This window comes from Capra hircus, chromosome 15 (assembly GCF_001704415.2).
Source record: "Capra hircus breed San Clemente chromosome 15, ASM170441v1, whole genome shotgun sequence".
NCBI lineage: Eukaryota > Metazoa > Chordata > Mammalia > Artiodactyla > Bovidae > Capra > Capra hircus.
In genome coordinates, this window is record NC_030822.1 from 53,382,509 (window position 1) to 53,500,762 (window position 118,254).

The following is a 118,254-nucleotide window of genomic DNA, read 5'->3' on the forward strand; positions in this document are numbered from 1 at the left end:
CCAGGCTCCCCTGTCCCTGGGATTCTCCAGGCAAGAACACTGGAGTGGGTTGCCATTTCCTTTTCCAGTGCATGAAAGTGAAAAGTCAAAATGAAGTCGCTCAATTGTGTCCGACTCTTAGTGACCCCATGGCCTGCAGCCTACCAGGCTCCTCCGTCCATGGGATTTTCCAGGCAAGAGTACTGGAGTGGGTTGCCATTGCCTTCTTCGATATAAGTAAGTGAATTTGGGGAAAAAAAAAAAAAGAAATATTTTTAGGGAATGTGTAGGGGGAGTGATAGATGGGGTGCTTTCAAAACTTAGTACACTGTAAAATTTTAATGACAATCAGAATTTTTCTCTGGAGAAGTTTAAATAGACAAAGTGATGTCTCTGAAAACTTCACTTTTCTTCCTTTTTAACTGTTTTTTTGTTTCACTGGGTCTTTGTTGCTGCACGCGGGCTTTCTCTAACTGTGATGAGTGGGGGCTTCTTCTTGCAGTGGTGCTTCTCTTGCGCAGAGCACAGGCTCTAGACTGTGGGCTCAGTAGTTGTGGCATGTGGACTTAGTTGCTCCACGGCATGTGGAATCTTCCAGGATCAGGAATCAAACCTGTGTCCCCTGCATTGGCAGGCAGACTCCTATCCACTGGGCCACCAGGGGAGTCCATTTCTCTTCCTCTCAATCTCCAGAAGTTCTCTTCTTTTTCTCTCACTTGCCCAGATACAAACTGTAACTAAGGCCTCACCCAGATGCCTCCATCTCTGATCAGAGTCCTGCTGAATGGCACCCTGGGGACTCTTAGGGACAGGCCTCCTTTTTCTTTAGTGTTCTCTCTACTTAGCAAGTCCAGCCCTTGGCCTCTCCCCTCCCCACCCAGGGAGGGGAACCAGGTGACTCTGCTGTTAACTGGAAGGAATTGGGCGTTGTTGGGCACCCCGCCAGGAACTTTAACTCTGCTGAGGAGGAATGGGCTCTGGGCAGCAGCTAACTTCCAGAGCAGCGCTGTCTGCCTGCCCAAAGGGCACCTGGCTACCTAGGGAAGGGTGGGGAGGAGGAGTCTTCCCTCCTGATAACAGTTTGTTCAGCTCTTCCTACCCTGATTCCCCTCCTGCTGCTGTTTGCTGCATCCCCTGAGCCTTGTGGTAACTCTGCTGCTGCTGCTGCTAAGTCGCTTCAGTCGTGTCCGATTCTGTGCGACCCCATAGATGGCAGCCCACCAGGCTCCACCGTCCCTGGGATTCTCCAGGCAAGAATACTGGAGTGGGTTGACATTTCCTTCTCCAATGCATGAAAGTGAAAAGTCAAAGTGAAGTCGCTCAGTTGTGTCCTACTCTTAGCAACGTCATGGACTGCAGCCTACCAGGCTCCTCCGTCCATGGGATTTTCCAGGCAGTGGTAACTCTACCTCTCACCAAAAATTTGCAGTTTGTGGCAGACTTCAAAACCTTAGGCTTCTCCATTCCTTCCTTTAGAGCTGGACTGCCCTGCAAGTTGAAAGCCAGCCAAGGCTCAAGTTTCCTTAACTGCTTTTCTTTCCAGCTCCTGGAGCTGAGCTCTTTGGACCTGCATGCCAGAAAGGCTCTTTCATCCTATCACCATTTAAAATGTTTCCCCAGCATTCTGATTTGAGGTTGACTGCTGACTGTGTGATTTCTGACCTAGAGGTTGACAAAGGAGCCAAACATCCTGTGTTCAGGAACACTCTTCCTAGGACACTCACGCGTGGGGCGCCATGCCTCTTCACATGTGGAGCCCCTGGTTTCTCAGTTCTGATGGGGGTTATTTTGGTTGTTGTTAACTTTTTTAATGACACATCTTTCTCCTGCTGCTTTTCTCTCTTTTGCTTTTTTCTTCTGTAATCTACCTCTCGGTGGAATTTTCTCTTTGCTTCCCTCTTTATGCTGTTTTATTTTTTCTAGTCAGCCTGCCCCTTCCTCCAGGTCCTAGAAACTTCTTTGTTCTGTGGTTTCACTGGGAGATTTTATGAATCACTTAAGAGTTTCTAGATCGCTAATCTAGGGATAGCAATTTATTTCTTCTGTTCTGGGTTAGATTACCGGTCAAGCCTGCTTCTTTTCTTTTTGGCCGTGCCACACGGATTGTGGGATCTTAGTTCCTGCTCAGGGATTAAACCCTGGACCCAGGGCAGTGAGAGATTATGTCTTAATTGCATGGGTAACCTTCATCCTCCTTTTACTGAGTTTCCATACAGCTTCACTAATTTGTAACAATTACCCATCATCCTTCCAGACAAGGAGACATCTTGTCTCATTTCAAATCTTCAGCTCTTCAGATTTCTCAGACAGTTGACTGACCCCAAAATGGCAAATAAAACCTGAAGTACAAAAAAGTTATTAGGAAAAGCTTTTCCTTGAGGATCCTCTGTCTGATTGCTCACATGAGCTATGATTTTTGTGGAAAGAGCACTAGACTGAGTCAAAAAAGAGAACTTCCCTGGCAGTCGAGGGGTTAACAGGCATATACTTCTGCTGCAGGGGGCAGGGGTTCGATCCCTGGGGAACTAAGATCCCGCATGCTGTGTGGCCAAAAGCAAAAAAAGAGTCAAAACAAGTTCCAGTTCTGCTACCTATTGGTTGCGCAAATAAATCACCTCTGGGTTTTTAGTGTCTGTCTTCACTGGTGAAATGGGAACACTTCAGGGCAGGGTCGTGTCAATGAAAGCACTTTGCAAAGTGTCTTGAGATAGCCCGTGATTCCTCTTTAAATCCTTCAAACATAAAGGGTCATTAAACACAGATTTATTTTGGTCAGTCTGTTTTAGATGGGGCAGGGGTATGGAGGGAAGGGGGTTTTCAGGGGAAATCTACCAGCTATAAAAAGCACAGGGATCCTTGTGGTAACATTTGGTTAAAATCAAGTATACAAACTCTAGGACTTTTTGAATACAGAGGGTCCTAAGGAATTCTGATTATTTTGGAGGTGGTAATCCAGTTCAGGCTACTGTGGCCTGAGGGCGGTGCTTTGATAAGTGAAATCACTGCAGATAAGTTCAACATTCACTTCTTAGGCAAGCTTAAAACCTGTTTTTTTAAAAAAATGTGTGCGTGTGGGCCAGACCCAAAGCAGCCTGGGACCTTTCAGACAGGCACCACCTCCTCTGGCTGTTTCTGAGGCCATCCAGAGGCCAGGGTCCAGATGAGCTGAAAAGACAGACCTGCAGAGTCTGGGACTTTGTGTAGACGTGTCTGTAGCGCGGAGGGTGGAAGGGAGGCAAGGAAGGAGGGGAGGAGGGGTGTTGGGAGCTGAAGCCCCACCTTTCATTCCAGCAGAGTGCACTGGCAGAGCGGGAATGACTCACAGGCACGGGTGCTCAGGTTCCCACAGGTGAGGCGACAGACTCCTTTCTCCGGAGGAGAGAAAGGAGAGCCGAGGTGCTCTCTCCACCAGGAGTGGCCTGGGCAGGGTGCTGGCGTGCTTGGTCCGCCCGGTCTGGTCTCTGGGGCCAGGGCTGGGTTTCCCTCATGTATGGCAAGAGCCCTACGCGTGCTGTGCTTTTTCTCCTTGGCTTACAGCTCACAGGTAAGAGCTCACGGGCTTTTCTGAGCATTTCCTCCACTGCCTACCCTATAAAGTTAGCTCATTGTCCCAGAAGTTGCAAGAGTCTTTTACTGGAGCCTGAGCCACAGTTACATTTTGCTTTAGTGTTAACTTTAATGAAACTGAAGTGGGGGGTTGTTTCGGGGGAACTGCTTTTGGAAAAACAGGTTTAGGTGTTTTCTGGTTGCCAGTGATTGGGGCACAGAGAGGGTTTTCTAATCTCAGGTTACACTCCATTTTTTTGGTGGCTGCTCTCCACCTCCCACTACAGGCAGAACCCGGCTCTTGGATTTCTGTCTGAGACTCTGGACAGCATTGGGAAAGCGGAGCTGGTTAAGGAGAGAGACCCACTGTGGCTTGCTAACTGCCCCAGCATGCACACACTAAATGTAAATATCACGCTAAAAAAAATGCTATGTGGTATAAAGGTTCCAGCCGTACAAGCAAGCTAAATTGTCTGGGGATGATTAATTCCGTTTTTTTGCAGAAGACTAGGAATAGTAGGAAATTCACTTAACAAGGACCCTTTCTGGAAAACTTACTGCTAGGGGACCATGATACACATAATGTATTATAGTTAATCTGAACAGAGGTCTAATTCATGTTTTGATTAGTTTTTTTTGTTTCTGCCTTCAATCTTATTTTCCAATGCTTACAGTTTGTTACAGCAGTTTTAAAGTGGGTACCATGAGGCTAGGGTATCCTGTTTTAGAGAAATGTGACTGCTAAGTAAAGTTTACTGGGTGCTATTTTTAGTTGTTAAAGGAATGGGAGGGTCAAGGTTACATGTAGGTAGGAATACGCGGCGGGTGAAGCTGAGTTTGAGTGAGAGCTGGGGCATCTCAGATCTGTTGGATGCCCTACTCAGACCTTTATTTTGGTAGTGTCAGCAGAAATTCTCTTAAGACACATCTCCTATTAACCCTGCATTGCCTTTTTTCCATTGCAGCTCTTTGGCCAATAGCAGCTGTGGAAATTTACACTCCCCGTGTGCTGGAGGCTGTCAATGGGACAGATATTCGGTTAAAATGCACTTTCTCCAGCTTTGCCCCAGTGGGTGATGCTCTCACAGTGACCTGGAATTTCCGTCCTCGAGATGGGGGCCCTGAGCAGTTTGTAAGTTTGGGGCCCTGGATTAGAAAAATAAGCCAGTCCATTTCTCCTGGCCCTTTTGTATTTTTCTTGGCGATAAGCACAGGGTAAAGCTGGGGAACGATTCTTGGCACAGAGACAGAACTGAGAGGCTGGTGAAGGGGAAAGCAAGAGGTTGTTGCAGGAGAGCTGCAGACCGGACAGTCAGGCTTGCTGATGTTTCTCTTTTGAAGATTTTTCTTTTTGATGTGGACCATTTAAAAAGTCTTTATTGGATGTGCTCCAATATTGTTTCTGCCTTATTGTTTTAGTATTTTGGCCACGAGGCACATGGGAACTTAGCTCCCTGACCAGGGATCACACCCACACCCATGCACTGGAAGGTGAAGCCTCAACCCCTGGGCCGCCGGGGACGGCCCTACTGTTTCTCTTCTGCTCCTGCCACCCGTCTCCCTGCCCAGGTGCCGAGTAAAACCTCTGGCGTGACTCTTTTCTAGGTTTTCTACTTCCATGTGGATCCCTTCAAACCCATGAGTGGGCGCTTCAAGGACCGAGTGGTCTGGGATGGGAACCCTGAGCGGTATGATGTCTCCATCCTCCTCTGGAAGCTGCAGTTTGATGACAACGGGACATACACCTGTCAGGTGAAGAACCCGCCTGACGTTGATGGGCTGATCGGGGAGATCCAGCTCAGCGTCGTGCAGACCGGTAGGTGATGCAGAGACAAGTGTTTTTGGAAAGTATGAGAGCTTGTAGGAAACAGAAGGGCAAGGTTTTGTGATGGCTGAAAGAGTAGAGAGGAGGACCAACTCTTTGGATCTGGAGATTGCAGAGGAAGAGTGAAGAGTCCTGGGGTAAGAAGAGAAAGGCTTTGTTTGGCTGTGGAAAGAAACAGAAAATAAGGCAAAGGGACCTAGGGAACTGGTTACAAAAATGGCATTGAGATCATGAAAGGGAGAGGAAGCAACTCTCTGATAAAAGGCTAACAATAAGTCCATTCATCCACTCATCTAGTCACAAGATTGAGTACCTACTCGCTGTCCAAAGTGCTTGACATGTACCATCTCATTCTCACACTCATTGTTGGAAGTAGATAGCAATAATGGTACCTATTGTTTATCGAGCCTTTCCCGAATGCTAGGAGATTTATGTAACACATCTAATCTTTGTTGTTGTTCAGTGCTAAGTCATGTCCAACTCTGCAACCCCAGGGACTGCAGCGACCCCATGGACTGCAGCATGCCAGGCTTCCCTGTCCTTCACCATCTCCCGGGGTTTGCTCAAGCTCATGCTCGTTGAGTTGGCGATGCCCTCCAGCCACTTTGTCCTCGGTCTAATCTTTACACATGTCAATCCACTGTGCTCTTAGTGCTTCCTTCCCCCCATCTTACTAACGAGGAAACCAGCGCTTATACAGGTTAAGTCACTTGTCCAAAGTCATGGAGCAGATAATTGGAGTCACTCAGAACTCAAACCCAAGCATCTCTATCTCCAAAACTGTGCTCCATCTAATGCACTGTATTGCCTGCAGGCCTAGAAAGGACAACCTGGAAAACTGCCAGATAACAAAAATAAAAGACCACAAAACTTAAGAGTTGTAAATTTGGGTCTGAGTCACTGCTACAGTTTATCAGCTGTAAATAATTTTTTTTTCTTCTGTAAAGTGAGACTAATAGAGCTAAGATTATGATGAGGATAAAATGACATAATAAAAGTAAAAATCCCCAAAGTCTGAATTGTACTGAAAATTATAATGGCTAACATATATTGAAAGTATTATGTGCAGGCACAGCATGGAACAATTTACATAAGCAATTTTATTTTTTTATAAGAACTCAAGAAATGAGTATTGTTATCTCTACTTTATACATTGAAGAAACTGAGGCTACCCGTCACATAGGAGCTGGTATTTTAACCTAGCTGTCGTTGGTGTATTCTCTTAACCAACATGTTACTATCCAAACATAAAAGCCTATAAAATGGTATGAATTCCTTTCAGTCCTAGCATCATCCTTCAAGGCCCTATCAATAGAGAGCTGTGTGACCTTGGAGAAGTCATCTAAGTGTTGAAAGAAGTAATGTAATGTCTTTGGATCTCAGTTTCCTCTTTGCCAAACGAACAGGTAGATAAGAACCCACGGGTCTTAAACATACTAGGATGACTACTCTGAGGACCTCACGAAAGCTATAAGCTGTTTACCACAAACAAGGCACACAATCTGACATGGATTTCGTGGGTTTGTTCTCCTTCACCGCCCCCCCCCCCCCGCCCCCGCCCTCTTCCTTTACAGACTTGAGGCTCTGGAACCCCTGGGCTAGATATTCGCTAATGTCCTTTCTAGCTCTGTAGGTTTTTTGAAATTTAAATCAGAAATCAAGCTCAAAATCAAGAGATTCAGACTTCACAGTCTCTAACCTTGTTAGGGACCCTTCCCTCTGGGTTGGACTTCCCTGGTGGCTCAGATGGTAAAGCGTCTGTCTACAATGTGGGAGACCTGGGTTTGATCCCTGGGTTGGGAAGATCCCCTGGAGAAGGAAATGGCAATCCACTCCAGGACTATTGTCTGGAAAATCCCATGGACAGAGGAGCTTGGTAGGATACAGCCCATGGGGTCGCAAAGAGTCAGACACGACTGAGCGACTTCGCTTCACTTCCCTCTGGTTTCCCTCTTACATCATTGATCCACTAGACTACAGTTACTTGCCTCTCTTTCCTGTGGGCATCAGTTCCTTGAAAGTAATGTCTTTTCTGGCTTTGTATTTCCACCAAAGTGCTAGGACATAATAAACCTGAATAAATGACTGACTGAATGACAGAGGTAAGAAGGATTCAGGGAGAAAGAAACACTGGATTTGATGAGGTCAGCAATAACCTTACCCCATTAGCTAGGTTACCTGCCCCAGTGATTCTCAAATTTTTTGCATGCATCAGAATCACCTGGAGAACAAGTTAAAACAGGTTGCTGGGCCCCACCTGTAATTGGGTAGATCTGGGGTGGGGCCTGATGGAACTCGCCTTTTGAAGTTCTCAAGTCATTCTGTAGCTGCTCCTCCTAGGACCATAGTTTGAGAACCACTAAAGAAGTCTGCATGGCTTTCCTATTGCTACCAGTTTACACAGTTAATATGGTAGAAGAAAGGAATATTTCATTTAAGGGTGAAAACACACCCCTACTATATCTTTAGATTTCATCACAGTCCTCCTTTTCAGAATCCCAACTTGATCTTTTCTCCTTACAGTGCGCTTCTCTGAGATCCACTTCCTGGCTCTGGCCATTGGCTCCGCCTGTGCACTGATGGTCATAATAGTAATTGTGGTGGTCCTCTTAAAGCATTTCCGGAAAAAGCGACGGGCTGAAAGAGCACATAAAGTGGTGGAGATAAAATCGTAAGGCTTGGCAGTTCTGGAAAAGTCTTCTTCTAACACTGTTTTATGGCAACTGTTGGTATTTTTATAATCATTCTTGAACAAATGCCCTTTCTTTTGGGTAAATCTCATACAGAATTCAAATTCACAGGATGGATAAATTAGGGTGTGAATTAGTAAATTTAGCTTTTTCTGTGTCAAAATACAGTTGATTTACACTGTTGTGTTAGTTTCAGGTGTACAATAAAGTGATTCAATTATTTACATATATATATATTATATATTCTTTTCCAGACTCAATTCCATTATAGGTTATTACAAAATATTGAGTATGTTTCCCTGTGCTATACAGTAGGTCCTTGTTGGTTCACTATTTTATATATTATAGTGTGTATATGTTAGTTCCAAACTCCTAACTTACCCCTCCCCCACCCTTTCTGGCTTGGTAGCCGTAAGTTTGTTTCCTCTGGGGTGTTTAGTTTCTTAATTTTAGGGAAGATTTCATCATAGGCTTTCTTTACTATGTAGGATTTGATATACAAAAATTTGCTTATGTAAAGCTTTTCTAGGATATTCCTTCCTTTTAATGTAAAGCATACATTTCTAAGAACCACTGGGCTGTCAGCAGGGCCTCTGAATCAGTGCCTAGGGAAGTCAGCCACGCTGATGTAAGGTACACTATAAATATATATATATATTTTAGATAAAATTTACATATAATAAAATTCATTATTTAATGTTCACAAAGTTGTGTAACCATTAACGCTAATTCCAGAACATTTTCATCACCTCCAAAAGAAACTCCATACCTTTTAGCTATCACTCCCTATCTTCCTCTCCCACCTGCCCCTGACAGCTACTAATCAATCTGCTTTCTGTCTGTATGGATTTGCCTGTTCTGGACATTTCATGTAAAGAGAATCATATAACATGTGACCTTTAAAAAAAATCATATTTTTGTAATTTGAAAAAAATTTTATTTTTTTATTATTTAAAAAAATATGTAGCCTTTTGTGTCTGGCTTCTTTGACTTAGTATAATGCTTTCAAGGTTAAACCATGTTATAGTATGTCATTCCTTTTTGTGGCTGCATTATATTCCATCGTATACATATACCACATTTTAAAAAAGTATTTATTTTTAAATTTATTTGGCTGTGTCAGGTATTAGTTGTGGCACATAGGAACTCTCCTCACAGCATGAAAGTCTTCTCTAGTTGCAGGGCACATAGGCTTAGTTGCCCCAGGGCATGGGGCATCTTAGTTCCCCAACCGGGGGTTGAACCCATGTCCCCTTCATTGGAAGGAAAATTCTTAACCACTGAGCCACTAGGGAAGTCCCCACATTTTGTTATTTCATTCAATTGATGGACATTTAAAATTTCCCCACTTTTTGACTATTAGGATTAATGCTACTGTGAATATTCATCTACAAGTTTCTGTGTAGGCATATGTTTTCCAATTTTCTGGAGTATATAAATAGGAGTGGAATCACTGGGATATATAGTAACTCTGGAGAAGGCAATGGCACCCCACTCCAGCACTCTTGCCTGGAAAATCCCATGGACAGAGGAGCCTGGTAGGCTGCAGTCCATGGGGTTGCTACTAGTCGCTACGACTGAGCGACTTCACTTTGACTTTTCACTTTCATGCATTGGAGAAGGAAATGGTAACCCACTCCAGTGTTCTTGCCTGGAGAATCCCAGGGACGGGGGAGCCTGGTGGGCTGCCATCTATCGGGTCGCACAGAGTTGGACACAACTGAAGCGACTTAGCAGCATAGTAACTCTATGTTACCTTCTGTCTGTCCTTTTGATTATAGCCATCTAGTGTGTATGAAGTGGTATCTCATTAAGGTTTTGATTTGTATTTTTCTAATGACTAATGCAATGGCAGCCCACTCCAGTACTCTTGCCTGGAAAATCCCATGGACAGAAGAGCCTGGTAGGCTGCAATCCATGGGGTCGCCAAGAGTCAGACACGACTGAGCGACTTCACTTTCAATTTTCACTGTCATGCATTAGAAAAGGAAATGGCAACCCACTCCAGTGTTCTTGTCTGGAGAATCCCAGGGACAGGGGAGCCTGGTGGGCTGCCGTCTATGGGGTCTCACAGAGTCGGATATGACTGAAGCGACTTAGCAGTAGCAGCAGCAATGACTAATGATGTTGGGCATCTTTCCATGTGTTTATTGGCTATTTTAACATCTAATTTGGAAAGATGTTATTCAAATATGTTAAATATTTGAATTTTTGGATATTTGAAACCATTTCCAAATTAGGGTATTTGTCTTTTTACTGTTAAGTTTTTAAGGTCTTTATATATTTTGGAGTATACAAGAGCACCTTGTTAAATAAAGGACTGGCAATTATTTTTTCTCATTCTGTGGGTTGCCTTTCCATTATTGTGATTGATGTCCTCTGTAGCACAAAAGTTTTAAATTTTGAAGAATTCCAGTTATCTTTTTTCTTTTGTTGCTTGTGTTGGTGGTCATACTAAGAAACCATGGTTTAATCCAAGGTCAAAAAGATTTATGCCTGTTTTCGTCTAAGAGTTTTACAGTTTAGTTCTTATATTTAGGCCTTTGATTCTTTTATTATTATTATTTTTTGATTCATTTTCAGTTAATTCTCATACATGGTGTGAAGTAGGAGTCCAAATTCATTCTCTCAGTCGTAATTTTTTTCAGCTGTCTCAGCATCATTTGTTTCTTTCCCTCAAGAAATATTTACTACAGTAAACAGAACTGATTTTTAAGGAGCTTAATGAATCCAACTCTGAGTTGATTTGAATAGAACACAATTGATAAACATGATTTCTAGGTCAGTCTTTTTTCGTCTTTGTTTGTTTTGGTTTTGATTTTATGCTTTTTTCTTTTTTGAATAAGAAGTAGAATTAGAAGTAGAATACTAATGCTAAACTAAAGTATCTGTTTTAAATACCTGGAGTTCCCAAGTGATATTTCCCTCTAGCAATATTCTGAAAAGTGTCTAAATCCACATACCCAGGGTCATGTGGAGGCATGAGTATTATTAGTTAGACAGTACTAGTGGTTTAGTGCTCTGTAAGCCTGATCTATTCCCAGGTGCATATAATTCTTACCCAAATTTGGGGGAATATATATCTAACCTGAATCTTTGTATACAGATTTGCCTCCCTTGTTCCTAGTCTTGTTCTCCTGACAATGGTTTCTGCTTCTATGTTACAGAAAAGAAGAAGAAAAGCTCAACCAGGAAAAAAAGGCTTCTGTTTCTTTAGAATACACAGACTAACATTCTTACATGGTAAGTTTCACAACTGGGTTGATTTCTTTCCTTAGCTTACTTGCACGTCTCATCTCTACTGTAGATCTCCTAGATGATATGATTGTTCAGTGTTTCCTGTATAAAATGAGAGGAGCTGGGCAGAGAGATAAAAGTCTTTTCTTGTGTTATGGATGGCTTCCTCTTTGAGTGTGTTTTGTGCAAAGGACTAGAAAGCTAGAACCTCCTATCATTAAAGCTGAAAATTCTATGATTATTTGAAACTTTGGGGTTATATTTACCACCTCCAATAATAAATTAACTTTCAATATGTAAGTAAATTTTTTTAATGAAAGAATTAATATTCACTCTTTTCTTGTAAACTAATCATGGCAGTTAAGAGAGTGACTCAATAGATATGCTTGACATTTTGACAAGAGAACTTTTGTATTCTTTGGAACTGATTTCAACTCCTCTCATTTAGTTTTTGGGACTATGAACCTAATTTTAGTGGTGTGTAATTTTGTTTTTCCAGTTTTTAGGTTTATTAGGCTTAAAAGGTAGGTTGATTTATTTTAATACGATTATAATTTTTATTCCCTGAAGTCAGCCCACTATTATCATTTGCAAAAAGAGCCACGATTTTACAGCCTAAAGCTCCAGGGAAAGTTCACAAGAATTTATAAAAACAGAGTATGGAGAAAAATGATTCTATTGTAAACCTAGGAAAAAAATTTGGTATCACAGAGATTTTTACCAAGGGCTATTTTTAAAATCAAGCAGATTTTCTAAGTCAGGGGCATGGAAAATAAAGACAGAGGCTGTTTAAGATTAAAAGAAATTTAAGGGAGTGATACAATCAAGTGCAGTGTATGACTTTTGACTGGATGGATACTAGTTGTAAAAAGAGTTGGGGGTACAATTGGGAAAGTCTTAATATAAAAAATGTCAATATGGATAATATTAGAGCATTACCATTAATTTTTATTAGGTATATTAAAGATATTGTGCTTACCCAGGAAGACATACATATTTTAAAAATGCATATTGGACTAAAATGTCAGTAATTTGTTTTAAAAACTCTGAAGTGAAGTGAAGTGAAGTGAAGTCGCTTAGCCGTGTCCGACTCTTTGCAACCCGTGGACTGTAGCCCACAAAGTTCCTCCGTCCATGGGATCCTCCAGGCAAGAATACTGGAGTGGGTTGCCATTTCTAACCCCCTCCATATATGTTATTTATAGCAGGTACAATTTATAGCTATACAATTAAGTGAGCGTATATTCCACACACTGACTTCTTTGCTTTTCTGTATATTTGATTTTCTTTATTATAAAGGGGTTGTGGGGAGACAGAGAGAGAGAATGTATATATGTGAGTAAGCAGCTATGGATCATCCAAGGGTCTGTGCAAGGCAGGGATTATGAATTAAGGACACTGAACCTGAGAACTATGTAATAAAGATCAGGAAATTTTTTTTTAAGTTAAATTAGGGGGGACAAATATACTTAAGAATATTTTTCTTCACAATGGAAAATAGATCTAGTAATATATATGTATTCATGTCAGGTATTCCTCTTGTACTCTTGCCAAATGCATTATCCATTTAAACTTCTGCTTTGTATTTCAGGAAGCTGAAGATTTCCCAGAACAAGAACCCTAAGATAAGCTGGAGTTAATGGAAGCTTTTCTTTGGCTTTTTCAGTTGTGACCTGCCTTCCAACCAACACTGCAGTATATAACCACCTAGACCAGCAACGTTCCTCTGGAGCCAGCATAGGGCCCTTCTTGAGTAAATACCACCAGACTCACAAACAGCTCTGTTACTAAGGTTTTATTTAATTTCAGAGTGCAAATATTTTTCAAATGCTCACTAGGTTTTATATACTAAGAAGCTATATTTTTGCCCTTAAACACTCCTTGAGGATTATGATTTATATTCACATATATTGGCTCAAATGAGATAAAAACCAAACTATTATGTTTACTTTGATATATTAATTTCTTTAGAGCAGCATTTTAGCTACTAAAGTTAACATGTTTATTCTTTCTTTCTCACCTGCTCGATTAAAAGGTGAGCTAATTCTCTCAACCGTTTTGATTAATTAACAGAAAATCCTAAATTCAAACTGTTAAAGAACAGTTTGATTTTTCTGACTCTCCTTAAGTATGAGACACATCTTATTTTATTCAATTTCTTTCAATATCCTAGATGGCAGGGTTTTGTTTTTGTTTGTTTTTGGTCAGTTGACCTAGGGTTTACAGTAGCACAAGCCGAAACCACAGAGTAACTAGGGAAGGTGACACCAATGCTAATAGATCGACTAATGCCACCTCAGGATGAAACGCTTGTCACCTTTTTTCTGTGCTCTGATAAGTGATCAACAGCTCTGATTTTTCATGAGCAGTGAATGACTGTTTAGATTACTATATTCCCCACTTCCAATTCAATTATTTATAACAAAATAATTTAGAGCAAAATCTATGCTCATTTGTAGACTGGAATCATTACGCAGTTAAACAGAAGGATTCTGAAGTAGTATATTACAATTTAAGAATTTAGGGGTAATGAAAAAAAATCAACCTAAGTGGTGATAATTTTCTCTAGTGTTACCCAACGCTCTGAGAACTGGAAGAGGTTACATTTTTTCTTTCTTTTATTTATTTTTTGTTTTAAGACAGCTTGATACTTTGTTTTCACCAACTAGGCTGAAGATATTATTTCTTTTAACAAACTGGAATTTCAAAGCAGTTTATTTGTATTTAAAGATGATGAACTTTGATTTTTCCCCCCCAATACTGGAAAAAAAAAACAAAACCCCTCACCCTGGTATAATTTACTTATGAACTTGAAATGCTTCTCATACCTGTCTCATTTTGCTTTTTATGCTGTCTAAAAAAGTAGTTTCAGTACCCAGTTTTGAAACTAAAAATCAGATTTAAAGTCCATATTACCTTTCATTCACATTTTCTTTTTTTTCCTCTACATTCAACCTTTGAAAATATAGTAACTGGATATTTCTTCAAACAGATGGCCTGGATAAAGAGTAAAGAGGTAGTTAAAAACTCATGGAAGGTGTTTCCAGCAAAACTTCTGGTTTCTGCATCTTGGTTAAATGCTCAAGGGTTAATACAGCCCCATTGTTCAGTGTCTTCTACTTAAAGAGAACTTTTGTATTGTAATTTATTTTTTATTGTGCCTTAAACACTATGTAAATAACCGTCAGTAATAAAGCATTACAATTATATAATTTGCTTATACAAAAATCTAAAATTTTTACATAGCAGGTAACAGAAAACTAATGGGAATGTATTTTACCTCTATTGAAAAATTTTCTAAGGAGCAGCCTGGAAGTCAATAATAGAATTAGTTTCTACTGGATAAATAAACCTATATGAATTTCCACAGAATTTTCACACTGCTTTGAATAACAGAATTGAGCACAACAAACTACTTAGTTTGGGGACTCTTTTGAAGGAACAGTATTACCTATTCCATCTGATACTCTTACATTACCTTCTTAATAGAGGAAACTACCAGCTTTCAAGTCTAGTAAAGAAATGCGAGTTGAAAAATGTAAAGTTATTAACTATTCCAAAAGCTGAAGCATATTTTCGTTCCCTTGCTTTCATTAAACATGCGTAGATTCCAGAATAGACTAATAATTAAAGGAAGGTACCATCCCATTTCTTTTTCAGAAGAATCTGACACCACCTCTTCATTGCACTTCAAGCGCTGTGAAAACACTTTCTCGCTTTTCCAGCCAAAAGAAGCATAAGTCTCAGCTCCTTTTTGTAATGATTTCATCATTGCCACTGTCAGCAGTAACTTAAGTGAAAGAAAGTGAAGTCGCTCAGTGGTGTCCGACTCTTTGCGACCCCATGGACTGTAGCCTACCAGGCTCCTCTGTCCACGGGATTTCCCAGGCAAGATTACTGGTGTGGGTTGCCATTTACTTCTCCAGGGGAACTTCCTGACCCAGGGATCGAACCCGAGTCTCCAGTAATTTAACACACACCTAATTTAAATTTAGGTACGTACTGAGATGGATGCTGTATTAGCTACACATACACACAAATCAGTCTTGTACAAACTGCCCACGAAGGCCTAATACAAATTTATCTATTCACTGAATAACCCTGTATGCTCTCCAGGGTTCCTGTGAACTCTTAAATGCATAGAAATCTATTCCGAAAGCATTCAATAAAATAATCTGTAAGGAGTTAAAGGATTTCTGGCTTAGAGTCAGGATCAAGACGATAAAGTCCTGCAGAATTCCATTACAAAAGTCAATTCTCCAAAGCCTGTCTGACTTCATTTCGAGTAAAAGAGAAGAATGAACTCCTCCTTGAGAGTTAAGCATCGCTGACTAGAAGTGAGCAAGTCCAGGTGTGGCTCTGGAAAGACGCCACGTTGCTATGGCAACTTGAATCGCCATTTTAGGTCTTGCGGCCTCCCGCCCAAGCGTCACTTCCGGTGTTACCTGTGTGGTGATCGGGAGCCGTAAACAAGGTGTGCAAACTTCTGGAGACCTGTCGGGATGCAGCAGAGCGGGGTTCCTGGAAGCCGTGGCTGCGCTCTGTGCCCACTACTGGGTGTCTTGTTCTTCCAGGGTGAGTGAGCCGGCGGCGGGCTCGACTTACACTTCCGGCCGGGGGCTCAGGGAAGATGGTCGCTTTTCCGGTTCCGGTGGGGGGTCTGAGGAAAGCCCCCACTGAGCTTCTGGGAAGGAAGGAAGTAAGCGGGAGGCGGTGGCGGGGGATGTTCTCGGAATTACCACCCACTGAGCGGAGTCGGTGGCTTGTCAGTGTTTTCCCGAGCCCCTGAGAGCTCGACCACCTTGCGTGACTCTTGTACTGGGGCGAGGGGGCGACTTGATAGAAACACGGAGGGCACTGACTTTAGGGGGCACCTGGCATTATCTCGTGATGAGTTATCAACGGTTGACTCGGCTGTGGTTTTGTGGGCCTTATCTCCTGCTTAGGAGAAAACAGTTCTAGTCTTCAGCAGTTTGTCCCAGTAATTTTGGGAAGGTGAATTCGTGATTGTTGGCAGTTTTATTTTTTGTAAGAGATTGTCAGGGCCTAGGAAGTAAAACATTTGTTAGCCGCAGAAAGGATGTGCTTTGATCTCTTGATAGTGATGCATTTGTTGAAGAAAAGCAACTGCTTTAGTATTTTAATGTTTCTTTTTTTTTTTAATAGAAGGTAGGGAATGTCAGTTCTGTTAAAATTTTAATTAAATATCAGTTAATATTCACTCTATGACATAATCTTAAAATTTGGATAAGTTTTGCTTTCATGCAGTTTTCAAGTTGCATCAATTTTAGTCAACCTAATTACCTTCATCTAGGGTACAATTATTTCCTGGATTTTTGTGTATGTATGTGTCTTCCCCAGGAAATCATATGTTAGTAGAGCTAGCATTAGAGTGAATTGTTAACTTTGTAAAAAATTTCCCTGTGGGAATTTCTGAAGAGGACCTTTGACATAAAGGCTTCAGGTGTTGTAAGACTCAGCAGGTAGGGCTAGGGAGTTTTTATTTATTTGATGATGACTAGTATTTATGCCGCCAGGACACTCCCTGATCCCTCCCAGCTTTTCAGCTAAATTATTTTGCAATATAATATTTAGGCTGAATTGCTGTCACTCTAAATAATCCTGGTTTCCTATCTCCCTCTTATTCTCTCTCACACAAATGTTCAAATATTACCCTATTGAAAAAAAATTCTAGAAATAGTGGGTGATTTTGGAGGTGTCTTGAAAGATGGATATTCTTGAAGAATAGAAAATGGAGCTTCCCTTGTGGCTCAAATGGTAAAGAATCTGCCTGCAATGTAGGAGACCCAGGTTCACCGTCTGGGTTGGGAAGATTCCCTGGAGAAGGGACTGGCTACCCCATGGACAGAAGAGCCTGGTGGGCTACAGTCCATGGGATCGCAAAGAGTCGGACAGGACTGAGCTACTAACACCACAACAACAGAGAAAGAGAGTGAGGAAAATTCCAGACATAGAAACATAAACAAGGGATGGTGGTATTAAGTAATTTTCCAAACAAATTTGATTCAGTTCAGTTCAGTTCAGTCGCTCAGTTGTGTCTGACTCTTTGCGACCCCATGAATCCCAGCACGCCAGACCTCCCTGTCCATCACCAACTCCCAGAGTTCACTCAGTCTCACGTCCATCGAGTCAGTGATGCCATCCAGCCATCTCATCCTCTGTCGTCCCTTTCTCCTCCTGCCCCCAATCCCTCCCAACATCAAAGTCTCTTCCAATGAGTCAACTCTTCGCATGAGGTGGCCAAAGTACTGGAGTTTCAGCTTCAGCATCATTCTTTCCAAAGAAATCCCAGGGCTGATCTCCTTCAGAATGGACTGGTTGGATCTCCTTGCAGTCCAAGGGACTCTCAAGAGTTTTCTCCAACACCACAGTTCAAAAGCATCAATTCTTCGGCACTCAGCTTTCTTCACAGTCCAACTCTCACATCCATACATGACCACTGGGAAAACCATAGCCTTGACTAGATGGACCTTAGTCAGCAAAGTAATGTCTCTGCTTTTGAATATGCTATCTAGGTTGGTCGTAACTTTTCTTCCAAGGAGTAAGCGTCTTTTAATATCCCATGTTGACCCCAGATATATCTCTGTGGTCAGGAGGATGGTGTGCTGGATCTAGTTCCTACTGGCTTTCAAGAGTTGATCATGCACGTGTCTTCCTAACTCAGCATTCACAGACTTTGCATTTGTAGCTTGAAAATGGCCATGGTGGGAGTATCTGTACCACAGAAATTGTCAAACCCTACACACCTGGGTTTTCTGTTTTTAGTTTTTCACCAGCACACCTCTGGATGTAATGATTGGTTTAGGTCAATCTGAGGCACTATTCTGAGCTGGGAGTGAAAGTTAAAGTGAAAAGTGAAAGTTAAGTCGCTCAGTTGTGTCTGACTCTTTGGACCCTGTGGACTGTAGCCCACCAGGCTCCTCTGTCCATGGGATTCTCCAGGCAAGAATACTGGAGTGGGTTGCCATTTCCTTCTCCAGAGGATCTTCCCAACCCAGGGATCAAACCCAGGTCTCCCACATTGCAAGCAGATGCTTTAACCTCTGAGCCACCAGGGAAGCTGAGAGTAGGGTCTATTTATTCTTAATTTGCTCCTCTCTCATCAAATCCATTCACTTTTCTTCTTTGTTTTTCCTACTCCTCAGAGAGCTAACCTATAAACTACCTCATCCAGGCTCCCATCCTCTGGCTTCCTATTAGGTTTGGTCAATGGGAGGCATTGGCAGGAGATTGGAAGGCAGGATGAGAAAGACATTTTTCTTCCATGCTCCCTCCCTGTCATGGTGCCATGGTTGATAGTGGCTGTGTTCTACTGTGGCTATAGCTTCTGTCAAGTGGCCCACACATCCACCTCTTACCAGGCTGCAGTAACACCATTTCCTTCCTTTGCCCCTCAGGACTGGAGTGGTAAAGACTTTGTGCCTTCGTTGGCTTCCCTGACCCTGAGAAAAGTCCCTCTGAAAAGTGGCCCATACACTTTGCAAAGTCTTAGCTGACTCTGCCTTCTGTTTCCTGCCTGGACCCTGACAGACGCATGCAAGCTCTTGGGCTATGTGGGAAAGCTGGATATCCCAAGAAAATCTGGGTATCATGAGGAAAGGAGATGAGGGGAATGGGTATTGAGCTGGTAACAAGAGTTCACTGCCTTCAGGTTAGAGTCCTGTGGTGGTGATAGTCAAGTGAGTATATGCTGTAATAGTTGGACACTCAGAGGCAGGTCATGGCAAGCAGCATACTTTGGGGAATCATTAGCCCATTGGTGGTTGTGAAATCTGTAAAACTGGATAGGGTTGTCTAAAGAGAACATGTTGAAAGAAGGACCATGGGCTCAGGGTGAACTCTGAGCAACACCAATGTTTAAGGGATGGGGTAGGAAAAAAGGAGCCTTAGAAGGAAATTTGATAGAAACTCTCAGAGAAGTGGAGTATGTACTTGTATATGTATATGTAACACAGTCAGTGTGGAGATTTGTTTGGAGGGAGACTAATGAGATTCTGATTTTATAGCTCTAATCCATATTTCTTCTTTGCTATAAACCAGGATTGGCAAACTTTTGTAAAGGGCCAGATAGTCTTTTAGGCTTTGTAGGCAACATAATCTCTGTTGCAACTATTCAATTTTGTTGGGGTAGCATAAAGGGATCCCTACACAATACGTAAATAAATGGAGCTGGCTGTGTTTGAATAAAAATTTATCTATAAAAAGATGTTATGATACATACTACTTATATATAACATAGATAACTAATAAGGACCTACTGGGTAGCACAGTGAACTCTACTAAATACTCTGTAATGACCTATGTGGGAAAAGAATCTAAAAAAATAGATACCTGTATATGTATAACTGATTCACTTTGCTGTACAGCAGAAACTAGCACAACATTGTAAATCAACAATAAAAGTTTTTTAAAAAGAATGTAGAGAATAGAATATAACTGTTTTGCAATCCTAATAAATAAAGCAAATTTATGATTAAAAAAAGGATGATGTGTGCTAGATTTGGCCCATGGTCCATAGTTTGCTGACCCCTGCCCTAAATCAACTGCCTCCCCACCCCCTATCCCCCAATATTATCCCTTGGATATCTCAAAGTCACCTTAAACTTGATCCAAAATCAAACTCATTTTCTTTCTTGCCGAGCCTGGTACTTTTCTAGTCTTCCCTGTGTCAGTGAATAGTATCACCAAGACATAAACTTGGGAGTTACCCTTGATATTTCTCTTACCCAAACATTCCACGTATGACCTGTCACCAGCTCTTGCTGGTTTTACATTGTAAGGAGTGTCTTCTGAGTTCTCTCCACGTCCACTGCCACCAAGTTAGTTCAAGCTTTCCTTATTTCCCCCTTTGACTATTTAAGTAGCTTCTTAGGTTATTTCTTTATATATACTCTTGGCTCACTCTAAGTGTCTTTGCTAGAGTGATGTTTTAAAAATGCAGACTTCGTCATGCCCCTTCTCACTCCGCCCCATACTTAAGGATTTTCCACTTACTTTGAAAGTACGACTTCCCGTTACTCTGAGAATAAGGACCCAAATCTCTAAAGTCCTGCCTAATCTGGTTTCTGCTTACCTCCTAGTAATGTCCTATTCTTCTCTCTTGTGCTCTTGTGTTGCTGCCATTCTGCTTTTCTTTGGCACAGGACCTTTGCATGTGCAGAATTCTCTGCCTGGAATGCTCCTGGTCTCCTCACCTTGTTACCCTTCCTTCAGAACTCAACCCAAAAGTAACCTTTTCAGGAAGACTTTCATTAACCACTCCCTGCTCCCCTATCATAACTGATATAGTTCTCATAGCACTCTCTTTGTCTTTTCCATGTAGTGCGTATCAGAGTTTGTAATAATACATTTGTCTTTATGATTATTTGATTAGTATATTGAACTTCTGCTACCTTTTAAAAAATATTTATTTGGCTGTACTTGGTCTTAGTTGCGGCATGTGAGATCTTTTGTTGCAGCTCGTGGGATCTAGTTTCCCGATCAGGGATCAAACCCCAACCCTGAGAGTGCGGAGTTGTAGCCACTGGACCACCAGGGAAGTCCCCTTCTGCTGCATTTTAAACTCCAAAACAGGGAGTATATGTATTTTGCTCACATTTAATCTTGGACTCAGACGGTGGCACAAAACAGATGCTCAATAAATCTATGTTTGAAGAATGAGTGAATGAATGAGAGTATCATCCTGGAAACCTTGAGACAGAGAAGGTCATGGAGCAAATGGTCACTCTTGCAGAGGGAGCCAGTAAAGTCAGGAGAGAAAAGTCAGTTTTGATCCCTTGGATTTTTCAGGTTTAAGACAATACTACCTTTTATTAGAGGTGGTAGTGGAGTCCAGGTTGTGCGGTAGGGGTCCAGGAGTGGATAGGCAGGAAAGAAAGGGAGATATTAGATGTAGACAACTTTTGCACAAACTTGGCTTAGGAAAGAGAGGGCAGTGGTTGGTAATGAATAGTATGACAGGGCAATAACAAAATTTCCTTAACCCTGTCATACTGTAACTGTAACACTGTAACAATAGTTATATGTTTTTATAGATGAGAGAGACTCCTATGTTTTTAGAGGCTGAGGGAAGAGACAGCCCTTCTTGAAAGGGGTAAGCTGAAGATATTGAGAGGGTTTTTGTTTTTGTTTGTTTTTTTCTGGAGCAGGGCTTGGAAGGGAGGGATCCAAGCACAGAAGAAGGGCTTGATCTTGCATAGAAAAAGGGACACCACACCCTTTCAGATTGGAGGTAAGCGTGGGTACAGACACACGAAGGTGTGTGACTAAGCAGTTTGTATTGCTTCAAGTTTCTTGAAGAAGAGAGATGTTTTCTTTTGAGAATGAGGTGTTTATAGGTTGTACAGGGGATAAAAGAGAATGGCAAAGTTTGAGGAGTCAGAGGAGCTGACCAAGGCTGGTTAAAGAGTCGTCATAACTTGGGACTTCCCTGGTGGTCCAGTGGTTAAGATTCTGGGCAGAGTGTGTGTTTGATCCCTGGTCAGGGAACTAAGATCCCACATGTTGTGCAATGTGGCCAAAAAAAAAAAAAAAAGTCTAGATAATTAAAAAAATGTCATCTTGCCTCATTAAAGGCTTAGCTGTGATAGAATTCATGAGTTTCTTATGGTAACTATTTGTGCAATGGTGTGATTTTTCTCCTTCAGTAGATACCAGCTATAGTCTAGAAGTGGTCATTTAGGCTGAGTTTTCCCTGCTGCTGCTGCTGTTGCTGCTAAGCCGCTTCAGTCGTGTCCAACTCTGTGCGACCACATAGATGGCAGCCCACCAGGCTCCACCGTCCCTGAGCTTCTCCAGGCAAGAACACTGAAGTGGGTTGCCCTTTCCTTCTCCAATGCATGAAAGTGAAAAGTGAAAGTGAAGTCGCTCAGTCGTGTCCGACTGTTAGCGACCCCATGGACTGCAGCCCACCAGGCTCCTCCATCCATGGTATTTTCTAAGCAAGAGTACTGGAATGGGTTGCCATTGCCTTCTCCAAGTTTTTCCTGAATCAGTGCAAAGAAAAGAGAGGTGTCTAGGAGGCTTAAAAATGTTGAAAAAACTATAAAAATGGGAAAGGAGGAGAGTGAGGGACTAATAAGCACACTTTGTTCCTATATGAGAACTTTGGTGACCTGTCCACCTCTTTCTCTCAGCCTGCTTCTCTTCCTCTGAATTTTGCCCTTAAGTTACTTCTATTTAATGGAGGAAATCATCTTTACAAATTGAGTACAAACAGTGGCATATGTGCTTGAGTAGCATTATATGCTAAATTTTATGTGAAAATTGAAAAAAATAATAAACTGCATCAGAGAATTTGGGAGGGCATTGTAAGGGAGCTGATATTTGAGCTGAGTTTTGAAGGGTGTGGGGGATGTGGTGTTGTGGGAACAACCCAGGCAGGTTTGGTAGGGATGGGGAGAGCATTCTAGACAAAGACATATTCAACGAAAGTCACAGTAGCATGAAGGATATAGTAAATTTGGGAAATGGTAGGACATTTTGGGCATAGTAAAAGGGATGGGATAGGTAGTGGGTACAGTAGCAGAAGGAGGCCAAGTTGGCACTATTTAGATTTTATGTTATAGCCCAATAGAAAATTCCTGAAGGTTTTTGAATCTTTGTGGTATTCATTTTAATGATAATAGCTAGCATTTATCGAAAGGTTCAATTTCAGGTTCTATGCTAAGCATTTTATGTGTTACCTTCTTTAATCTTATTAGATCCTCCCAGTGACTCAGTGGAGTAGGTCTTTTTTATTATTCCCACTTAAAGTGAGAAAATTGAGTCTGGAACAGATTAGGTAACTATTATCAAGATTTCATATGCAGAAAGTAGCTAGGCTAGAACTCAAGTTCAAGTCTGTCTAATTCTAAATCCAAACTTTAAAATCTCTCTGGTATTCTTATGTTTTAAGATAAAGATAGTGGGCTGGTCAAAAAGTTTGTTTGGGTTTTTCCATAAGTTCTTATGTAAAACCTGAGTGACCTTTTTGGCCAATCCAAATGTATAAAGGATATGAGGAGAATGTAGATTTGCTAAGTCACTTCAGTCGTGTCTGACTCTGTGCGACCCCATAGACGGCAGCCCACCAGGCTCCCCCATCCCTGGGATTCTCCAGGCAAGAACACTGGAGTGGGTTGCCATTTCCTTCTCCAATGCATGAAAGTGAAAAGTGAAAGTGAAGTCGCTCAGTGGTGTCCGACTCTTAGCGACCCCATGGACTGCAGCCCACCAGGCTCCTCTGTCCATGGGATTCTCCCGGCAAGAGTATTGGAGTGGGGTGCCATTGCCTTCTCCAAGCATATAGATTATCTGTTTATTATTTATTTCTGCTTTCCAGTTTTTAGAGCTGTATCTTTATTACAGAGACCCTGTATCTTGGATCAGGAGTGAGGGCTTAGGAGTGACAAGGTTTTGAAGGATGAAGTCTTTCCAGGCAGAGGAGCAGCATTTGCAAAGGCATGGGAGGAATGACAAGTTTAGCATGGCAAAGTCAGGATGTTTTAGATGAACGAGCCAGAAATAGTCCTCATTTTGGGGATAGGCTTAGTCTTGGTCTTGTAAGCTTAGTCTTGGTCTCCTCCTTTTAAGAGGAATGTGGACAGACTGGATTGTCCAGAGAGGAGAGAAAAAGGTGATTAAAAGCAGCAGAGGTAAAGGGAGTGGAATGGATGACTCATAAGTATGTCTGTGTTAAGAAAGGTTGAGAGCGTAAGTTGAGTTCAGTTCAGTTGCTAAGTTGTATCTGACTCTTTGCAACCCATGGACTGCAGCATGCCAAGCTTCCCTGTCTTTCACCATCTCCTGGAGTTTGCTCAGATTCACGTCTTTGAGTTGATGATGCCATCCAACCATCTCATTCTCTGTCACCCCCTTCTCCTCCTGCCCTCAGTCTTTCCCAGCACCAGGGGCTCATGCAATGAGTCAGCTCCTTGTATCAGGTGGCCAAAGTATTGGAGCTTTAGCATCAGTCCATCCAATGAATATTCAGGGTTGATTTCCTTTAGGATTTACTGGTTTGATCTCCTTACTGTCTAAGGGACTCTCAAGAGCCTTCTACAGAACCACAGTTCAAAAGCATCTACTCTTTGGCGCTCAGTCGTCTTTTTTTTTTTTTTTTCTCTAGGCCTTCTTTTTGGTCCAACTCTCACATCCCTACTTGACTACTAGATAAACCATAGCGTTGACTATATGGATCTTTGTTGCAAAGAGATGTTTCTGTTTTTTAGTACGGTGTTTATCAGTTAGTTTATCAGGACTTCCCTGGTGGCTAAGGCGGTAAAGCATCTGTCTACAGTGAGGGAGACCTGGGTTCGATCCCTGGGTCAGGAAGATTCCCCTGGAGAAGGAAATGGCAATCCACTCCAGTACTATTGCCTGGAAAATCCCATGGACAGAGGAGCCTGGTAGGCTACAGTCCATGGGGTTGCAAAGAGTCATAGTTTTTCTTCCAAGGAGCAGGTGTCTTTTAATTTCATGGCTGAAGTCACTGTCCTTAGTGATTTTGGAAGCCAAGAAAATAAAGTCTGTCACTGTTGCCATTTTTCCCCAATCTGTTTGCCATGAAGTGATGGGACCAGATGCCATGGTCTTAGTTTTTTTAATATTTAGTTTTAAGTCATCCTTTTCACTCTTTTCTTTCACCCTCATCAAGAGGCTCTTTAGTTCCGCTTCACTTTCTGGCATTAAGATGGTATCCTCTGCATTTCTGAGGTGGTTAAGGACAGAACTAAAGAGGTGGCAGTAAGGATGATGAAGCTAGCTAATGCGCATTGATCACTTACTCTGGGTTAGGTAGGCTTCTTAATGTGGCACCTGTTTTAATTCAAACATTTCTCGCAGTTACCTACTAAGGTAAGTGTTGTTATTCTCATTCCTACCAGAACGAGAAGCTGAAGAAATCAAGTATGAAGACCACAGAGTCAGCAATTGATAGGGCTGGCATTTGTATACTGTCTCAACCAGAGGGACTGCTGGTTTTCAGGATGGTGTGTGGGTTTGTTCTCTTTTGAAACCTTGCTGCTCTCTTTGCCTTTGGCTTGCCAGATAAATCATAGCTCATTGTGGTGGAGAAGGAAGCAGGAAAAACGAACTGCTAGTGGCTTACTTTCCTAAAAAGTGGCTCCCTAGTGGGAGAGAATTTGCTACTACTGTTCTCTGAAAGTAGAGGGAATTGTCCAAAGAAAGTGCCAACTCTTTTAGGGGAGACAGGGTTTCAGAGTTGGATCTGTGGGGATGGTTTTGGACAGAGGAAGTCTCTAGAGAGTTTTAAAATCATATTTTTACATTTTAAAATGCATTAAATTGCCTAGAGGCTGTCATGCAGAGTGAGGTAAGTCAGAAAGAGAAAAAAATATCATATATTAACATATATTTGGAATCTAGAAAAATGGTACTGATGAACAGATTTGCAGGGCAGAAATAGGGACGCAGAGAATGGACTTGTGGACACGGCAGGGAAGGAGAGGGTGGGACAATTGACATGAGTAACACTGACACATATATGCTGCCATGCGTAAAGTAGATAGCTAGTGGGATGCAGCTGGACAGCACAGAATACTAAGCTCTGCAGTGACCTAGCAAGGTGAGATGGGGGATGGGGGAGGGGGGAGGCGCAAGAGGGAGGGGATGCATGTATACTTACAGCTGAATCATGTTGTTGTGCAGCAGAAATGAACACAACATTGTAAAGCAATTATCCTCCAATAAAAAAAAAGAACCTTACCAAGCCAAAAAAATGCATTAAATTGCAAATTTAATAAACTTTTTCTTGCCCCCGATTTACGTTTAATGAGTATGTGATTCATTCAGATTCAGATCAGTCGCTCAGTTGTGTCTGACTCTTTGCGACCCCATGAATCCCAGCACGCCAGACCTCCCTGTCCATCACCATCTCCCGGAGTTCACTCAAACTCACATCCATCAAGTCGGTGATGCCATCCAGCCATCTCATCCTCTGTCGTCCCCTTCTCCTCTTGCCCCCAATCCCTCCCAGCATCAAAGTCTTTTCCAGTGAGTCAACTCTTTGCATGAGGTGGCCAAAGTACTGGAGTTTCAGCTTCAGCATCATTCCTTCCAAAGAAATCCCAGGGTTGATCTCCTTCAGAATGGACTGGTTGGATCTCCTTGCAGTCCAAGGGACTCTCAAGAGTTTTCTCCAACACCACAGTTCAAAAGCATCAATTCTTTGGCGCTCAGCCTTCTTCACAGTCCAACTCTCACATCCATACATGACCACTGCCTTAACTAGACAGACCTTTGTTGGCAAAGTAATGTCTCTGCTTTTCAATATGCTATCTAGGTTGGTCATAACTTTCCTTCCAAGGAGTCAGCATCTTTTAATTTCATGGCTGCAGTCACCATCTGCAGTGATTTTGGAACCCCCAAAAATAAAGTCTGACACTGTTTCCACTGTTTCCCATCTATTTCATTAACCAGCTCTAAGAAAGGGAAAAACGAAACAAAACCAGATAGAACCTCAAGGTAGATTTATAAAATTCTTTGAAAAAAATTCCAATTCTTATTTCTGCTGGTGGTTGGGACAGTGATAGCTTTAGGTTAACAGCTGAGCTGTATTTGGGGTAAATCCCTCAGATACAATAGTTGTCATACTCCTGCAGTGTAAATGTGTCAAGGGAGTGGGTGGCATTGCCTTTTAGCCTTTTGTGGGCTGACATGCTTCATTATAGTTAATTTAACCACAAGTCTATTGGAAAAATGCTGGTATGACCAGGTTTAAAATTTTTACCCAGACTTTCATTCTATGACCTCATTTCGTAAAATGATGAACCACCGCCCCACTGTTAATTAATGTAGATATCCACTCCTTATCGTTTTGGGCCTGCCTGAGAAGATATTTATTCCCATGGCTTTTTGATGAGAGACCTAAAAATGATACCTAGTGCTTCTGTGTTGTTCACTCACATCTATGTATTCCATCCAGTGCACACATTTTAAAAGTTTGGGCTTGCTTTGATTAGGTGTTTATGTCGTCTTTTCCCTGGAGATTAAAGCGGATGCCCATGTCCGGGGTTATGTTGGAGAAAATATCAAGTTGAGATGCACCTTCAAGTCATCCTCTTCTGTCACAGACAAACTCACCATAGACTGGACATACCGACCTCCGAGCAGCAGTCGCACGGAATCAGTAAGTGTATACTTTAATTTTTACAACATTTATTTATTTGGCTGTGTAGACTCACATGGGCTCTTTAGTTGTGGCACGTGGCTTAGTTGCCCCACAGCATGTGGGGTCTTAGTTTCCCAACCAGGGATAGAACCCACGTCCCCTGCGTTGCAAGGTGGATTCTTAACCACTAGACCACCAAGGAAATCCCAGTAAGTGTATACTTTTAAGGCTGTTTCTTTGAGCTTTCTGTGGTCAACAACTCTGGAACCCTTTTATTCTAAGTCACAGGCATACTTCAGGCCTTCTCATCTTCAAATAGAAGATGAGCTTCTATTAAATAGAAGGAGATGAGCTTCTACTCTGTATGACAGCCATTTTTGGTCATGGAGGGCTTTTTCTTCTATGTAAGAATCTGGCAAATATGCTATAGGAAAAAACCAGTCAGAAACTCAGAGGAAATGTGGTTTAATTTTGTTTCCCCTTTGTTGTTTCATTTTGCTTGGCTTCATAGCTTGAGTTTCAGATTTGTTGTACAAAAAGGGTACCTCCAGGCTGTTGGATAGAAAAACTCTATAGGTCCCAGTCTTAGACATCCTTTCACTTAATACTGCTCATTTCCTGTCATGTGAGGTCATCTCTGTGGGTGTATCTGTTTGTATATCAGCACTGTGTAGATTTATCTTGGCATCTTCTCCAGTGTATAAACATCTGCATTTACATAACTCCCTTTGAAGGAAGTGGTGGCACCTTATGTTGATGACAGATGCTGTTGGTGACAGATGGTCTTGAAATATTAGAAGCAATATATTTTAATCACACATATAAAACACATTTATGGCTCAAATCCATTGTGGATGTCTAATTGAAGATTGCAGTGCTATTAAAAAATACTTTCTCTGTATGCTTCCAGCAACATCCTAGGTCAGGATACATTTTATCAAGAAAGTGAATGTCATAGCAGTATGTCAGATTGTGTTTTTGAAAGTATCCTTCATTTGTTATCCTATTTCCTTCACTAGAAGTAATTTCTCTTTGATTTTAATATGTAAGTTTTGGATTTTGTTTTAGGAGTCATTATTGAATGCCATGTAGCATCTCCCAGCAGCTACAGTAGGTGTCCCAGTAGGTTGTTCTAGTGAAGGTGGCTCCAGGGAGGGAAGCAAGGCTGTATTTGCAGTCCTTTTTCTTTAGACTTAAAATAGGTCACTTTATTTTCAGTGGTCAGGAAACTATGGCTGGCTTTATATGACTCTTCTTTGGCCAAAAGTAGGACAGAATAAACAATGGGGATTTTCTAGGGGTACTAAAATGCAAACAGCAGTTCTCATATGGTGCTGCTTTTTCTGAGGCTAGTCAGGAAATCAGCAAACACACCCAAGCTGGAATTATTGGACCCTTAAAGTTTGCATTATGCTATGTTGCAGTTATGTGCTCAGTCAGGATTCTATCAAACTAATCAGATAACAGGATTTGAATATCACTAGTTTAACTTAAAATTTACAGATTAGATTAATCTTGAAGATTCACAGCAGGCTTTGTTTTGTCAATCAGTTCAGTTCAGTTCAGTCACTCAGTCATGTCCAACTCTTTGCGACCCCATGGACTGCAGCATGCCAGGCCTCGCTGTCCATCACCAACTCCTGGAGTTTACTCAAACTCATGTCCGCTGAGTCGGTGATGCCATCCAACCATCTCATCCTCTGTCGTCCCCTTCTCCTCTCACCTTCAATCTTTCCCAGCATCAGGGTCTTTTCAAATGAGTCAGCTCTTCGCATCAGGTGGCCAAAGTATTGGAGTTTCAGCTTCAGCATTAGTCCTTCCAAGGAACACCCAGGACTGATCTCCTTTAGGATGGACTGGTTGGATCCCCTTGCAGTCCAAGGGACTCTCTAGAGTCTTTTCCAACACCACAGTTCAAAAGCATCAAAGCACTCAGCTTTCTTCACAGTCCAACTCTCACATCCATACATGACTACTGGAAAAACCATAACCTTGACTAGATAGACCTTTGTTGGCAAAGTAATGTCTCTGCTTTTTAATATGCTGTCTAAGTTGGTCATAACTTTTCTTCCAAGGAGTAAGTGTCTTTTAATTTCATGGCTGCAGTCACTATCTGCAGTGATTTTGGAACCCCCAAAATAGTCTGCCACTGTTTCCACTGTTTCTCCATCTATTTGTCATGAAGTGATGGGACCGGATGCCATGATCTTTGTTTTCTGAACAAAAATTGTTTTGTCAATAAGGAGTTTTAAATCCTTTTATGCTGATGCTGATAATCTGTGATAGTTATTCTTTACCTCCATCTTTGGAACACTCAAAGAGTGTTCCAGCTGTGTAAATCAATTAGTAAACAAATATTATTTACTAATATCTGTATTTCCCACTAGCTGGTAAATTCCTGCCTGAATCCCACTGTATCATTTTGCTAAACACAGTGACTAAGGGCATGTAGTAGATGTGCAACAAGTATTCATTGAATGAATGCCTGAACCAGGAAGTGATTTAGTGTCTTCTCTGGGAAATTGCTTTTCACAATTGGGCAATGCAGTGTTTGTAAAAGCCTGGGCTCCTAAGTGGGGAGGATACCAAGTAAGAAAAGAACGAGGAAAGGCTAGAGTCTTGCAAAAGAGAGAAAGATATTGTATTGTAGGGCCTGCCCAACCTACCATCAGGTGTAATGAGGTGTTTTTTGGTGATTAGGTAGGTATGTGATCACCAATCTGAAGCAGTGTTGTTTTAATTCAGTGTATATTCATTGAGTACCAGTCACACATCTGACTTGGGGTTTTATTAATTTCTAAGATAGATGACTTGAGAGAGGCTTATGTTATAGCCTCTTGGTGATTTTAAGGATAAATGAAAACTCCCTCCTTTCCCACTTATTCGTTGTGTGCCTTTGAGGAACTCACTTAATTTTTTGTTTTTGGCCTTGTTTCCCTGTCTGCCCCATGGATAATTCAGTGTTGTTATGAAGGTCAGATGAGTGAATGTGTAGAGATTGATTGGACCCTATAAAGTACCATATGATAGTAGATGCTGCTTTAGAATAGGATTTATCGACTTTGGCACTATTGGCATTTTGATCCAGATAATTCTTTGTTGTGGGGGGCTAGCCTATGCACTGTAGGATTTTCAGCAATATCCCCTGGCCTTTACCCTCCAGATACCAATAATACAACAAAAAATATCTCCAGATGGTGCCAAATGTCTTAAGGGTAAAATTGCCCCTAGTTGAGACCTGCTACTTTAGTACTTTGGGGAGAAGAGGTTCGAGAATCAGAATCCTTGGATTCTTTCATTAGGACTATTTTGGGGACAAGTTTCATAAACCTGTCTTTTTAACCTATAGTACAGAAGTGAACAAAGCATAAGAAAAAATTGTCCAACTGGGAAAACCCATTATACATTTGTATTTTATTTTGGACCTACTTAGCTTTATGTTTCATTGCATTTTCCATATTAACTCTTTTTTTTTTTTTCCTCATTGTGTTGCTTTCCTAGATTTTTCATTATCAGTCTTTCCAGTACCCAACCACAGCGGGCACTTTTCGGGATCGGATTTCCTGGGTTGGGGATGTATACAAAGGGGATGCATCCATTAGCATAAGCAATCCTACCATGAAGGACAATGGGACATTCAGCTGTGCTGTGAAAAACCCCCCGGACGTGCACCATAATATTCCGGCGACAGAGCTGACAGTCACAGAAAGGGGTAAGCTAACTGCCACCAACTCTGTGCTGCAGTGAGTGCTCTGGGACTTCTGTGGTGGTTTGTGGAGAGATCAGTGATAAGCAGAACTTACCTTATCTTTATCAGAACATTCTGCCATCTTGAAGTGTCTTTGAGAATGAGTTCTTTATTTTGCAAACTAAAGCTTTTTTTTTTTTTTCCCCAAATATCGTCATAGTTTTGCCATGATTCTTCTTTAAATTTTCATTTCAGGTTCTTGTGGAATGTAATGCAAACCCCTGAGTAAATGGAGGGTTGCTATCTGTGTGAAACAGATGTCATTCTGGTTTCCTTAATGTGTTCATACCCTCAGTTATGAGACTGTGTTTTTGCCTGAGTCTTGAAAGGGTACCTCCTTTAAATATGGAGGCTGCACATTTCTTTTCTGTTGCAAAGAGCAGCTGTTTGCATTCGGTGTGAAACATGAGTGGGATAAGGACCCTCCTTTTTTCTTCCACCATTCCCTGGTGACTACTGAGTGGTCATTCTAGTCCTTATTTGGATTTGAACCAGATTTAAAGATGGAGACCTGCATTATGGTTCATTATAGCTACCTTGTCATTTCTCAAATCTTTCTGTATGTCCCTCTCTTTCTCCCTTCCCTTTCTTTTTCTTTATTTTTTTAGGACAACTCATAGATTTCAAAGACATGGACACATTCATACTGTTGGTGGGAGTAGATACTGGTATAGTTTTTCTGGCAGACTGTTTGATAGTATAAATCAGATACCTTAAAATTATATATCCTTTGATCCAGCAATTCCATTTTAAACTGTTTTAAAAAATAGAGCTAAGTAGGAACGTTTATATACAAGGATGATCATCATTATATAACTCATAGATTCAAAGAATTGGAAACAACTTGAATATCCAGCATTAGCAGATTCAATAAATTATTCAATATGCAGAATACTATGCAGCCCTTAAAAAAAAAATCACACCTGGACTGATGAAGCTATTTGCAGGGCAGGAAAAGAGATGCAGACTTGGAGAACGGACTTCGTGGACACAGTGGGAGCAGGAGAGGATGGGGTGAACTGGAAGAGTGGTGTTGACACACATGCACACCACAGGCAAAATAGACAGCTAGTGGGAAAGTGCTGTGGGGCACAGGGAGCTCGGCTCGGCTCTGGGATGCCTGGAGGAGTGGGAGAGGCTCAAAGGGGAGGGAGGTATGAACACACACAGCTGATTCACACTGTTGCACAGCGGAAACTAACACCCCATTGTAAGGCAATCATGTGTGTGTGTTAGCCGCTCAGTCGTATCCGACTCTTTGTGACCCCATGGACTGTAGCCTGCCAGGCTCCTCTGTCCATGGGATTCTCCAGGCAAGAATACTCGAGTAGGTTGCCATTTCCTCCTCCAGGGGATCTTCCCAACCCAGGGATCGAACCCGAGTCTCCTGCATTGCAGGTGGACTCTTTACCGTCTGAATCACCAAGGAAGCCACCAATTATAATCCAATGAAAAAAATAAATAAAATGGAAAAAAATCACACATGGATGGAATATTTATGGAAAATATTTATATAGTAAATAAAAAAGAGGTTAGAAAAAGTATGTAAAGTATAGTCTACACTTCTGAATATATAGTCTCCTCCCTGTATTCCCACTCATACCCACATACTCCTGGGGACTTCCCTGGTGGTCCAGTGGTTAAGACTTCATCTTCCAACGCTGGGGGTGTGTTTTCCATCCCTGTCAGGGGAGCTAAGATCCCACCTGCCTCGTGGCCAAAACCCCAAAACATAAAACAGAGACACATACTCCTAGAAAGAAGAGTGAACAGGTAGATACTGACATGTTGATCCTAGGTATCCAGATTATGGGTAACTTTTAATTCTTTGTATTTTTGTGTGTTTTCTAGTGTTTCTACCATGAATTTATTCATTTTGTAATCAGAAGAAAACTGGAGCAAAAGTAAGACTAGCTCATGTCCTAGGAAGCGCTTCGCACATCCCTCTCTTTTACCTTCTCTTTCCCTCCCTCAGGTTTCGGCACGATGCTGTCCTCTGTGGCCCTTCTTTCCATTCTTGTCTTCATTCCCTCAACTGTAGTGGTGATTCTGCTACTGGTGAGAATGGGAAGGAAGTCTGCGGGGCTGAAGAAGAGGAGCAAGTCTGGCTATAAGAAGTCGTCTATTGAGGTTTCAGATGAGTAAGTCCAGTTGCAGTCCTGAGCCGTCAACCCTCTTCCAAGCCATGCTTTCTGGACAGCACCAGACCTCTGCATCCATGCCTTCCTTTCTTCCAGGCTGACCTCAGTTCTGCTGAAAGGGGAATTTGTGGATATTACCTTGGTGAGAAAGAGATAGAGGAGTTAATAGCATGGTCCTAGTCTCTTTTTTTTTTTTTTTGGAAATAAGATTGTACAGTGCTGTGGTTCAGAGTGTAAATTCTGAAATGAATCTCTCATTCCTTCCAAATGAACAGGAAATCACCAAGTCAATTATTTTTTACTTTTCCTTATTCTGGCACCAAGCTGACAGAAATGTCTGAGCAGTGAGAGAGGCTTTAGAACAGCCATGGAGGGCTACATAATTTAAATAAGCGAGAACTATTCTTGGTCAGCAAATGCTCCAAAGAGGTTAACTGGATTCTGATTATCAAAAGCAGGTGAGCAGGTGTGATCCAGTATTTCCCCTAAGAACAAATCCACTAAAAAAAAAAAAAAAAAAAAAGCAAAAGTCTGCATAAAACTCTGTTGATTCTCCATTGTCAATTTCAGGGGCTTGGAACCTTGGAAGAGAAATCTTACTTTGAATCTAAAATCTTTGTGTGTGTGTGTATGCATGTACACATTTGTATAATGGGAGTAAGAGTCCCCTTTAAAGGAATCTGTGGCCTCCCACAAGGCAAAGAACTCTTGGTAAAAAATACTAAAATGTCTATTTCTAAGCATGGTCTAATAAGACCTCCTTATGATCTAAGCCTGAATCACATTGTTTATTTGCTATTTCTTCTCATTGGTTCCAATGAGCTGTTTCCTTCTCCAAACCTACTATACTCACTTAGATCTTTAAAATAGAAAATTTATTTATTTGGTTGCTCTGGGTCTTTGTTGCTGTGCACAGGCTTTCTCTAGTTGCAGCCAGAGGGGGCTACTCTCCCGTTGTGGTGCGGGGGCTTCTCGTGGTGGTGGCTTCCGTTGTTGCAGAGTGTGGGCTCTAGAGTGTAGGCTCAGTAGTTGTAGCACATGGGCCTAGTTGCCTCATAGCATGTGGGATCTTCCCAGACCAGGGATTGAACTGGTGTCCCTTGCGTTGCAAGGCAGATTCTTAACCACTAGACCACCATAGAAGCCCTATTTAGATATTAAACATTTTTTTTCAGTGTGCTTCCCTCTCACCTGGATTCCCCTCCCTCCTTCCCTTGTTTGCCTGGAAAACTCTTCCTTATCTTCCAAGACCCTGCTGCAGCTTCTCCTACTCTTGAATTTCCCTGTTTCTTTCAGGGTAAACTAATCTCTCTCTCCCCTGTGCTGCTGCAGCAGTTTGACTTTAACTCTATGAAAACATTTATCACATTGTATTGTGACATACTTGTTACGTTCTAATGGGTCTGTCACCCTCAGGAAATCAGGAGCTCAGGGGACAGTGCCCAGACATGGTTGATGCCGAGTATAGTTCTAAATGAGCAGTTGCCACTAGCTCTTATTTATTGAGCACTTAGTATGTGCCAAGCACTGTGGTCCATGATTTACATGTGCTTATTTTGCATAGACTCCTCACCACTGTCCTTTGAGTATAGCTGGTAATACCTGCATTTTGTAGATGAGGAACCAGGCTCCTGGAGCTTAAATAATTTGCCCAGTCACCCTGTTAGTAAGTGGCAGAACTGGAATGTAAAACCACACCCATCTGACTTCAACACTGGTCCTCTTAACAGTCACTACCAAGGATGGTGACTGTCCATATTTGGTCTGTCCTCTTTCTACAGCACTGACCAGGAAGGGGATGACTGCATGGCGAAGCTTTGTGTTCGTTGTGCCGAGTGTGTGGTAAGCCCATGGCATTTCACTGTTCATGCTTTGTTTTCCTGCTTAATTAAGGTAATCCTTTGTCCTCAGAGAAGCAGGGGACATGCAGGTAGGTCTACAGCAAAGTATGAACCAAGGTCTTTGCCCAGAGTTTTAGTGTCAGGGGACCCTTCCCATTTCTAACCACTATTTTATTTTCTGTCTTGTGGGCGCTGAGTGGTGTCCTTAGGTTAGGAAGGGGACTGTGTAGGCAGCCTCTGCTGACTGACAGGAAACATCCTGAAAGAGGAGTGTCCTGTGTTGCTAAGGTCATACTGGGAGAGCTGGCTGAACTGGCTGAACCTAAAGCCAGTGGAACTGAGCTTTTCTGCTGAGCCTCAGTTTTTCCCAGGAAATTAGAGTGATATCACCATTTAGATGACTTGATTGTTTTGTCCATAAGAAATACCCATGTTGGAAGGCTTGAGTTTTGATTGAAATTGCGGAAAGCACTTGCTGTGACTGGTAGGCTTGCATGGCTGCCCCAGGATCCTAGGAGGAGAGGCTTTCTGATGTGGTACTGTTGGAAACAGGTCAAAAGCAACTCATGATCTAATATGAAGTATACCTGTCATTTCAGGGTTTAAACTTGAGCCTTCTTTGTACTTACTGCTAAGCTCAGCACTTGGCCAGATGACTGCAGCCCAATTACTCATCGCAGTGTTCTTTGTTTCTCTTTCTCTCATGTACTTGAGTATTATAAGTGGCTTCTCTGATGAGAGAAAGGTGGATAGTGCCAGTGGATAGAATCTAATTAAAACCCTTTGGGATTTGAGTATTTTGATAACACAAAATAAGCTAATGTCCTGAAACTAACATAACATTTTTAATCAACTATATTCCAAGATAAAATAAAAACTTAAAAAAACAGGGGGAAAAGGAATCATTTTTCTGAAACTAATACAGCATTGTTAATCAACTATATTCCAATATAAGATAAAAATTAAAAAGAAAAAGAATCACTTTGCTGTACACTGGAAACTACACAACACTGTTAGTTATGTCTCATCCTCCAGGACACAGTTGAAATGTTCCCTTCTCTTAAATTGGGGTACAAATAATAGCTAACTATATCTTTGTAAAATTAGTAAGATATAGTGTCTCAGATAGTGCTTCATGCTATAGAGAAAAAATAGGAAAAAGAGATGGAATGGCTAGATAAGGGGGTGTGGTACTAAATAGGATGGTTGGGGGAATTCCCTAGTGGGCCAGTGCTTAGGACTAGACACTTTCACTGTTGTGGACCAGGTTCAATCCCTGATTGGAGAACTAAGATCCCATAAGCCACATGATGTGGCCAAAAAAAATAAGATGGTTGGGGGCATCCTCATTAAGATGATATTTAAACAGACATCTAAAACAAGAAGAAAGAGACATGGCTACCAGGGAGGAGCATTATTCTAGGCAGAGGAAATGGTCGGTGCAAAGACCCTGGGGAGTGGCCATGACTGGCATGTTCGAGGAACAGCACGGAGGCCAATGTGGCAGGAATGAAGAGAGCAAGGCAAAGAATAGCATTTCTTCAGAGAGATAACATCATATCTTATAGAACATTGCATGACTGTAATGACCTAGACTTTCAGTCTTACTGAAACAGAGTCCACTGGAGGTTTTTGCAAAGAGAACGCTGAACTGATTTAAGTGCTAAAAATGTCATTCTGGCTTCTGTGTTGAAAACAGGTGGTGAGGGACCATGACAGAAACACAGTCCATTTAGGAGACTTTAGCAATAATGGAGGTGAGGGAAAAGGGTGCTGATCTCGACCAAGGTAGTGATAGTGGGGATGGTGAGAAGTGGTTGTTCTCTGGTTATAGTTTGTAGGTAAAGCCAGAAGGACTTCTTGACGAGTTGCATGTGTCCGTGAACAAATGAGAGGAGTTAAGGATAAATCTTGACCTGAGCAAATGGTAGAATAGAGTTGCCATTTTCTAATATGTACAAGCCTGTGGGTGGAACAGGTTGTAGGCAGAAGATCAGGAGCTGAGTTTGGATATATTAAATTTGAAATACTTAATAAATTTAGGTGGCTTGAGTCAGTGCCATTTTACTGTTAATGAAGCCCCTAGCTGAGTTCCATTTGGGGGGCCCTACCGTGTGGTCTTTACCTGAATTCTGACTGTGGCATGTATTTCACAGACACACCGTGACTACTATTCTTTCCTTTCCAGGATTCAGACTATGAAGAGACATATTGATGGAAGTTTCATGATAGAAGAAGAGTCACCTAACAACAGAAAATGTCCCGTCCCACTGGCAGCTAAAGCCTCGCAGAGAAGTGGAGCTGGCATGGACAGTAATTGTGGAGAATCCTGGAAGTCATCAGTAAAGACTTTAGGAGTGACTTATTTATTGAAGAAATATTCTTTTTGTATTTATAAACTGTTCAAAAACTCTCAGAAGAGACTCATAACTACCCCTGTTAATACCTTATACTCAATTGAATGAAGGAATTCTTTTCCTAAATAGAAAAATAACTTTTTGTTTAGTCTTTGCTCTTGAATATATTACATGTTTTCTTCCAGTTTTTATGAGGGAGAATCCTAGATGTTGGCCACACTGCTGATACCTCTCTCTCTCTCTCTCTCTCTCTATATATATATATATATATATGTATGTATTTAATGAAATGGATCTTAGAGCTTCCTGATGTGCTCCTGGACAAAATGTTTTTTGGGGATAGTTATTCTTTGTTTTTTGCTCCATGAATATTTTCAGCTGTGAGTTGGTATACAGCATATACTCATTGGTTTAATTATCTCATCATCAGTTGTGTTTGGGAGGCTTGGAGTGTATAACCCCAGTTTTTTAGAGATGGTAGGATTGGGAGTCAGTAGTTTATTTGACTGAATTTTTAAAGTATTCAAGTGTCAACAATTTACAATTAAGAAATGCTGAGATGGAAGGGTTCCCTTCTTTTTCTCACTAGGTGCAATTTGTTATTTTACTTTCTTACAGCTGAGTGGTTTATGGTTTCCTTCTTGACCTTTCAGATCAGAGGCAAGAAAAACTGTTCATAGGGTTTTTAGTGGGGATAAGTAGAATAACTTTACCAGTTATTTGCAATGAAATCATCTTTTAACCTATGCTGTTCTTAAAAATTTTCTTCTAAAATGCAGAAAATATGAGTGAAAGAAGGTATTTATAAATCCTTTTTTGCATAATATTTGAGATAAGGAAGTGAGGGTGTATACAACTTATACTTCCTTCTTCTGTTCTCTCGATACTTTCTATCAACTTCCTCCATTCTACTGCACCACATTATTTCAAATATTAATTTACATGGGATTTCCTATAAGCCATTAAGAAGTATGTATGACATATCAGGAAGGGTTGACTGTCTAGTCCTCTGTAATAGAGGGATAGAGTTTGCTTCTTAATTATGAGAGACAAAAAATGTCTCTCATAATTTGATTTTTTTTAACAGGATAGCCCCTTTCTGTGATTCTTTGCTAGGTGACTCAGGAGGTTTCTATATTATAGCACAATGCACTGTATGCTATACAAAAGTCACTTTTATATTTTTTTGCCAAGACCTATTTTTAAAAATTTAGGTTATTCCGTCTCATAGATTTGGCCTGGCCTTTTATGTTAATCTAGTCCATTAATGAGAGAGTCTGATTAGTTAATAGATATTACGATTTACCTCTGATCATATAAGAAAGAAGAGGCAGAAGCAAGATTGTCAGTCTGCATCTTCAGTGGTTAAATCTCACAGTCTTGAGCTACTTGTTAAGTATGCGGTTGTCTGGGGCCAATCTAGTGAGACAGTCTAGTCTGACACCTCAACGCAGAAAGGAAAACAGTTTGAGCAACAAGAGTAGATAATTTGGGCTCTGGGACATTTAAAGATAGAGATCTAGTTATGAGATAGACTTCTTGTGGGTCCTCATTCTTTGAGAAAGAGATGATGTTACAGGAACCCAGGTAAAGTTATATCCCATTCAATGAGGGACCAGTTTTGACTTGAGTTTTCTGGCAGTTTCCTTTCAGGCATGTTATAAGGATTCATCCAGCGGGATATGTTTATCACTTTAGGTAAATAGTGCTATGTGAATGCCTGGTCATGTTATTTTGTAGCCTTGATTATGGTTTGAATCAGTCCCTTCCTTTTTAAGTGACCAAATGATGAAATCCTTCAGGGTAGGAGAGTAAGTTGACCACTAGTCTGCTCCATGGGTTTGTGGTCACATCACAGTCTTAAGGTTGCTCTCAGGCTCCTTCTTCAGCCCTTTTATTGGGGTCTGAGTTACAGCTTTTTTCAGAGAAACACAAAGCAGTGTTTGGATACCTGCCTTTTAAGGATGAAAGGAAAATAAAGTGTTTTTTTTTAAACTTACTGTTTTAATATTTTCTAAGGTGCTATTCTCTTTTTATTTTTTTCATTTTACTTTTCCATGAGTTCTTATTACACTTTATGGAGACCAGCCTTGTCTAGAAAGGGAATTGAATTCTGAACCTTCAGAGGGGGTTAAAAGCCTTTCAGAGTTTTTCTTTGGCTGCTGAAGTCTTTACTTGTGGCTACATTGCCTTATGAGTTTTGTGCATTGAGCTCTTAATTCTGTTACCAAATGTGAACTTATAAAATGTTTCGTGTTTCCCATGTGACCTGGTACCTCAAGCTTCTTGGGGGGCGCATTGTCTGTAGCCCTTAAACTGGGCTCTGTGCTTCACAAGGGAATGTTTCATGTCCTTGTTTAGAAAAAATTCTGGTGGCCAAATCCTGAGTCTGTGTGTTCTTGGGTGTCACTCAGTTTTGATTCCAAAGGGGAGTTGTAAGAAGACCAATAGGGTGTGGCACAAGACTCTCACTTAATTGCACAATTAAAACTTTGCTGCTAGAAGAGGCAACTCCATCCTTTTGACTCTAGTGTTGGACTGTTACCTGCGGCATTTCACTTTGTTTCTTGTTTGTTAATTTTTGTAGGAGGATATGCACTGTTGGGTCATATGCACAGACGTTGTAACTCTTGAGATCTTTACCACATCACAGTTAATAAACTTCTTTGCACTTTCTGGCTACTTTTTGGTGTGTGTGTACATATAAGACTAGAGCTGTCATGTGAAAGAGAAGGGAGGTGGTTTATGATTTTCGGCACCCAGTAACCATTTGTCTCTGAGCTATACCCCAGCAAAAATCTGCACAGATTCAGAGGTGTGATGGAGCCAGCTCACACCTTAAGAGCTGATTGTTAAATTTTTAGGAATTTTTAACAATTGTTAAAAATGTTGGTAGTTTAAAACAGACCACGTTGTGGGTATTTGCTCAGTTGCTGGCTTACCAGCATACCCTTTCTCAAGAACCATGCGACATAGTCCTGGAGAAGAGCAAGCATTCATCAACGTGTCAAACAATACAGAACAAGTTTCAAAAAACAAGTATGCCCATGTGTAAGTCAAACCAATGCAGGCAAGATTGAAGGTGTGTACACTGAAAACACTTATTTTGAAGTGGTGACTTGAAAGCAAAAGATACCTTGATTCAAAGAAGCTTTGAGTTTTTAATCTAGGATGTCCAAGTCACCCAAGGGATTCTCTGAAGAATAAAATGCTTCTTGTATGCTAGAAATGCTGATGACACATAGTCAGGGGAGATTGACATGCCTCGGTGGTGAGTTGGAGGACGGGACAGGCATATCTTTGGAAGCAGGGATTGGCTATATTGCCCCTCTGTACTGAGAGGAAAAATAGAATTGCAAGATTGCTATATTTTAGATACAGAGCAAAATGTTTTGTGTTAATCTTATATGTATTTTGTTTGCATGAAGCTGACTTCTCAGCTTGTTTACCTGGAACAATTCAACATCCCATCCTAGGAGACTGTCACCTAGAAGAGGAGATGACACCTGCAGAGGTCTGAAGCATGAGGCTTGCCTCAGTAAGGTGAATTTATTACCTCATTTTAGAATGAAAGTGTAAATAAAAATTGAGTAATAGGCCAGCTGACTGAAACGAGAACCTTAATTTGGAGGTTCCTGTTTGTGCCGCTGCAGCCACATCAGGATGCACGCATATGGTTTGATCTGAGCCTGACCTTCTGTGCAGGCAGAAGTGTCTTCAGTCGGACTTGGGAACTGCAGTAGTGGGAGAATTGAGTGAGTTGCTTCTCCTGGTGTTCATCATCTTGGGTAAGCGCCTGCTTTGTATTTCTTAAGCAGTGACTTGAACTTTTCTCACTTGGAAGAAAGCTGGTTCTGAAGGTTCTGAAGGTTTTCATTTAAAGGCCATCCTTTTGGGCTGTGAGGCAATCCCAGAACTGTGAGCCTCTGCAGGAGGACTGCCATAAGGTAGTCTAGTGGGTCCAGTTTTCCTTTCTGCAGTGTAGAGTAACCTGTGTTAAGATCCTCAGAGAAAAACCCAGTAAGGTTTGCTCTTAATAAAAGAGTAAATGATGATGATGATGGTGACAAGCTTTAGCTTTTAAGTTGCTTGTGGCTTTAAGATAGAGCTGTGGCTGGCTGTTCCTTGGACTCATGGCAGAACTCTTCCTTTCTTTTCTCCCAATCCTACACAGGCCAATATTTAACCTTAAGAAGTCAGGAACTTAAACCTCCCAAGAGGGCTAGGCTGTTCATGCTTGCCTCACCATCTGCATGGCCAGATCTCAGGGAAGATAAAGTAGGATGGTTTAGATAGAAGCTGGTCTAAAGGAGGGAGCGGGAGTAATGACTGCCTGAGTGAGGCAAGGTGGTGAGGTTGTTGGTGGGCTCAGTGGCCACTTGTCCTTACTAGGGGCAAACACTTGACTGAGAGAGAGTGCTTCTCCCTTATTTTGTCCTGTAATATTGTAATATTGAGGGGGTCATTTCCACATCCTGTGTGGTCATCTCATTTCTGACGATTTTCTGAAGATTTTTCTGAAGATTTTTTTTTTCTGTTATAATTGTGCCAAAGACAACAATTCCCTTTCACTTTTAATAACAGAAAAGGGGATCCTGATAGTTACAACTCCCCAGGGGTGATAGAAGATACTAACCAAGAGTTATATTGTGAAAGAACCGTGAGCTCAGCTCCAAACATTTGACCAACACATGAGATAACTTACTGTGCAGAATTACCTCAAGAACATGCTGGTGAGAAGATAAATCAGCATCTGGGAAGAAAGCTGGCAGAGTCGAAGATTCAGATGGAGTCCATCAAGGTGTTTAAGGTTCATCTGAGTGCTCCTGCTAGATTTTTTAGAGACTGAGATTCATATATGTATTCTGAATTATTCATCTGAATAATAAAATTCTGAACTATATGTATATATATATATATATATAAAAGCTTATCCATCTACTATTATTTGTCTATCTATATTACATGGTAGGAATTTCTGAATATCTGCCAACTAACTGGGAAACTTGAAACTTGACTCAAGTCATGTTCTTGGCCCATTTAAGTGTTTATTAATTCATCTGATCAGTGGTCCCTGGACTTTCACTCTGGGTCTTACTCTGTGCTGGTGCTGGAGATGCATTGGCCAATAGGCATGGCTCTTGGCCTCATGAAGCTTATAGTCTTAGGGGGTGATGGGATGGAGTACAAGCCTTTAATCAAACAAGCGCTTAAGCAAATAGGTAATTAGAAATTGTGACAAGTGCCCTAAAAGAAAGAGAAATAATAGTACTATTAAAACATGTGGCTAGGATGTGCCCTGGATAGGGTGGTTTGGGAGAGGTTTCCTCAAGGAAATTACATTTAATTTGAAATCTGAAAGATGAATAAGAGTTAACTAGGGGCAGGAGGTGGGAAGAACAATCAGGGGGATCAGATTAATCTTGTTTTGTTAAATGAAGTTCAGGAAAGCTTTGCTCTAAAACACTGATTACTTTCACATGCATGGAGGAGACGTCCATAGTAGTAAGGACACAATCTCTGATCCAGGAGACCCCGGTTTGAATCTGGCTCTGCCACTTGCTCTATGCTGTTAGGCAGGTCACTTCACCAATTTGTGCCTCAGTTTCCTCATGTGTAAAACCTCATAGAGGGTTGTGAGAATTAAATTGGTTAATGTGCAGAGCACTCAGACAGTGCCTGTCACATACTCTTCTCTAGTTTAATGAGTGTCAGCTACTGACTTCTAGCGTGGTGCTAAAACTAGAGAGGAAAAATCTGATCCTTTAATGTTAAGGATAAGGCCTGGGGAGATGGAGTGGTTTCCCAACTATCAAAGAATCAGTTAATGGAATGTCTGATCTGGGAAGAGAATTTTTTTAAAAACTTAATGCTCTTACTGTTAAGTCATCGCTTCTCTATTCATTCACACAGAGTTCTAATGATGCCTTTGAGTACTTAGGACTGAAAATGGGTATCTTCTATTTGTCAGATTGTTGGCACATTTCTTAGAACTTGTTTGTAAAAGATTTGGGTGTGGCTCTGTGTGTCGAGTTTGGTGACTAGATTCAGAATCTTTTTGGAGTCGCTGGTTTCCTCTTAAAATAGAACAGTGCATTTGCAGGATGTCGAAGCTGATTTCAATTTGATGGTTATATTGGCAGCTATCAGCACGTATCCAGTGCAGACACTTCACCAGTGCTGTAGCACAGGCATGGGACAGTCACAAATGAGATGCATTTTGGTCCTGCCTTTGAGGGTGTAGGCAAGTCTACACTGTAATCAATGATTACTCCTCAGTGCAAATAGTGCACTGCTTTGGGGAATATAGGACAACTATTTGCTGGGGAATGAAGGGAGTGCAACCAACTTCCTGGAGAAAAAATTCATCCAGAATACAAGAGGGATTTTAGTTGTCCCAGATATGATAAATTAAAGTTATACTATAAAGGAAGCCCCTTATCATGCTCAGCGATGTATGTGTGGGATAAGGTGGGTGTATCTTTTATACAGAGCTGGAATAAAGCATGCTGTGGCTATCTTGAGAGAGATCTGTATTTTCATTAGAAATACTTATATTGGGGAAAACTTAATGTGACTTTTGGTAGATCTGAGTCAGTGTAATTGTTATCTTCATTGTTGTAATGGATTCAAGAACCGAAACTTAAGAAGTTTCCAGTTCATTCTGATTCATCATTTGCCATTCTTGTAAAGGTAGATTCCCAGAGTCCAAAATCTCCTCTAAAGCTAATAACTCTATTTCCTATATGACTTTTAGGCTTTAAAAAAATGGGATCTTATATAGTAATGCTTTCTATTTTTTTTAAGCAGTGAAATCTACATTCTTACATCTGATTCTTGCGTCGTTATCCCCATGTTATAGGTGAGGAAATTGAGGCTCATCAAGGTCAACTGACTTTCTGCAGAAGCAAGACCTAAGAAGGGCTGCCTTGAACAGCTTGACCCTGATTTTCCAGATGGAGAATTTTTTTTAGTGATTATTTATGGCTGTGTTGTGTGTTCGTTGCTATGTGCGGGCTTTCTCTCGTTGTGGTGTGCTGACTTCTCACTGTGGTGGCTTCTGCTGTTGTGGAGCACGGGCTCTGGGCATGCATGCTTCAGTGGCTGTGGCTACCAGGCTCTGGAGCACAGAGTTGCGGTGCCCAGACTGAGTTGCTCTGTGGCACATAGGATCTTCCCAAATCAGGGATGGAACCCATGTCCCCTGCACTGGCAGGCAGATTCTTTACCACTGAGCCACCAGGGAAGCCCCAGATGGAGAATTTGGTTGATTAAAATTCAGATAAGAAACTCTTAGGTAATCATTTTTTTATAAGTTGGAATGGCCGCCATGTACGTGCTGGACTTCAGCAGAGCTGGCTAGGGTAATATGATGTTAATACACCAAGAAGACCTTTCCTTTCAGCAAATTCTGAGGTAGCATTACTCCAGGATGTTAAGGGTTCAGAGATCATGGCCAAGGCCCACCACAGGAGTAGGTTGGAGCCTAAGGCTGGTTGAACTGTGACTCTTTGGAGTTAAGGTATTTCTGTTTTGTTAAGAAAACTGTGGGGCGTTGTGTAGAACAGCAAATCTATTCCCAGGAAATGGTGGATGCAGTGAAATTTATACCACAGAGATAATAGAGATGCTTTTAAAGTACTTTTGCCTATGTACAGCCCGATTTTCCTTCTACTCATGCTATCCTGCCTGAAAAAGTGAAAAAATAAAATCTGAAAAGTGAAAAATAAAAGTGAAAAATAAAATGGACCTTTCAAGCGGCTTCTTTGTGTCATAGAACTTGGTGAATGCCTTAACTGAGTTTAAAAATTTCCCCCTTATTTGTGTATCTCCTTTCTTACATGTTCAGAACATTCTTTATATATTTAAGGCAGTTGTTTTAATTTAGTTGGAGATATAGGTGAACATTTCAGGCTGAGTATCCTGTAATTTTTCATTTTTATGAAACTCTCAGACTGTAGATTGTTTAGAGTTGTCATCTCAAGGTTACCCTGGAATTATTTGCTTTTAATTCTCTCGAAAAGCAACTTTCATATAATCTTCCCTCACAGCCAATCTGAGGCAGCCCCCAAGTGACTCCAAACACCACTGTTTTGTTTCATCATAGCAGTTACCAGCATCCACTGTTTCTTATTCATGCATTTGCTGCTTTTTTCTCTCCATTTCCCTGCTGCATGCAAACTGCATGTGACCCAGGACCTTGTCTTCCTTGTTCCATGCTGCATCCTACTGCTTCAGAGAAAGACTGGCTCACAGAGGTGCTCACTATTGATTGGTTAAATGAATGAATTCCTAACACTATTTTCTGATTTTTTTTTCTTTTAAGATTGAAAAATTGACAATAGCATGTTTTACCTACTGAAAGTCGTCCTGATGCCAGTGTTCCTGGGTAAGTAGAAGCCAAGGGACCAAGGAGGGTATTTGATTTCTTTCAAGTCTCATGTGTGTTCAGAAGCCAATTTTATGTATTTTCACTTCCCTTTGCTTTGCTGAAACGGAAACCCCAGCCTGGAACTTTATAGTTTTGTTGAAACAGTTGTTTTAGAAGCCAGGTAGCAGACTCTTTCTTGGAAAGCTGAATATTCCTCTGTTTCTATTAGAAACAGAATGCCTTTTGGTCCTGACTGGGTGTTCTATGACCTTCCTACAGAATATGAAGAAAGTTTCTCACTGGCATTCCTGCACTTTCAACTGTTATCTTTAAAACCACAGCTTGTTGCAGATCAGGAAATGAAATCATCAAAGAGAGTCCCTAAGCTCCTGTAATTGTTTCCCTGCTTTAGCCATGCCAGCCTTCTTGCAGTTCCTCAAATGCACTGAGCTCTTGCCCAGTTTTTGATAGTTTCTTTTGCCTAGTACCTTCTCTCCCCACTTCACCCTAGCAAGCCTGCCTAAGCCTTCAGTCTTCTCCTTAAGCTCTACTTCCTTTTAAAAAGCCTGCTCTGGTTGCCTCCCTGAACCGGGTTGGAGTTTCCTGTTCCTACAGTGGTCAAGGCTGCTGCTTTTGGCTCATCTGTTGTCTTTTCATCCTTTAGCTCCCTTTCATCTGTTAGCCCCTTATCTCTCTCTTTATCCCATGGATATGGATGGCTCTGTCAGAAGAATAAATTAATTAGGTGCTTTACTCTCATGACTTTTAAATTTGTTTTCTTAAAAAATTTTTTTTTGAATTTCATTTTAAAATTTATTCTATTTATTTATTTGGCTGTGTTGGGCCTGAGTTGCAGCACTCGGGATCTTTAGTTGTGGCATGTGGGATCAAGTTCCCTGTTGAAGGATTGAACCTGAGGTCCTTGCATTGGGAGCTCAGAGTCTCAGCCACTGGACCACCAGGGAAGTCCAAAATTTTTTATTTTATTGAAGTATAGTTGATTTATAATGTTGTGTTAATTTCTGCTGTGTAGCATAGCAATGCAGTTATACATATATACATACTTTTTCATATTCTTTTCTATTGTGGTTTATCGCAGGATATTGACTGTTGTTCCCTGTAATATACAGTAAGACCTTGTTGTTTATCCATTCCATTTTTCTTTTTTATTAGCTTTTTGGACTTCACGTGGTAACCTAAAGAATGACTCAGCAAAGTGCACAAAAGAATGGTCTTTGCTTTAATTCCAGGCAACATAGCATTTGCACACACATGCAGTTAGACATGTGCACGCACAAGAAAATAGTCCATATTAGAGACTTTTTTTCACCATGGAATCAGGGTTATAATAATCTCAGGGGCTTCCCTGATAACTCAGTTGGTAAAGAATCTGCCTGCAATGCAGGAGACCTGGGTTTGATCCCTGGGTTGGGAAGATCCCCTGGAGAAGGGAACAGCTAGCCACTCCAGTATTCTGGCCTGGAGAATTCCATGGACTGTTTAGTCCATGGGGTTGTAAGAGACTTTAACTTTCACTTTCTTTTCTTTCCAGAGATGGGTGAAGCAGCCTGCAGCATTTTGCCTTTCCATCAGAGACTTAGCAGTCTAACCCCCTGTGGAGTTGCCTCATGACGTGGGCGACCGGGATTGTACTTCTTGATGGAGAGGTTTTCCTCCTCTGTAGAAAGTCTTGATTTCTTCAGTTATTTTTGTACAAAGGCTGCTGGTCAAGTCCAAGTTTCTCTCTGCTTTTCTTGCTGCTCTTACCTTCTAGCAAGCTCATTTAATTCTACAGTCAGCAGTCTTCATATCACATTATATAGCTTCTTATCCCTTTAACCACACTTGAAGCTGCTCAGTTCTTCCTTACAGGAAAATTCCAAATCATTTTTGGAGGTACTTTTGATTTCTTTCAAAATAATTCCCTCCAGAGGGTGGTGAGTTCATGTTTTCTTTCCCATCTTCCCCACTGTGTGTGCCTGCTGTTGGGCAGGAAGTTAACAGTCTTTTCTTGGGACAACAGCTTGGATGGAGAGGCCAGTGCATTTTCTGTTTATACCCAACTCCATTCACTTGGCTCTTCTTTGATGGGAACTGGCCAGCAACTGAATGTGTCTTGCTGTGGTTGTCTCTTTGCATAGAGCATGTCTTATGAAAACAGAAAAATCCATGTGATGGTTTTCTCTTTAGAAATGGTTTTCTCTTTAAGTGAAAAGAGAAATTACTTGAACAATGGACAGATATTGGAGGGGTATGATGTAGACTAACCCCTAGAGGCTGGAAAGCCAGGCTGAGGGCAGAACTGGAGGGGGCAGGTGGGGAGAAAGCCAACAAAGGAAATTCAAGGGAGGGGCCGCGCTCTATATTGACCTAATTACAAGGATCTGCACTACGGCCAGAATCAGCCAGCACATCCAGAGATACGCTTTTGTAGAGGAACGAAAAAAGGAGAAAAACGGAGGGAAGCAAAGTTACCTGTGAACTGGCCTTTCAGTTAGGGGACTGGTGGGAAACCAGGAGCTGGAGACATCATCACCTGCTTATAGGTGCCTAAATTCACGGCCTCAAGGGAGAGGCTTCAGGGTTTCTCTCGTTCTTCTTATTTTTGTTTTGTTTTTTGGCCCTGCTGCGTGCCTTGTAGGATCTTAGTTCCGCAACCAGGGATTGAACCTGTGCCCTCAGCAGTGAAAGCAACTACTGAATTGCCAAGGAATTTCCTCTCTTCTTTCTTTAGAAAGGACATTTCAGGGATGAAGACTAGAAAAGAGGGAGGGTCTAGCTAGGAGCATTGGACAGTATGAAGACTGTAGAAGTCCTTTGACTTGAGCCACATGAGGGTAACCACAGGGTATTTTTCTTACCCTTGGGAATGCCATGCTGGGTTGAATTAAAGGCCTCTGAATACTTTGTTCACGTTGGGTCATTTGCTTAGTCATGTCAGACTCTTTGTGACCCCATTGACTATAGCCCACCAGGCTCCTCTGTCCCTGGAATTCTCCAGGCAAGAATACTGGAGTGGGTAACCATTCCCTTCTCCAGGGTTTTTTCTTGACCCAGGAATTGAACCCGAGTATCCTGCATTGCAGGCAGATTCTTTACCATCTTGAAGTGAAGTGAAGTGAAGTGACGTCGCTCAGTCGTGCCCGACTCTTTGTGACCCCGTGGACTGTAGTTTACAAGGCTCCTCTGTCCATGGAATTTTCCAGGCAAGAGTACTGGAGTGGGTTGCCATTTCCTTCTCCAGGGGATCTTCCTGACCCAGGGATCGAACCCAGGTCTCCTGCATTGCGGGCAGATGCTTTACCCTCTGAGCCACCTGAGCCACCAGCAAAGTCTGCATCTACTTGGAGATTAATACTAATTTTTGTTGTTGAGTGAGTTTGTCTGATGATGTCTCTCTTGCCTGTTGCCTTCTTTAGGTTATTCCTTGGGCCTGAACGACTTGACTGTTTCCGCCGTGGAGCTAACAGTTCACGTGGGTGATTCAGCCCTTCTGGGATGTGTTTCCCAGAGCACAGGAGAGAAACATGTGACCAAGGTAGACTGGATGTTCTCATCAGAAGAGCACACCAAGGTAACAAGGAGGAAACCCTGCTGTGTGTCAGAAGCCCCTGGCCAGTGGTGTCAGAATGTGGGGAGAGGGAGAATCAAGTCATCCCGTGCCATGAGGTGGGGTTTCAGGAGCTGGGTTCTGGAGCTCGCCAGAACTGAGCCGCCTCCTAGTTTGATCTCTTGGTGGTACATAGCTGATTACAGTCAGCTGGGAATGTTACTCAACCTCTCTGAGCTTCACTTCCCCATCTGTGAATAATGGTAATACTTACTTTTCAGGTCACTGAGAAGCTAATAGGAGACATATGCATAAGGTTCTTTTAGTTTCTTTTCTTTCCTGTTTCTCCCATTTGTGGAGTAGCATAGGTGGGTGGGAGGGGTGAGAAGAATGAAAACACATTGGTCTAGACAAAAAGAGTTATGGCCCAGGCACAGAAATGATGTCACAGTAATCTTCAGGAGGGTGGAGATTCTTTTAGCATTCTGCTGATCCATTTAAGTGCTGGGGAATCATCTCTTTCTCCCTCATGGCTGCTTAAACTGTTAGGATTGGCAGGTTCAGCATGGCTGAGTGAGGGAGCTCTTTGGATTAGCAAAAGTGTATGAAGCCTCATCTGAGATTCTGTGGAGATACTTGTGTATCGGGCTCATTTGTGAAATATACTCCAAGTAATGTATGACTGGTAATAAAGTCCTAAGGTTTTCAAATGAAATATTGTTTCAGTAGCTCAGAGCATGTTATTTCCATAATATTACTATCACTCAAATTTTTGTTGCTATTTACTTTTTTCAAAAAAATTTTTTTTTTGCTGCAGACCATTTTTAAAGTCTTTATTGAATTTGTTACAATATTGCTTCTGTTTTATGTTTTAGTTTTTTGGCCCCAAGACGTGGGATCTTAGTTCCCTGACCAGAGATGGAACCCTCCTCACCCTCTGCACTGGAAGGCAAAGTCTTAACCTCCTGACTGTTTATTGTTATAAGAGGGGTGTACCCATGGCCTAAGTGAAAATAAGAATTCCCTATGGCTCTTCCCCCCAGTCTGTAAACCATTTCCTTTGATGACTCCTTCTCATGCCTTATGATGTGCTGCCTGGAGGAGGGTGGAAAGGAGAGGGGTGACAGCTAACGTGGCAGGAATTCTTACAACAGCCTGTCTGTGGGGTTGCATTTAGATGCCATTGAATCCAGGGGCCATGGCAGAACACAGGGAGGTACTTTTCAAAAGTTGTGAGTTTGTGGAATTCCCTGGAGGTCCTGTGGTTAGAACTCTGTGCGCTCACTGCCTAGAGTCCAGGTGCAATCCCTGGTTGGAAAACTAAGCTCCCACATGCCGTGCAGCATGGCCAAACACCAAAAGTTGTGAGTTTGAATCCCCCAAGTGATTTTCAGAGTAGGTGTTACATTTTACCTTAAACTGTAAGAAATGAAAATGTGTTCACCCTGTTTCTCCAGTTGTCTTTGTCTAATAGAAGCCACAGAGTCTTGTGTCAGTTAAAGTATTGTCTGGCACATTCTTCTTCTTAATTGGGTACCAAGTACTTTGATCCTGGTGGTGACGATGACTATGCTGCCTCCATGGAACAGGGGCTTTTGAACTCTGACTTCTGCGTCTGGTGCCAGAAATTTCTGGCTTGAAATTTCCTCTGATGTTGTGTTGCCTTCCAGGATGAGTACGTGCTCTTCTATTACTCCAACATCAGCGTGCCTGTGGGGCACTTCCAGAATCGCGTGCGCTTGGTGGGGGACATCTTACACCATGATGGTTCCCTCCTGCTCCAAAACGTGAAAGAGACCGACCAAGGAAACTTTACCTGTGAAATCCGCTTCCAAATGGAGAGCCTCGTGTTCAAAAAAGTGGTCGTCCTGAATGTACTGCCAGAGGAACCCAAAGGTAATATGAATGCTTACTCAGAGAAGGGCAAAGGGCAAGAGATTTGGTGTGCAAAGAGGGATGTGAACTGATTTTGTTGAGCAAATCCTAGTCAGTGGGCTAGGTACTTACCATGAAGTGAGTCCTCAATAAATGGTGCTTGCTATCTATTATTAGTTTTTTAAAGTAACCCATAGATTAAAAAACATTATCTATTTAATACTTTTGGCTGCTCTGTGTCTTTGTTGCTGCTCGCGGGAGTGGCTACTCTCTACTTGTGGTGTGTGGGCTTCTCGTTGAGGTGACTTCGCTTGTTGTGGGTCATGAGCTCTAGGGCGTGGGCTCCGTAGTTGTGGTGCATGGGTTTAGTTGCCCCATGGCATGTGGGATCTTAGTTCCCAGACCAGGGATTGAACCTGTGCCCCCTGCGTTGGCAGGCAGATTCTTAACCACTGGACCTCCAGGGAAGTCCCAATGGTGCTCTTTAAATAAAAATAATGATGATCATTATTTTATCATTACTTTAAACCTATTTCATCCTTATGAAAATTCTGTGAAGGAAGTACCATGTTTCTCCTTTTCATTTTATAGACGTGTTAACTGAGGCTTAGAGAGTTTAAGTGACTTGCCTGAGGACATATATTTATTAAGTGGCATATCCAATACTTGGACCCTGGTACCTCTGTCAACATAGCTCATGTTCTTTCCATTATACCCTGCTGCTCCCCATAAGTTTTGCAGATTGATGTCTCCATATTTTGTAGGTAACTATGTTTTTTGGGGGATATAAAACAAATGAGCAGGTTTCCCTAACTTCCTAGGACCTCATGTTCCTGTTTATAAATAGCTTCTGTAGTCTGTTGGTTTTAAAAACATGCTCTATAGAACACTTAGGGTCCAAGGGACCTGGTGGGCCACACAGAGGGTGAGAACAAGGCAGGCGGGGACAGAGGACCTAGTCACGCCAGGACCTCAGGTTTCCACCTCCACTACAGCTGAGTCCTTTTCCTTTTTTCTGTTGTATTCTTGGACTTCCAGGTAAGATTTTGTTTGAAGAAAGAATTCTGCTGCTTTAAAAAGTTTGAAAATCACAGAATTAGGGATACTCTTCAAATGTGTGAAGTGGAGACTTCGCTGGTGGTACAATGGATAAGAATCCACCTGCCCATGCAGGGGACACGGGCTTGATCCCTGATCCAGGAAGATTTTACATGCTGTGGAACAACTAAGTCTGTGCACCACAACTACTGAAGCCTGTGCACCCTAGAGCCCATGCTCCGCAGCAAGAGAAGCCACGACGGTGAGAAGCCCGCTCAGTGCAACCAGAGAGTGGTCCCCGCTCTCCACAGCTAGAATAAGCCTGCACACAGCAATGAAGACCCAGTGCAACCAAACATAAAAGATTGAAAAGAAGAAAACAACAACAAAAAAGTGTGAAATGGAAGAGCAGTCTATGTCCTCAGGAGGGCTTGCTGTCTAGTGCAGGAGCTAGGATCTAGACCTGTCTCCCTGCCAGCTTGCGTAGGTCTGTCCTTTCAATGAGCTCCTTTGGAGCACCCAGCTCTCCTCTGGTGACGCACTCATCACACCTGTTCAGTTGTGTCTTCCCTGTCCACTTGCATCTGTGTTCTTGGTCTCATGACCAGCCCCAGGCACAGCACCTGGCACGGAGTATGCAGTCAATAAACATTTGTCAGATGAATGAAATCCTTAGGTTATCATCTCTCACTTGCATCTGATTTCTAAAAAAATGAAGTGGTAGATGGAATTGTGGAAAGTGGCCTCTGACCTCACTCCTAACTTCATATTAATACTTTTTATCAATTGCATTTTTTACTTTGATTTCAAAGCTAGGGCTCTCTGGGAAGAAGAAATGAACCAGCTACCTGTGTCTTCCAAGGAGTATCTTTGAGTTACCCCTTTCTTCTTTGTTCTCTGATGCTGGCCTTGAGAACATGCAAGCATGTCCTACAAAATGGTGCCTTTTCCTGCTTAGAAGAGACACAGAGGGAACAAATCCAAAGCAGGCAATTTTAAGAGTTGAGTCCTTGGGAGTAGGCTAGAGCAATTTTATGGGAGGCAGATATTCTCCAGTAGCCAGTGGAGCAACTGGTATTTACTTTTTCCTTCCAGCCAGAGTGGGAATAGCTCTGAGTGCTAACCACTTGCCTGGTAGCCATCTACTCCCAGGTGGAAACTCATGTACGGCTTCCTCCACAAAATTTACTCTTCAGTTTGTAATTTTTCCGTCTTTCTACTGCTTCAACTCTTTTACTCGTAGTTCTTATTTTAAAAGCTAGAGACAGTTTTATTTTTCTTTTCTTTTCTCTCTCTCTTTTTTAAGAATTTGCTTCCTTGTATTCTGTGAAAGGATTTTAAGGCATCTGAATGTGTGTGTTCACCGATTATATAATTACACTGTATAGATATATAATAGTTAACGAGATGTATAAAGAGAACAAAAAGTAATTGTTGCTCAAGCATGTGCATATTATTTCAATCATGTGATCTGTATTTTTAAGATTCAAAATAGAATTAAAGTTTTCGTAGCAGATAAATTGCCTGAACAATGTTTTGAGTTGTTCAGGGCGAGAAAATACTCTTACTGAAGAGACTCATGCACGTGGTAGGTGGCATAGTAGGTGAGCTTTAGGTGACTTCTGGATCCTAACTTCATTCAGTTCAGTTCAGTTCAGTTCACTCATGTCCGATTCTTTGTGACCCCATGGACTGCAGCATGCCAGGCCTCCTTGTCCATCACCAACTCCCAGAGTTTACTCAAACTCATGTCCTTTGAGTCGGTGATGCCATCCAACCATGTCATCCTCTGTCATCCTCTTCTCCTCCTGCCCCCAATCCCTCCCAGCATCAGGGCCTTTTCAAATGAGTCACCTCTTCGCATCAGGTGGCCAAAGTATTGGAGTTTCAGCTTCAACATCATTACTTCATTACTCTAGTTATTTTTATTCTATTCTAATCTCTTCTCAATTAATGAAGGTCTGTGATACTAGAAAGAAAGAAAGTGAAGTTGAAAGTGGAAGTCACTCAGTCATGTCTGACTCTATGAAACCCCATGGACTATACAGTCCTTGGAATTGTCCAGGCCAGAATACTGGAGTGGGTAGCTTTTCCCTTCTCCAGGGGATCTTCCCAACTCAGGGATCAAACCCAGGTTTCCCACATTGCAGGCAGATTCTTTACCACCTGAGCCACAAGGGAAGCCCAAGAATACTGGAGTGGGTAGCCTATCCCTTCTCTAGCAGATCTTTCCAACCCAGGAATTGAACTGAGGTCTCAGGCATTGCAGGCAGAAACTTTATCAACTGATCTATCAGGGAAGCCCCATGATACTAGAAAAAGCCTACAAAGGTCCACCTAGTCAAAGCTATGGTTTTTCCAGTAGTCATGTATGGATGTGAGAGTTGGACCATAAAGAAAGCTGAGCAGTGAAGAATTGATGATTTCGAACTGTGGTATGGAGAAGACTCTTGAGAGTCCCTTGGACTGCAAGGAGACAAAAGCTGTCAATCCTAAAGGAAACTAGTCCTGAATATTCATTGGAAGGACTGATGCTGAAGCTGAAACTCCAATACTTTGGCCACCTGATGGGAAGAATTGACTCATTGGAAAAGACCCTGATGCTGGGAAAGATTGAAGGCAGGAGGAGAAGGGGACGACAGAGGATGAGATGGTTGGATGGCATCATTGACTTGATGGACTTGAGTTTGAGCAAGCTCCGGAAGTTGGTGATGGACAGGGAGGCCTGGCCTGCTGCAGACCATGGGGGTTGCAAAGAGTCAGACACAACTGAGCGACTAAACTGAACTGATAATACTAGAAAGGAGGGAAGATAATGAAATAATTAAAAGTCCATGTTTTAGAATCACATCTGACAGGCTTTAAATTTTAATTTAGAGAAAGTTCCTAATATTTGAAAGACAAATTTCAGGTGTATAGACAGTTTTCTTACAAATAAAAATAATGTTAACTTCCTGTACTTTTGCGCTAGAATCAGCCATCTCTCCACTTATAAGAGGTGATAACAGTAAAGGGGGTGAGAACGCGTGGGCTTTGTTTTCACTCAGGCCTGGGTGTGAGTTCTGCTCTGCCTTTTACTGGCCATGAAGCGCTGCGCTCATGCGGTTTCTTCCTCTGTGAAATGGGAGGATAATAGTACATATCTCAAAATATTGTAATGACTAGGTGATAACCTAGGTGTTTAGCACATGTCTGGTGTGTTGAAAGAATTCTGAATATTTAGTTCTTATTATTGCATTTAAAATATAGGGTTCAATTCTTGATATACTCATAGATTTAGAGGGCATTTTCTTCACGATTGATATTCTTTGGAGTGAATTTTTATTACTTCCAAAATAATTCCCTCCATAGAGTTCCAAGTTCATAATATTTTCTTTTGCTTTCCTCCCATTGTACATCTTTCCTGCTGAGTGGGAAGTTAGTGTTCTCCCAGGGACACAATTTGGATGAAAAAGTTAGCTGATGTACTGTGTTGCTTTGTGAGCTTTGCTCAATGCTCTTTTGAAGGAACTCTGTCCAAATAAGACCTAGACTTGTGTCTCCCTTAAATACCATCCTGCCTTTCATTTCTTGACTGACTTTGTGGTTCATTTATATAGAGCACTGTTGAAAAATCAGAAGCATCTTTCTAATTATTTTCTTTTTCAGGGACTTCTTAAAGTGACATAAGTAGTAAATATATGATGGGATCAGCTGTTTACACAAATAAGCAGGAGGAAAAGACTACGAGTTGGAAAGCCAAGAATGGGAGGAAGGGGGAGCAGGTGTGGAAGGGGGAACAGGTGGGGAAGTGGGGACAGGGATTAAAATGAGAGAAAAGTCAAAAGGAAAACTGTCTGTTGTTTGACCTAATTAGCAAGCAGTCCTGTGACCTATAGTCTAGCGAGAATTGTCCTAAGCAAGTCCTAAGACAACTTGTAAAAGAATTAAGTAGAAGAGAGTCACCCATGATTCAGTTTTTCACCTGGGAGAGCCAGTGGGTTATTTATAAGAATGAGAGTTATTTCTACTTCCTGATTATGTTAAGCAGATGTGGTTCCTCAAGTGGGCGAACAGAAAGTGGAGGGCTTCATGGTTTTCCATTCTTTGTTACAGGCTTGAAGTGAAGTTGGGGCTTGTGGGAGAAGTTCTAGGAAAGGAGAAGGAGAAAGGAATTAAAGAGAAGCCAGAAAGTGTTTCTTGACATCAGTGGGACCCTCAGACTTGATGTTGTGCTGGCAGCTAGAGGGTGCTGTCTTATCCTTGGGGTATTGTGTGGGTTTGATGAGAGGCCTCCGAATATTCTGGCCGCACAGAGGGAAAGTGTGCAGTGTGGGGTGGTGACATTGGTTTTACTGCTGAGGATCTTTGGCTAAACATGATCTCTTCCAGAAGTTCTTTGGCTTCTAGAGACTATACTTTGAGTGTGACTTGATTTATCATTTTATCCCCAGAGCTGATGGTTCATGTGGGTGATTCGACTCGGATGGGATGTGTTTTCCACAGCACAGAAGAGAAGCACGTGAGCAGGGTAGACTGGACGTTCTCATCAGGAGAGCCTGCCAAGGTACGGAGGAGACGCCCTCGTTGTGTGGTGCCAGGACAGAGTGGGGACAGCAAGAACCTAGGCATCAGGTGCCACGTGGCGGTCTTATGAGGGCTTGGACTTTGGAGTTTGTTAAAACAAACAAACAAACAAAACTGGGCCTCTTAGCTTGGCTGGGCAATTTCAGCTTCCAGTTGGGAAAAATGACTAATGAAGATGGTGGAGAAGTAAATGTTGCTACTGCTCGACTTTTTGGGTTGTCAAGATGCATCTAGGACATGGTGATGTAGAACACTGGTTCATGACTTGGCTACAGCATCTTGGTTTTATCCTTTCTCTCTCTTTTCCTTTTTATAGAATTCATGGAATAACAAGGGGGAATGCTTTTGGTGACCAATGGGTTAGGCATAAGAATGATCGTCTTATTTGGGTTATTTTTGTGAGTTTTCTTCTGCACCCCTTCACCCCATTTATGTGATAGGATTTTCTTTGTCTTCATGGATGTGTTGAATGTTGGGATTAGTAATCCTGGAGGCCAAGATGAGGAGGGTACTTCACAGGAAGGCTGAAGCAGTAAACAGCAGGTTAGTTCATTAGACCAGTAGATGTCAACTATGGCATGGTGATGTCCTGATGAGTCAAGCTGTGTCTTGAGAGACATCCCACATAACTTATTGTTAATAAAAGTTAAGATACAAAGCTTAGAAAAGATTTACCTTTTACAAATGAAGACATATTCCAGGTCATCCATACAAAATGTCATTTACACTCAGTTGATTCCTATATGCTGTTTGAGTGGATCAGAAAGGATGGCTTCATGGTGGGGTCTGGGGAATTACAGGTAGTTTCAGGTTCACCTCTGGGAACCCATTGTATATTTAATTGTCATCCACCAAACTGAGTCACAGCAGAACATAAGATGATAGTTGACATTTGTGAGTTATTAATTTGAATCACAAGAGACAACAGGTTAGGTGCCAGGTCTTTTCATTCATATTTGTGTCTGTATCTTCATTTCCTGTTCTTAGAAACTTCTAAAAACTAATGGTATTTATATACTTTTTTGAAAAATTCTGACACTTTTTTATTTAACAAGTATTTTTAAAGCACCTGTTATATGGTGAACACTCAAAGCTCCTGCCCTGGTGGGAGACTTACAATCAAGATGGAGGGAGATACATAGAAAAATAATGAGGAAATAGGAATTTCCCTGGTGATCCAGTGGTTAAGAATTTGTCTTGCAATGTAGGGACACTGGTTTGATCCCTGGTCAGGAAACTAAGATCCCACATGCTGTGGGGCAACTAACACCCAATGCAGCCAAATAATAGTAATAATGAAGAAATATATACACAGTATGTCAGGTAATAGTAAGAGCTATGGAGAACAAGAAAGCAGGCTTTTGTGATTGTTTTTTTATGTAGGTGGTCAGGGAGGCCTCACCAAAAAGGTAACATTTGAGTAGAGGTCTCGGGGAAGTGAAGGAGGCAACCATGTATCTGTCTAGGTGGGAAGAGTGTTCCAGGCATAGGGAGCAGCAAGTGCAAAGGCCCTGAGGCCAGCACTCAGGAGCAGCAAGGAGGCTGGTGTGGACACGTGTGTCCGTGGCTTTGTGTTTTCTGATACTTTCTGATGATACCTTTACTGCTTCTACATGTAGGGCCTCTGAATCCCGAGAGCTCCCTCCAACCCCAGTCCTTCAGTCTCTTACATTTTGCCTTTCCCTTCTAGGAGGAGATTGTGTTGTGCTATCAGCCCAAACTCAGGGCACCCAAAGGGTACCCCCAGAACTGGGGCCGCTTCTGGAACCGTGTGAACTTGGTGGGAGACACTTCCCGCAATGATGGTTCTATAATGCTCCACGGACTGAAGGAGTCTGATGGAGGAAACTATACCTGCAGTATCTACCTGGGGAACCTGACCTTCAGGAAAACCACTGTGTTGCAAGTGATCCTGAAAGAGCCCCGAAGTATGTAACATCTGGCCGGGTGGGGAGGAGGGGCTGCATAGCTGGTAGGTAGGGGCACCACTAGGGTGAAGCTGGAGAGGCTTCTAGGATGCAAAATTTAAGGAGGCATCACTCTCAGGTCCTGTACTTGCCTGCCCCTGATAAGCCTCGTACTTATCAAGCACTCCTACTCTGTGCTTGCATGACCTTGAGAGTAATCCCTCCTTAAATTTGGTCCCCTAGGCACCTTGCCTGCCTCACCCTAGTGCTTCCCTGATGGTAGGTCAAGGGAAAAAAAGGTAATACTACTGAGTGAATGCCAACCCCTCTGCCAAGCTTCACTCATGGTTTCTGTAATATACCAATTTAAAGATACAGGAGCTCAGAGATGGATTGGGGTCATTTTGACTTGGCTTCAAAGGAGATGCTCTATGCTCTGTAGTAGAAGGGAAGATGCTCCTGAGCTGGTGAGAGACATCAAAGAACAGAGGAAACAGGAAGGGGAAGGAACCAAAAATAGAAGGAGTTTCTGATCCCAGGTTCTTTATTCTTGCAGTGTGTATTAAGGCCATTGGTGAGGAAGAGAGTAAAGACTCAATTGTGTTGACTGAGAGAGGTTGATAAGTAAGGGGTTAAAGTTAAACCAGAACCCAGTTAGCAGTCAGGATGTGGCCTGTGGACTTTGCCTTTTGCGAGGGCCCCAGGGGTTGGCTGTGGTTGGCTGGGGGCAGGGATAGGGGTGAGGAAGCACCTCTACCCTCAATACCTCTGGCCAGAGACTTAAGTCCATGGAGGCGCCTTCTTGTCAGTAATGGAGGATGCCAGCTGAGAGGGAAGCAGGACAGATGGCTTTCTTCACTCTCAGAAGTCTTCCCTCTGCTTCGCAGGAAAGAGAAGCCATTAGCGGGGGCTCATGCAACTTCTGAGCCCTCCACACCCGCAAGCAGACCTCCATCTACTCCATCCTCGTCTTTGCCTGCCATCCTGAGCTCCCTTCCCTCTGGGGGTTTATCTGAGCCGCTGTGCTTCTCCTCCTTCTCAGGACCCTCACAACATGCCTCTAAGCTCACACGGTCCATGGGCTTCTGCCATTAAGCTCACGCATACACTCAACTCTTCCCCTTACCCGTGTCCTTGTCTACTTTAGCTCTCACCCTATGTCATACCTTTTCTTTTCTCTCCTCTTTCACTTGACCTTTATTTATTTATTTATTTTAATTGGAGGATAATTACTTTGCAGTATCGTGCAAAGTACATCAACATGAATCGCACATAGGCATACACGTGTCCCTTCCCTCTTGAACTCCTCCCCACGTCCCTCCTCACACCACCCCTCCAGGAGACACAGACATAAAGAACAGACTTTTGGACTCAGTGGGAGGAGTCGAGAGGGTGGGATGATTGGAGAGAACAGCATTGAAAGATATATATTACCATATGTAAAATAGATAGCCAGTGTCTTACTTTTTCTTGAAACACCTTTATTGAGATACAACTCACACGCCACACAATTCACCCATTTAAAATGTACAACTCAGTGGTTTTAGTATATTCTGAGTTGTGCAACTTTCATCGTGATACATTATGCATTTCTTTCTAGACACAGTCAGATAGTTTGCTAAAGGACTGAACTCAGCGTCTTCTGTCTCATCTTGCATTAACTCCTAGTACTCTGCAGTCAGCCTTCTACTTGCACCTCTCCTCCAGTGTAGGTCACCAGTGGCACTCTAACTGTCCATCCTTGACCTTCCCCACCCCAGTAGCATTGAACACCATGTTCTGTGCACATGTAATATATTCTGTTAGACGCAACCTATCTGTCCATCCATCCATCCATCCATCCATCTCTGTATATGAACTCCACCCAGATATTCCACAAATACTCAAACACAAATAATCCAAATCTACCACTCACACCTCTCCCCTGCCCACCTCTCCAACCTCAGTCGATGCCACTGCTATCGACACAATTATCCAACTGGATAATCATACTGGATATTATCCAACTGGATAATTGCCTGGGAGTTGTTCTTGATTTTTCCCTTTCCCAGGACCCCTAGTCTAACAAGTCAACAGGTCCTGTGATTTCTACTGCTGACTTTGGATCTGTCTTCTTTCTCATCTGGCACCATCCCCTGGCATCATTCTGCCTGTCGACCTGTCTTAGACTGTAGGCCTCTCACCAGTCTCTGCTTTCGCTTTGTCGCTACCCCTCATTCTCGGTGCGATCTTTCTCAATCACAAATCTGAACTTCCTACAACCTTTCAATGTCTTCTCCATTGCCTACAGAAAAAAACAAAACACAAAGCAAAACGAAAAATTGAAACAAACTCCTCATTGAGATAATCAAGGTCCTTCATGACTTAAATCCTATTATCTACCCAGCCTCATTCCCCATCACGCCCTCAAACACAGCCTTTGACCCAGAGCTGTGAACCTCTTTCTAGTTTCTCTAAGCACCATCCTGAACCGAAAGGTTCCAGATGTTGAGTTTAATGTCCCTACCTCCCCCACCCCAATCCTTCTCCCATTGTTGCTAAAATCTTCGATAGTTCGTTTCAGACTCAAACTTTAGAACTTTTGCTGACAAAGTCTCAGGTTCTGCTCCCCATAGAACCGGGAGCCCTTTCCTCAGTGCTGCTTTGTCCCGCATGCGGACTGCTCTCACAGTGCCTATAGCGTCCGTGGCATTCCGTGCACACCCTCCCCCTCCTTGAGGGCACGGACCATGCGTCATTGGTCTTTGTATCTTCTGTGCCTAGTACTATCTGGCACCCAGGAGGTGTTTGATGTATGTGTTCGGAGTGAATTGAGGAAATGGGTGAAGGGTGCTATATAGATGGATGGAAGTGTCGTGCTTGGTATCACGACTATGGGGCTGTGTTGTAGCCTAGATACCTTTGAAAACAATCACTTCACCACAGAAAGGGCAGCAGCCTGTAACATGTCTGTTTTTGGTGAACCACATTTTAAGATAGAATTGTTAACGTAAACGGAAACTCTGCTGTACGTCAGGTGATATTCTGTTTACCTACCCACTTTCATCTATATTTTAAGGGTAAAAAGGGGTGGGCAAAGGCTGGTTCTCAATCTAAAGGGGTCAGCTGGAGTCCCAGTGCTTCCATGTGGGGTGAAGTCTGGCCTTCTCCCCCTGCTTCCTGACGTGGCAGTTGCTGCTTGGCATAGAGCTGGTGAGGCTCCCAGCTCTTCTCTGGAATGTTGCGGCTCTGTCATCGCTCTTCTCCTTTCCCAAGCACTGGTGACCCCGGTAGCCCTCAGACCAGAGATTCTGGATGGTAACCAGCTGGTGATCATCGTGGGGATTGTCTGCGCCACCATCCTGCTTCTTCCGGTTCTGATACTGATTGTGAAGAAGGCCTATGGAAATAAGAGGTACGGGGCTGCTCCCATCTCTTGGGCTGGGAGGCTGAGGCGCCTTTAGCCTGAAGTGGAAGAGAGTGATAGGACCCTATGCGTACCATTTTCAGGGAAGGGTGTATTTTATTTATTTTTAGAAAGGTTTATTTATTTGTTGCGGTGGGTCTTCTCTAGTGGCGACCAGTGGGCTTCTCGTCACAGCGGCTTCTCTTGTTGCTGACACGGGCTCTAGGTGCTCAGGCTTCAGTCATTGCAGCAAGTGGGCTCAGTAGCTGTGGTGCACAGGCTTAGCTGCTCCATGGTGTGGGGGATCTTCCTGGACCAGGGAATCGAGCCTGTCCCCTGCATTGGCTTGAGGATTTTTAACCAGTGAACCACCAGGGAAGCCCAGAAGGGAGTATTTTAAACCAGCCACCATCTGGGGTAATCGTGTTAGATGTCGTCATCTAGTGACCCCACCCCTTTTGCTCACTGTTCAGTCCCTAAGTCGCCTCTGACTCTTTTGCGACCCCATGGACTGTAGCCTGCCAGGCTCCTCTGTCCGTGGGATTTCCCAGACAAGAATAGTGGAATAGGTTGCCATTCCCTTCTCCAAGGGATCTTCCTGACCCAGGGATCAAACCCATATCTTCTGCATTGGCAGGTGGATTCTTTACCACTGAGCCACCAGGGAAGCCTCCTCTGTTCTTGGTTGTCCTGAAAGGCCTTGCACATTCCCACATCATCCTCATTTTATAATATTACAAAGACTTACAAATGTTTGTCCAAGTGGAGCATAATTAACAGTATAAATCCTATGCAAGAACCATAATGGTGCTATTCAATGCCTGAGAGAAATGATTTTTGAATTAGCCATAGTACGTATACACTTTTTAGAGAAGCTCAGATTTTGAGGGTTGTCAGTGACTTTATTTGAAGGACCACATTTTAATTATGAGAAGCTACTTTTGAATGGACAGCCTCTCAGGTCCTAAATTATTTTTAGGGAATGTATTTTTAAAGGCTTGAAGTTCTCCTGTACATGCATGCTCAGAGTTGTGTCTGACTCTTTGCGACACCATGGACTGTAGTCCTGCAGGCCCCTCTGTCCATGGGATTTTCTAGGCAAGAATACTGGAGTGGGTTGCTATTTTCTCTACCAGGGGATCTTCCTCGCCCAGGGATTGAACCTGTATCTGTTTGTTTCCTGCATTGAACAGGCAGATTCTTTACCAGCTGCACCACCTGAAGTTCTCCTAGTATCTCAGAAATTTGCAGATGCTCTGGCGTGAGCATCTTGCTAGGGCAAGTTGACCCTCCTTTTGAAATAGTGTCAAGGGGCAAGAACCCCCATTTAGACTGAGTAGAGCTGGCTTTTAGGTCTCCTTTCCCCATGGGACATGGATCATACAGAAACTGCTGGTGTCTGCTAGGTTTGCATTTGACTCCCCAGGGGCTTTCTGACTTGGTTTTGAAATTGAAAGTCTTTGCTCTGGGCAGGTGTGCAACACAGAACGAAGAGTTAGACAATGTGGCTTCCCTATCAGCTCACTTCCCTGATCTGGACCTCAGTTTCTCTCAAAATGAAGAACAGAACTCCCATGTCTGTGTATCTGTTTATTCTAAAGAATAGTCAGATGGATGTGTTGAGATTTGTGCATAAACATGGTTGCCGTAACAAAGGTTATAATTAAAAACTGAAATCATTGCCTGAAAATCAGTGCCTGTCAGAAAGGTAATGATCCAATGAATTGGTATTCCAGTCGATGAAATACTGCTCAGCTCTGTATGTAATGATGGGAAAAGATGTCCAAGAAGTAATATACAATGTATAGTAGGATCTTATTTTAATAAAAAAGTAAATTATGTAATTCTCACTTCAGCAGCACATATACTAAATATATTCTGTGTGAGTATACTTATGCAATGAGAGAAGTTTGGAAGGATAATTTAAAAATACTAATAGTGCTATTTGGGAGAAAAGAAAAGGTTTGTCCTACGAGGGTAGGAGGTTTACTGGAACTTGAACTTCAGACTGTCTACATTTCTGTATTATTTATACTAAATATATTCTGTGTGAGTATACTTATGCAATGAGAGAAGTTTGGAAGGATAATTTAAAAATACTAATAGTGCTATTTGGGAGAAAAGAAAAGGTTTGTCCTACGAGGGTAGGAGGTTTACTGGAACTTGAACTTCAGACTGTCTACATTTCTGTATTATTTGAATTATTTTACAATCAGAGCATACAACTTTATAATCAGGAAATATGATTAAAATATTTACACTTTGAGACAAAAAAAACAGATTCCCTTCTAGCTTTAACCCTGGTTGTTGTTTTTAGCTGTACTTCAGGCCAAAGTAGAAAAACGGAAGGCCATTCAGTAGCAAAAGCAGAAGGCAGATGGTCAAGAGATCAAAGGCCAAGGGGCAAGGAAGAGGCCAGAGCTCATAGCCCTAGGTGTTTGCGGGGTTGATTCTGCTTGTCCTTCTCCCAGGAAGAGTCCCAGAGCCTTTGAACTGGTGTCTTGCTGAGTTTCTGCTGCCCCCTGCTGGTCCAGCTTCTTCTCCCTAGTCCTCGGAAATGATGATATCGAATCCCATGGAGTCCCTCTATTAAATCACTTACAGTTGTTCTGGACAGGAAGTTATTAGGGTGACAGTGGAGAGGCTGAGGGCTTCCCTTGTGGCTCAGCTAGTAAACAATCCGCCTGCAGTATGGGAGACATGGGTTCGATCCCTGGGTTGGGAAGATCCCCTGGAGAAGGGAAAGGCTACCCACTCCAGTACTCTGGCCTAGAGAATTCTATGGATTGTATAGTCCATGGGGTTGTAAAGAGTCAGACACCACTGAGCAACTTTCACTCACTAGAGAGGCTAAAGCTGTCTTCAGCCCAGGCTTTATCTAAATACTTATCTGCTCTCCATTAAAGAGATGCATGCCTCAGATTCTAAGCTGAGCTGTGTAGTGCGGGCTGAAGGTGTCTAGAAGTGGGTCCTCCTCTGGGGTCTTTTTTTAATAAAAACTCTCTGTGGTCTTGTGTTATCACCCTTGACTCTACAATGCCAGGTGGTTAATTGCACGTGCTTTTCATGTCTTTGCAGTTCAGTCACTTCCACCACTCTGGTCAAAAGCCTGGAGAACACAGAGAAGGCTCGTGCAGAGGTAAGAGAGGAATTCTGCCATTTTGGAACCTCCCTGGCAGTCCAGTGGTTAAGACTCTGTGCCTCCAATGCAGGGGGACATGGGTTTGATTCCTGGTCAGGGAACTAAGAGCCCACAGGCCTGCAGGGCCAAATAAATAAATAAAATAATAAAAAAAGACAAACCAAAAAACAGAATTATGCTGTTTTGCAGCTGTGCCCCATGAGGACAAGTGGAGACTGCTCCAGCACCCAGGTGGTGTCTTTATCATTCTCCTGAGAACTGTGTCTCATTCATTGTTATGTCTCAGCACCTCCAGTGCCTGGCCCAGAGCAGTGCTTAGGAGATCTCCATCACGCAGTAACAGCCCAGGAGAAGTAAATAGCTTAGTGAGTAGGGGTGGGCGGGGCCAGCCCAGCAGCCCAGCCCAGTCTTGGAGGGTCCTGGGAAAGAGGACTGGACTTGAAATTGAAAAGTCCCAGTTCAAGCCCAGCTCTGCCACTCCCTGAACCTCTGATTTCTCATCCCCCAAATGAGGATAAGGACAAACATATTTGCCCAGTTGTGAGGTTCAAATGACATGATGCTGTGTGCAAGTGCTCTATAGTCTCTGAGGCATTGTATCAATATGAGGGGTGATTATGATCCACTCTGAGGTTCAGTGAAGGGGTTAATAGTTCAGATTAAATATTCAGGAACCTTTAGAAAGAGAGAATCAAGAACTTTTTCTTGATCATACTAGTTTGTGATAGTTTATATAAATAATAAATAATTGCTACTAGGAACTGAGAAATGGACTAATTTCCTTGAACTCCCTCCCCCCTTTTTGTTCTTTCTCTTCTTCCCTCCTTCCTTCCCCCTCCCTCCCTCCCTCTTTCTTCCTTCCTGTTTTCTTCCTTCCCGTCTTCCTTTCTTTCCTTTGAAAAACTCTTCTTACATACCTATCCATCTTTTGGGCTGTTTGTGCCTCACATCATAGTACAGGGGACTCCAGAAGTCGAAGAATTTGTCCCTGGATGATATCACTTCCCCAAATAGTGACAGGGACGGGAGTCACAAAGTACCCCTGACCTCGCAGACATGAAGTTCAGTGAGGGCTGTTCTTGCCAGTTAAGCCCTATCGGAGAGATGACGACAATTACGTGCTGATGAATGCTGTCCTGCCAAGACTCTAATTAGGAGGAAATTAACCACAAAATTCAAATCATTAGGCAGAATAAGAATTCTCTGCTGCTACCTCAATGCCCATCCAAACAAAGATGTTGGACATTTTTTTTTTTTTTTTTCTGGTCATACCATGGGACAAGTGGAATCTTAGTTCCTGGACCAGGGATTGAAACCGGGCCCCCTACATGGGGCTTGTGGAGTCTTAACCACTGGACCACCAGCGAAGTCCCGGAGATTTGACTTTTGAACCAAAGAATCTGGTCCTTAATATAGAGCTCCTTGCCAATGAGTTAATTTTCAGAAGCCTGAGGACTGGATTATTGTGACCTACGATCATTCTGCAGCCCTCAATAACCCCCAGAACCCGCTGATTTGGGGCTTGATGCCCTGTGAACATAGGGGGTCATAAGAACATAGAAAAGAAAGCCTTTTCTCTGGCATGTAAGATTTGTTGAGTTTTAAGAATGTTTATATGATTTTCTCCCCTCCAGAAACACATTTATTCCTCAATAACCACACAAGAGGTGAACGATGAGGAAGAATCAAGTGGAAAATCAGAGGCCACCTACATGACCATGGTGAGGAATGTTCTGGGTCCCACTGAGCCCGGTGTCTGGAGGCAGGAAATGGACTTGGGAAGGATATGGCAGACTCACGGGGGATGGATGTTGCTAGGTTTCCTGGTGGGAGCAGGGGTGGGGGTGGGGGTGAGGTGGGGTGGTGGTGGGGTGGGAGGACACTCTGCTGAAGGCAGAGCTATTTCTAGATAGTTGGAAATTGTAAGAAGTTGAAGCTCTGCTGGATAGAAGAGTAGTAACAAACTTGTCCTTATACTCAATTTCGAGTCTTCTGAGCATCTCTAGGGCTAGAGAGGGTTGATCTCAGAGGTAAAAGGAAGTGCCATCATGAGGTTAGACAAAGATCTCTTCCTCATCAGCACAATACTGGTTTAACACAATGTAGTGAAGAGGGACTGGAAGATCCTTGTACAAAAATCATGTCATGAGGAACTGTTTTCCTCCCTTTCAAAAGGTCCCTTCCGACTCTTAGATTTTTCTGTTCTTGCAGCTTAAGATCATTATTTGCACTTTATTAACTGAACACAACACAGATTTGCCATGCGCATTAGATGCTTATATACACATGCCTGCAAGCCCAGCACCAATAACTTCCTAGTGCGTGTTGTGGTAAGGAATTGCTATATACGATTCAAGCCCTAGGTCCCTTAATGAGTTCCATGTCTTTCCCTAAGTCCTCTTTATGCTAGTAACGCTCTTTATTTGATGCACCACTAACTATGAGAACTCTACTGTTTATGCTATTTTACCCAGTGCTCCTTTATTTGCAGCCCTTACAGTTTTCCTATGGTGTCGGGATATTTCATTGTTGTTGTTTAGTCGCTAAGTCATATCTGACTCTTTCGTGACCTCATGGACTGTAGCCTACCAGGCTCCTCTGTCCATGGGATCTCCAGGCAAGAATACTGGAGTGGGTTGCCATTTCCTCCTCCAGGGGATCTTCTTGACTCAGGGATCCAACCTGTGTCTCCTGCATTGGCAGTCAGGTTCCTTGCCACTGAGCCATATCCATTGGGATATTTTATATACTTGCTGATTGCTTTATCATGTTATTAAATTTTATTTTTTTACATTTCTGAGTATGACCTCTTCTCTGCACATATCTTTTAGAATTCCTTAGATTACTAATGGTTTTATCTTTACACTGATTTCTGCTGCAGCTGCTGCTACTACTAAGTTGCTTCAGTCGTGTCCGACTCTGTGCGACCCCATAGATGGCAACCCACCAGGCTCCCCCATCCCTGGGATTCTCCAGGCAAGAACACTGGAGTGGGTTGCCATTTCCCTCTCTAATGCATGAAAGTGAAAAGTGAAGTCGCTCAGTCATGTCCGACTCTTAGCGACCCCATGGACTGCAGCCCGCCAGGCTCCTCTGTCCAAGGGATTTTCCAGGCAAGAGTACTGGAGTGGGGTGCCATCGCCTTCTCCACACTGATTTCTGGTTGGCTCCAATTCTGGATGGCCAATGTATATCCAAATATATATGTTCTAGTATGTCCTGGAGTGTTACATGTCTTCAGTGTTAGCTTGTGAGCTTCTCCTTCACTGGTATTTTCCTATAATTTTCAATGTTTACTAAACTTACCTGTGTGTGCTCAGTCACATCTGACTCTTTGTGGTCCCGTGGATGGTAGCCCGCCAGACTCCTCTGTCCATGGGATTCTCCAGGCAAGAACACTGGAGTGAGTTGCCATTTCCTGCTCCAGGGAATCCTGCTGACCCAGGGATTGAATGCACACCTCCTGCCCTGGCAGGCAGATTCTTTACACTGGCTGCACATCTGCTGTTGTTTAGTTGCTCAGTCACGTCCCCTCGGGGAGTCTTTGCCGACCTCTTGGCCTGCAGCACTCCAGGCTTCCCTGTCCTTCACTGTCTCCTGGAGTTTGCTCAAACTCATGTCCATTGAGTCAAAACTCCACTTGGGAAGCCCTAAACTAAATTTTCCCACCAGTTGTATTTAAAGTGACAGTGAAAGTCAATATTTTGCAACTCTTAGATTTTTTAATTCTGTGACTTATTATACCTTGACATAATCCAACTGCTGGAAGGCTGGATGCTGGATTTCATGTAATAATACAGAGTCTGATTCCTATGTTCTCTTTGTTCAACTCTCCAGGGAAGTCTAGCACCTAGAAAAGACACTGGCTGTGTAGTGAGTAGCGGGTAAGGACAAAAGGAATGAGCTGGCGAGGGACATGATGCTATTTGTAGATGAATAATAGCTAGTCAAGAATCCTCCTACAGTGCGGGAGAACTGGGTTCGATCCCTGAGTTGGGAAGATCCCCTGGAGAAGGGAACGGCTATCCACTCCAGTATTCTGGCCTGGAGAATTCCGTGGACTGTGTAGTCCATGGGGTCGCAGAGAGTTGGATACGACTGAGGGACTTTCACAATAGGCACCCCAGCCAAGGAGGGAACAGTGTTCTGCTGTGTTCAGGAAGGCTGGCCTCCTCTGTTTATAGGATGATGGCTTGCTTGTGTTTTTTTCCTGTTACACCAGCTCCAAGGACACATGACTCCCAGATGATTGCAACAGAGAAAGGTTCTGCCAGGGAAGAGTGAGATCAGAATCTGGCCTTGCTCCACCAAGTGAAACATGAGCTCCCCTCTGAAGTTGAACATAGTCATTCCCCTTCCCCCCATCCTTCTCCCATCATTGCCATGTGATGCTACAGCAGCTGCCAGAACCTCGTCTCAGAGACCTGCTGATAACGGTGCCTGCTGCTCAGTGCGCCCGTCACCTGGGCGGTACCGTTTGCAGACGCTCTGTGGGACAGAGGTGACGGAGAAGTGAACCACCTTCAATGCCAGCGTCTCATGTTTAGCGCCAAGTGTTTGCGATTTAAACTCTGCAGAAAACAGCACCCATGGCCCCTTGAAATGGATCCAATAAAGCAAGTGTGATAGGGGACCAGGGCCACAGACTCAAAGGCCTTCAGGGGCTGGTCAAGTTATTGCAAAACACTGTGTCAACTTACACACAGCTGCGGGTGAATTCTGGCCTGTGCACCACTTGTTTGAGACTTCAGGTAGGGGGCTGTTATCTGATAGAGAGCAGGGGAAACAAAGAAATTTTGCTTAAAATTTTTTGCTCATCATGGGTTTTTTTTACATTGATGTTTATTTTTGACTACACCTGCAGTGTGCAGGATCTTAAATCCCCACCCAGGGACTGAGCCCTTCCCCTCATGCCTCCCTGGTGTCCTGACCACTGGGCCGCCCGGGAAGTCCCAGAACCTTTGCTTTTCTATTAAATTTACTTAAATGGAGGGGCACCATACCACGTCCTCTTTCTGAGGCAGTGTGGCACAATGGTTAAGATCCCTAGCTTTGGAGCTGGACAGACCAGTGTCCGCATCTTTACCCTGACTCAGAAGCTGGATCACCTTGGGCAGGTAATTTAGTTTCTCGAGGTTCAGTTTCCTCATCCTTAATGAGAATAATATTAATAAAACCTACCTCTCGGGTGGTGAGGAACAAATGAGATAGTGCAGCATGTGAAATTCAGAACTGGCCCAGAGAGATGGAAGGAGCTCAGTAAATGGTAACTATTATGATTGAAATGCTTCTTACCAATGTGCTTTGTTTCTCTCCCCCCCACAGAACCCAGTTTGGCCTTCTCTGAAGTCAGCACCAACTAGCCCACCAGACCAAAGGTCAACTGGGGGAATGGCAAAAACAGAGCAAGCCTTCTGAGAAGAAGGGGTGGTCCTTTTTCCCTTGGCTGCACAGAGACTCTCTTTGCTGTGTGTCCTGAGTCCATCCATGTAGCAGTTGTTTCAGACCCTCTGCCCTCCCAGTCCTCTTCCTGTCTCCCTGCTTGGGCAGAGGGCTGATGATGGAGGGCTCGAAGGCCAGCAAAGAGACTGGACAGCCCTGGAGGAAGAAAGGCTGATAAGGGGGAGCATGGACTTGATTCCCCTAGAGTGAGACCCTGGCCATGGGGACCCTGGTCAGCTGCCGCAGTGGCCTCGAGTGTCCCTTCAGGTCAGACCCTCTGCTTGGACGGTGTTCTCTGTGGAAGGTTCCAGAGAAGAATCAGAGATAAAAACAACCCCAAATGATTATTCCTGTGGCCAATGATCCCTAAATAAATGCAGTCTGTGGCAATCATCCTGTGTCTCTACCCTGGCTGAAGGGCATGTGGAGTGCTGGTGAAGAATCTATTGTTGGGAACTCCTGAAGCAACTGAAGTGACTGGAGGAAAGCCCTGCTGTGACTCACACATTGGGGGCCAGTTTGAGGCCTGAGGAAGTTTGGGGGGCATGAATGGGTTGGAAGTGGGGTACATCTCTTCGATGTAACTCAGTGCTTCTGGATGCCGGCTGGGTATCAGAGTGGCTGGTGGCTCTTGGCTGGGCCCCACCAGAGGTCTGGATAGACTATACTGGTGGATCTGGAGCACTTGTCTTTTTCAGAAGCGACACTCCTGGGTCACCAAAATGGACAGCCACTGATTTAACTCTTGGTCTGAATGTGAGATTCCTTTCCTTTTGGTTCCTTTACTTTGTAAGATTTAATAAGGCTAGTTGTTTGTTTTTTTAAATCCTCTGGTTCTGAACTCCTGTCTCTAGTCTGGGCTCAGCTCAGATTTCTTCGTCTTTACTCCCATATGGCCTGCCTCGTGTACTGTGTCCCATTTTTCCCTCTTAGCCATCTAGGGCCTGGATAAAGAGCAGATCCTTAGTAAGTTTCTGACTTCGGATCCAATCTCAAGTTGAGGTAATTTTTAATTTTTTTTAGCTGCACCCCACAGCACTTGGGATCTTAGCTCCCTGACCAGTGATCGAACCCATGCACCTTTCATTGGAAGCGTGGAGTCTTAACCACTGGACCACCAGGGAAGTCCCAGAGCTACATTTATGAGTGAGTTCCCTAACTCTCCAGATTTCAAGGACCCTCCACTAGATACTCATCATTAACTTTCTCTTTTATCAGCCATCCTCTGGACTCCACTCGGAGGCTTGAAGCCTCTTTTTATTCAGCCATATCTAAGAGTCATGAAATGTTTCCTCCTCAGTGTTAGCTCTCAGTAAGGAGCATGTCAGTAATTTACAATATGCGGATTAAGGCAATATCCTGTCCAAGACATATCAGAGAGGGGAGACATGTTGACATGATGGGGGGGCACCCTCTTTCGTATACTAAAAGTTCATGGGGAGGAAGTGGTTTCATTTCTGACTTATTAGGCAACATGCTCTCCTGGGCTAAGGGGCCCTTTTCCACTTCCTCAAATCTTGTTTTCATGTGATGACAACCTTCAAGATACCGAGTGGAGTGGATGGATGGTGATTGTACATCTGTTGTCCGGATAGAAAGGAATACTTGGGATAAAGGCTGAGTGAGGCAGGCAGCTTCTCCATGTGCTCCTCCCTGCAGAGGGCGCTCTGCCCTGGCAAGTGTGCACAGAGCCCTGCAGGGTTTGACTTGCGCACATCAAATTTGAATTCCATTCATTCAACCTTAAGCTTTCATTCTGAGAAGGAAGAAGAGGAAGTCTACCTCTCTCCCTCAACTCTGCCTCTCCACAAATCTTCCTCTTACACACAAGCATGGAGTCAAGGTTGAGAGCACAAGTTCATAGCTGTCAAATACAATTTTGCCCCAAACCAAAATAGCCCTGCAGGGAGGGGCCCATGGGAAAGACCTGCCTGCCCACTATGCCCTTCGCTTAGGGGTGGTTGTCTACTAAATCCAGGACCATGAAGGCATATGGCGTAGGGAATGGCTTCTAGGTGAAACAAACCTGGTTTAAATCTTGGCTTTGCCTCTTACTCTCTGTTCAATATGACAAAGTTTGTGTCAATTCTTTGAGGCTATTTGCCTGATAGAAAATAATCATGGGAACTAAATGAGGTCGGTTAGGGGCTAGAGCCTGGTCTGGATCCTCCACCCCCTTCCAATATGTTTTCCCCAGTGGATTTGTCATCTGATGATTCAGTCCCCATCTCATTATTTTTTATTTCTATGGGCAGGAAGCCCTGCAACCCTAAATATAATAACTAAGTCCTTTTCATCCAAAGAAAGACTTAGGAAGCCGAACTTGGGGAAGGATTTTGCATAGCTCTGAGGGGTGACGTTCTGAATGGCAAGACACCAGCTGGAGATGGAGCAAACTGGATCTCCTTGTAGGTCCAAGCAGTTATGTTACTGGAATTTGCAGTATTTTAAGTCTCTAGATGACAAGATGCTCCCATATTCAAAGGCTTCCAGAAGCAAGCAAACTTTTGCCAACAGAAAGCAGCCTAAGGGTGGAGGGGGTGGGGCCGCCCAGGAATAATGGAGAATCTGGCACCATCAGTTTGGCTACTGGAACTGAAAACAGTTCAGCCTGTCCCCTGGGGACCTACAGAAGATATGCCTCCTTTAAGAGGCTTCTGCCTTCTGCCAGCCCTTCAGTCTTTTTCTCTTTGCCACCTCTTTGCCTTTTAGCTAGTCTGTGTGCTTACATGTCTATACTGGGAATTTTCTTTATAAGTCACCAGCTCTTTGTATGTATATGTGTGTGTGTTTGGAAGTGGTCATGCTACCACTGATTTGGCTCAGTTACTTAGACCTAGAGAACCTTAGGTTGCAAGTTTTGTCCCAACCCAGACCAGTTATCTTCTTACTGAGAACAAACCAAAGTTTCTCAGAACTCCTGACCTTCTGTCCTGGCCAGTTGGTTTGCAAATGTGGTTCATTCTTCCTCAAGGGAGATCAGGTAGCCCATTACCACTTCTATAAAAACCAACTCTTGAAACATCCCTTCTTCATCAAAAAATAAGGGAACTTGGAGTTTTCACAGAAAGCTAAACCCTTTCATATTTCCTAGATGGTGAGAGCAATAGTGATTTACTTTGTCCCAGAACTCCCCAGACCCTTGTCTGAACTCCACATTGTATGCTCATGGCCTTCTGACACTGGGCACCATCTTGTCTACCCATCCACACCTCCCATTTTTTCCCCATGCTCCACATACCTTTGTTTTTTGTGCTTCTGAACCTTTGCTCTTGGTGTTCCCCTGTCTAGCATTCTCTTTTTCTTCTTCAGTTCAGTTCAGCTCAGTCGCTCAGTCGTGTCCGACTCTTTGCGACCCCATGAATCACAGCACGCCAGGCCTCCCTGTCCATCATCAACTCCTGGAGTTCACTCAGATTCACGTCCATTGAGTCAGTGATGCCATCCAGCCATCTCATCCTCTGTTGTTCCCTTCTCCTCCCACCCCCAATCCCTCCCAGCATCAGAGTCTTTTCCAATCAGTCAACTCTTCGCGTGAGGTGGCCAAAGTACTGGAGTTTCAGCTTTAGCATCATTCCTTCCAAAGAAATCCCAGGGCTGATCTCCTTCAGAATGGGCTGGTTGGATCCCCTTGTAGTCCAAGGGATTCTCAAGTCTTCTCCAACACCACAGTTCTTCAAGGGCCTGCTTGAGTCTTGCTTGGGTGATGGTCCATTTCTATGTATCTCTACACTTACTGGATTTTATCATCTGATGTTTTCTGACTGTTTCATGGGTGTGGGCTTTATTTTCTCTGAGAGATCTTAAACTCTTTAGAGATCCTGCTTTAGGTCTTCTCTGTGAGCGTTGCAGTATCTGACTCCATGTGGGAAAATCCTTCTTTGAATGGAATTCCTAGGGAATGGGGTGGCTGAACGTGGCTCCCTGTCCTGGTTCCACCACACTTTGGCTGTGGAAGGTCAGGTTGATGGAGTTTCTGCTCTTTCCCAAGATACGAAAGATATTCATTCATGCATTCATTCTCATCTGCTCAGGGACTAATAGTGGCCTAGCCACAAACTACGAAGAATAAGACAGAACCCCTGTCTTATGGGGAGGTAAGATATATAAACAAAAAATGACAATACTCCCTGGCTCAAGCAATCCCAGGGGTACCACAGATGAGGTAGATGAGAGTTGATACATTTATCTGTCTAGAGGGTAAACTTTCACAGAGTGAGCTGTATCTCATTCACGTCTATGTCTCTAGTTTCTAGCCTTGTGTCTGGCACATAGGGGACATTAGATATTTGAGTCTGTTGTATGAAAGAACTGATAAATTAGTGAGCGGACCCAGGGTCAAGCAGCACAGAGAGAAGTATGTAGGTACAACAAGGAAGGGGTTACTTTGTAGCAGATTAAAAAAAAATTATTTATTTTTTATTTGTTTATGGCTGCACTGCATCTTCATTGCTGGGAGCTGGGTCAACTCTCTAGTTGTAATGCACGGGCTGCTCATTGTGGTGGCTTCTCTTGTTGCTGAGCACAGACTCTAGGGTGCACGGGCTTCAGTAGTTGTGGCATTCAAGCTCTAGAGCATGTGTGATTCTGTGGTTGTGGGGCACGGGCTTAGATGCCCCACTGTATGTGGGATCTTCCCAAACCAGGGATCAAACCTGTGTGCCTTACATTTTTGGCAGGCAGATTCTTAATCACTGGACCACCACGGAAGTCATTTAGTAGATTTTTGAAGAAGGACTAGGAGCTAGCTGAGCAGACAAGGGAGGAAGGGCATTCCTGGAAGAGGAAACTTCAAAGGTAGAGACACCATGATGTGAAGCTCTTACATGGGGTAAGAGAAACCTCAAACCTTGCCTGGTGCAGACTGGCTTGGGAAGGGTCAGGGCAGAGAAGAAAGGTGAGTGAAATTGTTACTCCTGAGCAGGCCACTTGATGTTGTACACATTTAATCCTAAGCTTGTTGCTGCTCACCAGTCCCTTCTTCCCAGCCTCCCATACCTGGCCTCTGCACTGCTTCTTGCTCCTGGGATGCAAACCTTTTAATATTCATTGAAGGCATTACTTAACTTTCGTGTGCTCAAGAAACATCTAAAGATCTTTTTTAACGTGCAGATTCCGATTCTTTGGGTCTGAGGTGGGACCCATGACTCTGCATTTCTAAGGAGCTCCCAGGTGAGGCTGAGGATGTTGGTCCAGTAAGGCAGTGGTACCCAGGGAGGCTCTCTGTAGCCTCAACTAACAATTCCAAAGGCAAAAGGAAACCACCTTCCTTTGGATTATTTGTAACATTCTTCTGCCAGCAGGATAGAAAATTGAGTGTTGTCTAACGCAGTCTTCAGGGAAAAATGGCACTGGGTAGAAATGCTGAAAAAAGGGCCTCATTCCCCAGATAGCCCGTCTTCAACAGTGGTGTCTTGTTTTGCAGATTATTGATTACCTCTTTGAGTTTCTGCTTCCCAGGCTTTTATTGGCTCATGGGGCAAGGCATACCTTTTTGAAGCAGATGGGCATCTGGAAGCCCGGTTGAGCTGTGGGGAAGCTCGAGGTCTGCTCTCCTCCCAATTCTCCCTGCCAGGGTGCCTCTCCCCTGATCCAATGCCTTCTGACTCTTGGTCCTGGAGAGCTGAACTGGACAAAGTCTATACTAAGTCACAGGCTTGGCTTCTCTTAGCCAAATTCTGGATAGAGGCAAAGGAACTTTTGGATCTGTTTCTTAGATGTTCCCCCAGATAGAAGCTTTTGGACCCAGTGTGAGACCAAGTGAGCTGGGTAAGCAAGCAGCTTCCCTGGGCCTCACAGGCATGCTCAACAGCATTAAGAAAAAGGAGGAGGCCGGCTACATCAAACCAAAACTCTCCGCCTGACATGTGCCTGCGGCAGCGTGGTGCTGCAGACTGGGACCGGGCTGAGGGGCTGGGAGGGAGCTGGGGCCCCTGGGCCAACGCCGGTGTACCCCTGTGAGCGCACCTGAGAGCCAGGCCAGTGCTGATGGCAAAGGCGGCCTGGGATCTTAGCGTTGTGGCCACCAGTAGACCCTTTTCTCCTAGGCTACCCCATCTCTCCTTCTCTGATTTCTCTTCCTTTGGGCTGTGAGCTCTGTGAAGGAGCCAGCTAGAGCCAGACTCTGGTGAAGTGAGAGAGGCACTTTGGTGACAGAGTCTCTGTAAGATCCAGGCACGGATAAGCACCTCTGGTGTGGAGAAGCTCAGAGGTCTTCTCCCCACACCTCTGCTTTCAGCAGCTGCCACCCAAATTTGACCCACTTCACTCCTCCTCAACCTAGGACGGCTTCAGTGGCCTGGGCTAGATTTCACTGCCTTCTTGATAATGTGGATGATGTCCCATCCCTCTCCAAATTCACTCATTCATTCATTCAGGGTACCCCTGGGCAGCTAGGCAGCACCTGTGTCTGCTCTGAAATGAGCACTGTGCTGGCCTCTCATTTTATTCCTTTGTGCCCTGACTCTTTCTGCATTCTGTTTCTCACACACACACACACACACACACACACACACACAGAGGCATCTTGCTTTATCTATTCTGGTTTTCTCTTCCCTGTGTCTCTAAACAACCCAAGGGAAGTTCTCGTGTCTCCTCCTCTTGGTAACAAGTGATATGGATTACTGGATATATGCAGTGTTTCACACAGACCTCAGCTTGAGTCCTGACTCCAACCCTGCCCTTAACTATTAATATCATAGGTAACTTAAGTGGGCTCAAGTTAAAGATGGGCTCAATAAAGACAGAAATGGTATGGACCTAACAGAAGCAGAAGATATTAAGAAGAGGTGGCAAGAATACACAGAAGAACTGTACAAAAAAGATCTTCATGACCAAGATAATCACGATGGTCTGATCACTCACCTAGAGCCAGACATCCTGGAATGTGAAGTCAAGTGGGCCTTAGAAAGCATCACTACGAACAAAGCTAGTGGAGGTGATGGCATTCCAGCTGAGCTATTTCAAATCCTGAAAGATGATGCTGTGAAAGTGCTGCACTCAATATGCCAGCAAATTTGGAAAACTCAGCAGTGGCCACAGGACTGGAAAAGGTCAGTTTTCATTCCAATCCCAAAGAAAGGCAATGCCAAAGAATACTCAAACTACCGCACAGTTGCACTCATCTCACATGCTAGTAAAGTAATGCTCAAAATTCTGCAAGCCAGGCTTCAGCAATACGTGAACCGTGAACTTCCAGATGTTCAAGCTGGTTTTAGAAAAGGCAGAGGAACCAGAGATCAAATTGCCAACATCTGCTGGATCATGGAAAAAGCAAGAGAGTTCTAGAAAAACATCTATTTCTGCTTTATTGACTATGCCAAAGCCTTTGACTGTGGATCACAATAAACTGTGGAAAATTCTGAAAGAGATGGGAATACCAGACCACCTGATCTGCCTCTTGAGAAACCTATATGCAGGTCAGGAAGCAACAGTTAGAACTGGACATGGAACAACAGACTGGTTCCAAATAGGAAAAGGAGTACTTCAAGGCTGTATATTGTCACCCTGCTTATTTAACTTCTATGCAGAGTACATCATGAGAAACGCTGGGCTGGAAGAAGCAGCAGCTGGAATCAAGATTGCCAGGAGAAATATCAATAACCTCAGATATGCAGATGACACCATGCTTATGGCAGAAAGTGAAGAGGAACTAAAGAGCCTCTTGATGAAATTGAAAGAGGAGAGTGGAAAAAGTTGGCTTAAAGCTCAGTATTCAGAAAACTAAGATCATGGAATCCAGTCCCATCACTTCATGGGAAATAGATGGGGAAACAGTGGCTGACTTTATTTTTCTGGACTCCAAAATCACTATGGATGGTGATGGCAGCCGTGAACTTAAAAGACGCTTACTCCTTGGAAGGAAAGTTATGACCAAATTAGACAGTTTATTAAAAAGGAGAGATTATTTTGCCAGCAAAGGTCCATCTAGTCAAAGCTATGCTTTTTCCAGTAGTTATGTATGGATGTGAGAGTTGGACTATAAAGAAAGCTGAGCGCCAAAGAATTGATGCTTTTGAACTGTGGTGTGGAGAAGACTCTTAAGAGTCCCTTGGACTGCAAGGAGATCCAACCAGTCCATCCTAAAGGAAATCCATTCTGGGTGTTCATTGGAAGGACTCATGTTGAAGCTGAAACTCCAATATTTTGGCCACCTGATGCGAAGAGGTGACTCATTTGAAAAGACCCTGATGCCGGGAAAGATTGAGGGCAGGAAGAGAAGGGGATGACAGAGGATGAGATGGTTGGATGGCATCACCGACGCAATGGACATGAGTTTGAGTGAACTCTGGGAGTTGGTGATGGACAGGGAGGCCTGGCATGCTGCAGTTTATGGGGTCACAAAGATTCAGACACGACCGAGTGACTGAACTGAACTGAACTTGAGAGGGTTAGGCCCTGTTGTCCTCTGTTTCCTCACTGCAATTAACAAAAAGAAAGAGAAAAGGATGAATTGAGAGAGCAGCATTGACACATATACACTGCTTATCTCAGGTGGCCTCAGCCTGCAATCGCTTGGAGGGAGGCTTGGGTTCCCAGCCACAGAGCGAGGCCAGGCTGTGGTGGTGAGTGCACCAGATTCTGGCCATTAGACCAGTGGTCAGTGACAAGGGGCCTGGCCCTTTGGCTTTGCAGAAAAGAATTTCCACACAGACAGAAAGTAGTGAAGCAAGTAGTTATCAAGAGGAAAAGAGAGTACAGGACGTGTGCATAGACACATGTGCAAACTCAGAGGGAAAGTCCTTGAACTGTGTTCCCATGGCAGGTAAAATCACTTACATGGGGCGTTTCTTCCTGTTTTCCTTTGGCCAATCTTTATTTTGATTTCCCTGATTCACAGTTTATATTTGGTATATCTCAGGATCCTTCCATGTGTGTACAGGTGTCTCTTAGCCAAGATGAATTCTACTACAAAGGCCTGTGGGTAGAGCATCCATTGACATCAATCCCCCTTTAACCTCCAAGGAGCTTTTCAGTGCACATGTGGTTGGGGAGGTCTCCTGACTTCAAGAATGAGAAGTACATTGTCTAGGCAGGGCCCAGCCTCCTCCCTTAATTGTCCTGCTCTCACAATATATTAGGGCTTCCCTAGTGGCTCAGACAGTAAAGAAGCTGCCTACAATGCAGGAGACCCAGGTTGGACCCCTGGGTTGAGAAGACCCCCTGGAAAAGGGAATGGCTACCCACTCCAGTATTCTTGCCTAGAGAACTCCATGAACTGAGGAATCTGGTGGGCTACAGTATTATATCATTTTTAGTATTGTAATTATTGAACAACAGCATATAATTGTAATCCACTCATATAATTATTCATATATATTATGAATATTATATGAATACATAATTGTATATATTATTCATAATCATATAATTATTGGACAACAACAATTATTATTGTTGTGTTAGTCACTCAGTTATGTCCCACTCTTTGCACCACCATGGACTGTAGCCCACCAGACTCTTCTGTCCATGGGATTCTGTGAAATTATATTATTTCACAGGGAATTATATTATTAATACTTATGTATATATTATATTATTATTCCACAGGGAATGAATCTCCAATTGCTTTACCCTGGGGGGTGGGCATGCGTCTCCTTTTTCACTACCCTGTGTAAACTAGACAGCTAGTGGGAAGCTGCTGTATAACGCAGGGAGCTGAACTTGGTGCTCTGTGACAACCTAGAAGGCTGGGATGGGGGGAGGTGGGAGGGAGGCTCAAGAGGGAGAGGATATTTGTATACTGATTCTTGTTGTTGTATGGCAGAAACTAACACAACATTGTGAAGAAATTACACTCCAGTTAAAAAATAAACTTAAAAACAAGAGAAGAAATCACTTCTTCCCGGCTTATAATGAGGTAGAGACTTGGTACAGAGTTAATACTCTAAGATGCAAGTGGCTCCCTCTTGGTTCTTCAGTGGCCCGTCACAAGTGCCTGTAGTGGCTGCATGAGTCTGTGTTCTCCTCAAATGTCTCCTTGGAAGAGTGGGTACTACACCCCAAGTTCTCTTACTTATGATTTTAGCTTTTTCCTTTTTTTTCCGAAGGAAGTACTTTCCAACATACACAACAGAAAAGTGAACATACAGTAAACCTTTGCACCCATCACTAGTTTCAACAATCAACAAAGACTACGTCTCCTGTGTCACCGACCTCCCCCCATAATTTTTTTTCTTGGAATATTTTAAAGCAAATTTCATCCCTCCTATCATTTCAACTATAAACATTCCAGTGCGTATAACAGAAAAAAACATTAAAGAACATAACCACAATTTTTTTTATTACACCCCCAAAATGAAGTATTCTTCATTAATGTAATCTAACACCCAGTCCATATTTGTTTTCTCCCCAGTGATCTCAACAATGTCTTTTTACTACTGATTTGATTGAATCAGGATTCCCCAAAAGTTCACATTACATTTGATTATAAGGTCTCCTAGACATTTTCACACCAATCTGCTGTTCTGTTTTCAGTGGAAATGCTAGAAAAATGAGGAAGTTCTTACTTCCTGAAAATCTCCCAGCCTACTTCCTGAAACCATTCCAAGTAAACAAATATTATCATCTCCTTTTTTGGGTGTTTTTAAATGACAAAAAAGAATTCACCCCCAAAAAAGGATTCAGCAGCTTTGAGATAAGTGGGTTCCTCAAACAGCTTTCAAACCCCAACAGTCATCCCAGTGAAGGAGAAAGGCAGGCTATACTTCAGTGCTGCTGTTGGAGGGACTTCTTTCTTTGCAGAAAGACTTTTTTATGCCCTCCCACCTGCTTTTCGAAATCCACTAACCACAAAATTTACTCCATCTACTTTTTTCTCTCTCCCTTCCACACTCCCTCTCTCTTTTTAGCAGCAACATACAAGCCGGCCATATTAGAGAGATGGAAATAAAGCTTCCTTAATGTTGTATGTGTCTTTGAAGTACATCTGTGCATTTTTTTTTTTTAGCATCTAACCATTCCTCCCTCGTAGCCCTCGGCCCCTCAAATCACCCTCTCCCCTATCCCACCCGACTAACATCTCAGTCTGAAAATGCACAGAAATGCCTGGCTACCTCGCCCTGCCTTCAGTCTCACGGGGCTCAGTCTCTTTTTCTCTTTGGGTAAGTTAGACTGCACATCTGCATGCTCCTGAGGGGTCCAGAAGTGCAGCTGCAACAGGAGGAGGATGGGGGCCGGGGGCAGGAAAGAAGACATTGCTTGCGCTTCCCTTGGTGTCCTTGGGGAGAGAGGTGCTGGGACTGGGGGACGGCATAATGCAGTCTGGGGGACCGCATAATGCTGGGGTGAGCTGGTCCCAGAAACGCTGGGTCAGGGGATCCGAGTGTTCCCCGGAGGTGTCAAGAGAAGTGATTTTTCTGTGGATTTCCCTGAAATGGACCTGTGTGGGGGTGGGGGCAGAGGGTAGGTTGATCTGCAGAGCCTCTTCATGGATTTTTGCTTTCAGCTGCAGATGATCTGGGACTTAATGTCTGTGAATCTTCAGAATCTGGCGGATTTAGGGTATTGAAGAGTATTCAGTGGTGGAGTAGGGGGCAGAAAGTTGAGTCTGGGTCTGGCTTCCTGGAAATCTGTACCACTGATTTGTTGCTGTGTGTAGGGGCGTAGGTGGGAAGCAGGCTTGAGGAATGATCTCGAAATTGGGATGAGAACTGCTGAAGCAGGCACTGATGAAGAAGCTCTCTGGCTTGGGCCAGATGGAGTGGAGGAGGGGTCAGGTGAAGGGATCAGGAGAAAAAAAAATCAACTCATGGACTGAGGGTGGTTGTGGCCCTTTAGATCATGTCTCCAAACTGCCCAGCACTGCCCCCACCACCCCGCTTGCAGACTGTCAAGAGATCCAAATGCTAATTTCATACCTGGCTTCTCATGGACTTCCTAGTGGGTAGGTGGGTGAGGGAGTTACTTGCAAACCTGCTGTCTAGGTAGTTTCACTTTTGCTCTTACACTTACTCATTGAGGGCATAGCAATTGAGGATCCAGTCCAAGGGCTGTCAGTGGGAATATTCCCTATCACAAAGTCTCTCTCACTCCCTCTCTTTAACCCTCTTTCTCTCTCCTTCTCTGGCAAGCTGTGCTGGCTATTGGTGGCGCTAGAGTTAAAGAACCTGCCTGCCAATGCAGGAGACATAAAAGACACAAATTCAGTCCCTGGGTGGGGAAGATCCCCTGGAGGAGGGCATGGCAACCCACTCCAGTATTCTTGCCTGGAGAATCCCATGGACAGAGGAAGCTGGCAGGCTACAGTCCATGGGGTCACAAAGAGTTGGACATGACTGAAGTGATTTAGCATACATGCTGGCTATTGGGCCGGAGTGCTAAACAGAGACAGCACAGGGCCCCTGGCAGCCTGCAAGGCAAATGAGCTTTGCTGGATTATTGGATGTATTAACAGTGTTACAGAAGCTAAGGTGGTAGAAAGAGCATGAGCCTTGGATTCCATCTGGGTTTAAAGCCACCTTTGTCATTTACTTCATATTATTGCGAAGTTACTCACCTCTTTCCTGGGTGAACTGAAGAATATCTACTGCCTGGGTGTTTTTGAGTCTGGCATACAGCAGATGCTCAATGATAGTTAACATTTATGAATGCTTTTCACATGCCCATGCACTGGGTATCTTGTTTAGTCCTGAGGCAGTCGGTAATCATGTGGGGTAGACATGCTGTGATTCTCATGCTGCTGCTGCTGCTGCTGCTGAGTCGCTTCAGTCGTGTCCGAGTCTGTGCGACCCCATAGACAGCAGCCCACCAGGCTCCCCCGTCCCTGGGATTCTCCAGGCAAGAACACTGGAGTGGGCTGCCATTTCCTTCTCCAATGCATGAAAGTGAAAAGTGAAAGTGAAGTCGCTCAGTCGTGCCCGACTCTGCGACCTCATGGACTGCAGCCTGCCACGCTCCTCCGTCCACGGGATTTTCCAGGCAAGAGTACTGGAGTGGGGTGCCATTGCCTTCTCCGTGATTCTTATGTTGCAGATAGATAGGGAAACAGGCACAGATAAGTAACTTGCCCAATACGGTCACAGGAATAGTTTAAAGGGAGTTGAGATTTGGACCCTTGGTTGTTTGACTTCAGCCCATTCTTAACCACTGAACTTTACTGCCCCCCAATGTTTGAGAAATGGTACTGCTATGCTAAAAATGGGCTTCTGGGTTAGCTCAGCTGGTAAAGAATCAGCCTGGAACGCACTACACCCTGGTTTGATCCCTGGGTCAGGAAGATCCCGTGGAGAGCAGATAGGCTATCCACTCCAGTATTCTCGGGCTACCCTGGTGGCTCAGACGGTAAAGAATCCGCCTGCAATGCGGGAGACCTGAGTTCGATCTGTGGGTTGGGAATATCTCCTGGAGGAGGAAATGGCAACTTACTCCAATATTCTTGCCTGGAAAATCCAATGGACAGAGAAGCCTGGTGGGCTACAGTCCATGGGGTTGCAAAGAGTCAGACACAACTGAGCGACTAAGCACAGCACATGCTAACAATAATTTGGATTAAAGAATCTTAAATATGGGCAAAAAGAGGGGAGCTGGGTGAGTGACCAGTGTATAAGGAGATGGGGAACAGGACACGCGGTCTCTTCCAGGAGTTAGAGAGAGCTTCCTGTGGGAAGGAGAGCCTTCCCTAAGTGAAAAAAGTGAAAGTGTTTGGGGGACCAGAACCAGGGTGTGGCTCAGGGGAAGATGGAGTCTGGGGTGAAGAAGTCAGGGTGTGGAGGCTGTGATGTGGTGGTGGGAGGAAACTAAAGCTTCTGCAAACCTGGATGTGGGGAGGATGCAAGAGTGAGGACCTTGAACTTGAACTTGGTTGGTGCTGTGATGAGGCATGCTCTGGCACTCCAAGGCCAAGGAGTCAGGTGGATAAGGAACTTTGATGGCTGTAGCAGCAATGGTCCCTGAGATGGAGGGATGCCACAAGTGAAGTGATAAGGGTGGGGCTATGACAGGGGCTGGGTTTGTGAGGATGACTACAGAGCCGACAAAGGGGCAGGGGACAGCTGGTCAACCTGCTGGTTGGTCAACCTAAGACTAGTTCTCAGTTGGAAGCAATCCAATTGATTGATCTTTCCTAGAGTTTTTCTCAAGACCCTCAGCTCCGTAGTCACTGGACTGGTCACCAAAGTCTGGATTATGTTGTTCTTTAGTCACTAAATCGTGTCTGACTCTTTGGTGGACACTGTAGCCTGCCAGTCTCCTCTGTCCATGAGATTTTCCCAGGCAAGAATACTGGAGTGGGGTGCCATTTCCTTCTCCAGTGGATGTTCCCGACCCAGGGATTAAACCTGTGCTTGGCAGGTGGATTCTTCACCACTGAGCCACCTGGGAAGCCCCTGGGTCATATTAGGTGAGGCCTAGAAAGTGGAGTCTGGTCCTCACTCAAGCCCACTGTACATGAACACATGGGGGAAAAGGCCTTCCCTTCCCCCGACAGACTTTTATTGAGGGTCCACTGTGTGTCATTCACTGTTCTAAGTCCAGGGATGCCAAGATGGATAAGAATCAGCTCCACAGAGTCTCCTGAGGGATTTGGCAACATAAATAACAATGCCACATCACACGTGCTATAAAGCCACAGCAATGGTGATAGTAACAGCAGCTAACCTTTGGTGAGGCTGACCATGTACCAGGCACTGCCATGAGCTTTATGCTTTGGTATTTAATCCTCACAACAGCCCTAGGAGGTGGGGCCTATTGTTGTCTCCCGTTTTACAGATGAGGAAGCTGAGGTGTTGGGAGGTGAACCATCTTGCCTGAGATCAGAGCAGGGTACGAGAGCACTGGTCTTGGCCACGATACAGCTCTGCCTCCGGGTCTGGAAGGCTGGGGAGAAGGTTCAGGCACTGGGGAAGTGATGCCTTGTTAGCTGGGGTCTGCAGGATAAGCAGGAGGGCTCAGGTGTAGCAGGGTGAATGAGCGTCCCAATCTGGAGCAAAAACTTGTGCAAAGGCATGGAGGAGTGGAAGAAGGCGGTGTTTTCAGAAAAGTAATAACTCTGGAGAAGGGAATGGCAACCCACTCCAATATTCTTGCCTGGAGCACCCCATGGACAGAGAAGCCCAGGAGGATACAGTCCATGGGGTCACAAGAATTGGACGTAACTTAGCGACTAAACCACCACAAGAACCCTGGAGTCACTGGAGTGGAGGAAGTGTGGAGGGTTGGGAGGTGGAAACGAGGTTGGGATGCTGGTTGGCCCCAGATGGTAAAGGGCTTGGAAGCCCAGGAGCCTGGCCGAGGTCCTGAAAGTACCAGGGAGCCCGCGGTGGTTGGTGATGAGGGGTGATGAGGACAAGGCTCTCATGGCTGTTGGGAGTGGCCTGGCCTGGGAGGGGAGCCCTGAGGTGACGGGTCTAAATGGTGAGGCAGCCCGGAAGATGCACTGCATGTCACAGTTGCCTGCGAGTCAGGGGCGGCAGGAGGCCATGTGCTCCAGAAGGGTGGGAGGTAACTTCTCTGCTTAGACAAGCCTTTTTTTTTTTTTTTTTTAACCAAGAAAAAAATAATCTACCTCATAGACTGGAAGGAGGCATGAGGAGAATTAATTTCTAGTCTCTGTAGGAAAGTGTAGGTAATGAGCAAATGTTCATGATCTCTGCAGGATGGGCCATTGTATGACATGGGGCCCACGGTGCCCAGATGCGCCTAGGAGAAAATGAGGGGGTCTGGGCCCTGGTAATGTTTTTGAACTAAGCTCAAAAGCCACATCCTGACTGTACCCCTGTTGATCATATCCTTTCTGTGAGCTGGAATTCAGGAGACCCAGGCTCCAGACCTGGTACCAAATGGGACAACCATGGGCTCCCTTTGTATGGTGCACGTGTGCTAAGTTGCTTCTGTCATGTCAGACTCTTTGTGGTCCTATAGCCCACCAGGCTCCTCTGTCCATGGGATTCTCCAGGCAAGAATACTGGAATGGGTTGCCATGCCCTCCGCCAGGGGTCTTCCCAACCCAGGGATCGAACCCACTTCTCTTACGTCTCCTGAATTGGCAGGCAGGTTCTTTACCACTAGTACCACCTGGGAAGCCCCCTCTTGTATGGAAGTTCATTTTAAATAAGACCATTCCCCTCTGTCCAGCCTGGGGGCTGACAGTTATGGCGCAGGACCTGCCTTGCAGACAGCAGGAGGCCTGGTCTCTGGGACCCCTTGGAACAAAACCCACACCCTCATGCAGTCTCCACCCCTCGACCCTCTCTGTCTGGAGCCTGGCAGCCTGGGTTCCAATCTAGCTTTGTCACTTACTAGCTGTGAACTTGGGCTATTCATTTAACTTCTTTGTGCTCCATTTCTTCACCTGGAAAGTGGGGTGGTCATAGGGCGATATCTGTAGGGTGCTTAAACAGAGCCTGGCACATGGTAAGGGCCTTGTTATTATGAAGTCCTTTTGTGGCCTTAGCTGTGGATTCCGCTACTTTCCTGAAGCAGCAGAGTTCATCAGGAGCCCAGAAGTTTGCTCAGAGCTCTGCCTGCGTTGCATGATGACTTACTCATCTTTAAGGACTGCCTGGCTTGGTGAAAGGACGTTAAGACTTTGCCCTGAGCTGGGATCCTGGGAGGCCTCAGGTGGAAGTAGGCGCTGGAGAGGGAGTCAGGGACCATGACTCTGGCCCCGACTTGTCCCTATCCGCTGTGTGTCTTTCTCAGGCCTCCCTTTCCTTGTTGGTAAGATGATGGAGCTGTATATGTTGATACAATTCCTGAGTTTCCCTCTCTGCAGTTGGGAATTGATGGTTGACTCTGGCCCCGGCTTGTCCCTATCCACTGTGTGTCTTTCTCAGGCCTCCCTTTCCTCGTTGGTAAGATGATGGAGCTGGATCTGTTGATACAATTCCTGAGTTTCCCTCTCTGTAGTTGGGAATTGACGGTTGACCTCTCTGGCCGCTAGAGGGCACACGTGTCCGCCTGGTGCCTCCTACTGGACGTGCGGTAGGGATGCAGGAGGGACCCGCATTGCATCTCTGTCTGCCTCTCTCCGGCGGGCCAGAAAAGGCCCCTCGCTCCCCAGGGTCCCGACCTCCCCGAAGGGTGCTAGCTTCTTCAAGATGGAGGGGTTTCCTGGTAGGGTTCAAGTTCTGTGTGTGGAGTGATGTCGTGGGTTGGGGCGGGACAGAGGCAGGGATGGGTCACCCAGATTCACCCGACCTACTTCCTAACGTCACTTGGAGGCTCCTTTTGCTCAGGAGCTCTGGGAAAGGGCAGACCCTTCCCAGGGAAGGTGCTAGAGAAGCAAGGTGTTCCCGGGATATGAGGTAAGCTCAGGACAAGGCCCTGCCAGGCTCCTTCCCTGCAGATTCCCCTGCCTCTGCAGAGCGGGGGTGGAGATGGCATTTTCCGCACACCTCCTCCTAGCCTGGCGCTATGCTCGGTGCTTTCATAACGGCTGTGAGTGAGGAGGTAAGAACTGGGCTTTGTTCTTCTGGGCCGGTGCTCAGCCTCCCCAGTTCATATTCCCCTGATGTGCACGTCAGCACACCTAGCAGCCTGTCCTTGCAGGCGGGGCCGCCTGTCTGTCCCCGTTGTCTATGGTTAGATCCTGACCTTCGGGGCCAGCATTTCTGAGCATCCCCTGTTCTTAAGTGGTGCCTGCTGGGCCCTGGCCACTCATCCCGAGGGATGAGCTGAGCGGAAGGACTTTGCTATCCCTGCTTCCAGGCTGCAGTGCCTGGGGTGGGGCCTCCGCAGCTTGGCACAAAAAACAGCTTCTGCAGAAGGAGTGCCATGTGCCAGATCCCAGGGAGTTCCAAGGGTATCCTGAGGGGCCAGGCTCCAAGGTGCCGCTGCCAGGAGAGTGCCCCGGAAGCCCTTCCTTCTATGGGACAGAGCTTGAGGAGAATTTAGGCTACCTTTTGCTTTATTTTTTATTTTTTGGGGGCCCATGCTGTGCAGCTTGTGGGATCTTAACTTCCCCAACCAGGGGTTGAACCCCAGCCACCGCAGTGAAGTGTGGGTCCTGAGCACTGGACTGCCAGGGAATTCCTCTACCCTTTGGTTTATATCTTTATTGGGGTGTTAGTTCTAAAAGGTCTTGTAGGTCTTCATAGAACCGTTCAACTTCAGCTTCTTCAGCGTTACTGGTTGGGACATAGACTTGGATTACTGTGATATTGAATGTTTTTCCTTGGAAATGAACAGAGATCATTCTGTCATTTTTGAGACTGCATCCAAGTACTGCATTTCGGACTCTTGTTGACCATGATGGCTACTCCATTTCTTCTAAGGGATTCCTGCCTGCAGTAGTAGATATAATGGTCATATGAGTTAAATTCACCCATTCCAGTCCATTTTAGTTCGCTGATTCCTAGAATGTCGACGTTCACTCTTGCCATCTCCTGTTTGACCACTTCCAATTTGCCTTGATTCATGGACCTGACATTCCAGGTTCCTTTGCAATATTGCTCTTTACAGCATCGAACCTTGCTTCTATCACCAGTCACATCCACAACTGGGTATTGTTTTTGCTTTGGCGCCATCCCTTCATTTTTTTTTTTAAATATAAATTTATTTATTTTAATTGGAGGTTAATTACTTTACAATATTGTATTGGTTTTGCCATACATCAACATGAATCTGCCACGGGTATACACGTGTTCCCCATCCTGAACCCCCCTTCATCCTCCCTCCCCGTACCATCCCTCTGGGTCGTCCCAGTGCACCAGCCCCAAGCATCCAGTATCATGCATCAAACCTGGACTGGTAATTTGTTTCATATATGATATTATTATACATGTTTCAATGCCATTCTCCCAAATCATCCCACCCTCGCCCTCTCCCACAGAGTCCAAAAGACTGTTCTATACATCTGTGTCTCTTTTGCTGTCTCGCATACAGGGTTATCGTTACCATCTTTCTAAATTCCATATATATGCATTAGTATACTGTATTGGTGTTTTTCTTTCTGGCTTACTTCATTCTGTATAATAGGCTCCAGTTTCATCCACCTCATTAGAACTGATTCAAATGTATTCCTTTTAATGGCTGAGTAATACTCCATTGTGTATATGTACCACAGCTTTCTTATCCATTCGTCTGCTGATGGACATCTGGGTTGCTTCCATGTCCTGGCTATTATAAACAGTGCTGCGATGAACATTGGGGTACATGTGTCTCTTTCAATTCTGGTTTCCTCGGTATGTATGCCCAGAAGTGGGATTGCTGGGTCATAAGGCAGTTCTATTTCCAGTTTTTTAAAGAATCTTCACACTGTTCTCCATGGTGGCTGTACTAGTTTGCATTCCCACCAACAGTGTAAGAGGGTTCCCTTTTCTCCACACCCTCTCCAGCATTTATTGCTTGTAGACTTTTGGATTGCAGCCATTCTGACTGGCATGAACTGGTACCTCACTGTGGTTTTGACTTGCATTTCTCTGATAATGAGTGATGTTGAGCATCATCCCTTCATTCTTTCTGGAGTTATTTCTCCACTGATCTCCAGTAGCATATTGGGCACCTACTGACCCGGGGAGTTCCTCTTTCAGTATCCTATCATTTTGTCTTTTCATACTGTTCATGGGGTTCTCAAGGCAAGAAATACTGAAGTGGTTTGCCATTCCCTTCTCCAGTGGACCACATTCTGTCAGACCTTTCCACCATGACCCGTCTGTCTTGGGTGGCCCCACACAGCATGGCTTACTTTCATTGAATTAGACAAAACTGTGGTCCCTGTGATCAGATAGGCTAGTTTTCTGTGATTATGGTTTCAGTGTGTCTGCCTTCTGATGCCCTCTGGCAACAACTACCATCTTACTTGGGTTTTTCTTACCTTTGACAAGGGGTATCTCCTCATGGTCGCCCCTCCTGACCTTGAACGTGGAGTAGCTCCTCTCAGCCCTCCTGGGCTTGCACAGCCGCTGCTCCTTGGACGTGGGGTAGCTCATCTCAGCTGCCGCCCCTGACCTCGGGCATGGGGTAGCTCATCTCGGCTGCAGCCCCTGACCTCAGACGCTGGGTAGCTTCTCTCGGCCGCTCCTGTGCCATCTCAGCCTGACGCTCTCAGTCACTGCCTCTGACTCTGGGCAAGGGGTAGCTCCTCTTGGCCATGCTTCTGTGTGGTCCTAACAGAAGCAGAAGATATTAAGAAGAGGTGGCAAGAATACACAGAAGAACTGTACAAAAAAGATCTTCACGACCAAGATAATCACGATGGTCTGATCACTCACCTAGAGCCAGACATCCTGGAATGTGAAGTCAAGTGGCCTCAGAAAGCATCACTACGAACAAAGCTAGTGGAGGTGATGGCATTCCAGCTGAGCTATTTCAAATCCTGAAAGATGATGCTGTGAAAGTGCTGCACTCAATATGCCAGCAAATTTGGAAAACTCAGCGGTGGCCACAGGACTGGAAAAGGTCAGTTTTCATTCCAATCCCAAAGAAAGGCAGTGCCAAAGAATACTCAAACTACCGCACACTTGCACTCATCTCACATGCTAGTAAAGTAATGCTCAAAATTCTCCAAGCCAGGCTTCAGCAATACGTGAACCGTGAACTTCCTGATGTTCAAGCTGGTTTTAGAAAAGGCAGAGGAACCAGAGATCAAATTGCCAACATCCGCTGGATCATGGAAAAAGCAAGAGAGTTCCAGAAAAATATCTATTTCTGCTTTATCAGCTATGCCAAAGCCTTTGACTGTGTGGATCACAATAAACTGTGGAAAATTCTGAAAGAGATGGGAATACCAGACCACCTGACCTGCCTCTTGAGAAACCTATATGCAGGTCAGGAAGCAACAGTTAGAACTGGACATGGAACAACAGACTGGTTCCAAATAGGAAAAGGAGTATGTCAAGGCTGTATATTGTCACCCTGCTTATTTAACTTCTATGCAGAGTACATCATGAGAAACGCTGGGCTGGAAGAAGCAGCAGCTGGAATCAAGATTGCCAGGAGAAATATCAATAACCTCAGATATGCAGATGACACCACCCTTATGGCAGAAAGTGAAGAGGAACTAAAAAGCCTCTTGATGAAAGTGAAAGAGGAGAGTGAAAAAATTGGCTTAAAGCTCAACATTCAGAAAACGAAGATCATGGCATCCGGTCCCATCACTTCATGGGAAATAGATGGGGAAACAGTGGAAACAGTGTCAGACTTTATTTTGGGGGCTCCAAAATCACTGCAGATGGTGACTGCAGCCATGAAATTAAAAAAGATGCTTACTCCTTGGAAGAAAAGTTGTGACTAACCTAGATAGCATATTCAAAAGCAGAGACATTACTTTGCTGACGAAAGGTCTGCCTAGTCAAGGCTATGGTTTTTCCAGTGGTCATGTATGGATGTGAGAGTTGGACTTTGAAGAAAGCTGAGTGCCGAAGAATTGATGCTTTTGAACTGTGGTGTTGGAGAAGACTCTTGAGATCCAACCAGTCCATTCCGAAGGAGATCAGCCCTGGAATTTCTTTGGAGGGAATGATGCTAAGTCTGAAACTCTAGTACTTTGGCCACCTCATGCGAAGAGTTGACTCATTGGAAAAGACTCTGATGCTAGGAGGGATTGGGGGCAGGAGGAGAAGGGGACGACAGAGGATGAGAAGGCTGGATGGCATCACTGACTCAATGGACGTGAGTCTGAGTGAACTCCGGGAGTTGGTGATGGACAGGGAGGCCTGGCGTGCTGCGATTCATGGGGTCGCAAAGAGTCGGACATGACTGAGCCACTGAACTGAACTTGGCTTATGTTTTGTCTTATTTAATTGTTATAATAACCCCAGCAGGTAGGTATCATCGGTGCATTTTACACAGGAGGTGCCTGAGCCTCAGAAGGTGGAAGAACCTGCCCACATTCTCCCAGCTGACAGAAGGCAGAGCTAGGATTGAACTGTGTCTAATGGGAACTCCGTGCCTCCTAGCTGCTCCCTGGGCACCCTCTAGTGGCTTCCTATCTCAGAAGAATGGCAGCCTGGTCCCTGCCTAAGTCTGGGGCCTCAGCTGTTTCCAACTGCCCCTTTGATCACCTCCTGGGTTGTGCCCCAGACTCGCGATGCTCATTCCAACCACTGGAACTTTCCTCTGAATGTTCTGCTGCCCCAGATTCCTTCAAAATTTGAAAACTTCTCACTCCCTCACTTTAGTGGGGCCCACCTACGGGCACTCCTTGGGGAAGCCTTCCCTGACTTTTGATGTCAAACAGCACCCTGCACCTTATATTATTTACAGCCTTTGCTGTGTATCACTAAAGTTACATTATTATCTTTTCCCTGTTAACATCTGCCCCCCTCCCTAGAATACAAACTCAGTTACAGCATCTCTGCCTGTATCACAGCAATAACCCTGGGGCCTAGACTGACTGTCTGGAGGGGTGGGGTGGGCAGAGAAGGTGATTTAGAAATGTTTGGTAAATATTTGGTAAATGGGTGAATGAATGATTGATACTTAGTATTACTATTTCTCTTCTGTGTGGTTGTTTAGTCACTGAGTCCTGTCTGACTCTTTGTGACCCCATGGACTACAGCATGCCAGGCTTCCCTGTCCTTCACTATCTCTCAGAGTTTGCTCAAAGACATGTCCATTGAATTGATGATGTCAGCCAACTATCTCATCCTGTCACCTTCTTCTCCTCCTGCCCTCAATCTTTCCCAACTTCAGGGTCTTTTACAATGAGTCAGCTCTTCGTACCACGTGGCCAAAGGATTGAAGCTTCAGCTTCAGCATCAGTCCTTTCAATGAATATTCAGGGTTGATTTCCTTTAGGATTGACTGGTTTGCTCTGCTTGCTGTCCAAGGGACTGTCAAGACTCTTCTCCAGCACCACAGTTCAAAAACATCAGTTCTTTGGCACTTAGCTTTCTTTATGGTCCAATTCTCACATCTCTACATGAGTATGGAAAAACCATAGCTTTGACTATATGGACCTTTGTGAGTAAAGTGATGTCTCTGCTTTTTAATATGCTGTCTAGGTTTGTCATAGCTTTTCTTCCAAGGAGCAAGCTTTTTTTAATTTCATGGCTGCAATCACTGTCCACAGTAATTTTGGAACCCAAGAAAATATAATCTGCCACTGTTTTCATTTTCTCCCCCCATATTGTTTCCATGAAGTGATGGGACCATATGCCATGATCTGAGTTTTCTGAATGTTGAGTTTTAAGCCAGCTTTTTCACTCTCCTCTTTCACCTTCATCAAGAGGCTCTTTAGTTCCTTTTCACTTTCTGCCGTAAGTGTGGTTTGTTAATATTGCTCCCGGCAATCTTGATTCCAGCTTGTGATTCATCCAGCCTGGCATTTCGCAGTCCAGGCCTGATGTCTCCAAAAGGGACTCCTGTCCTTGTAGACCCAGCAGTTGATCCCTTTGAACTGTGCTTGTTCTTCTGGGGTATTGCTTCCCTCCTGTTGTTCATCTGCCATCCCCACCAGGACCCTGGGGAAGAGGAGGGAGCTGGGCTGGGCTGAGTGCCCAGGCTTTCCTCTGCCCTGGGGTATGAGGGTCGAGGCCTCTGCATCTGTCTTCCAGGCTGCCTGCCTCTGGAGACCCCGCAGTTGCAGCTGGAAGGGCATGGGCTCTGCTGAGACGGTTGGAAGCGGTGGGAGGAAGGGGAAAGCTAGGCCAGCACAGTGCAGGCCTTGTCCAAGGTCTTCAGCCTCCAGGCGGCCATAACAGTCGTCAGGCGGAGGGAGGGCTTGAGGCCATCCGTCTGTCCCTGGCTTGACAGATGCTTGATTTCTCTACACCCCAGCCTTGTTTTTCCCCCCACTTCTCTCCAAGGGCCACATCAGGCACCCCTTATGAGTTTTGCCCCCCTCTCCACTCCCCTCTGACAAATTGCAGCCACAAGGGACTCAGCCAGCTGCCTGAGCTCTGCTCCACTCCCCACCAGGCGCACCTGTCCCCTCCCCGGCAGCGTCAGCCAGAATCCTCACTGAGTGTGACTTTGTCCACAGTGCCACCAGGGAGGAGCATGGAAGTCACAGTACCTAACACCCTCAACGTCCTCAATGGCTCTGATGCCCGCCTGCCCTGCACCTTCAACTCCTGCTACACCGTGAACCACAAACAGTTCTCCCTGAACTGGACTTACCAGGAGTGTAACAACTGCTCCGAGGAGATGGTGAGCCCTGGGATGGTGGCAGGGGATGGGGGAGGAGGCAGGAGCCCCACAGCATGAAGCCCCTCTTTCCCACCACCTGTCCCTGCCTTGGACCAGGACTGCGGCATACCCTGGTGGGCTGTCTGCTCCCCAGGGCGTCAGCTGAGGTGTGTTGTCACACTTGGGTGGCCCTGGGAGGGCGGTAGAGATCTGGAGGTGACTGCCTCCCTTCCAGGTAAAGGAGGGGGGAGGGAGGAGGGGGTTCCTGCTGTCCTTGCAGCTCCTCGCTCATCCAACCCCCGTCACCCCCACTCAGTTCCTCCAGTTCCGCATGAAGATCATTAATCTGAAGCTGGAGCGGTTCCGAGACCGCGTGGAGTTCTCGGGGAACCCCAGCAAGTATGACGTGTCAGTCACCCTGAAGAAAGTACAGCTAGAGGACGAGGGCACCTACAACTGCTACATCATGAACCCGCCTGACCGCCACCGCGGCCACGGCAAGATCTATCTGCAGGTCCTCATGGAAGGTGAGAGGCTGCGGGGGGGCCCTGCCCATTCCCAGCCTGCTACTCTCCAGCAGGGCTAGTGGGCGCCTTGGGAGAAGCTGTGCCCTCCGGAGGGGTGGGAGCCACAGCGTGTGCTGGGTGGAAGGCATCTGTTTCACTCCTTCCAGTCCTTGAGGACTGTGTCTCCGAGAGTCCTGATGATGCTATCCATCATGATCATGACCTTAAGAATCTTGAGAACAGCTTTCATTTATTGGACACTTACTATGTCTCAGTTGTAGGTACAGGTAAATTCTGTATATGCATTATCTCATTTCATCTTCATACAACCCTTTCTCATCCCCATTTTACAGATGAGAAAACCAAGGCTATGTAAGGTACCTAAGGTCACACAATAAATAGTACAGCGACTTCCCTGGTGGTCCAGTGGTTAAGACTCTGCATCCAGAGGGCTTAGGTTCAGTCCCTGGTCAGGAAACTAGATCACACATGCTATAACTAAGACTTGGCATGCTGCCTCTAAAGATCCCACATGCCACAACCAAGGATCCTACATACAGCAATTGAGATTCGGTGCAAATAAACAATTAATTAAAAAGGAGAACTTAAAAAATAGTGCAATCAGACATTGCTATATTTAAAATGGATCACCAGTGAGGATCTACTGTAGAGCCTATGGAACTCTGTTCCATGTTATGTGGTAGCCTGGAAGGGAGGGGAGTTTCAGGGAGAACGGATACATGTACATGTGTGGCTGAGTCCCTTCGATGTTCACTTGAAACTGTACAACACTGTTTATCGGCTATGCCCCAATATAGAATAAAAATTTATAAAACAAATTGGCAAATTTGTTAGCGTTGCCAAAATGTTAATAATTGGTGAAACTGTGAAGAGTATATGGGAGTGCGGCAGCTTTTCTGTATTTTACTTTTTAAAAATTAAAAAATTTTAAGAGAAGTTTTTAAGAAAAGAAATGTTACTTAAGAAGTGTGGAAGAAAAAAAAAAGGAAAAACAGTACAACTGGGACTCAGATTGGGTCCATTGGGCTCAAAGCCCATCCTCTTGAATACAGTATTGGACCACCCACTCCTGGCGATTTCAGGTGCCCTGGGATTACGGGGTGGGCGGGGCGCTGAGAGGCTGGGTTGGTTTTTGGCCATGGCTAGCTTTCCCGCAGGAGAGTGAAGGCAGGACCACCCCGCGAGCGCTGCAGGGAGCAGAGGCCAGCGGGCGGGGCTCCCTTTTCCAGCCTTACCGCTCAGCGGGTCTGTCTCCTCTCCTTCTCCAGAGCCCCCCGAGCGGGATTCCACGGTGGCCGTGATCGTGGGCGCCTCCGTCGGAGGCTTTCTGGCTGTGGTCATCTTGGTGCTGATGGTGGTGAAGTGCGTGAGGAGGAAAAAAGAGCAGAAACTGAGCACGGATGACCTGAAGACTGAGGAGGAGGGCAAGACCGACGGAGAGGGCAACGCGGACGACGGCGCCAAGTAACGGCGGCGGCCCTGCGGCCCTGCGGCCCCGCCCCGTGCGCTGCCCCTCCCACCCTCGCCCCGCCCCGCCCCGCCCCGCCCCGCCTGCCCTCTCTCGGTGTGCTTCTCTCGAGCCAGGATCCCCCGGCCCGCCTGGGGCCTCCTCCTGAGCCCCTCCCTTCCTGTCCCCTGCACCAAGAGTGACCCACCTCTCTTTGATTTGAGAAACCTGCTGGGGTCTGGGATGTGTGGGCCCTGGGTGGGGGTGGGGGGGAGGGAGAAGCGGGGTGAAAACTGCCAGCCCCTGAGAGGAGGCAGGAGGCCTGGGGAGGGGCGCAGAGAGAGGAGGGGGCCAGCTGTCCAGCCTGCCCAGGGCGTGGGCTGATCTGGTGGTGGCTCCAGAGGGGGCCTGAAGGTGGGACAGGCCTCTGGGGCTGCCCCTCCAAGTGGGGGCGGGGCCCATGGCCCGGCTCCCAGCCCGGGGCGACCTCGTCATGAGGGTGGTGACGCCTTCCTGTAACTTGGGGGCTTGTTGAAGGGGACACCTGTGCGTTTCCTGGGTGTGGAAGGAAGGGGAGCCGGGGCTGGAGGCAGCCAGAGACAAGCCTTGACCCCGGGATCTCTACTCCTCGCCCTTCCCCACCTCGTCTGCTTCCACAGATGCCCCTGGGTCTCCACTGGCTGCCAAGCCTTTGGGACTTCTGGCGAGAAAAGCACCAAAGGGCTGCTGAGTGAGGCCGTGCGGCAGGGGTGGGGTCTGTCTGGCTGGTGGTCTGTTTTCACCACAGTTACCCACCAACAGGAGATGAACTTCAAAGTCAGAGGAGAGAGAGACAAGGGGCTGGGGCCTCTGTTGTAGAATGGAGTTCATGGTCAACTGCCTTCTGGCCCGGGTGGTGGCTCTCACTGGGCCAGGAGCCGCCTGCCTCAGGTGGGGAGATGAGGGCGGGGGGCGGGGGGGCACATTGGAGGAGCTGTGCGCAGAGTGGAGGCTTCACTGGGACTCCTGCTCAAACTTTCCCGCGCTCAGCAGGGTTTCACCCGGCTTTCAGCCGGGAGGGAAGCCTCTGAGACCGTGTGGCCGTGTCACATCTGGAGCCATGTTACACCCTCCCCCGCCTGGACGACTGTCTCTGTGGAGAGCAGAGTAGCATTTGTGGGGAGCCAACTTTCACTGCCATTTTATTCACACAGAGAGGGAATTGCTTAAACCTCAGGAGAGGGAGAGAGACAGAGAGAAACTGCCTTGGAAGGCCCTCGGAGATCAACTAGCCTAGTCACCCATACTACAGACCTGGAGACTGAGGGTCACATTCACAGAAACCAAGGGGCCTGCTTCTCCTTGGGTTTCTTCTTTTCCAGTTTGAATCAACAGAGCTACAGTTTGTGGAAGAGATGTGGAGAGGGAGTCAGGCTCCTCCAGCCCCACTCACCTCTTGGGAGTCCAGCCCTCGGGCTGTGACTAAGGCTGGGATGGGGTGATGGCAGTGGGAGGGCAGAGCTGCCGGAATGCCCCACCCTGCCCCAAGCAGACCCTCTGCAGAGCTTCCCAATCTTTCTCGGAGCTGCCCAGGCTGAGGGAGTCAGTGCCCAGAACCCTAGAACCGGAGTCTGGGGAAATGGGGTGAAGACAGGACTCCAACAGTCTCTGGGACCATTCTCTGCCTCTGCCCAGCAAAGGGGAGAGAGCAATCGCGTATGGACGATTCACTTTAATTCACTTCAACTCACCATTCATTTATTGAGCATCTCCTATGTGCCAGGCACTGGGCCAGGTGCTGGGGATGTACACAAAACCGTAACGGAGCTGGGAACCGCTAGGTCAGCACTATGGGGAACCAAGGTGATTTTTTTTTTTTTTTTTTGGTGCATCTAATTCCACCTCTGCAGCTACTGCTTCCAGGGCTGGGGTAGGAGAAGAAGGAAGAGATTCCAGAATCTGGGCCCTGGGAAGGGAAGAAAGGAAGGAAAAAGGGAAGATACAATAGGGAAGAGGGTGAGAGGCCAGGCAGAGTGTGCACAGAGTTGGGGATGGGCCACAGCCTGAGAGCTCCTGAGTGGGATGAGTCCAGCTCATCTGAAAATTCTAAGTCATCAGTACCTAACTGCCAATCAACACACTGCCAATGTGGGGTGGGCTAAGCCCCCAGGACACCTGGGGTGGGTGGACATTGCCCATCCTTGAAGCCAACCAGCTGAGATGAGAGAGGTGGGTGGTGGGCACCTTGATCTCCAGCCAAGATCAAGGGTGGTTGTAACAACACATCTGCCCCTTGCAGATTTCGCTTTTTTGGCAACTTCTTAAGTGCTCTCTTCTTCCAGGATGAGGAAGGATCTGTGCAGATGCTGGGAACTCTTCTTTTTCATAACATTTAGGGGAATTATTTGCAAGATTCCCTAAGTTTATTCTAAGAAATTCTACTCTCTATAAAGGAAGCCCGAGACTTTTGGGTTCCTTCCTTTTTCTGCCCTGACTTGGAGGGTCCTAGGGAGAGTAATGCCTCTCCAAGGGGCCTCAGACGCCCGAGCCGATGGGGAGGGGCCAGAAACCACCTTTGTCCCAGGTGCCCATCTTCATATGCTCTTTCTTCCTAAGCCTCTTAAGAGTCTCTTCCAGAGGCCTCATGGAGCTACCTCCCCTAAGGCGATGAGGTTGGGAACAAAATGGGGCTTCTGCGAGTAGAGGTGGGAGACCGGTGAGATGTCCTCTCGGCACCCTGCTTTCTAGAGTGGACCTCCTCCTGCACCGTGGGGCTCAAGCCCTGCTTCCGGCTGCACATTCCCATCACTGCACTCTGCTGGTTTTCTCAACTGCTCCTGCCTCTCCTGCTCTCTCGGAACCCCCTATCTGTCTCTTTCTCCTAATTAAGTGTCCCTGTAAAGAGAGGTGGGCTGGCCAACCCATGGAATTTAGCTTATGAAGAACAAAGCACACTTTTTCAGGACTGAAATGCCTTGAGGTGCCTTGGAACTGGCTTTGGAAATAGCTATCTGCCCCCTGGCTCTGGGCTAATCACACTTTATTCTCGATTTATAAAAAGGAGAAGCTGGATCCGTATTTCTCCTTGTGACTCTCCTTGGTGAGGCCGGGCTGGTAAGTATTTGCAAGGTCAGGTTAAGCAGATGGACAAATGAAAGTGCTGGCTAGGTCCAAAAAAGATAGTCCCAGGCCATAGGAATGGCTTAATGCAATTGGAACGGGTGATGAATCAAGAGATTTTTCTTCCTATCTGCGTCTTAAGGATAGACAGCCTGTGTCTTTTGCTGTGCCTCTTGCTGATGTTGTCCTTTATTGAAGCTTGCCGATGCGTTTGTACATAGTCTATATATAGGTAGAGATATATTATATATACAAATATAGGACATCTCACTACATCCACCCCCAAAGTTACACTGGGTGGGGGAGAAACAATCATTTCTTAATATTTTGAGTTGATTCATCAAAGGCAAATTATGGAATGTTCTCATGGCTGTTTGTGCACTTGGAGGGGAAAACACAGCTACTCATGCATTTTCTAGGACTGATGTGCTATGTGGTGATGGAAGAGGTGGTGGGGAGAGAAACTCAGGTGGTCCTCTGTGACCCAACCGCTGTGAGGCGTCTGCTTTTGGGAGCAGACTGAGTTTCTTCCACAGCGTGTCTCCTTGCTTGGATGTATTGGCTGCAATAAACTGACGGTCTCCCCTGAACCTCCCTCGACTGTGACTTTTTTCAGGGGGTTGGGCAAGTTGAAGCAGTGCCAGGACCCTCACATGGGCCCCGTCACTCCTTTCCTGGTGATGTCACTGACACTGCCAGGTCCCCATCAAGGATGAGGTCATCCCGCTCCCCTCTTGTTGTCAGACGTCTCCTTTTCCCCTCGTGGCCTTCCCAGAATCCTGGGCGACTCCATCCACCTGGCAAGCACCCTGGGGACAGGGTGGCTAAAAACCCACTTCTTGGAGGGCTCTTGGTTATTTCTGGATGGCAACACTGCAAGCCCCCAAGGCTGGCTGTCATGCTGGTGCTGTCTGCTCTTTCCGAGGGTGGATGGGCCATCCTTCCTGCTCCCTGTTGCTAAGCTGTGTCTGACTAGGCAGACATCTCTTTCATCCGCTTCAGGCTCAAGGGAAATAGACGACATCTGGTGCCGAGTCTGCCCTCATGCAACTTCATGGACGAGGGTGGCTGCAGGGAGAAATCAGATTGCTCGTGTCCCATCTGCGAACCGGTGTATCCTAGGGATGTGTTGATGAGTCAGCCCTCAATTTAGGACCAAAAGCAACCACCTGGCCCCGGGGTTCTGGTTCTCCTAGGCACATGCAGTCTTTTTCTCTCTTACCTCCTGTTCTTATGTTTCTCTTTGCATTTTTCTCTCTCTTACGCACAGACACACACAGGTACACACACACCCTTGCCTAGGAAGCTCACCCAATAAGAAAATCCTCAACTTTCTGAATGTCAAGGGAATGCTGAAGTGGTTGGTTCCTGTTTTTTCCTTGGTTTCTTTCTCATTTCTGCTGCTCCGCGGTAATCCAGAGACCTTCACCAGCGGTGAGTGGTTAGATGCATCTTAGAATATTCTAGGACAAGCCTAACACTCATAGTCCTAATGCTGGCAGCTGCTCCCCAAGAAAGAAGCCAGATAGAAGGTGGCAGCCTTATGCAGAGGTGGTTGGTATTTGACAGAACTGAAGCTACCTTAGTTTAAAAGGATGTCTGTCCTCAGAGTCCGTGAGTCCTTCCAAGGACCTGATGTTAGACAGGATGCTTCTTTACCTAACAGGGAAACTGATGCAGGCGATGTAGACTCAGGAGTAGAAGGTGCTAGGATTCTGGCTGGTTCCTTCTGGGTGGACACAGCATCTAACTCAGCCCAGGGCTTTTCCACCAGAGCCTTGGAGGACACCTCAGAGCTGGGCCTGGCTCGTGGGAGACTTCCCTTGTGGCTCAGTGGTAGAGAACCCGCCCACCAATGCAGGAGACCAATGTGTTTGATCCCTGGGTTGGGAAGATCCCCTGGAGGGGGAAATGGCAACCCACTCCAGTATTCTTGCCTGGAAAATCCCATGGACAGAGGAGCCTGGTGGGCTACAGTCCATGAGGTCACAAGGAGTTGGACATGACTTAGAGACTAAACAACAACAACTGGCTTCTGGGAGGGCTGGGTTTGGCTCAGGTGTCTCCCCTAAATTGATGTTTTGGGGCCCAGCCTGCTTGGGGCCTAGGGGGAGGTTTGTTTCTGATTGCTGAAGGCACTGCCGTGTCAAGGAAAGGCTAGCTCCCACCCCGGTGTTCAGGATTGCTCACCAGCCTCCCGTGGCCCCCAGCTGAGGTGGCTACAAGAGCCTCCCCGTCCCCACTGCTCCTTGGCTTCCCACTGGAGCCCCCGTGGGGCTCAGGCCATTGGCCTGCCCACAGCCAGCTGCCATGGAACAGGAGTTTGTGTGCTGGGCTGAGTCTCTAGGACAGGTTTTAGAGCCCAGAAGAATGGCGGAAGTAGGGAGGGAGTTGATCTTTACATCAGATGGGTCCTAGGGACTACTTGACCAAGTCTCCTGATTATCCTGAAGGGGAAACTGAGGACCAGATTGGGGAAGTGACTTGCTTAAGGCCACTTGATGAGTCCAGGACAATCCAGGATCTCCCAGCAGGCTCCAGGCCGCCTGTTCTTCCCATAGCCCACACCTCGTCTGGGCCTAGCACTTGGCACAGCTCAGCACAGCAGTCCATACGAGCCCAGGCACCTGCCTGCCCCTCCCCAGAGGGCTTGAGTTGCACAAGAAGAGGCCCCAGGCTTCTCGTCAGGGTGCAGTTTTTAAAGCTGAGGTTCAAAGAGGGTAAGTAATTCTCTCAAAGTCACACAGTAGGCTATTGACAGAGCTTGGCTTTAGTTGCCTTTCTGAGTCCTCTTCTACACCCCAGTAGAGTGACTTTCTTCAGGCTGGTTTGCGTCCAGTCCCTCTTAGACCGCTTGTCTTCCTTCCATCTTGCAGGGGTGGGGGTGGTATCTAGAAACCTTTAGGTGAGAGGAGGCTGAAGCAGGGCCTGGTGGAATGTGGTCTGGGCAGCCGGATGGAGGGGCATGGGCCCCTACTAACTCTCCTGCCCTCTTCCTCCTTTAGTAGTTCGGGGCCTCAGAAGGTCCATGCTGGCTGGGCTCTGCAGGCATGCTTCTCAGATGCCCTAGTGTTATTGCCCTGCACAGACTCATCCTGACACCCGCCATGATGCCTGCTACCACGCTGATGTGCAAGGCTCCAACCACCTTGGAGCCCAGGCTCCAGTCACCCAGTAATTGAGGGTCCCAGAGGGTGATGGGGAAGGAAGCTCATCTTAGACTAGATCCTGGCATCTTGACATGGCACATAAACTTGTCCCCAAATAGATTAGTCTAGCCTAGAACCCCACTCCTCTGGGGGGCCGAGGACATCTCTGTCTAGGAGAAAGAAAGACTGGGATGGAGGTGGTGGGACTGGATGAGTTGAGTGCTCCCACTAGGCTAGTGGTGGGAAGTCTCACAAAGCAGCTTCTTTTCTCTGGCCATCATGACCTTGAGGGTCCATGAGGTGCTAGGGAAGGGGGGCAAGTGGACACTGGATGCTCCGCTTGGCAACTCAGGATTCCATGGGAGGGGCTTTCCCTTTTGCCTCATTGGCAAATCACCTTTGTCCTGACCGTAGCTGTCTCTGCTTCTCAGCCATGACAAATTCCCTGTGAACAGGTGGCATGAGGACTAGGAACTGTTTGCCTCAACAGATTGAGAGCCCCCTGTGGGCAAACGGACAAATTAAGAGGGTGGGTTCCGCTCGGAGGGGAAGTGTATGTCACAGCTGATGGCCAAAAAGTGGTTAGGGCTGTGGCCACAGGGGAGAGGGATTAGCCTTGTCCTGTTCTGCCCCAGGATGAAACATTAGAGCTGGCGGACAGGCGGGTATAGATCCAGCGTAAGTCAGAGCTGTGCAGAGGGTTGAGTTTCTTTGAGGTAATGAGATCGCGATCCCGGAAGGTCTTCAAGCCTAGCTTGGGGGTGTTGTCCAGAAGATGCATATATTAGGGCATACTTTTAGACGCTGTCTAAACTTACTGGCAATGTCCCTCTGCCACCGTCATCTTAGGATTCAAATGACAGATGCGGGATTAACTCTTGCTTGGCTGAAGATGAACAGGACACACGCAAGGGCAAACTCCTGTCTGGCTGCCGTGTTCCTGTCATGCCCTACCCCAGGCTGCCTCTGCATCCGGCTACCTGCCTGCCCTGGTCATCTTTACTTGACTTAGCAATGGTGGGAGAGGGCAGGTGGCAAAAGCCTATTCACAGTGGGAAATAGGCTGGGAGAGGGTAGAATTTTGGAGTTAAGAACCCTTAGGAGCTTCCTTCCACAGATCACGCCAAGCCTAACTTGAATGCTGGGTCCTCCAGCAGGGGCAGAGTATCCCTTGTCCTTCAAGCAAAACTGCAGAAAATGGTGACAATCCTTTCCACCTCCTCCCCTTGCCCTCCCAACTTTGCTATAGTCTTCAGCCTCCCCATCCTTGTCTCATAGCATGCTCAAACGCATACCGTGTGGGCTCTCACAGGAGCTGATGCTGTTGGGAGGGCTGTGGGCATGGGCGGGTTCATGCATGCATGCTCAGTCACTTCACTGAGTCCAGCTCTTTGCAACTCTGTGGACTGTAGCCCCCCAGGCTCCTCTGTCCAGGGGATTCTCCAGGCAGGAATACTGGAGTGGGTTGCCACGCCCTCTTCCAAGGGATCTTCCCAACCCAGGGATCGAACCCGTGTGTCTCCTGCATTACAGGCAGATTCTTTACCACTGAGACATATCCAGCCTCAGAGGGCTTGGAGGGTGGGGCCGGGTTGGTTGGGGGGATGAGTGACAGTTGGCTAGGCTAATAAGGATGATCACTTTTACTGAGTAGCTACTCTGCCTTGCCCTGAGCTCAGTATTCTGTGTGCATCAGCTGGCTTAATCCTCAGGACAACTCCCCCAATATGCATTCTTTTCTCACTTTTACAGATTAAAGAGACCAAGGTTCTGTTAAACTAAGTATGTGTACACTCAAGGTGACACAGCTAGAAAACACTAGCAAAGAATTCACACCCAGGGTGGAGTGAAGCCAAAGCCATCACATCAGACTGTGAGAAAGGGCAGTGGTCCAGCCTCTTGCAGCCCAGAGGCCTAGGAGTGGGTGGGGGAAGGGTGACTCGGAGCCACTTTCAAAATGACCGTGGACAACAAGAGGTGGGTAAAAGTGTTTGGAAGCAGAGGCAAAGCCTTCCCACTGGGATGTCTGGGGCATCCCAAACACCCTGCCTGGCCTGGCCCTTGACCCTACAGCTCTGTGCAAACAGCTCTGGCCTCTGCCGGCCACCCTCTCCTCTCCTGGTTTCTGAAAACCTATAAAAACTCTTCTTCACCTGCTGACCAGTTGCCTCTATCATTACCCCTCCTCCTCGGCCTGTGTCTCACTCCAACTTCCCCAGGCGGCCCTTCACTCCGGGCAGACTCTCTCCATGCTGCTTCCCTTCCTCTCGGCTAAATCCTGACCTTCCGCCCCTGTCATAGCTCCACTCCTACTCCATGCCCTCCCTTTCCCCTCACCTTACAAGACCCACTGCTCCTGCACTAAAATGTTCATAGCGGACGGGACCAGAACATCCAGGGAGCCTTGCCTGGCGCTCTGTTCCATTTTATGCTTCCGGTTTGGTCAGTCTGTCCCAGTGCCCAGCTCAGTGGCAGGACCAGGTCTAGGGTTCTGGGAGGACGCCTGGCCATTCAGCTGACAAAGCAGTCCCCCTGCGATCAATGACCACCTTCCCTATGCCTCCGACCCCCAGCCCTCCTGAGCCCCCATCCTCCCTTGATGGGAAGGCAGTGAGGAGGCATGGTAACCCATGAAACAGAGAGGTAAACACATCTCTGGGCTGCTGAGCAGGGTGGCAGAGATCCTGCTGTGGGGCTTCACACCCCACCCCAAAATGACCCAGAATAAAGGGATGCCCAGGACTCACCCCATCTCTGAGTTGCAGTGAGGGAAGCGGAGCCTGGTCCTGGAAGAGGGCACACACCCCTCTCCAGCTTAGGATGGTCCGGTGAGCATCTCTCTGGTCAGGATATTTCAGCTTCCTCCTCTCTCTGCCCTCCTCCTCCCAATGAGCTCATCTGTCTGGGGCTCCCCACCCCCCCCCCCTTTGCCAGAGAGGATGTTTGGAAAGAACCTGGCAGAAAACAGAAAAAGAGGAGGGGAGGAATGGAGGAGGTGGCTGCCTACCTGCCTGCATCCAGAGCCCTTAGGAAGTGGAGATGCGTGAGGAGGGTTCAGGAAGGGTTTATCTCCACCCCAACTCAGATGCCCAGTGGGCTGGGGAGCAGCAGGCAAGGTGGCCAGTACTGGTTCCTTAGGTACACGGTGTCGGGTTAACCCCCTCAGCACCTGACAAACTTCAGCGGATGCTGGGACTGTGGCTGGGGCAAGCCGGCAGTGAGCTGGGGGTGGGGGCAGAATAGTGAGTAAGGATGGGCAGCGAATAGACCGAGGTACACTAGAAAGAGGTTCCCAAACGTCTGTCCAGGTCACATCCACACAACCCCAACCCCAGAGGCAGAAGGATTTGGGGGCGTTCAGCTTGGAGTTCATGCAGAGCTCCCTGGCTTCTGCAGTCCCGCGGTCCTGAGGTTGGGGCTCTGTTTATAACAGGGGGTTATAAGCTCTGGGGTGTTAGATGCAAGCGGTCCATGGTTGGTGGGAGAGGCTGTGAGGTGGGGGCTTGAGGGGGGCTCCCTGCAAAGCCCCTCGTCTGTCTCTAAAAGCCGAGTCAGCAGGGTTGCCCTCCAGCCCGGTTACCTGCAATGCCCGGACAGGAGCCGCGAGGGCTTGTGGGGGAGCGGGGGAGGCTGGCGGCAGGCAAGGGCGAGAGGGGAGCCGTGGGGGGAGGGGGGCGCTCCCTGCCAGGCTCTCTTTACTTAGAAGGAACTCCTCTTAAAATAGCTCTGGAGACCTCACCAGATCTCTCCCTTCCTCCCCTGCCGGGGTCTTGGCTCGCTTTCTGAGAACAGACAGGGGATGGAATCTTCCATCACCTCCCCCAACACCCCCACCCCACCCCCTGCTGTGGAAGGTGGGACAGCGCCCAGGGGTGCGTGCCTTCCCGGGTAAGAGCATCTCCCGGAAGGCTTCGAGCCAGAGTTCTGCCCCCATTCCTGCCCGGGCCAAATCCCCACCACACTCTGACACTCTGATCCTCATCTCGTGCTTGTGCCCCTTTCTAGCTCCCATCTTGCTCCTGGGAGGGCTGAGGGTGGAGGCCGAGGGCAGGAACCAAGAGGCCGCCTGTCTCAGAGAGAACTGTTGGACTAACGGCCTCAAAGAACCGCTTGAACCTTTCCCCGTCCCACACCCCGCCCCTAGAAAAAAAATCCTTTCCCCTTAAATCTAGGCCCTATCTCCTCCTACCCGATAACAGCTCCCTGACAGCTCCTTGGCCCAGGGCCCAATCCCTCTATGCCTCTCTGAAAGCTTGCTCTTCAGGGTATTTCTGAGCCGGCTGCCCAAGACCTGAGTGTGCAGGAGCCCACCCTCAGGAATCCACCCTGCTGGGTGCAGCTGAGGGCTGTGTCCCAACTGCCATCCCGCCCTCTAGGGACTTCCAACAGGAGGAGAAGGAGGAGGAGGAGGAGGAGGAGGAGGAAAGAGCCAAGGTACCTGCCCATCCCCCTCCCAGACCCCAGACTGGGGCTCTTGAGTTGGATGAAGGAGGTTTATGTCAGGGAGGGCTCTGCAAAGAAGTAGTTTCCCAAAGGTGGGAAAGAGGAATTCTGACCTTTGCTTGCCCTCTCCCCTGGCATCCCTGGATGGATCAATCGATGGACTAGGGTTTTGAGAATTTTAGAGGAAAGCACTCTCTAAATGTAAAATTCCTCTAGCCGCTAATGCGTCTCTCAAACACTTTTTCTGCCCAGTTGTGGAGCCCTCCTGATGTTCTTTAGAGGAGAGCTGGGGGTGTGGAGGGAGGGAATCAAATAATGGGGTAGATTCTAATTCTGACTTGACGAATCACTTTCTCTGTGACCTTGGCCCACACATCTTACCTCTCTGTGCCTGTTTTTTCATTTGGGAGGCGTATGGATTTTGTAAGGACCCTTCTGGCTCTAAGAATTGGTGAGCAGAGATGCAGCTGAGAAGGTGGAGGGCATGGAGGAAACTGGCACATTTTCGGGTCACCAGGATCTAGAGCTACCCAGGGAGCTCTGTCCCCTCCCATCCCCCTTCTCTGGGCAGGGGTCACGTTCCTTCCCTTTGGCTAACCTCCTGACTCACCTCAGGCTCCGGCTCCTGAGAAACATGACCCCCGTTGTAAAAATAAATTGAGCAGCGAGGAGGCCTGGCCCTGTGGATCTAGTGTCTGGGACCTCCTGGCAAAGGAGGGGGTGAACGTGCAAACTTGGAGACAGAAAGAGGCTTAGACTTTTTAGGGCCCCAGACCTCTTTGAGAATAATAAGAGCTAAAATGTACTGGGAGCTGACCCTGTGCCTAGAACTCTGTTAGCACTTTTACATGTGATAATATCTCATCCAGGGCTTCCCTGGTGGCTCAGTGGTAAAGAATCTACCTGCCAAGCAGAAGATGCAGGTTCAATCCCTGGGTCAGGAAGATCCCCTTGAGGAGGAAATGGCAACCCACTCCAGTATTCTTGCCTGGGAAACTCTGGACAGAGGAGCCTGGTGGGCTACAGTCCACGGGGTTGCAGAAGAGTCAGACAGAACTTAGAGACTAAAGGACAAACAACAACATCTCATCCAGTCTCCATAGGTCTACATCTGATGTCTGTGATGCTTGGGGGTGAGCACACAAATGGAAATTACATATATGTCTAAATATAAGTTATGAATCAAGATAACAAAGTGTGAAAACTTGCCTATTATCTTCTGTCTTTGATGGATTTTTCTTAGTCTTAATTTTAAGGCCAGGACTCAAAGCCATTCTCTGGCCCCCTCTTCCCTGGTCCTTGGAGGACAGGGTCTCTGATGCATGCCTGGATGTCAGGTTCTACCTGCATGCCAAGTTCCATCCACTCCCCACCCTCCGCAAACAGCTGCCCTTTGCCCTCTCCCCAGGCCTGTGGGTATACATTCTGCATGGGCAGCTCCTGAGAGGATGGGCCTAGGGAAGAGGCTTGCTCAGAATTGGGTCATTTGAACAGAGAATTCCATGGTCCCAGATGTCTGGAGCATGGTCTAGAAGGTGAGGTGTATGGATTACCCTTCCCTGCTGTCCCAGGAACCACTTTTCCAGTGAGGAGGAGGGGGTGTGATCAAAGGAGGGCCAGAGTGAGACCCTCCAAACTCAGCAGCCCAGGGCTGAGGCCCCTGCTGCCCAGGTCTAAGGGTGGCATTGCCCTTAGCAATTTCACGAGGTAAATATCATCACTTTCATCATATTTCAAATGAGGTTTCTGCAGAAGATTGCATAACTTGCTCAAGGTCATCCAACAATAAACGCTGGAGCTGGGACTTAATTCCCCAGCGTCTAACTCCAGAGCCACTGTACCACTATCAGAGCTATACTGAATCTTTCGCCCAGGAAAAAAAAAAGAAAAAAGAAAAAAACACATAGACATCCAGCATTTCCCATACAATCTCAAAGGGTCCATGATCTCTGAATCCCACCAAGGACCCTCAAGTCAAGAAGGTGGGTGGTGGGGGGCTGTAGCAGGGGTCAGGCCATGAAGTGGAAGCAGGTTTCCAAGTGCGGAACCAGTGTCCAGACAGGCGAAGGATGGAGGGTCAGGAAGGCAGACAGGACCTGCGGGGGAGAGAGGGGGCCTGAGGAGGAGAGCAGACACCAGTTACTAAACCACTGGGAATAGCACTGTGCCTGGGTGCATGCGTGGGAGGGGGTGTGTTCAGTTGCCTCAGGCCTCTTTGCGACCCCATGGACTGTAGGCGCCCACCAGGCGCCTCTGTCTGTGGAATTCTCCAGGCGAGAATACTGGAGCGGGTTGCCATTTCTTACTCCAGGGGCTCTTCCTGACCCGGGGATCTTCCCGACCCAGGGATCAAACCTGTGTCTCCTGCGTCTCCTGCGTTGGCTGGTGGGTTTTTTACCAACCGAGGCACCCGAGACAGGCTCCCTTTTAACTCCAGAGGTTCTGGGAAAAAGCCCTCTGACCTGGCTGTGACCACCCTGCTCCTACCTCGGGCTAATCCACCCCCACTTCAAAACAGAGGCGAGACTAAGGGAGTCTTGGAGGATTCTGAAGGACACAGGAAACCTTTGGAAGAGGGGGGAAAAGGGAGGGTCGGGGGTGGGGGGTGTGGCCTAGGTGGAAAAAAGAAGTAGGGGTTCCCCGAAGGGTGAATCAGGGCTTGGACCCAACGGTAGGGCCTGGCCGAATTCCGTAACCAGGAGCATCAAGATTTCTGAGAAGTCCATGAAGCAATGGGAGAGGTTGGTGTGCGGTGGTGGGGGCAGTTTGCAGTTGGAAGCTGTGTCCCTGGGACCCTGCACAGCTGGGCTTCAAGGCTGCACACACGCGCGTCGGCGGCCGCAGTGTACATACATGCCCGCACACGCCCACCGGCTGCGGCAGTGCCGGCTGCGGGCGACCGAGCGGTCCCTTCGCGGCCCCCGGAGAGGGAGCAGTTACCCAAACTCGTGTTCCCCAAAGCAGACATCGCAGCCTTCCAACACCCGAAAGGCTCCACCTCGACTCCTCCCCAAACTATCCTCCTAATTGGCAGCTCAGCGCACGGGATGATGCGGGCGGCTGCGGGCGGCCCTGCAGTGCCAAGCCGCAGCCGCCCAGCCCGAGCCGGAGAGGAAGCAGGGGTGTGTGTGTCGGGGGGGCGAGGGGTAGGGCGGGGGGGTTGCTGGGGGTGCGGCCTGCTCCCGGGGCTCCGGGACCTGGAGGCGGGGGCGCCCCGGGCTCCGCGGCGGCCACCGCCCCTCCTGCAGCTGGAGCGCTTCCAGAGCAGAGGCGCAGCGTCGCTCGCTTAGGTGCTAGCTCGGCGGGCCTCCTGGCCCTGCTCGCGTTCCTCCTCCGCGGGCTCCTCCTTCTCCCGCGCCCCCGGCGGCCGCTCCCGCAGCCGGCTCCTCCTCTCCCTCCCTGCCTCCCCCTCCTCGCGCTCTCCGCGCTAACTTTCCCGAGCCCTGGCCAGCGGCGCAGAGCTCCCCGGCAGCCTCCGGCCCCACTGCAGACCGCGGGCTGCGAGCGCGGGCGTGCCCTGTATCCCGTCCCCGCGCGCCGGGGGCGCTCCGGAGAGAACAGAACGATGCCCGGGGCTCGGGACCAAGGCGCAGCCCGGGCGAGATGGCTGGGCACTGGGCTTTTGGGTAAGGCAGCCCCGGCTTGGTTTCTTCTACCTCTTGCCCCCAACCCTTCCCCCACTCTCCCCCCCGCCCCCGCCAGAGGAGGGGTCACTTAGAAGAACAGCACCTTGGACAGGGTGGGCTTTGGAGCGCGGCCCCCAACGAGCGGCTCCCGCTTCTTCCAGGACGCCGTTTGGACTGCTGAGTTGCCGGGGGACCTTGCGCCGTCCCCCGCCCCATCCCACCCGCCAGCCTGGCGATTAGTTCTTTGCTGTCTCTAGTGCTTTCAGCTTCTGGAGCTGGAGCTTGGGCCGCAGAGGTTTAAGCCGGCTAGGGCAACGTGTCTGGGATCGGGTGTAGGAGATGCCCGGTGGGTTGCACGTGTGGTTATTGGGACGCTGGTTTCTACCCCAGCCCGGAGCCCCTTGCAACTTGGATGCTTGTTGCCCCGGCACTGGCGTGCACCAGTTCAAGGCGGGGGAGCTCCCCTTCCTCCTGTCCCTTTTCCGTTTGGCTCCTCTGCTGTCTACTTTCTATAGCGCCCATTGCCTTCTCTGCAGACTGGATGGGGTTGGAGGGACTTGGAGGATTGTTCAAGCCCTCCTTTAAAATTTATTTATGTTTTTATGGCTCGAGACTTGTGGGAATCTTAGTTCTTCTACTAGGGATCGAACCCATGCACTCGGCAGTGAAGGCACCAAAGCTTAACCACTGGACTGCCAAGAAATCCCCACCTTTAGGAAGGATCCTGTCTCTCTTCTTAGGTAAAGATTCCATGGGGTTGGGCGGTGGGACCTGTTTAACCTGCTCTTGGCTCTTCGTTTTTGGGATGAGTATGAAGACTAAGGAGGCACATCCGGAGACCACAGACAGAGCAGATGATTAGTGTCTATTTTATGCATATGATACTTTTGAACGTCAAACTCCTAGAGATTAGGGAATGATGTTTAGTAGTCCAGAATGTAGCCTCTCAGAAGTCAAAGCTGGATTTCCACGTAATCCGATTCCATCTCTGGCACCTGCACCTCTTCCTGTTTATATTTGTCAGATTTGGCTTTTGGCAGCTCCCCTCATCGGGTTGGGCACACGATGTAAGCATTTGGGCTGAAAACAGGAAGACAGAAGTCTTTAAGGGTGGCCGCTGCTGCTTCTGCCAATGTAAACCGTGTGCTGACCTGTCATGTTAGCACCTGGTGGTGGAGCGGGGATAAAGTATGTCCTTCACTCAGGAGCCACTGCTTTTGTTACATCCCTCCAGCTGGTGTTCTCTCTTGTAGCTTAGGCACAGGTGTGCTGATTCCACGGTGACCCTAAGAAGTGGGTCTCTGCGAGGCCCGAGGCTTCTCTTCGTGGGCTGGGCACAGTGGCCCTCTGCTCCCCCTCATCCCATCTCTGATCACTTTGGCCATGGCAAGGGGAAGGGGTCACTGGGGAATTCAAACTCACACCACCATTAAACTAGCTTGCTTATCAACACCTCTGGCTTCCCTTTCTCTTATTGCCTGGTTGGCTCGTGGAACGCGAGTGCCAGAGTATTCATAGAACCTGTCTTCTGTGGGGAATCCCACCATATACCATGTGTGTGTGTGTATTGGGATTTCAGGCACAGCTTCTTGGTACTTTTCTCCAGGTGGAAACCCACACTTCCTCTAAGCACTGTTTGAGCTGATAGACTAGGAAGGGACAGAGGCCCATTGGAACAGGTTTGAAAGATTCCCTGAGCTACCCTCTGGGAGCCCAGGAGAGAGCAAAGTGATTTGTAGGGGGAGACCAGCAGGCCCTAGAACTGGCCCCAGCTGTTCTGCCCCTTGCCCCTCTGGTCTGCTGAGGGAATACAACCTGAGTCCTGCCCTGGACCTTGCCCAAGCAGCCAACAATAAGGCCTCGCAGTGGCACTGCTTTGAGCTTGGCACGAAGACGCCATCCTTGCTCTTGGTCCAGGAGGGGAGATGCAGAGATGACTGGACAGCCAAGTAGAGCATCAGAGCTGGCAGGAGCTTTGGAAACCATAGCACAGAGCTCCCCTCAGGATGAAGAAACCACGGACCAGAGAGGGAAGGTGACTTGCTCACTGGTGTGTAGCCAGTTGATGGCCAGGTGGGCCCGAATCCAGGTCTCTGGGGCTTTGTCACACCAACTTGCCTCTCAGTTAACCAAAGTCTGCTGCAGGGGAAGGTCAGCAGGGGTTGTGCTGATGGACTGAAGAAGCAGTGAGCTCGGGAGCCTGGGTGTGGAAGGATAGAGGCTGGGAGGCCCAGAGCTGTTCTCACAACTATGGAAACTGGTACAGAGCAGTAAGCTCCCAGGAGTCCTCTACCCCTCCAGCTTCCTCTCCCCACATCAAACTCGATCTCCTAGGCCGAGACAAAACTGATTTTTGGTAATCTGACCAGATGCCCCTTCTTAAATTGAGACACAGTTTTTAAGATGGCAGTATTGCAAGTGAGGATAAAAGGGTGTCAGTCCCTTCCTAACCATGTAACTGGTAATATATCTGTCCTACCCACTCCTTCCTTGTTGCCTGATTTGCTTAATTGCTTTGATCTCTGTGTAATTATCACTTGTGAGGGTGCTCTGTTGCCCAACCCTCTTTCCCTGGGTATGTATTTATTAAGGACTTGTTTAATGAGAAGGCAATTAAGCAGAGGGTGCTTAGTCCCACTCAGAGGAAGGAAAACGAAAGGGTAAATAAGCGGTTTATGGCAAAGAGGATGGGAAAGCAGGGAAGAGGAGAAAGACCCCAGGTTTGGAGATTCATTCTTTTTTTTGGACATGCAGGCTTGCAGGGTCCCAAGTCATTATGGCTGCTGTGACCATAATGACCCCAGGCACAGATTCTCCCACCTTGCTCTGCTGCTGAGGGTGTAAGGATCTCTGCAGAAGCCACACCCATTCCATGGCCTGCAGGAGGAGAGATGGCACACTGCTTGGAATTGTTTGCAAAGCTGGTTTTGTTGAGCATCCAACACTGTCTCAGGGGCATGTTTCTATCCCCGCAAAGCTCCTGGGGGTGGGCAGGAAGCCGGCAGGTTGCCTAGGGAGAGGGAGCTGAAATCTTTCCTCTGTCTTTGGGCCCAGGGGCCTTTCCTGGCTCAGTCCTGCCTCCCACAGCCCCCAGGGCCTGCACCCCAGGAGGGGTCTTGTCCTGCTGGCCTTGGCCCACTTTCTCCCTCCCAGCTCTTACTTTGAACCTGACTCCCCTGGGGCCAGTGTATCAGCTTCCCTATTAAAGTCAGCCACGATTCCGCCTGCCTTGCCAGGCAAGCCTGGGGAGCTAAACTTAGAGTGTGCTCCACGCTGCCCCTCTTTCCTCCTCTTGCCCTAAGTTGGGTATCACTGTACCCGGATATTGGAAAAGGTGGGAGAAGATTTCTGCCTTGGCATTTGCCTTGGAATGTCTGATGGTAGCCATGAGATCCCCCTTGGTGTATTGAATGATAAGATTTGCCTGTACAAATACGTTTTTACTTTAAATGGGAGGCCTGAGCCAATCCTGAGACATAATCGCATGAGATAGGAGGGGGCTGATCAGAAAACAGCCAAGAAAATGGCTGTTCTGAGAATGGCTCGGCAGTTAGGGACTCTCAGTGAGCAAAGACAGGCTTTGGATTGAATTCCGAAGGATCACGGGTCAGAGGACTTGTTCCCACCCGTCCCACGATGCTGGAAAGGGACCCCCAATCTGAAACACACACAAGATCACTTAAAATTCTAAAGAGTTTAGTTTGGGACAAGAAAGTCCTTCTTTATCCGAGGAAGTAGCCACATGGAAATAATTACCTCCAGGAAGTAATACAGGGTGAAAGTATAAAACAGTGCTTGAATGGCTTGGAGATATTGTTGGCTGACGCTGGTCCTTGAGTGTCTTGGTTACATCTAGACCTACAGTAGAGGCAAGCCCTGTCCCCCTGCCTCCTTTTAAACACTATGTTCCTCTACCCGCAGAGAGCCCAGGCCAGAGGGATGCACTCATTGAAGCCCTTCTCATGTTTTATAAGCTCATGTTTTTTTTAGCTTTATACCAAGCTTAGAAGGTAGGAAAGACAGGCATCCCTGGTTTGAGGATATAGCACCTCTGACTTTCTCAAGGTCAGCCAGCCAAGCGGGGTCTGCCGTGTGCCTCCTGACACATGCATCCTGGCTTGGTCATCCTGCTAACGTACCTCGCTGAGTCGTCTAGTGGATCTAGGTCTGACCCTGCTCCCTTCTTTCCCCCCAGCGCAGGCTCACAGGGAAGAAAGCGCAGGAGGCAGGCCTCTGGGTTTTCCTGCGCACGAGCTTCCTAGACACAGCCGATAAGACTTCTGCGTGCTGGGAGGGTGTGCGGTGGAGAAGCAAGGCTTGCTCCCCATCTCTGATGCTTTAATTCAGGCAGGACTCCGAACTTCACCGTAGAAACATCTCTGCCTTCCCTTTGTCCTTTCCAGGCTATGGTGGGAATGGCGATGCTTCACTCTGGGAGTCTGGGAGTCCTGAGTACATTAGAGTTAAGTCATCCACACAGGCGCACTCTAATCAGGCGGAAGTGCGCACGGTCATGAGTCAGACCTTAGAGAAGTACTTCTCTCCTCTGTCCTGGACTTTCTGTTTGTTTGTTTTTGCTTCTATTTAAAGCGGTCAAAACTATTTCACTTCTGATGAGTGTCTCTGGTGCTTGATAGTCTATTCCAGCTGAGGTTGTGGGGAAGGGGTTTGGCCCCTGACTTGGATCCCCCTGTCTCCCCTAGGATCCCAGACACTAGAGGCTGGTGCTGTGGTGCTCCTCGGAACACATGCTCAGGCTCCGAGGGAGCGCTGTAGGCATCAGGAAGCTCCTTCTGCTGAGAGTTTCACCACACTGCACTCCTTTCTTTGGTTTGAGGAGGCAGTTGGGGGTGAGAGGCAAAACTGAGGTCTCCCATCAGAAGGTTGTCTTCTTGGGACTTCCCAAGCAGTCCAGAAGCAAACAAAACTCCTTGCTTCTACTGCAGGGGGTGTTGGTTCAGTCCCTAGTTGGGGAACTAAGATCCCACATGCAGTGTGGCAAACAAACAAACAAACAAAACCAACCCAAATCGAAGGCCATCTTTTAGGCAGGAGGGTGTAATCCCATGTCTGGCTCCTGTCCGTAGATCTCTGGGGCAAGGTGGTGAGGGAGGGGAGAAATGAAAAGAAAACCAGGAGCTTTAAGGAGGGCTGGCCCTGACAGCATTATTCTCTTGGAAAGGCACCGTCACAGAGTGGTGGAAAGCAGAGCTTGGTCTGTACTCTGCTTATTCCACTCACCAGTTGTGTGGCCTTGAGCAAGTTAATCTCTCTGAGCCTGTTTCTTCATTTTGCCTGTTGGGGATAAAAATAATAACTACCTCATTAGGGTTATCATGAGGATTAAATGAGACAGTGCCTGTAAAATGCCCATCCTTTTTTACAGTCAGTGCTCAATTCCAGATCCACCATTTATTATGTGACCCTGGGCAAGTGACTTAACCTCTCTGAGCCTCAATTGTATCATCTGTACAATGAGAAAAATGACACCCATCTTTCGGCATTCTAATCAGAGTTGAAGTTAATAGGTAGAAATCCTCTAGCACAGTGGGGCCCAAAGTGTCATCTGATTGCAGCATTTTCTGGGAACCTCTTAGAAATGCAAATTTTCAGGCTCCACTCTAGGTGCTGGATCTGAAACTGCTGGGTTGGGGCCAGCAGAGCTAGCTGTAATGGCCCTCCAGGTGATTCTGACGCTTTGTGAAAGCCACGGCTCTAGAACAGTCCCTGGCACAGAGGAGCTGATCAAAGATTGAAGGCTAAATGAAATGACCCCTCAGCACTAACTGGAACTCTGGTGGGCAAAATCTGCTGTTTTAGGATGTAAGGTAGGGCTTTCTTGCTCTGGGATGCTGGAAATGTCTCTTGTTGACCTTTGTCTGTGTGTGCTAAGTTGCTTCGGTTGTATCCGACTCTGTGCCACTCTATGGACTGTGGCCTGCCAGGCTCCTCTGTCCATGGGATTTTCCAGGCAAGAATACTGGAGTAGGGTGCCTTGCCCTCCTCAAGGGGATCTTCCTGACCCAGGGATTGAACCTGAACCCATGTGTCTTACATCTGCACAGGCAGACGGGTTCTTTACCACTAGCACCATGTGGGAAGCCCCTCTGTTGACCTTAGGCAAGTCACCAAACCTGTCTATGTTCAGTTGCCATGTCTGTAATATGGAGCTATTACGGTACACCACTCAGAGCATGGGTGTGGAGATTATATGTAGCCGGCACATAGTAAGTGCTGAGCATATACCAGCAGCTGTTGACAGCGGCAGGGGATCCTGGACTATGGGTTGTTATTTCTGAGCTTTGTGTTAAGAGCAGTCTGCTTTGCCTTCAGAAGTGAAGAGGACATGAAGAAGCTGAGGGAGTCCTAAGAGCAGAGTTGGGCTTCCAGCTCTCCATGGAGCTCCTCTTATTTATTTATGGCCGCACCACATGGCAGGCGAGATCTTTGTTCCGCAACCAGGGATTGAAACTGAGCCCCCTGCAGTGGGAAGTGCAAAGTCTTAACCACTGGACTGGTGGAGAGGTCTCCTTCTTCTAAGTTAAAAAGCATTGCCCAGGTGGCACTAGACATCCTTATCTCATGTGTGCAAACCAAGAGGAAGCTGGTTTATGATCTATCAATACAATGAGGAAATTAAGTTTGATTAAAGAGGTCTTTCCCTGAGGATGAGGATGGGAGCAAGGTTGGCAACTTTAAAACAAAGACTGACCCTATCTGTGTTGGGAACAAGAACAGTTCTGGGAACTGCCTGCAGAGCTGGGAGCTGACTGGCCTGAGAGGGGTTCTCAAGTGGCTCAGCCACTAAACCCAGTTAGTTCAGCCAAGTCTCCTCCCATTTGGGTTCTTGGTTGTCCCATCTGTAAAGTCAGGCAGTGGCAACTTGGTGTCTCTAACCTGAAACAGTCCGGGCCCTATAGGCTCTGACACTGTGGGAATGCCAGGCTGGCGGTCCAAGTACTTGAGAGAAGCTACAGTCTGGGAAGAGATGCCAGGGAAACTCTGGCATAGGAGGTGGTGCAGCCAGGTGTCTGCTCTCAGCTGCCCACTAGGCCTGGAGTCACACTCCAGTTCACATTTCAGCTACCTCTGGAAGGTGTAGGACTTTGGCCAAGGCACAAGGCACTTTGCTCCTCTGAGCCTTATTTTTCCCACCTGTAAAATGTGATTAATAAGACCCTC

General features: G+C 45.9%; 5 protein-coding genes across 7 annotated transcripts in view; all 5 read left to right on the plus strand.

Annotated features, from left to right (window-relative positions):
• MPZL2 (myelin protein zero like 2) lies at positions 3,264 to 13,928 on the plus strand. Its single transcript, XM_005689507.3, has 6 exons — positions 3,264 to 3,523; positions 4,491 to 4,657; positions 5,131 to 5,341; positions 7,874 to 8,021; positions 11,208 to 11,283; positions 12,869 to 13,928. The coding sequence occupies exons 1-5, from the start codon at positions 3,466 to 3,468 to the stop codon at positions 11,269 to 11,271; spliced, it is 648 nt and encodes a 215-aa protein (XP_005689564.1). The 5' UTR covers positions 3,264 to 3,465; the 3' UTR covers positions 11,272 to 11,283; positions 12,869 to 13,928.
• On the plus strand, positions 14,616 to 40,178 carry MPZL3 (myelin protein zero like 3). Its single transcript, XM_005689506.3, has 6 exons — positions 14,616 to 15,852; positions 27,261 to 27,427; positions 30,911 to 31,121; positions 33,133 to 33,298; positions 35,080 to 35,140; positions 37,328 to 40,178. Exons 1-6 carry the CDS (start codon positions 15,780 to 15,782, stop codon positions 37,352 to 37,354), a joined length of 705 nt encoding a protein of 234 aa, XP_005689563.1. The 5' UTR covers positions 14,616 to 15,779; the 3' UTR covers positions 37,355 to 40,178.
• Positions 40,287 to 71,165, plus strand: JAML (junction adhesion molecule like). Its single transcript, XM_005689503.3, has 10 exons — positions 40,287 to 41,284; positions 45,823 to 45,885; positions 49,287 to 49,441; positions 51,088 to 51,313; positions 56,764 to 56,876; positions 58,587 to 58,824; positions 62,059 to 62,197; positions 65,267 to 65,327; positions 66,965 to 67,051; positions 70,656 to 71,165. The coding sequence occupies exons 2-10, from the start codon at positions 45,843 to 45,845 to the stop codon at positions 70,746 to 70,748; spliced, it is 1,155 nt and encodes a 384-aa protein (XP_005689560.1). The 5' UTR covers positions 40,287 to 41,284; positions 45,823 to 45,842; the 3' UTR covers positions 70,749 to 71,165.
• On the plus strand, positions 81,451 to 100,444 carry SCN2B (sodium voltage-gated channel beta subunit 2). 3 transcript variants are annotated; one of them, XM_018059725.1, is made up of 4 exons: positions 81,451 to 81,874; positions 94,572 to 94,802; positions 95,098 to 95,308; positions 96,577 to 96,835. In XM_018059725.1, exons 1-4 carry the CDS (start codon positions 81,815 to 81,817, stop codon positions 96,774 to 96,776), a joined length of 702 nt encoding a protein of 233 aa, XP_017915214.1. In that variant the 5' UTR covers positions 81,451 to 81,814; the 3' UTR covers positions 96,777 to 96,835. The 3 variants fall into 3 exon arrangements, with proteins under 3 accessions (XP_017915214.1, XP_017915215.1, XP_013825014.1); XM_018059726.1 differs by having other exon boundaries at positions 81,453 to 81,678; positions 94,636 to 94,802; positions 96,577 to 96,832; XM_013969560.2 differs by having other exon boundaries at positions 81,455 to 81,874; positions 94,636 to 94,802; positions 96,577 to 100,444.
• Positions 110,592 to 118,254, plus strand: part of SCN4B (sodium voltage-gated channel beta subunit 4) — a 20,974-nt gene continuing 13,311 nt past the window's right edge. The window contains exon 1 of the mRNA XM_018059727.1: positions 110,592 to 111,072. Coding sequence (XP_017915216.1) covers positions 111,012 to 111,072 — 61 coding nt within the window. The 5' untranslated portion in view covers positions 110,592 to 111,011. The remainder of the gene's footprint in view (positions 111,073 to 118,254) is intronic.

Excerpts from the sequence above, each read along its gene's own strand:
- MPZL2 (XM_005689507.3), top strand. The coding sequence starts at position 3,466 with ATGTATGGCAAGAGCCCTACGCGTGCTGTGCTTTTTCTCCTTGGCTTA. Across the intron at positions 5,342-7,873 it reads GCTCAGCGTCGTGCAGACCG|TGCGCTTCTCTGAGATCCAC; the intron begins GTAGGTGATGCA and ends TTCTCCTTACAG. Across the intron at positions 8,022-11,207 it reads AAAGTGGTGGAGATAAAATC|AAAAGAAGAAGAAAAGCTCA; the intron begins GTAAGGCTTGGC and ends TCTATGTTACAG.
- MPZL3 (XM_005689506.3), top strand. The coding sequence starts at position 15,780 with ATGCAGCAGAGCGGGGTTCCTGGAAGCCGTGGCTGCGCTCTGTGCCCA. Across the intron at positions 15,853-27,260 it reads GGGTGTCTTGTTCTTCCAGG|GTGTTTATGTCGTCTTTTCC; the intron begins GTGAGTGAGCCG and ends TGCTTTGATTAG. Across the intron at positions 27,428-30,910 it reads GCAGCAGTCGCACGGAATCA|ATTTTTCATTATCAGTCTTT; the intron begins GTAAGTGTATAC and ends TTGCTTTCCTAG.
- JAML (XM_005689503.3), top strand. The coding sequence starts at position 45,843 with ATGTTTTACCTACTGAAAGTCGTCCTGATGCCAGTGTTCCTGG. Across the intron at positions 51,314-56,763 it reads ACTGCCAGAGGAACCCAAAG|AGCTGATGGTTCATGTGGGT; the intron begins GTAATATGAATG and ends TTTTATCCCCAG. Across the intron at positions 58,825-62,058 it reads GATCCTGAAAGAGCCCCGAA|CACTGGTGACCCCGGTAGCC; the intron begins GTATGTAACATC and ends TCCTTTCCCAAG.
- SCN2B (XM_018059725.1), top strand. The coding sequence starts at position 81,815 with ATGCCTGGCTACCTCGCCCTGCCTTCAGTCTCACGGGGCTCAGTCTCT. Across the intron at positions 94,803-95,097 it reads ACAACTGCTCCGAGGAGATG|TTCCTCCAGTTCCGCATGAA; the intron begins GTGAGCCCTGGG and ends ACCCCCACTCAG. Across the intron at positions 95,309-96,576 it reads TCTGCAGGTCCTCATGGAAG|AGCCCCCCGAGCGGGATTCC; the intron begins GTGAGAGGCTGC and ends CTCCTTCTCCAG.